Source organism: Phoca vitulina, unplaced genomic scaffold (genome assembly GCF_004348235.1).
Source record: "Phoca vitulina isolate PV1807 unplaced genomic scaffold, GSC_HSeal_1.0 scaffold14, whole genome shotgun sequence".
In the NCBI taxonomy this organism is placed as follows: Eukaryota; Metazoa; Chordata; class Mammalia; order Carnivora; family Phocidae; genus Phoca; species Phoca vitulina.
In genome coordinates, this window is record NW_022589717.1 from 23,689,156 (window position 1) to 23,833,334 (window position 144,179).

The following is a 144,179-nucleotide window of genomic DNA, read 5'->3' on the forward strand; positions in this document are numbered from 1 at the left end:
ACAGTAGGTGGACGTGTGTAACAGGTAGCTCAGAGAGGAGGTCCTGCAGGCATCCAAAGAGAGATAAGGGTGAATAGGGAGATCTTCACACGGGAGGTTGTGAGTCTTACCAGACATGTTAGATTGGGCTGTGAGAGGAAGGGCGGGGACAGTGTTCTGGGGTGGGTGAGCACAATGCAGAAGCAGAGCTGGGCAGGTGTGCTGTGACTGTAGACCGACAGATGGCCTGAGGAGAGGGTAGAGGGGCAAGTCCTTATTGCAGACCCTCCCTGAAGGGTCAGGGAGAAAAAAGGATAAAGAAAGTTCCTTTACTGCACCAGGGTAATGGGGGAAATGGCACCATGAACAAGATACTGGGAAGTTGGGTATAAGAAGATGAGCAAAATGACTCCCTCAGGGTATTATCATTTCTCTAAAAATTATACTCTTAAGATTTTCTGAATGATCTGGAATTGTGACTATGTCCCCAGCTAGACAAAAGTACTCAAACCTGTGGGTGAGGCATTTATTTCTTCTCTACCCTCCCTATCACACACATGACCTTGACTCGCACTTAAGACTATGATCAGTCAACTACTAACTGTAGAGGACATTGTTGCTTCTGCTTGCCCAATATCGCCCAGCCTCCCCAGTTCCCCTGGTAACGGTATTCATCGTTCCCGTAGAGGTCTCATTCCATGCAGTCCAGGAGGGCCTGAGCCGCCCCCCATCCCACTCCACCCCTCCCACCACCCCCCCACCCCTAGCCAGCTACAAAAATAAACACATAGCCCAGACCTAGCCAATTAAACCACCCTGTACTCCCTTCACAGCACAGATTCAGGAATAGCCATGTGACCAGAGCCAAGCCAATCATTAATTGTAACTGTTATTAAGAAATAACAAGAAATACTTCTTTCTGCTATAATTAAGGTCCATAGTACGAGTTAGGGCTTATAAATTAAGGGTTAAAGATCAAAGGATGAGAGGAGGGCTGGAAAAGAGCTAGTAGAGATGAGAGAAGAGTCTCAGCAAAATCATTTGAACCCCTGGATCCAGCCATATCTGATGTTAGCTGAACTTCTGAACTTTCCGACTACATCAACAAATTCTCTCTCTCTTTTTTTACGATTTTATTTATTTATTTGACAGCGAGAAAGAGAGAGAGAGAGCACAAGCAGGGGGAGTGGCAGGCAGAGGGAGATATAGGCTCCCCACTGGGCAGGGAGCCCGATGCAGGACTTGATCCCAGGACCCGGGGATCTGAGCCCAAGGCAGATGCTTAACCAACTGAGTCACCCAGGTCCCCCAACAAATTCTCTTTTGTTTTGAGAAAAAGAAATTAGACTTCAATTACTTGCTATCAAAAAAAGTTTTTACATAGTTAATTTTACTAGCTTGTTATTAAAAAGTGTCCTGCCTATGCCAACAGCCCACATCATCTTAGAGATCATTTTATTGAAATTCCTTCATTGGCCACCCAGGTATGTTACTCCTCCTCTCAACTCTCTGCCTCCCACACCTAATATTTGCATTTACTTTGAAGAACTTCTAAAAGTTCTAGCAGCACACCCTCCCACATGTGGCCACTAACAAAGGAGGATCTCCAGAAAAGCTTCCAAAAAGAGGAGAACAGCAAAAGTCCCAGTGCAGATAACAACTGCAGCACTAACCAATATCTTGATTTCAGCCCAGTGAATACCTGGGCAGAGAATCCAGCCATCTGACCTATCAAAAGTGTGAGATAATCCATGTGGATTAGTGTAAGCCACTTTCTGGTAATTCTTTATGCCACAATAGAAAACTGACAGGGGCCACATGAACAACTTGTTTTTCACCTTGGACAGGATATCTTAACACGATGTAAAGGACTAGGACCTTAGAAAACTGAAATGGAGACATAGGGGCAGTTTCCAATGAAGCTGGATAGTTGAAAACCCATTTTCTGTGGAGCCTTCTCTGCCAGGAGAAGCAGCTCTTCCAACTGTGCTTGAAGAGGTTAGTCTCCCTCTGCCTGAAGAACTTTCCTGGTACACTGTAGAGGAAGTATCTTAAGGAGATGGGAACTTTGAGCTCCCGCCTCGGACACAAAGACAACAGCCTTACAAAAACTATTTAACCAGCTCCCACAATTGCATAAGTCCAAATCTTTGTAACAAATGTGTGGTGTGTATGTGTGTGTCCTAGTGTTTCTGCTTTTCTGGTTGAATCCATAGTGATGAAGAAGTCATTGTCACTAATTCCATGTTCAAGGTATATCATCTTTGCCCCAGGCCCTGGTATTAAGAGTTAGTTGGACAGTCAGGGCCAGGGTCCCCAACAAGAAGATATGGAGTCAGGACAGCTAAAATAAAACAGCACTAACATCCTGTTTTGCAGCTTAGACAGGACCACACTAGCATTCTGTTTTGCAGCCTTTGAAGAAATGACTTCTGCAAAACATCCTAAAATAAGACAATTAACCACAAGGCATTTGCCCCTATCATAAGCAAGGGGCAGTTAAGACCTAAGCCTCCAGATGCCAGCAAAAAAGATCATCCACACGTTGACATTAACCCAATAGGTATACAGATACGTGACCAAAGCCCTAATTGGCACAACTCAGCACACCCTGATTGCTTAAGATAGTTCTGCAAAAGAGCTCATAAAAACCCTGAAACTTAGAAACTCCAGGGGCAACCCTCTCGGGCCCCCCTCCTTCTCTGGGAGCTTGTACTATCGCTCAATAAACTTTGCTTTGCTGTCCACCACTCTTTGTCTGGTCTACCTCTTCGTTCTTTGAAATGGAGTGACCAAGAACCGTGGGCACTAAAGGCAGAAAATTCCCGCAACACTGGTGTCTTCCTAATGTACCTTCCTCAAAGTGTTATTACCTACACCTCTGGAAGAGGCAAAAGTCACACCGATTTTCCTCAGTTTCACTCAAGAGGTTCAGGACATATTAGGCAATTTAATGAAATCACCATGAGTTATTATCAACCCATTGTTTATGTATAAAAAAGAATAATGTAAGAAAATTTATGAATGTTTTGCTCCAAAAACTATATTTTTTTTTCAAAAGTGTTACCTTGATATTTCTCTTTATTCTGTGGGAGTATTTTTGTTTAAGGAATGTGAAAAATCTAAAAAAAATAAATATCCTTTTGGTTTGTATGCAAGTGAAAGAAAAACAAACTGGTTGTAGCAATCAGGCCTCAATCAGAGAAGCAGAGTCACTAGAGTATTATGGGAATAAGAGATTTATTATAGGAAATAGACCACACACAAATGTGGGAGTAGCTGAGGAAGTGAAGGTCAAATGATTTGAGAAAGAGTCACTAACCAGTTCTCAAAAAGCACTGGCATGAGTGGGTAAGTTGGAGGTTGCAGGGAAATCTGAGAGGCAACTATACGCAGCTGCTTCAGTGGGATTGTGAAGGGGGAAGATGTTCCCTCTGTGGAGCTATGACCTCCGTGGGCCTGCAGCCAAGTTTCTGCATAAGGGCATAGGAAAGAACTATGCCTGCTTTGAATGAGCAGGGCCAGCAGTTGGAAACCAGACAGTGTGGAGGAGAGCCAGAATAAGGTGGGACCCAGGGTGCTCTGTCTATCTGACCAGGATGCTCTTCTGAGAATAATGGTCTTTGCTTCTCTTCAACCTTCCAAATCTCTTGGAACTTCCTCTTTGGTCAACTCTAACTCAGAACTGTGCACAGAAGAGGATGCTGGGAAGTGTAATTCCCAGCTTAACAAGAAGTCATAGCATCATCCAGCACACTAGCTTAGAAAAAGAGGAATTTTTTGATCCTAGGATTCCTCAAGGAACTGAGGACAGGAATGAGATTAGGTGTCAGGAATACTCAAAAACAGGAACTCCAACACTGTCACCTCTGTTTCTTGCCTCCCTTGTTGGTCTCCACTTACCTGCTTCTTTATCTGCCTCTCCCCAGACTGACTTGTTCCCCTGCAGGAAACCTGTGCTAACTGCTGACAACTCCTGAGTTTTCTTTCTTTCTTTTTTTTTTTTTCAAAGATTTTATTGGAGAGAGAGAGAGAGCACAAGCAGGGTGGGGAGAGGTAGAGGTAGAGGGTGAGAGACAAGCAGATTTCCCACTGAGCAGGGAGCCCGACCCGGGGCTCGATCCCAGGACTCTGAGATCATGACCTGAGCCAAAGGCAGACACTTAACTGACTGAGCCACCCGGGCACCCCTCCTGAGTTTTATTTCTTACAGCTTCTTCAAATGTGTTAACTGGAGAGACTCTCCCAGCTCTATCTCTTGGTGCCTAGTCCAAGACATGCTGAGAAAGGACTCACTGGCCAGCATACCGGGTCATGCTATCATATCGCTGCTCCTGCTGTACCATGTGGATGGGGAAGGAAGGAGCAGTTGTCAGAGGAAAGTAAAGTATTTTGAACAAAGCAGCTCAGAGGTGTCCACTGCATGGGGAAGTACTTATAATATAACAGGCTCTATGCTAAGAGCTTTGCATGTATTATCTCATTTAATGCCAAGTCAACCCTCTGAGGTTGTTTTCCTTCTTGTTTCCATTTTACAGTTAAGGAAACTGAGGCTCAGAGAGATGATATCTTCCTGAATGTCCCAGAGCGCAGAAGTAGTAAGACTGGTCTGGCTCCAAAGAGTACTCTTTATACTACACCAGTGGCTTCTAGTGTTTCAAGGAGCCCCAGTAACTTCATCTGAATGTCATTATGTGATGGGCTTTCCCAAGATTGCATTTCAACAAAACTTGCCATTCTTTTTAAGTTCTTAAAAACCACTATGCCATATTGTACTACCCCCTTTACCATTTCACAAGTAGCAGAGACATGACATGATGATCTAAAATACACATCTGCAGAAAAGCTCTGACTCCTGCTACAGAGCTCTTTTTTCTATTCCATACAGCCCCTGTACTCTTGATCATCCACTACAGTAAATATGATAAAAGCGACTTTTAATTTCTTACTTGTAGCAAGAGAAAAGCTGCGTTCACTCTCAAGTTCATTTAGTTTAGCATAATCAAAATAAAACCCACACTTGATATAATCACATAAATTGCTACTGATACTACTTCAGACTCAAAAACCTTCTACCACAAAGAAAGGTCAAAGCAAAATGGAACAATAGCTTGGAAGTTCATTGTTTCTTTTCCTTCCAGAATTTCATTATCAACAGCAACTAGTATATATTGAGCATGCTATTATAAAGCACTTACCAGGCAAAGTAGAAAAAAGTGAGTGTGTAAAATACAGTCTTGGCGTTTTCTTTTTAAAGTTTTTATTTAAATTCCAGTTAGTTAACATATAGTGTAATATTAATTTCAGGTGTACAATATAGTGATTCAACACCTCCATACATCACCCTGTGCTGATCACTCCTGAATCCCCATCATCTATTTCCCCCATCCCTCCACCCACCTCCCCTCTGGTAACCATCAGTTTGTTCTCTACGGTTAACTCTATTTCTTGGTTTGCCTCTTTTTTCCTCCTATGACCATTTGTTTCTTAAATTCCACAGATGAGTGAAATAATATGGTATTTGTCTTCCTTTGATTGACTTATTTCACTTAGCATAATACTCTTTAGCTCCACCATGTTGTTGTAAGTGGCAAGATTTCATTCTTTTTTATGGCTCAGTTATATTCTATTGTGTGTATATCACCACATCTTCTTATCCATTCATCCGTCACTGGACACTTGGGCTGTTTCCATAATTTGGCTACTATAGATAATGCTACTATAAACATAAGGGTGTATGTAACCCTTTGAATTAGTATTTTTGTATTCTTTGGGTAAATACCTAGTAGTGTGATTCCTGGGTTGTAGGGTAGCTCTAAATTTTTGAGGAACCTCCATACTGTTTTCCAGAGTGGCTGCACCAGCTTGCATTCCCACCAACAGTGCAAGAGGGTTCCCCTTTCTCCGCCACCTGGCCAGCACCTGTTGTTTCTTTTGTTGTTGATTTTAGCCATTCTGATAGGTGTGAGGTGATATCTCATTGTAGTTTTGATTTGTATTGCCCTGATGGTGAGTGATTTTGAACATCTTTGCATGTGTTTGTTGGCCATCTGTATTTCTTCTTTGGAAAAATATGTATTCATGTCTTCTGCCCATTTTTAATTGGATTATTCATTTTTTGGGTGTTGAGTTTTTTGTTTTTTGTTTTTTTAAGATTTTATTTATTTATTTGACAGAGAGAGAGACAGCGAGAGAGGGAACACAAGCAGGGGGAGTGGGAGAGGGAGAAGCAGGCTTCCCGCAGAGCAGGGAGCCTGATGCAGGGCTCGATCCCAGGACCCTGGGATCATGACCTGAGCTGAAGGCAGACGCTTAACGACTGAGCCATTGGGTGTTGAGTTTTATAAGTTCTTTATATATTGTGGATACTAACCCTTTATCAGATAATGTCATTTGCAAATATCTTCTTCCAGCCTTTGTTGATTGTTTCCTTTGCTGTGCAGAAGCTTTTTATTTTGAAGTCCCAACAGTTTATTTTTGCTTTTGTTTCCCTTGCCTCAGGAGACATATCTAGAAAGAAGTTGCTATAGCCAATGTCAAAGAGGTTACTGCCTGTGTTCTCCTCTAGGATTTTTATGGTTTCAATCCCTATCAAAATACCAATAGCATTTTTCACAGAGCTAGAGCAAACAATCCTAAAATTTGTATGGAACCACCAAAGACCCAAAATAGCCAAAGCAACCTTGAAAAAGAAAAGCAGAGCTGGAGGCATCACAATTCCAGACTTCAAGTTATATTACAAAACTACAGTGATCAAAATAGTATGGTACTGGCATAAAAACAGACACATAGTTCAACAGAACAGAAGAGACAACCCAGAAATAAACCCACAACTATATGGTCAATTAATCTTCAACAAAGCAGGAAAGAATATCAAATGGGAAAAAGACAGTTTCTTCAATAAATGGTGTTGGGAAAATTGGACAGTAACATGCAAGAGAATGAAACTGAACTACTTTCTTACACCATACACAAAAACAAATTCAAAATGGATTAAAAACCTAAAATTCCTAGCCTTTTAAATTTGGTTGAGTGGATAGAATACAAACATGGAATATAACCAACCATTTATGGTAGCCTATTTTAGCCACTAATGAATGATACAGAATAGGGAATAACACTGAGGCCTGGAACAGTCAGAAAAGGTATCGTGGAAAGGGGCACATGTGGCTCAGTCGGTTTAGCAGCCTACCCTTGATCTCATCTCAGGTCTTGATCTCATGGTTGTGAGTTCAAGCCCCACCTTGAGCTCCACACTGGGCATGGAGCCTACAAAAGAAAAGAAAAGAAAGGAAGGAAGAGAGAGAGAGAAAGAAAGAAGAGAGAGAGAGGGGAAGGAAGGAAGGAAGGAAAAGAAAGGAAGGAAGGAAGGAAGGAAGGAAGGAAGGAAGGAAGGAAGGAAGGAAGGGAGAAAAGGTATCATGGGGGATACAGGAGTTGAAAGCCTGGACTTTAATACTTATTCCTATAATTCATTCATTCATTAACTTATTCATTCACTCATTCATTCAATACTTAGTGAGTTGAGCATCATACTTAATGTATGTAAGAGTAATGAGCAATGAGATACAGGCTGGATAAGAGGTATGAGAGAATCATAAGAGGTATTATTCCACTATCAAAATAGTACAACTATACTCCGACTCACCAGGCACTTGTTGAGTGAGTGTGTCTTGCCTGCTGAGAGCTGCACTAGATCCCTTTATATTTTTTTATTTTTTTAAGATTGCTTTATTTTATTTTAGAGGGAGAGGGAGAGAGCAAGCATGAGTGGGAGAGAGAGAGAATCTCAAGCAGACGCTGTGCTGAGCACGAAGCCAATGGGGCTCCAACTCACAAACCTGAGATCATGACCTGAGCCAAAACCAAGAGTCAGATGTTTAACGGACTGTGCCACCCAGGCACCCCTAGATCCCTTTTTAAATGAAGTTAAAGATAGCCTAGCCTGGTCACTGTCTACGAAGACACAGAAAACATTTAAATAATAAGATAAGTCTTTGTAAGAATAAATGCCGAAATAGCCCCTGTTGTGGACAACCAGGACTGTATCACACGGATTAGGCTCAAAGAAAAGGGCACAAGGAAAACAGGATGCATGCAGTACCCTCAAGTTCTTACCATCCAACTGCTTAGCCAGCCATACCATGGTTGTGCTCCAGGAAAAAGACATAGATCCTCTGCCACCTTGCATATTTACGGGAGCGACGAAGGGGACAGGAACTACTCAACTGATTTGGGAAATTCAGCCTAGCCGGTATAAGAAACACCCTTTGCTGGGATGTTAATGTACATATCAGCACTAGTTTTAGGAAGAGGTCTTGAAATTTATATCCCCCCTCTACTCAGCCAACTTATTGCTAGGCGCCTGAGGGAGGGTCACTATCCTTATCCAATAGAGAAATAGTCGTCTTCTCGGAACTGTAGGAAATCAGAGTGACGTGGGATAGGGAGATACATCCACAGACAGGACTTGAATAGGTGGGAAGAAAGGGGGTTGGACATTCTAAACAAGGGGCCTGCATAGGTGAAGGTACAGAGACAGAAATCAGGATACCACATTCCCCATAGTAACTCAAGTGCTTAGTTCAGTGCCAAATAATAATAGGTAAATATTTGCTGACTGAAAGATATTTAGGAAAACTGCATGCCCAGAATCTCAAACTTGGTCCATAAAATAAGTGGCAATGTCTTGGGGCATATTCAAAGCCACAAGAAATAAATGGCAACAATTTTACCAGATTTACTGATACATTAATTTAAATTAAATATATGCAGATATATTTGTTTTAATTTTCTACATTATATATGTGTGTATATATAACTAGATTGCAAAGTTTCAATAAATTCTTCAAATAAAACATGAAATGAGATTAAAAAAATGAAATCTAGCCTTTGCAATGAGCTAGAGAGTATTATTCTAAGTAAGTCAATCAGAGAAAGACAAATACCATATGATGTCACTCATATGTGGAATTTAAGAAACAAAATAAACAAGCAATGGGAGAAAAAAAAGAGAGAGGCAAACCAAGGGACAGACTCTTAACTATAGAGAACAAACTGATAGTTACCAGAGGAGATGTGGGTGGGTGATGGGTGAAATACGTGATGAGGATCAAGGAGGGCACTTGTCATGATGAGCACCAGGTGTTGTATGGAGGTGTGGAATCACTGTATTGTACACCTGAAACTAACATTACACCGCCTGTTAACTGGAATTTAAATAAAAACTTCTAAAAAACATAAAATGAGAGAAATTTCTTCCTTGCAGTACCTTCAGGTGCTATTTCAGACCCCTGGGAAGGACATGTTCACTCTTCTCCACTATTAGGGTACTGTGATGGAAAAGCTTCAAAAGCATGAGTAATGAATGGGTTCCTGTTAAACAAAAGTAAAAGAAAAAAGTGATGAAAATAGCAGCAAAGAGAGGAGTTGTAAGGTTCCTAACCTTTTCTTGAAGAAAGAGTTGTTAGTGGGGCACCTGGGTGGCTCGGTCGGTTAAGCGTCTGCCTTCGGCTCAGGTCATGATCCCAGGGTCCTGGGATTGAGCCCCGCATCGGGCTCTCTGCTCAGCGGGAAGCCTGCTTCTCCCTCTTCCACCCCCTCTGCTTGTGTTCCCTCTCTTGCTGTGTCTCTCTCTGTCAAATAAATAAAATCTTAAAAAAAAAAAAAGAAAGAGTTGTTAGTTAAGACTAAGGAAATCTTTTTCTTTAAATCAGCAGTAAACTGGATTATGTGGCCTCCACAATAAATATTATTATAATATGTATGTATATACTATATATCATACAATATGTATTATTATATAAATTTACATATAATACAACTAATTTAAATATAAATATATTATAATATTAATATTATATTACATATACAATATGTATAATATTTATAATAAATAAATGTTATAAATAGAAATAGAAATATTAGTTCTTATCAATAGGCTTCCACAATAAGAAAGTGTCTAGCTTTATAAACCATCTTTGGGGAAAAATAAACAAAAATAAAACCCTGCTAGATCTAAGAATTTGTAACTGTACACACACACACAAACATACACACACAATGTCCCAAATTTAAAATAATATGATTAAGAAACCACAGTCCCCGTTTAAAGCTGAAATTTTTTATGGCCATAAGTGAAGATGACAATAGTACAGGTAATGTGATATATGATAATAGTTCATTATTAGAAATTTTAAGGATTAAATATAAGTAGAAAGAAAACTGGACCGCCAAGATTCACTTTGGTATATTTTTGCATAAAATTTTACTAGTCTTCAGTTTCAAAATTTGCTCTCACTGCCTTGCTTCACTTCTTTCAGAAAAATATACATTGTGCAATTGGGGGGGTCCCTGAGGTTAACTAGTATGGTCAGTTCTGTGTGGCTGTAAACTTCAGATCCGGATATTGTCCCCCATTTGCTCTTTCCAAAGATGCAGGGCACTTACTTCAGGATACCTGTCCTACTGTATTAGCTTAAAAAATGCTGGTGACAGTGTAGCTGAAAAGTCAAATGGAAAAGAATTTGAAAGGCTCAACATCTTCCTTTCTGCTGATTTTTTTAGACTGATTCTTGAGAAGAATGTTCCTGTGCAGAATGACCAGGCTGTGGCAGCTCTAATCCTGTCACTGCAAGCCCCTTCATAATCAGTGGAGATGGCCACATGGTTCATTCACCACATAGTGATGAGAATCAAACGTGAAAATGGCTGAAATAACTGGGTCAAATCTGCAGCGGGCCACATAAAAATAAGGGCATATTCAAAAATAACGGATCATACTTTCTGTGGGTAAAATAGGAGTGATGATGGGGAAGTATCAGCCAGTTTCAGAAGGACACTAGCAAGTAAAATGATGTAAATCATTCATATTTATATAGGTATGGAATATAAATAAACAATACTGTTTATCATATAAATTTAGGCAGATTTATGTCCCAAACATCTAATTTCCAGCTCATTCCCTCTCATAATAAAAGTTAGCCAGCAATAGAAGCATTGGGGAGTCAGAATATTTTAAGCTTAAGTATTACTTTTAATACTGTTTCATTATGCTGGGGTGGATTTCTTCCATTTGTCATTCCAAATCCATCCTCTGCCCTTCTCTGCTGTGTTCTGTGCCCTGGGAGGCTGGTTTCTATCAACAGGCTTCCTTGTCCTCTGGCTTCCAATTTGGCCAATAGAGGGCATGAAAGAAGATCAGAGAAAGGGAGGAGAGTGAGGGGGAGCATTGCTTCAACTCCCCTTGATGAGGTCATCCCTCCACATAAGGTAATGGCTCTTTCTAGATGGCCTATTCCACATAGTCTATCTTCAGATCCCTGCAAGTACTTTCTCCTCTTTGCCCTGTTACTACACCACCCCTAGTGGTTTCCATACTCCTTGTCCAAACCTCTGTAAACAATCCCTCTAGTAAACTCTCCTCAAAACACCAACCTGTTTGACCATGTGTGACCTTGGTTGAATCATATGACCAGCTAGAACCTTGACTGAATCATATGACTAGTAATCATTGTTTACAATTATTTGGCAATTCATTTAAAATAATTGTCTGATGATAACAAAAGGTGTGGCTATTTCCCTTCACCTTTTGCATGCTTTCCTTGCTAAACCTGAGACAAGATTCATGGAATGCACCTTCCGTATTATCTCAGACCTTCCTCAAGGGTATGTGGCCTTGACTTATTAAAACAGCTCTAAGTCTAACAGCTGTCTTGGGGATGGAAAACAAGTAATTCTGTCAGGTTGACTCAAGTCAGGCCTCTATTCGCCAAATGTGTGATTTTTTGGTGATACGAGTCAAGTAGGTCTGGTTATCTAGTTTACTCTTTATTAGGGGATAATTCATTCCTTACATTTCCACTTGGTGCCTATCAGCTTTTGTTTTGAACTATCTTTTCAAGGATTTATATGGCAAACAGCCTTGGGATGGAGAGATAATATCTCCTTGGGCAAAGAGCACATTTGTTTCCTGACCAGGACAATACGGATGAGTTCTCCCTCCAGGGCAAAAGTTGGGCAGGTTCGCCTGCAGATCGTTCTTAAAAGATTGGGTTTTCTAAATTTGGAGTTCCTCGGCTGTGACGCAAACCTGCTACGTTCACAGCATACACTGGGACCTTTTCACCTAACCCAGGGAACTTGGAAGGCAAGGGAACCAACGCAGACATGAAGCTCACACTGCCTGCTGTGCTAGGAGTAGAAAAGTCCTTTGTCTCTGACCAAGATGTCCCCTATCTTCTATTGGCATTTATGAAACTATGGCAGGCTAATCTGTTAGTTTGCAAACAGCGTAAAAATCTCATGCCCATCACAGTTCTTAACAGTCCAAGGACTCCCACTGTAACCAAACTTACTTGAATTTGCTCCTTGGTGAGTCACAGAGAGAAACTGCAGCAGGTGGAGTTATTGCACAAAGTAAACATTATTTGCAGCAAACGAGGAGATCATGAGGAATAACTTCCAAAGCCATGACTCCTCAAGTAAGGGTAAATGGGTTCCTTTTATTTAGGGTTAGGATGAATATTTAGATAGGGGAGGCTTGTCATCATATATAGAGGTGGACGTAGGGTGGGGCATGTGCCTTAAGGAAAACATGCCTATACATACAATGTATGTTATGTGAAAGTGTCTTGTGCTCCTCCTTGGGCACAGATTTTAGTATTATAATAAGGTAAAGGTAACTGTTGGTCACTCCATGGGTCACTGCATGGTCCATCTATGCAGGTGTGAATCAGGGTTAAGTTAGAACTGGTCTGATGCCAAGTGATGTGGAGCATTTTTTCATGTGTCTCTTGTCAATTTGTATGTCTTCTTTGGAGAAATGTCTGTTCATGTCTTCTGCCCATTTTTTTTTTTAAAGATTTATTTATTTATTTGACAGAGAGAGCGAGAGAGCACAAGCAGGGGGAGCAGTAGAAGGAGAGGGAGAAGCAGGCTTCCCGCTGAGCAAGGAGCCAGGACACTGGGATCACGACCCGAGCCGAAGGCAGACACTTAACCATCTGAGCCACCCAGGCGCCCCTTCTGCCCATTTCTTGATTGGATTTTTTGTTTTTTGGGGTGTTGAGTTTGATAAGTTCTTTACAGATTTTGGATACTAGCCCTCTATCTGATAAGACATTTGCAAATATCTTCTCCCATTCTGTCAGTTGTCTTTTGGTTTTGTCGACTGTTTCCTCTGCTGTGCAAAAGGTTTTTATCTTGATGAAGTGCTAACAGTTCATTTTTGCTTTTGTTTCTCTGGCCTTTGGAGATGCATCTAGCAAGAAGTTGTTGTGGCCAGGGTCAAAGAGGTTGCTGCCTGTGTTCTCCTCTAGGATTTTGATGAATTCCTGTCTCATGTAGATCTTTCATCCATTTTGAGTTTATTTTTGTGTGTGGTATAAGGAAATGGTCCAATTTCATTCTTCTGCATGTGGCTGTCCAATTTTCCCAACACCATTTGTTGAAGAGACTGTCTTTTCTCCATTGGATATTCTTTCCTGCTTTTCGAACATCAGTTGACCTTAGAGTTGAGGGTCCATTTCTGGGCTCTCTATTCTGTTCCATTGATCTATGTGTCTGTTTTTGTGCCAGTACCGTACTGTCTTGATGATGACAGCTTTGTAATAGAGCTTGAAGTCCAGAATTGTGATGCCTCCAGCTTTGGCTTCCTTTTTCAACATTCCTTTGGCTATTTGGAGTCTTTTCTGGTTCCATACAAATTTTAGGATTGTTTGTTCCAGTTCTGTGAAAAACGTTGATGGTATTTTGATAGGGATTGCATTGAAAGTGTAGATTGCTTTGGGTAGCATAGGCATTTTAACAATTATCTGTTCTTCCAATCTATGAGCATAGAATGTTTTTCCATTTCTTTGTGTCTTCCTCAATTTCTTTCATAAATATTCTATAGTTTTCAGACTACAGATCCCTACCTCTTTGGTTAGGTTTATTCCTTAGTATCTTATGGTTTTTGGTGCAATTGTAAATGGGATCGATTCCTTGATTTCTCTTTCTTCTGTCGCATTTTTATTTATTTATTTTTTTTTTTAAGATTTTATTTATTTGACAGAGAGAGGCATAGCAAGAGCAGGAACACAAGCAGGGGGAGCGGGAGAGGGAGAAGCAGGCTTCCCGCGGAGCAGGGAGCCCGATGTGGGACTCGATCCCGGGACGCTGGGATCATGACCTGAGGGGAAGGCAGACGCTTAACGACTGAGCCACCCAGGCGCCCTGCCTCATTTTTAATGTATAGAAATGCAACTGACTTCTGTGCATTGATTTTATTATTTTATTTTTAAAATTTTTTTTAAAGATTTTATTTATTTGAGAGAGTGTGAATGAGAAAGAGCATGAACGGTGGGGAGGGGCAGAGGGAGAGGGAGAAGCAGACTCCCTGCTGAGCGGGGAGCCCAATGGGGGGCTTGATCCCAGGACCCCGGGACCATAACCTGAGCTGAAGGCAGATGCTCAACCAACTGAGCCACCCAGGTGCCCCTGTGCATTGATTTTATATCCCGCCACTTTGCTGAATTCCTGTATCAGTTCTAGCAATTTTTTGGCTAGAGTCTTTTGGGTTTTCCACATAGATTATGTTATCTGTGAAGAATGAAAGTTTGACTTCTTCTTTGCAGATTTGAATGCCTTTTATTTCTTTTTGTTGTCTGATTGCTGAGGCTAGGAATTCTAGTATTATGCTGAACAACAGTGGTGAGAGTGGACATTCCTGTTGTGTTCAGAATGGCTAAAAGTAACACTCAGGAAACAACAGATGTTGGCGAGGATGAGGAGAAAGGGTAACCCTCTTGCACTGTTGGTGGGAATGCAAACTGGTGCAGCCACTATGGAAAACAGTATGGAGGTTCCTCAAAAAGTTAAAAATAGAACTGCCCTAAGACCCAGCAATTGTGCAACTAGGTATTTATCCAAAGGATACAAAAACAGTGATTCGAAGGGGCACATGCACCCCAATATTTATAGCAACAATGTCCACAATTGCCAAAATGTGGAAAGAACCCAGAAGTCCATCAATAGATGAATGGATAAAGAAGATACGGCATATGATGTAGTTTTTGAATGTTGGTGAAGTCTGGAGCCGACGGCCAAGAAAGAATTCTTGAGACGTCTTTGGTGCAAAAAAGGTGATTTTATTAAAGCACTGGGACAGGACCCAGGGGCAGAAAGAGCTGCTGCCCCAGAATTGTGAGGGGCAACTGATGATATACTTTGGGGTTGGGGGAAGTAAAGACAAAAGGAAGTTCCAAAAAGATTTTCATATGCTAAAGGAGACTCACAGGATACCAGAGGCCTTGCTATTGTCAAACTAAGGTTGTTTTTCCCTCTAGCTAGTCATTAAACATTAAGACAGTTGAGAGCTTCCTGGAAGAAGGTTACACTCTGCCTGCCTCAAGTACTTGTCAATGGACTGCAGGTTATAGGGACATTTAATTTAATCTACACTTCCTTCTGCCTTTGTTTTCCATATCAGTACACACACACACACACACACACACACACACACACACACACACACTGGAATATTACTCGGCCATCAAAAAGAATGAAATTTTGCCATTTGCAACACCGTGGATGAACTAGAGGGTATTATGCTAAGTGAAATAAGCCATATGATTTCACTCATATGTGGAATTTAAGAAACAAAACAGATGAACATAGTGAAAGGGAAGGACAAATAAAATAAGAGGAAAGCAGAGAGGGAGGTAAACCATAAGAGACTCTTAACTATAGCAAACTGAGAGTTGCTAGAGGGGAGGTGGGGGGGATGGGGTAACTGGTGATGGGTATTAAGGAGGGCACTTGAAGTAATGAGCACTGGGTGTTGTATGCAACTGATGAATCACTGAATTCTACCTCTGAAACTAATAATACAGAATATGTTAATTAAATTGAATTTAAATAAAATTTTAAAAAAGAGAAAGAGAAACTGGTCTAGATGGCCTGGGCCCACCTGGGCGGAACTTTGTCCAGGCAGTTCTCATTGCTTGAGGGGGAGTTTTGGTTTCTGTCATCATGAGATGCTATGCATCTCGGGTCTTTTGTCTGAAGTAAGAGATAAGCTGGAAAGAAATGCTTGAGGAAAAACATGGGATAAAGGTCAGTGGGTACAAGCCAGGTGAGCAGGAAAGGTCAGGTCTTGGGGTGTAGCTGCTGACACCATCTCAGTGATGAGGGAGCCAAAGGCAAGCTGAGGACAAAGCACAACCTCACCTCCCCCCCACCCCATATGTGTGACATTCCTCCTGGGAACTCCCAACTGTCTTAATGCTTTGCTAGAGGGAAAAGCAACCTTAGCTTGACAAGAGCAAGGCCTCCAGTATCCTGAGGGTCTTCTTTAGCATATAAAAGTCCTTTTGGACACCTCCCTTTCTCCTGACCTCCCCCAGCTCCCAAGTATATAATCAGCCATTCCTCACAACCACAGTGCCGAAGCTCTTTCTGCCCTCAGGGTCCTGTCCCCTTGCCTTTTTTTTTTTTTTAGATTTTATTTATTTATTTGAGAGAGAGCAGAGTAAGAAAGAGAGAGCATGAGTGTGTGTGTGGGGGGGCAGTGCAGAGGGAGAGGGAGAAGCAGGCTCCCCACTGAGCAGGGAGCCTGATGTGGGGCTCGATCCCAGGACCCCAAGATAATGACCTGAGCCAAAGGCAGATGCTTAACCGACAGAGCCACCCAGGCACCCCAAGAACTGCTTTTCAGAAGAAGAAAGTTATAGCATGAACTTCCTCCAAAACCTTGTCTAATCTAGGGCTTGCCAAAGTCTCCAAACAGCATCTCTGCTGCCAGGCACACTTCTAATGCCATTAGATCTGTTATGCCGTAAGGCCCAACAGGCACATCAGCCTGCTTATCAGCCTAGACCTGTTGCAGAGCTCGTTCTTGTTCCAGGACCCACTTAAAACTGGCAGCTGATGGCTTATCTCATGAACGCGGTGCTGTGGCATGCCCAAATGTGGTATAGGTTGTCACCAAAATCCAGAAAGCTTCATCATACACTGTGCCTCTTTCTTTGCAGTGGCTGATGCAAGGCACTGCCACTTGTCTCTCTGTAGAAGGGGTCTCCTAACATGCCCCAAGTCACTGAGCCCCTTGAAACTTCATCACGGTGGCAGGGCCCTGAACTATCACAGTTTATCTCCCACCCTCCGGTACAGATAGTTTCTACCTCCTGCTCACTAGGTTCAATTAACATTGCAAATAATCATTGTAAAAAGAAAAAGGTGATGTTTCATAAAATACAATAAAAGGTATAGCTTTGTCTCTGCTATATAAATGCAAACTGCTCCTGATTGGGTTGGAAAAGAATGCATTTGCCAGGTCACGTGTCAGGTGCCAGGGTGATGACTTGTTCCAGTCAATATACATCTAAAACAATAGCTGCAGCGAACATCACAATCTGATTAGGTCTGCAATAATCTATCATTTTCCAGGGCCCTTCAGGCTGTTGCTCTGGTCACACAGAAACATTTTATGCAGATATAATAGGAATCACTAACCCTGCTTCTCTCGAGGTTTTTATGGCAGTGGTAAATTCTACAATCCCTTCCGAAGTATCTCTTCCCAATTACTACTGGTGTATTGTGTGGGAAGAGTTCCAGAGACTCTAGATGGTTTTTCCTTTCATAATAGCCCTCACTCCGAAGGACAGGAAACCAGAATGGTGCTTTGTTAGTTATCAAGTCTATGTGTGTGCATTCTCACCATATATCCTGTAACTGTAAAAATAAACACAGTGTGGATCTGTAGTTCCACTAGACCCACTGTTAGCTGAATTTGGGTCGAGACTTTATGTAAAAGCCTGAAATCCATAAGCACCAACTTTGGTGGACTTTTGTAGAGTTTGGAGTCTCTGGGGATCAGTGTAAAATTAGAGTCAGTATGTCATAGCTCCCAGGAGTTCTGGGTATTTCCCTTTCCTCGGTGCACGGTCCCGTGGGTAGATAGCTGCAGGTCACTCTGCGGAAAGCTCTTCTCCACCCTGTGGAGGAAATTCACTGTGTACACCTATAGCTCTCCTGCAGGGTTCTTTTTCAGAGGCATGTAGCCCCCACCTCTGTTGAGGGCCTTTGGGTCTGTACACTGGCTTAGTTCTGGGAACCTGGTAAGAAGTCATGAATCCAAACAGTGAGGTCTAGTTAGTTTCTTCTCAGCTGACCTCAAAGTATTCCTCCTATGTAAAGCAGAAGCTGTGTAGGCTGCCCATTTATTCCAGAACACCCCTATTACTCTTCTCTGTGGATTCATTGTACTAACCACACCAAACATGTCTTTGTTAGGATCTACCGCCTAGGTTCTTCCCCCTCTGAAGTTCCATTGTCCCACTGTCATCAGGAAATGCAATTTCTGTGGCATTTCCCACTGTCTCTCTGGATGTCAAGAGAGCCTCAGAGAGATGCCCTCTTGCTCCTTTACCCAGTGCTTGGTGAAGGAAGTGGCCTCTAGGCTCTCCTAGAGGGCATAATTAGGTGGTGGCAGAGCTAGCGACCAATGACAGGATTTAGAGGATCAAATCAGGAGGCTGCCACTGCCCCGTTTCTTCCCTATGAACTCTAGAATGCTGCTAGATGACCAAGCTGTGCTGGACACCTCATTCTGCCCTCTACACATCAGAGAATGCATCACTGGAGGAAGCCTGCTTCTCCCTCTCCCACTCCCCGTGCTTGTGTTCCCTCTCGCGCTATCTCTCTCTGTCAAATAAATAAATAAAATCTTAAAAAAAAAAAAAAAGGAACTAATCACTATTCAGAACTTTAGCTCTAAAGGGTTTGAGAAATGTCCTTCTAGCTAGGTGGCCTTGTGCCTATCCACAAGTCTTTTACTGTGGCAGAAGGGAAGAACAGATAGATTTGGGAGAATTACTCCCAGTCTGCCACACTTCCCTCTCCTTCTCTACTGGTTCCCTCCCATCAGCATTTAAACATGCTCAAATCGCTGTTGTTTTCTGCCATTTCTGGAAGAGAAAACCATCCCTCATTTCCATCTCTATTTCCATCTCCTTATTCTATATAGTTCTATATTATGAAAGAATTATCCTCAAACACTTATTTATTGGTGTATGTAAGAAAGTCTGAATTCAGCATAGCAAAGGAAGCTGTAGATATCAATATGCAATATACGAAACTGACAGCTGTGGACTGACCAAAAATTGAAGACTGTTCCAGTGTCAGGTCATTTATTAACATCACCAGGTGTGGTACGCAGAATAATGGGCCCCAAAGATGTTCATACCCTACTTCCAGAACCTGTGAATATATTACCTTGCATGGCAAAAAGGATTTTGCAGATGAGATTAAGGATCTTGAGGCTATTTTAAATTATCTTGGTGGTACCAATCTAATCACACGGGTCTTTAAAACTATAAGATGGGGGTACCTGGGTGGCTCAGTTGGTTAGGCATCTGCCATAGGCTCAGGTCATGATCCTGGGGTCCTGGGATCAAGCCCCATGTCAGGCTCCCTGCTCAGTGGGCAGCCTGCTTGTCCCTCTCCCTCTGCCCCTGTCGTGCACTCTCACTCTCTTTCTCTTAAATAAATAAATACCTTTAAAAAAATAAATAAAAGAATAAGATGAAGAAAAAAGAGGAGACGCTTGAAAGGAACTCAACTTATTGTTGCTGGCTTTGAAGGTAGAGGAAGAAGACCACAAACCAAGGAGGTGGACATCCTCTAGAAGCTGTATACAGTCCTCAGCTGACAGCCAGCAAGCACAGGAACTTATAGTCCTGTAACTTCAAGGAACTGGATTCTGCCAATGACTTGAATAAGCAAGGAAAAACATTCTCCCTAGAGCCTCCAGAATGGAATGTGACCCGGCCAACTCCTGGGCTTTAGCTCTTTGAGGTCCATGCCTCCAGAACTGTAAGATAATATATATTATTTAAGCCACTACATTTGTGTTTGTTATGGCAGCAATAGAAAATGTATCAAACAAGGTACTTTTGCCATGTAAGTCTTCCTTCCTGGGGACACTGATTATAAAACCAGGGTCCCTGAGATTAGGGGAAGTTGAAAAAGATTAGTTCTGGGACAACCACCTGATTCATATCCTGACTTACAAAGAGTTCTAGGGAGAATATCAAGCAGGAAGGGAAAAAAGAAAAACACTGCTTTTCTGTCTTGTTCTCCCTTCCCAAATGAGAAAACTGGAAAGCACACATCATAGGATTTACAAAAGAGCAGCAAAAAATTCTAGTTCTACCTCTACATAGTAAAGATACGTAAATAAAAGCACTGATTACACTGGCCCAAGCCCAGTGGGATACCATTCAGAGCTATGCATGTACAGAATACTGGTTCTACCCCATCCCTATATCCTACCTGTGTAAAAGCACAGAGGACATGTGCTTTACATGAGTTTACACAAGTGCAATTCACAGCGTGAAATTACCCCATAAAGAGCTCTCCTCATATTTGAAGAAAAAAACCATTCCTCCACAGTAGTCCAAAATCCTCCCATGAATTCTCCTTACCTCATAGAAGTCAAAGCCTTCTTTCTATGGGGGATCACCATAGTATAGCATCTAATGTACAAATGAATGACATATTGATCTTTAAATCCTAAAATAATTTCTCAGTATAAAAAATTTTTCCTTTCCCACATTTTTATAATGCATAAAATCTTCTTCCTAACCAGAAATACCTTCTCTCCCAAATCTTCTGAATTATCTAGTTTTGAATCTAATTACTTAATAAAGTTAGGGTTTTTTCAAATTTCTTTTAACCTGTAACTTGGTATTTCAGAAGTGTCACTTAAATCAGCCTGAAAATAAAACATCCATGGAGATAAAGAAAACAAAACTTCCCTACCAGACAGAGCTACTGGAAAGTTCATCTAGTAATAATTTATAGTAAAGGTAATTTATTATTTACCATGCAAGTTGTTTATGCCATTTACAGCATCTTCTTCACTTCAGTGACAAAGGCCAACATACACTACTAAGGATTACCAGGTGGCTTAAGATACTTTATCACCTTTCTTGTGAGGAAACTAAAGAACCCTACGGTCATTAATCCAGTAATTCTAGTAACGCACTTTTGAAGATGAGGGTGAATGTTCTACTCATTTAAGTATTTATTTCAGTAGTTTAAAAACAGAGACTTTATAAAGAAAAACCAATATAAAAGCTAATGAAGGAAGAAACCTGAATCAAGGATGTAAAAATTAAATCTGTAAGCAGAGAGAGCCATCAGAAAATATTGTTAGGCAAACCCTGGAAATGTGGGAAATAGTAATTGGGGTAAAACAAGGAGCAAGGGCAAGGACAAAATCAAATCCAAGTCAGAAACACAGGTAGACTGAAATTCCCAAATTGTGTGCTCAGGGGCATAGGACTCTGGAGTGAACTCACAAGGCACCATGGGATATTTTAAATTTTTGAGAGAAACACAAAAACATCTGCAAGACATTATAAGAATGTCTATGGTTAGGTTGTTTGGATCTAATAACTTAATAAATGGAACTATGCAGTATTTCTTAGGCTCAAGGACACCACGAAAAAATTAGAGATTCCAATGGTGTTGTCAAACAAGTTTGGGAATCTCTGTCTTAAGGACTTACCGGGGTTCAAAAGACACAGCTTGTCCAGAGTAGAATCAGAAAAGTAGAGCAAAAGTAAAAAGGACAGTGCCTCCAGCCTCTATTTGCCTAGTTATACCTAGTGGGGCCTTTCTTTCACTCCATCCAGGCTCTAAAGAAAGGAACCTTTGTGCCCCATTACTCTGAATTTACTGCAGGATTCCTTCAAAATCAATGAATCTTGCTTATAAATCAGTGAATCTTACTCTTACTTAATAACAAAAACAAAACCATGATTTTTTCAATGTTGGTTTGGGGACCAAATAACTAGAGTTCCCCAAATATCTAGTATGAGAAAGTCCACTAAAATAAATACTTCTCTAGTGAAGAAATGAACTTTATGTTAAAATTCATTCAGCAATAATAGCCCATTAAAGAAGTTTTAAAATTTACTCTAAATTAAGGGTTGGCAAACTTTTTCTGTAAAAGGCCAGATATTATTTTTAAATACTTTATCTTTTTTAACAACTCTAAAAATGTAAGAGCCAATTGAAAGCAGTAGGTGTATTCACATTGCTGTCAACCAATCTCCAAATCTCATTACATCTTGAAAAGCTGAAACTCCACACCCACTGAACTAACAGTTCTCCACTTCCCTTTGTATGCCTTTGTACACAGCAGCACTAGACACCATTAGGGGCTAGAAGGAGGGTCTGTGGTCAGGGTTAAAAGGTCAAAGCACACACTCCAATGTTCACAGCAGCAATATTTACAATAGGCAAAAGATGGAAACCCAAATACCCACTGACAGGTGAATGGATAAAGAACATGTGGTATATACATACAATATCATACTAGTCAGCCTTAAAAAAGAAAGTTCTGATACATGCTACAACATGAATGGACCTTAAAAACATTATGCTAAGTGAAATACGCTAGATGTAAAAGGACAAATACTGTATGACTCCCCTTACACGAAGTACCTATTCATAGAGACAGAAAGTAGGATGGTGATTACCATGAACTGGGGGAAAAGGGAAATGGGGAGTTAGTGTCAAATAGATACAAAGTTTCATTTTGGGACAATGAAAAAATTGCATATGGATTTGGTGGTGGCAGTTTCACAACAATATGAATGTACTTAACGCCACTGAACTGTACACTTAAAAATGGTTAAATGGCAAATTTTATATTGTTATTTTACTACAATAAAAAAAAGATGTAAAAACAGCTCTTAGCTCATGAGCCATACAAAATAGACTGCAGACCACAACTGGGTGGCAGGCCATAGTTTGCTCTGAATCCTAAGACCCACTGAACAAAATGAACAAAATGACATGAAATATTTAAAAATTTTTTCCACGTCATTATAATTTTCTTTTAACATGAACATGTTAAACAGATGTTCACATTTCACATATTTGTTACATCCACCAAAACTTTTAATACAACCAAAAAATACTTGAGGGAAGCCTAAGATGAGGTCAAAATGTATATAAAGACATACAGACATATATGTAGAAATCTGATAATACACAGACGTGTGTACAGCTTTACCTATTACAGATGCAGAGGAGGCAAAAATGAATAAATAAACTATACTGTCTTCAATGAAGCTTAAAATGTAACCCAAACAATGTGGTAGGTAAAGCTGACACTTAATGGGCAAAAATACTCAGTTTTCAAAAGTTCAGATTTTAAAGTTTGATATTACAGCTTGTTCCACTTTTATTTTCTTCCCCATTTATTTGGTACATAGCAGGCTATTTTCCCTCCCATTTGGGAGGAGAAAAAAATGACACATTACAGAATCAAGCATAATGTAAAGACCTACTCACATCCCCTCCCTGCATTTGCAATCTTGAAATCTAACACTCACTTAACTCTTTCATTGGTTAGCACAATCTCAGACTCTGAAGGCAACATATTCCTAAAAAAGAAAACCCTAGACACCTTTTCTAGGCTTAAAGTCAGTTCTAGGCAAAAAATCACTCTAAGCCAGAAGCCTTTTTCAAATAGGTAGAGTGTACATAAATACAGAGACAAAGGACATGGTTCCAGTTATCTATTCTCTGGCACAGACACGTAACAACCAACCCTAAACAAAGAAGTAAAACAATCATTTTCATAATGCTTATGGATTCTTTTTAAGACTTTGTTTTCTCAGAGCAGTTTTGGATTTACAACAAAAGTGAGCCAAAGGCACAGAGAATTCCTATATACCCACTGTCCCCCCACATGCACAGCCTCTCCCATTATCAGGATTGTCTACCAGAAGGGTCCATTTTTTTTTACCAAGGATCAATCTACATCGACACATCAAAATCACCCAAAGTCCACTATTTACCTTAGGGTTCATACCTGGTGACGTACATTCTATGGATTTGGACAAAAGCACAGTGACATACATTCAATATACAGAATATTTTCGTTGCCCTAAAAATCCTCTATATTCTGCCTATTCATCTCTCCCTTGTCCCCATCTGGCAACCACTGATCTTTTTTACTGTCTCCATAGTTTTGTCTTTTCCAGAATGACATATAATTGGAATCATAGTGTGTAGCCTTTTCAGATTGGCTTCTTTCACCTTGTAGTTGTCATTTAAGTTTCCTCCATGTCTTTTCATAGCTTGGCAACTCAGTTCTTTTTAGTGCTAAATAATATTCCATTGTCTGAATGTACCACTGTTTATTAATCCATTTATCTACTGAAGGACATCTTGGTTGCTTCTAAGTTTTGGCAATTATGAGTAAAAGTGCTATGAACATCAAGGTGCAGGTTTCTGTATGGACATAAGGTTTCACCTCCTTTAGGTAAATAGTAACAAGTGCAATTGTTGGATCACATGGGAAGAGTATGTTTCATTTTGTTAGAAACTTACAAACTATCTTCCAAAGTGGCTGTACCGTTTTGCATTCCCACTAACAATGTATGAGAATCCTTTTGCTCCACATCTTCACCAGCATTTGGTGTTGTCAGTGTTCTGGATTTTGGCCATTCTAATAGCCGTGTAGTGGTGAGTCATTTTGTTTTACTTTGCATTTCCCTGATGGTATGATGTAGAGCATCTTTGCATATACTCACTTGACATCTGTATTATCTTCTTTGGTGAGGTCTGTTAAGGTGTTCGGCCCATTTTTTTAATGAGTTTTTATTTTCCTATTGTTGAGTTTTAAAAGTTCTTTATACATTTTGAGTAACAGTCCCTTATCAGATGTATTTTTTACAAATATTTCTCCCAGTCTGTGTCTTGTTTTCCAATTCTTTTAAGGCCATGGATTCTTCAGGTCAGGAATTAGGACAAGACAGAACAGGAATGGCTTGCTTCTGGTCCACAAGTCTATGGCCTCAGCTGGGAAGACTGAAAAGGCTGAAGGGTGGCTCAAATGGCTGAGAGCTGGAATCTGCTTCACCACTCATGTAACTGGTACCTGGGCTAACTGGAGGGTGGGCTCAGCTGTGACTGTCAATGAGAGTACTTCAAGGGGTCTTCCTATTGTTCTGGGCTTTCCACAGCACACCTGACTCAGACAGTCAACTTCTTACATGATGGCTGAGAGTTCCGAAAGCAAGTGTTTCAACAGAGAAGATGGAGTTGCATGGCCTTTTATGACCTAGCCTCTGATGTCACATATGGTGATTATGATCACTTTCACTATATTCTATTGTATAAATCAATCACAAGCCCATCTAGATTTAAGGGAGGGGACACAAGGTATATCTTTTTATGGCAAGGACATCAAAGAAGTGGTACCATATTTTAAAACCACCATGGACATATTTAGAGATGGAAACATATGCCAAAGGGTTAACAGTGCCCACCTCCCAGGATCCCTCAAAGTGAATTTTATTAACTTACTTTTTTGTCAGACTAACCCAAACATATCCTCCATGGATGTCAAAATTCCATCTACATATTTTCATATAATACAGTAACAAAGAGAAACTTCGTTTTATCTATATAAACTGCATTAAGGATGACTAATATCTTACTTTTGGCTCTAGTACCATCTGCCAGTTACAGCCATTTCTTATTTTCTAAAACATCAAGCTCAGATCCATCCTCTGGCTTAGGCTAAGTCATATCCAGAAAGAATACAGAGAATACCTATAGGAAGTATAGCAAGTAGATTAGGATCACGCCAGCATTATAATTGCTGAAACTGGTGGCCATTCTCTATCTCAGTGATTGCTAGACTTTAGGATTTCATGAACCAAGAAAAATATCAGAAATAAAATAAACCAAATGGGAGCAAATAAAATTAGCAACATTTTATTTTCCAAGGAAAAATATTTAGAAAACAACTACTGCTCTATAACTGTCATCACATAAAAGAAATAGAATGGACAATTTCAAAATAAAGCACAATCCTTAAGCATAAGTTTGACTAAATGAAAACTCACTATATATTTTTTTTTCTCATTTCCCCGCTGATCTGCAGAAACTTCACCATAGATGAAATTCACAAACTGGTGTGTGAAACCACTTGTGCATCGGACATTCTGGTCTCTTCCATCTCTTGCTTTATTCTAATAGTTCTAGAACTTTAGCTTGCTCCTAGGAACTCGGTCTAGAAGACATATAAATACATAATTATAATACAACATGAATGCTGTAACCGTGAAAGGTTTCATACACTGGGTGAAAACGATTTGCCCATGAGCAGGAAGGAGGAAGACTATTAAACGTAGCAATGACTATGGCTGAAAGCACAGAGACAATCTGTGTGTGCGTTATATCCAAGAAGATATATTGTGTACTAAAAAGTAAGTAGTGGTCATACTTGGTTGTACAGTAAGGGCTACTTTTCTTTATTCTTCTATTTTCTGAAATTTAACAATGGAATATGCATTAATTTAATGACCAGGAAATAAACAACCATTTTAATTTTGTAGACTACCTTAGGAAGAACAAACAAAAGGCCTATTTCCCTTTAAGAAAGCAGTTTGTATTAAAAGAGGCCAGGCTGGAAAATGGAAATGTTAAGGATTTGATAGATGGGTGCAGAAATCCAGCTCCAGACTTTGGCTAGGACAGATGACACTGGAGCTGGTAACACTCCCTCAGTGCCCCTGTGAGAATTCTAGGCTAGGTGCACTCAATACCGAGGTTTTCTTGTCCACATAGTCATTAGTCAGAAATTCTCAGGTGGCAGGTGCTGTGTGACAGGTCAAATGCTTAGCAGTGCCTTTGGAGTCAAGAGACCAAGGTTAGAATTCCAGCTCTACCACTAACTAGCTCCATGAGCAAAAGCAAATTACTTAATCACTTGAACCTGTTTTCTCATCTGTAACATGCAAAACTGCCTACCTCTCTGGCTTTTTGTACAGATCAACGGATATAATAGAGGTATTCAGTACAATGCCTGCTCCTCAGAAAATGAGAATTACAATATAGGACACTTTTATATATCTAATGGAGAAGTTAGATATTTGTTTGCTTTATTGGTTTTGAAAGGCCTTAAGGTCCTATTTGCCATCTGTTCTACAGGTTTAGCTAAAAGCTGTAAGCACATAAAAAGTCTGTCAGTTGGAATGTCAAAACTTGAAACTTAAGGGTATGAGAGTTTCTAACACAAGTTCTAAATGCGGAAAGGATATTCATTATTTGCAGTTGCTTCTAAAATTAAGCTACCTTTAGAATGTTCTGCAGGATCCAGAAAGAACTAAGTAGCCCTCCCCTAGATTCTAACAACTGACAGAAAACGAGGAGGACGTTTCCCATTCTTCACTGACTTACTCCGGCTGGCTCCCCTATCCACTCCCAGAGAGAACCGGAGATCTTTGTGCAGATAAAAGGCTCAGTTCTAAGGTCTTACCCAGGCTTTTTTAATGCTGGAATACAGTGAGCAGAAGAATGTAGTAGGTGTTCCTCAAGTCTTTTCAAACAATTCTTAACAGCTTCCAGAATGCTGTTCACGGGCCATCGAGAACCAACTACCAATTCCAACAACTCCCATCGACTCTTCTCTTCCCAACCTTCTCACCTCGCTACGCCTCTCTACAGCCCCGCCCCCTGAAAATGACCAATCAGAGAGTGTTAAGTGAGCCGGATGGGGTGGGCCCAGTTTGGCGCTGTCGACGAATCAGCACCCTCAAACAGCGGGGGCGGAAGCGGAAGCCTTGGGGTGGCTTTGGGTTCCGCTGTGGGGGATGTCCCGTGGGAGTGAGTGAGGAAATCTTGGGCCGGCGGGTTTGAGTGCTTGCCTCTTATCTGCCAGCAGAATCGGGCCAAGAGACGCCTGCACGTGCGGGAGGGAGGAAGCTCCACCTCCCAAGAAAAGAGCAAGTGGGTAGGCAGCTGCGGGGCGGAACCGAACTGTGTGCAGGGTGTTTAGAAGTCGGTCCTGGTCGGCGCCGCTGTCCGCGAGGCCATGGTGCAGGCGGAGCTCTGGGCGATACCCAGGTGAGGGCAGCGCCTCCACCCGGGGATTCCACCGCGGAAAAACTGGGTAGATGCGGGGCAGGGAAGAAAGGATGCTGCCCGCACTGCTCCCTGGTAGCACCCTGAGCGGCCGCAGTTGCGGTAACAGCAGCAGAAAGCACAACGCGGGCCGAGGAGGCGACTCGAGCTACTGGTAAAGTCGCCCAACAGCTGTTTCTCCGTAGTATGCGAGTTGACAAAACAGCCAAAGAACAGGGCTCCCCATTACAGTCTCCTTCGAGCTCTTTTTCCTTGCTACTTGGAGCTGATTTATGCGGAAACATGCCTTGCACTTGTACCTGGAGGAACTGGAGACAGTGGATTCGACCTTTAGCGGTGGTCATCTACCTGGTGTCCATAGTGGTTGCGGTTCCTCTATGCGTGTGGGAATTACAGAAGCTGGAGGTAAGAGTGTCCTTCACCATCAGCCTCTACCCTTTAAAGTTGCCCATTTTTACCCCAGATGCCCCAGACTCTATATCCTGAAAATTGTCATGTAAATGAGCCCAGTCTTAGTTGATAAACCTGTCTGGTTTCTTGTTCACGGTTTTTCAAAGCATGCTGCAGGTGGAAGGAGGACCAGGTCGAGAAAATAGTTAGAATATATTAAGATTGCTGCTTAGAAGAGCACTCTTTTGCAAGTATTCATCAATTCCCAGAAAGTAAGGTAATTTTATTCCTGAAATCTGATCTGTTCAGATATTGGACTTAACTAGATCAAATAAACTACCTTGAAAACCATGTATTGAATTTTACTAGCATTTAACTAGCTTCCTGAATTAAAGGATTCTAGTTGGTTTAACTTTGTAGTTTGTTTTTACTTACACATTAGGTTTTAACCCACAAAGATTTTGCAAAAAGTTCCTTGTATATTTTTTGATGTCATATTCTTATTGTGACATCAGTAAAGTACTACAAGCGGGAAGACCCCAAGGTAAATACTCAACTTAGATGGGTACTTTATAAAAATTGTATAATGAATTTTAAATTCTAAGTTAATAAATACCAGAAAGTACTTTTATTTAACAACACCTGTTTTACAAGAGCATTGGCAAGACCTGGCTATTTTAGGCTTTTTATTATGGAAATGATTTTTCCATAATTAAACAAAATGCAGCTTAATATACATTTGTTTTCTGTATGTTCACTAAATTATATTTTGTTGACTTTCCCATATTGGCATATTCTATGTAGTTATTTTTAATGTTAATATAACATTCCACTACATTAAATATTCCCCATTTGTTAGATGTTTAGGTTATTCTCATAATTTACCTACCAGAATTCAAGTATAGACATCTTAATACAAAGTAGGTATCTTTTACTTGGGAGTATTTTTTTGGAGTGTGGTATAGTAACTCCTTTTAAGGCTAATATGTATAATATCAACCTAGTTTAAGATTTCTCTTAGTTGTTAGTTAACTGTAGTTTTTAAGTGCCAGCTTTTAAGGAAAATTTTAATCTGCAATCTCTACTGCAAACACCCTGAACCAAATTCTCTTCATGTCTTGTCTGGACTATTCTCAATTCAACAGCCAAAGTATCTAATTAAAACATAAGTCACATTATGTGCCTCTTCTCTAAATTTTCCAATCACTCATAGTCCCAGATTGAAAGCCAATATCTCTAACTATGCCCATTATGGCCCAACATAATCTGACACCACCCCTGCCTCATTCCCCTCTGACTTTCCCCAATTCTGGGCTTCCACCACAACGACTTTGCTCACACATGTGGGGTAGGCTACCTCCTTAGGGCCTTTGCATTAAATGTTCCCCCTTCGTGGCATGCTCTTACTCCAGATGGTATTATTCCTTTACATCCTGTTTTAAAAATTTCAAGCTTTCCTTCATCACAGTGATAAATCAGGCTTGTGTTCTATATGGTGAGAGCTAAAAACCTGGCACCCACCTGCATGGAACTTAGTGGTGGAGACCAATACAACAACAACAAAAAAAAACCAAATCAATAAAATAAAACTGTACAAAATGGCTATGCTACCAGCTATGGAAAATTAAGTGGAAGTAAAGGACTTTAGAAAGCTCTTTATGGTAGTTAAGAGGTCATTGGTACCCGAGTTACAATGACTTACAGCCCAAATCAGGATAGCAGAAATAGAGATGGAAAACTGAATTTTAAGTATCGTTGGCAGTGAAGAAACAAGACTTGACAGTAGGTTGGGTTGGGGAGGAGAGGCAACGAGAGAAAAAGAAATCAAGAATGACTGTGAGGTTTTTATCTTGAACAACAGGGTAAATGGTGATGCCAGTTAGTGGGATGGAAAATTGATAGGGACAGGTTTGAGAGAAATTGAGTTCTGCTTTAGACATTTAGTTTGAGGTATGTGAGAGACAATCAGATGGGCATGTCAGATACACAGTTGGGTATGCAAGTCTAGAGCTCAGAAAGGTTTGAGCTGCAGATATTAATATGAGAGTTGTCAGAACAGAGATGGTGTTTAAAGCCATAAGGATGGGATGCCTGGGTGGCTCAGTTGGTTAAGTGCCTGCCTTGGGCTCAGGTCATGATCCTGGAGTCCCAGGGTGGAGCCCGATGTCTGGCTCCCTGCTCAGTGGGGAGCCTGCTTCTTCCTCTCTCTCTCTGTCAAATAAATAAATAAAATCTTTGAAAAAAAATAATAAAGCCATAAGGATGGATGAGATTATAAAGGCTGAGGACCTGGCACCAACATTTAGAAATCTGGTAGAGGAATAGGAACTTAACAAAAAAGCATCAGCCGGTGAGGAAACGGAATGCCAAAAGAGTGGTGTCATGGAAGCCAGAACAGGAGGGTGTTTCAGGAAGTAAATAGTGAACGATGTCCAGTGCTACTGAGACGTCTGTTGGTTTTCTTAAGATAGGAGGGTCACTGGTGATCCTAGTAATGGTTTCAGTGGAGTTGTAAGAGCTGAAACTAGAGGGAGTTGTTGGAAGAATGAATGTGAGGCAAAGAAGTGATATCAGGATATGAAGACAAGTATTTTGTTCATTTTTGGTTTTGTTTTGAGTATTTTGACTCTGAAATGGACCAGAAAAATGAATGGCATTGTAGATAGGAGTGTGGATGAGGGAAGCTTTTTTTTTTTTTCCTTATTTTGTTTTGTTTTTAAGGTTACATACAATAACTAGAGCACGTCCCCAAGATTTAGGTATAATCTTATTTAATCTTCTTAAAAACCCTGAAGCATAGGAATTGTCCTCGTTCTGTAGATGTGAAAACTGAAACAGAGATAGTGGCTAACCTAACATTGTGCTAAGTGCCTTATATACAATATATCATTCTGTTCATCATTATTCACTAAATGAGTTTATGTATCTAAAATGCTTAACATGGGGCCTGCCATGTAGTAGGTGTACAGGAAGCCCTAATTATCACTGTTGTTTTTAAAATTTCAGTATTGCTTTGGAGCAGCAATTCTTTTTCTTGTGGAATAACATCTTAGTTGGGATTAGGTTCTCAGTTGAACACCTAAAGCAGAGTCACATACATCTGCTTGAGCATTAAATGTTTAGGGACAGTTTTGCATGAAAAACATTTGTCTTTTAAACACTAGAATCCCTGTGTTTGACACTGTGAGAAGTCAGTGGGAACTGAAATTGTAGAAAACAAGAAGTTCATAGAGCCCATCCCATGCCCATGGTGGGGCATATACTTATTTACTGGAATGGCAAGATGACCATCTGCACTACTTAAACTATTTCTGTCTCTCACTTGGCTGAGCTTGTATAATGAAAGTCCAGTAAGTTAAATGCACACATAATGTCACACTACTCTGCAGTCATTTTACCCTGCCCTATGTGTACTTATGCCCCAAGTAGCTACTCTTTATGTTAAGTGCTCCTCTCTTCCCGGGAGGATTGGACCCAGAGAGCACTCTTACTGCACTTTCCTCTGCTCTGAAAGCATTTGGCTCAGGTTCACTTAACTCACTCCTGGATGTTTGTCCTTAATGGTTTTTTCTTTTCTCTCTACTTTCTTCAAGTTACCGTTGGGGGGGGGGGGGGAGTCTATTCTACTTATCTCCTCCTTGTTTTGTGAACCAAAACAACCCCGCTTCTGGCTGATAAGTCTAAATAATGATACCCTCATATCAGTGTGTCTCAAGTGTGAATAATTTATTTAGAAGTAAATGTAAATTAAAGGTAATAATTATATTAATAATTTCTACAGATACCTAACATTTACTTATTGTGCATCTTAAATATGTGCACACACAAAACAGATTAGATTTCTTATGCATATAGCTTTTTTAGGTAACTCAAAAGTCAAACAACTATAAAATCATGATTCAAATTAATGGCATTAATGTGAACAGATGATGTGTTTCTGAAACTACCACCTGCAATGTAAAAATGGTACTAACTCTGTGATGCAAGTTTTTTTTTTTTTAATTTGGCATCACTCTACTGAAATGACTCAGTTCTCTAGTCACTTGTTTTATGATCATTTGAAAAGAACTTTCTTTTTTATAGCACACTGAGGATGCTTGGCCTTCATTAGTCACAAGCACATCATTTTTCTCTTAAGTCTACCACCAAGTTACCACTAAGGCAATTATAAAAACAAATATGGGCCCATTAAAATTACTTGACAGTACTGTTCTTAATTATCACCTTATAACAGAGAAGATCTAGAATATGCTGCTATTATTAAAATGAATACAGGTCTTCCTTGACTTATAATGGGGTTATGTCCTGATAAGCCCATCATAAGTGGAAAATATTGTTCGTAAAAATGCATTTAATGCACTCAACCAGCCAAACATCATAGCTTAGCCTAGCCACATTAAATATGCTCAGAACATTTACAGTAGCTTACAGTTGGGCAAAATCATCTAACAGCCTATTTTATAATAAAGTATTGAGTATCTCTTGTAATTTATTGGATACTGTACTGTACTGAAAGTGAAAAACAGAATGGCTGTGTGGGTACAGAAGGTCCTCAACTATGATGGTTTGACTTAGGATTTTTTGACTTTATAATGGTGTGAAAGCAGTATACATTCAGTAGAGACCGTACTTCAAATCCTGAATATTGATCTTTTCCTGGGTTAGTGCTGTGTAGTATAATGTTCTTCTCATGATGCTGGGCCTGTGCAGCAAGCTGTAGCTTTCAGGCAGCCACGCAATCATGAGGGTAAACAACCAATACATTTAAAGCCATTCTGTGCCCATATAGCCATTCTGTTTTTCACTTTCAGTATAGTATTCATTGAATTATATGAGATATGAGATCTTGAACACTTTATTATAAAGCAGGCTGTGTGTTAGATGATTTTGCCCAACTGTAGGCTAATACAAGTGTTCTGAGCATGTTTAAGGTAGGCAAGATAATATTTGGCAGGCTAAGTGCATTAAATGCAGTTTCAACTTAGGGTATTTCAACCACGATGGGTTTATGGGTTTATTGGGATGTAACGCCATCGCACGTGGAGGAAGTTGTAAGTGTGTAGATTGTTTACCCTCGCGATCCCATGGCTGACTGGGAGCTACAGCTCCCTGCCCCTGCCCAGCATCAGGAGAAGAATATCATACCACATAGCAGAAAACTCAGGAAAAGATCAAAATTTGAAGTATAGTTTCTACTGTATGCATATCACTTTTGTACCATTGTAAAGTCAAGAAATTGAAAGTTGAACCAGGTAAGTCTGGGACCACCTGTACTCAATTTTAAATGAAATTGAGCCAAACAAAAATCCCTGGAAAATGATTGCTCAGATATTCCTTTTAGAATCTTCACCTTCACATACTCGCTTTTCACTTACTATTTTGATTAATCTCCAGCATTCAGCAAGACTTTTTGTGTAGTTGACCCTTGAACAGCATGGGTTTGAACTACTGCAGGTCCACTTATACACAGATATTTGTCAATAAATACAGTGTTGTACTGTAAATGTATTTTCTCTTATTATTTTTAATAGCATTTTCTTTTCTCTAGCTTGCTTTATGGTAAAAAAAAACAGTATATAATATATGTAACATAGAAAATGTGTGTTAAAGGACTGTTTATGATATTGGTAAGGCTTCTGGTCAAACAGTAGGCTCTTAGTAGTTTTTGGGGAGTCAAAAATTACATACAGATTTTCAACTGTGCAGGAATTGGGGGTGCTAACTCCCAAATTGTTGAAGGGCTAACTGTATTTGCTTTTCAAGTTTTCCATACTGTTTAGTATAGAAGTTCATTGTTAGAAAAATACATTTGTTCTCTATACTTTTGTTTTTTATACTCCTGTTGAAAAAAAGTATCTTGTTCAAAACAGTAAAATTAGAAGTTGTGGACTTCAGCTCTTTTAATTAACTGTTCAAACCCCAAAAGTACCAAAATTAAATGCCACTTTTTTCCTTTAAAAAGTTAGCATTGGGGCGCCTGGGTGGCTCAGTCATTAAGCGTCTGCCTTCGGCTCAGGTCATGATCCCGGGGTCCTGGGATCGAGTCCCACATCAGGCTTCCTGCTCGGCGGGAAGCCTGCTTCTCCCTCTCCCACTCCCCCTGCTTGTGTTCCCTCTCTCGCTGTCTCTCTCTGTCAAATAACTAAATAAAATGTTTAAAAAAAAAAAGTTAGCATTAACTTGTACTCCTGCCTTGAAGAGTGAATTCACAAATTAATATAAAATTCATTCCTTAGGGCCCCACAGATAGAACAGAGTTTCTTTTTTTTTTGCCAGGAAGTGAGTGAATCATTTCAACTCTACCTTAAGATGAGATAGTTCAGGGGTGCATGGGTGGCTCAGTCAGCTGTCTGCCCTCACTCAGCTCAGGTCATGATTCCAGGGTCCTTGGGATCCAGCCCTGCATCTGGCTCCCTGCTCAGCATGTCTGCTCCTCTCTCTTCCCACTGCTCCTCCCCCCTGCCTCGTGCTCTCTGTCTCTCTGTCTCAAATAAATAAATAAAATCTTAAAAAAAAAAGATGAGATTGTTCAAAGTATATTTTTAGAAATTGAGCTTTTAAAGGATAAAATATTGATCAGATACTGACTTAAAAAAAGAAATTAGAGCTTTTTAAAATGTAATATCCTGAGTTGATACTGTTGTATATAAGAGGGGTAGCCCATATTAACACAGTTTGTCTGGACAGTAGTTGTAGCAGTACTTATCATCAAGTGGGAGGGTTAAAAGTGTTAGGCAATACTCAATACACGTTTAACATGTTGGGTAACAATAAAATTCACAGAAAATGTAGGTAGGATTTTAACTCTCCAAACATAAAAACAAAGGTGTAGACCATAAAAGATTTTTGGGGGCGCTTGGGTGGCTCAGTTAAGTGTCTGATTCTTAGTTTCAGCTCAGATCATAATCGCAGGGTCATGAGATCAAGCCCTGTGTTGGGCTCTGCCCTGAGCATGGAGCCTGCCTGTGATTCACTCTCTCTCCCTGCCCTTCTGCCCCTCCCCACCGCGTGCGTGTGCGCTCTCTCTCTCTCTCAAAAAAAAAAATAAAATAAAATTTTTTAAAGATTTTTAGACTTGACTTGTGGAAAATTTAAAAACTTCTGTACATCCCCAAACACAATAATCAAATATAAAAGACAACAAGCTGAGGAGAAATGATAGAATGTTAATATTCTTAAGGTACACAGTGCTGTTACAAAAGGCCTCACAAGGAAAAATGCTCAACCCCATGAGGAAAAATCCTCCCCCTCCCTCTGCAAAACCACAAATAGGCTGTTTTTCGAAAAAGAAAAATAATAGCCACTAGTCATTTGGAAAATGTTGGGCCTCCTTAATAATCAAACATAAATGTAAAAAATAAAAATATTTTATTTAGCTTTTTAGTTTTAATATCAGGATTTATTTTAATACGTTTTTTTTTAAGGTTGGAATACACACCAAGGCTTGGTTTATTGCTGGAATCTTTTTGCTATTGACTATACCTGTATCACTTTGGGTGATATTGCAACATTTAGTACATTATACACAACCGGAACTACAGAAACCAATAATAAGGTAAATATTAATATATTTTAATTCTTCTAGTGTTATGTTCACTTATTTCATAAATATGATGTAAAATGTTTTTAACTTATGCTTTGCTTTCCAACTAGGATTCTTTGGATGGTACCCATATACAGTTTAGATAGTGTAAGTATGTTTCATTTTATCTCATTAGCTAAGAACTTGCTTGATGATACAGCTATATTTACAGAATGCTTAAGGTAATGAAAGTTTATTATTTGGCAATAAGAAGTCAGATTAATAAGAAAAGTGAAAAGATTCACTTGTTTTTAATGTTAATAAGAAAGATGAAGTATGACAATAGAAAAGATGGGTGTTTTAAATTTTAAAAAATCTATAGGTATTTTCTTTGCTTAATCTTTTAAAATTTCCAAGTACTAGTTCTTAGTCCTTTAAAGATTTTAATATTTAAAATTACATTATCATCCTTTTTATTTATTAAATCTTTTATTTGGGGGTAAAAAAAAAACCCTTCCTTGATGGAGTCTAACAGGCATTTGTCACAGATGACTGCCTTAATTTGATGACATATAAAGGAAATGTCTTTAATTGCATTTTCTATGACCATCTCAAGGAAAATTTCAGATTATATTTAAGAACCCAATAACAAAATAATTTAGCTTCTTTCTTCATATTCACTATTTACCCCCCAACACGAATGTTTTTACCAATATCCAGTATGTTTATTGCTTTTAAAAGTTCATTTCACAGATTGTCTGGGAGCTCTCATAAATTTTAGAAAGTTTGATGTAAATATGTGATAAGACATCTCAAGTTTAAAAATTAGCATTGTGATTACCATGAATTGGAATGGCAATTCGTTTTATCTTAGCTGCAACTGTTTTTAACATCTGTGCTTTTTCATAGTGGATAGCTTTGAAATATCCCAGCATTGCAATATATGTGGATACCTGCAGAGAATGTTATGAAGCTTATGTCATTTACAACTTTATGGGATTCCTTACCAATTATCTAACTAACCGGTATCCAAATCTGGTATTAATCCTTGAAGCCAAAGATCAGCAGAAACATTTCCCTCCTTTATGTTGCTGTCCACCATGGACTATGGGAGAGTAAGTATGTTTTGTTTTAATCTTTTTATGTTTTTAAGCATCAGTCAGGTCTCTGCAAAGCAGCGTGTTAAGTACTATGAGCAGGACAGAAAGTTTAAGAAGAGTTCCTACCCTCAAGTAGTTCATAGTCAAGTTTAAAGAGTAAGAAAACACATTTTTATAATCCATACATACAGAGTACTCTCTTGTACTTTATTTATCCTAAATAGAAAACTTAAAACATTGCAGGGAAAAAACATCATAAAGCATTTAATCAACATCCTTTTACTATTGGGACCCAGGATCTACAGAGATTTACTCAGGATTACATAGCTGGTTAATGACAAAATCAGGTGTAAGACCCAGGGAAAGATAGTCTAGGTGGGGAAACAGCATATGATATGAAATAGGAGCAACAAATAGTGTTTATTCTAGTACTAAATAATGGGCTGTTAGCCTTATATATCCATAGAGGACAGTAAAGGAAAATAAAGCCTGAAAATGTCAGTTGAAGCTAAGATTGCATTTTTTATATGAATGAGCCATTGGATATTTTTCAGCAAGGAAACGTTTGAAGATAGCATTTTAGAAGGATTAATTGTGCAATACTATACAGAATGCATTAGAGGCAGGAAGATTCCAGAAATGGGGAAATTAGGAGGTTATTATTACTAGTCCATTTGTGAGATAAGCTGCAAAGGAGGGATGAAATTGGAAGAGAAAGGAAAGAGACTGCAACTGAAGAACTGGTAGGACTTGATCACTGATAATGGGGAATAAGGTGAAAGTTGCAAGTCAAGATGACTGGAATGGTTTGGAGTTATACTAATCAGTGTAGATACAAAACCTGGGGATACCTGTATTACCTACCATGCAATACAGAACCATTTGTACACCATTGGGACTAAATATGTCTCTAGTTTACATACTTGGCAATGACAGGGAACTACCTAGCTATTTTAAATCATAAGCTCTTAATGTGTTCATTAACACACTTGATATGTATTTAGCACTTAGTGTGTGCCAGTATACGGATATATCCTAGTGCATATAACAGATGTAGAACTCATGGAACCTACATTTTGGTTCACACGTTTGGAATTAAATGAAGACACAAATATAGAGTTATTTATATCAGGAAATGCTATGAAGGAAAAGGAACAGGAGACTATGAAAGAGGAATAGTAAGGGAAAACTATTGTAAGTTGGGGATGGGGGAGAGATACTGTGCTCAGCAACAAATACAATATGGATAGGGAGATTTGTAGCTAATGAGCAGATTGAAGCGATCACTGGATAGAAAAATACTAAGAGAAGACATCAAGGGAATGGGGATTCTCTCTAAAATGGCATAATAGAATTCTTGCTAAGGGCAGACCAAGCACTTACATATCAAGACTGGGGGATGAGCAGCTTATCAAATATCAAGGGTAATCAGGTGTCAAGGGTAGGCAGATGACTTAGCAGTATTCTTACTCAGTCTGACTTAGGCCAAGGACAAGGCCTAAGAATGATGCCTGGTTGAAAAGACAACTCAGAGGAGACCTATCTAAAGTTTGGTCAGGAGAGAGAGTCATTGTCAGATGAGAAGCCATTATAGGATGTTGAATAGAGGACTAGTGCCCAAATTTCATTTTCAGAGATTATTGTGTTCTTTGTAGACTGAATTGCAAGTGGAGAAGGATGGAAGAGATTGCAGTGGTCCAGTAAATATAATGATGATGGCTTGACTTTGATTAGGACTCTCCTCCTAGTAATACAGAACCTAAAATGAGGATCTAGCTATATCTTCACAGTGACTCATCACAATTAGCTAGTGGTCCACTAAAACCCCAGACCTTTTTCAAATGATGCTACTGGTCAAAATCCCCCTATTCTATGCTTGTGCAATTGATTTGTTCCTAACTACACAATTAACATTTATTCTTGTTAATTCTCTTTGTGTTGGTTTCATTTTTTCCTAAGACTCTTGAATTCTGCCTGAATAATGTCAGCAATGCATCCATAGTTATAACTCAGGTATTCGTTCCTTTGAAAAAAACATTGTTTACCAAAGTTAATGCAGTTTTAGCAATAATAAAACATCTCTTGTGTATAAATACATTGTAGGTTACCAATCTCCCTCTAGTAGGTAACTGGCGTTACAAATCTGATAATTAATCAGGCTGTTGCTCTTTAGGATAATTCAGTATAGTGCTTTGGTTATAAGATGTAAATACCATGGCAAGTGTGCAGTTGTTAACTGATTAAAAAACTAAGTCTGCTTTTTATCCTCTTGTTGTAACTTAAGCAGTGAGCATAATGAGTTTTCTTTCAATGAACCTTAAATTTTGTGTATGTTCATGAGAGGAGGGGAAACAGTTTACCTGTTGATTTAGTATACTGGTGAAACAAATGTTTTCATGAAATGGTACTAACCCTTATTATATATTCCTTTCCTTTTGTTTTTAAAATTCAGGTCATGGCCTACCAAGTTAAATTTGACAGTTTGGAAAAAAATGCTCTAGGGTATATACCTTGTAGTGGCATGCTAGGTCTTTAGGTTTTGTTCAGCTTTGTTACTGGTAAATTGTTTTCTGAAGTGGCAGTACCATATTCCTCTCCCACCGACAGTATAAAACACTTCTAATTGAACCACATTCTCACCTACATTTGGAATCTTTATATTTGCCTGTCAAGAGAATATAAAGTGGTGTGTTGCTGTGGTCTTAATTTGGATTTCCCTGATTAGTAAGGAGGTTGAGCAACTTTTTATGTTTATTAACCATTTTTGTTTCCTTTCCAAGGAATGCTTGTTTCTGTTTCTCTTTTTTTTAATTTTTTAATTTTTTTAAAGATTTTATTTATTTATTTATTTGACAGAGAGAGACACAGCGAGAGAGGGAACACAAGCAGGGGGAGCGGGAGAGGGAGAAGCAGGCTTCCCGCGCAGCAGGGAGCCTGATGCGGGGCTCGATCCCAGGACCCTGGGATCATGACCCGAGCCAAAGGCAGATGCTTAGTGACTGAGCCACCCAGGTGCCCCGTTTCTCATTTTTTAATGGGTTGTCTGTCTCATGGCTTTAGAGGGGATCTTTATATATTTAGATACTAATTCTTTGTTTAGTGTGTATTGAAAATATCTTTTCCAGTTTTTGGCATGCTTTGCCACCTTTATTAAATCTTTTGGTAAATGGAAGTTTTGAATTTAATATAGTTGAATTTATTTTATAGTCAATACTTTTTGTGTCTTGTTCAAAAAATTATTCCAATTATAGGATTACAAAAACTGTCCTGTGCTTTTCTTCTAAAGATTTCAAAATTTTCTCATTAAGATTTATAAACATTTGATGTTTTGTGTGTATGTTGTGTGAGGTAGGAATGCAGTTTCATTTTATTCCATTAGCTAATTGTCCTAGCACCATTCGCTCCCTTCTACCTCACTGATCTTGCCGTCTCTGTCATATGTCAAATTTCAACACGTATGGATGGGTCTGTTTGTGGCTTTTTGTTTTGGGTTTTTTTTTCTGTTTTGTTGGTTAACTTTTCTGTTCCTGGACCAATTCCAAACATCAACTAATAAGTGTTAAAGTGAGGGGCAAGTGCCCTGACCCTATTATCTTGGCTATTTTTGGGTCTTTGCTCTTACATAAAAACTTTAGAAACAGTTTGTCAGGTTGCTTGAAAAGTCTGTTGGGATTTTTTTTATTGTAATTGAATTCAATCTTTATTGATATCTTTATGATTTTTTGAGTCTTAAACTATGAATATGGCCTAGCCTTCTACTTATTTAGCTGTTCATTTACCTTTCAGTAGAGTACATTTTTCTCAAAGAAGTGTATCTTTGTTGATTTTATAAATGTATTTTATTGCTATTATAAATGGCATCTATTTTAAAAATTATTTTAATTGCTTCCAGTGTGTAGAAAGGCAATTGGTTTTGGCATATTGGTCTTATATCCAAAAATCCTGTAACATTTTCTTAGTCTGTAGATCTTTGTAAGTTCTCTGTGCAGGTAGTCCTCTTCAAGTGAAGGATCTCTTTGCTTTCCAGTCTGTACTATACATTTCTCTTTCTTCTCACTGTGCTGGTGAGTATCTCTAGATATTCTTGCATTATTCCTGATTTTAAAGGGAATTCTTATAAAATGTAATTGAGTTTTATGTTTCTAAAGGTGTTTTGTAGGCATCCTTTATCAAGTTAAATGAGCTCTCTTTTACTCCTAGCTTGTTTGAATTTTTAATCATGAGTGATTAAATTTGATCAAATGCTTTTTCTGTATTTATTGAGATGGTTGGTTTTTGCCTTTAACCTATTAATCTAGTGAATTAGATTAACAGCTTTTCTTTTCTTTTTTTTTTTTTTTTTAAAGATTTTTTATTTATTTGACAGAGACACAGCGAGAGAGGGAACACAAGCAGGGGGAGTGGGAGAGGGAGAAACAGGCTTCCCGTGGAGCAGGGAGCCCGATGCGGGGCTCGATCCCAGGACCCTGGGACCATGACCTGAGCCGAAGGCAGACGCTTAACGACTGAGCCACCCAGGCGCCCCAGATTAACAGCTTTTCTAATGTTAAAACACCCTGCATTTCTAGGGTAAATTCAGTGATTAAGATGTATCGTCTGCTTTTCTACACACAAGATTTGGTTTGCTAATATTTTGTTTAGAATTTTTACATCTATGTTCATGAGTAAGATTATAATTTTCCTTTTTTACATTGTTCCTGTCTGATTTTCATATCCACATTATATTGCCTAAATAGGCATTATCGCCTTTTATTTGTGTATCACAGGAAGAGATTGTAACTATAGCATGAAAGATTAGACCTGGACTTGTGGGAGGACAGGTATAGAACTGTTTCGGCTTCCTGTTGTTTCTGAAATCAAATAAAATTTTTAGGAATTAGGCAGAATAAACAAAGTTTTAAAATATATAGGCAGGGGCACCTGGGTGGCTCAGTCAAGTAAGCGTCCTACTTGATTTCGGCTCAGGTCATGATCTCGGGGTCCTGAGATGGAGCCCCAAGTTGGGCTCCAAGCTCAGCAGGGAGTCTGCTTGGGATTCTCTCTCCCTCCCTGCTCCCCCTCCCACCCCACTCATGCACGCACACACACTCTCTCAAATAAATAAATCTTTATGGACATACATTTATATCTTCTCAATCTCTTCTGGATCTGTTGTTGTGATTCCTTTTCCATTTCTTTTTTTTTTTTTTAAAGATTTTATTTATTTATTTGACAGAGACACAGCGAGAGAGGGAACACAAGCAGGGAGGGTGGGAGAGGGAGAAGCAGGCCTCCCGCTGAGCAGGGAGCCCAACGCGGGGCTCGATCCCAGGACCCTGGGACCATGGCCTGAGCTGAAGGCAGACGCTTAGCGACTGAGCCACCCAGGCGCCCCTCCTTTTCCATTTCTAATGCTATTAGTATCTTTAATTTTTTTCTTTGAACAATCTGGTCAGAAGTTTGCCTATTTTTACTAGTCTTTTCAAGAACTGATTTTTGGGGGCATCTGGGTGGCTCAGTCAGTTAAGTGTCTGCCTTCTGCTCAGATCATGATCTTAGGGTCTTGGGATTGAGACCCGCATCAGACTCCCTGCTCAGCGGGGAGTCTGCTTTTCCCCCTGCCCTTCCCTCCACTTGTGCTCTCTCTCTTGCTCTGCTTGCTCTCTCTCTCAAATATTAAAAAATAATAATAAAAAACATTTTAAAAAGAACTGATTTTTGGCTTTGTTGATTCTCTGTGTAATATATTGGTTTTCTCTATCATTAATTTCTGCCCTATTTTTACTTTCTTTTTCCCATTTCTTTTGGTTTACTATCTTTTCCTAACATGTTAGTCTTAGCTCACTAATTTACATAGCCTTTCTTCTTCCTTTCTTTTAAAGATTTCTTACATTTTTTAAGTAATTTTTTTTTTTTTAAGATTTTATTTGACAGAGACACAGCGAGAGAGAGGGGACACAAGAGGGGGAGTGGGGGATGGAGAAGCAGACTTCCTGCCGAGCAGGGAGCCTGATGCGGGGCTCGATCCCAGGACCCTGAGATCATGACCTGAGTGGAAGGCAGACACTTAACAACTGAGCCACTCAGGCACCCCGAATTTTTTAAGTAATCTTTACACTTAATGTGGGGCTCGAACTTAACCCCGAGATCAAGTCACATGGTCTTCTGACGGAGCTGGCCAGCCACCCCCTTTCTTCTTTAATACTGCATTGAAAACTACATTTTCCCTCCACGTTCTACATTCACTTAATTCCAACTTTTTTTTATTGAAAAATGTAATTGACATACATTAAGTTAATAAATTATACTAATTATACTAATTTCAGTTGTTCAAAAAATTGTTCAATTTTTTTTTAAAGGGCAGAGACATTTATGATTATTCATGGGGAAAAGATGGAGCACGTACATTCAGGAAACATGTACCATATATTCCCATGTTTACTTTGGGGTGGAGACTTGACATCAGAATGAAGCAAAATTGAGTCCCTGATGTCAGGAGGTTATCTTAGGACAAGGAGAAGGGGCTGTGGGCATGCTCTGAGAGCTGGTACAACCTGGATGGGGTCTTAGGCTCCTTCTCTCAGGAAAGGAATCAGGACCTTGCTTGTTCATAGGCTGCAGCCGTATCAGTTGACCTTGAGTCCAGACTTCTGCAGGGACAGCTAGTATTGGTAGCAGGGCCTGGTAAGGCTGAGGGGAAGCAAGGTATCAGGCCAACATTTCCAAGGGGCTTTATTGGCTCCATAAAGTCGATCTGACTTTCTTAAAGCTGTCTCATCATATCTGAGTCTACGCATGTGTCTCTTAAAGATGACATTCCATACTCACTATTTATATGTATTGCAAAATGATCACCACAGTAAACCTAGTTAATATCCCACCACCACATAAATCCCAGATTTTATATTTTATATTTTCATTATCGTCCATGTAATGTTTTTAAATTTCTATTGGGATTTTTTCTTTACTGGAGTTATTCTGGAATATTTTAAATTTCCAAACAGGATTTGGGGTGGGGGGTAGATTTTCATTTTATTTCTTTTCATTGCAGTCAGAGAATATACTCGCCCTGAGACAGTCTTTGGAATTGGTTAAGATTTGTTTCATGTCCTTTACTACATGATCAGTTTCTATAAAGGTTCCCTGTATGTTTGAAGAGATTGTATATTCTATATTAATGAATGACTGTATTATATTTATGTCCATGGGATCAGTCTTATGTGTTACTCAATTTTTCTGTATTTCTGTTGATTTTGGCTACTTAATACTGCCAGTTACTGAAAAAGATACTTAAATTCTGCCACTGATTGTCACTTTCTGTACTTTTGTCAGTTTTTGTTTTATATATTTTGATGCTGTTTCTATTCCAAATAATCTTTTTTGTCTTGGATGCCTGAGTGGCTCAGTCAGTTAAGCATCCAGCTGTTGATTTTGGCTCGGGTCATGATCTCAGGGGGTCATGAGATCAAGCCCTGCATTGGGCTCCATGCTGAGTATGGAGTCAGTCTCTCTCCCTCTTCCTTCTTCCTCCTCCCCTCCCTCTCCCCTCACACACATGCTTTCTAATAAAAAAAAAAAAAACCAAAAACTTCTTTGTCTTAAAGGTATTTTCCTGTTCTTTCTTTTGTTTAGTATTTGCCTGGCGTATCTTTCTCTACCTTTGACTTTCATCCTTTCCATTTCCTTATGTTTTAGATATATTACTTTTTTTAAGTTTAGTATTTTTTGAATTCTAATCTGACAATTCATCACTTAAATTAGGCCATTTACATTTTTGTGATTATTGATATATTCATTTAAAATCTTGACATCTGTTTTCTTTTTGTCTCACTTTCTTCTATCCTTTTATCATTGATTCCATTTTAAAGTAAGCCTTTATTTTAGAATAATTTTAAATTTACAGAGAAGTTGCAAAGACAAGACAGAGATTTCTAATACACCCTTCAGCCAGCTTCTCCTAATGTTTAACATCTTACGTAATCGTGGTACATTTGTCAAAACTAAGAAATAACACTGGTGGGCACGGTGCCCGAGTGGCTCAGTCAGTTAAGCGTCGGACTCTTGATTTCAGCTTAGGTCATGATCTCAGGGTCGTGAGATCAAGCCCAGTGTGGGGTTCTGTGCTCAGTCTGCTTGAGATTCTCTTTCTCTCCCTCTGCTCGTCCCCCCACTCACACGTTCTCTTTTTCTCTCTAAAATAAATAAATCTTGGGGCACCTGGGTGGCTCGGTCGTTAAGCGTCTGCCTTTGGCTCAGGTCATGATCCCAGGGTCCTGGGATTGAGCCCCGCATCAGGCTCCCTGCTCAGTGGGAAGCCTGCTTCTCCCTCTCCCACTCCCCCTGCTTGTATTCCTGCTGTCGCTCTCTCTCTGTGTCAAATAAATAAAATCTTAAAAAAAAATAAAAATAAATAAATAATCTTAAAAAAAAAACGAACGAACATTGGTATAATACTTTTAACTGCAGACTCTTCAGATTTCCCAAGTTTTATCACTAATGTCCTTTTTCTAGGATCCAGTTCAGGAATCTACATTTTAATAAAGATTTTAATAAATAATTTTAAAGTTTTCCAAACAGAGGAATACAAACAAATGTAAACAGAAAAATCTGTTTTAAAACACCCATATTTAACAAATATTAATATATTATAGGTTTGTGACTATAAAATATATATATATATATATTTTTTAAAGATTTATTTATTCACTTAGAGTACATGAGAGGGGGGAGGGTTAGAGGGAGAAGCAGGCTCCTGGCTGAGTAGGGAGCCTGATGCGGGACTCGATCCCGGGACTCCAGGATCATGACCTGAGCTGAAGGCAGTCGCTTAACCAACTGAGCCACCCAGGCGCCCGTAAAATATTTTTTAAGAAACCTTGAAAACCAAAAGCTTTTTCACAGCTCATATAGTGGCAAAACAGGGTATAATCTTTGACTATTTGTAATTTTAACATGACTCTTTTACCTATTATGAAAATACGTATTTTACTGCAATTGTATCAACCTGTTTGACTGCGGGTGCTACTCCAGATTCCATTGGTAGGTAGTTACTTTATTTTGTTATTGTTGCTGTTTTCATTTTCTTACTCCATTTTTTTTATTTCATTTTTTTTCTTATGGGTTTAAAAGTTATACTTTCTAATGTTATCATGACTAGTTAAGAGGCTAAAATTTACTGTGACTACTTAAAATCTAACTTTAATCTTAAAAATTAGACATTTTTTTGGATAGTTTTTTTTTAGTCTTTTGTAGATTTAACTACAAATATTAACAATTTACATGGGGCGCCTGGGTGGCTCAGTCATTAAACGTCTGCCTTTGGCTCAGGTCATGATCCCAGGGTCCTAGGATTGAGCCCCACATCAGGCTCCCTGCTCGGTGGGAAGCCTGCTTCTCCCTCTCCCACTCCCCCTGCTTGTGTTCCCTTTCTCACTGTCTCTCTGTCAAATAAATAAATAAACAAAGTTTACTTGCTCCTTGCATCTCAGCGCTCTGTGGGATCATTTCCTTCTTTCTAAAGTCTGGCCCTTAAAATTAAGTTCCCTTTAGTGTCATTTTATCACTGGCAAATTTTCTCAGATACACTTATCCAAAAGTATCTTTATTTTGCCCTCATTCTTAAAAGACTGTTTTGCTGGGTGTAATTCTGTGTTGACAGGAATTTTCTTCAAGCATTTTGAAGATTTTATTCTAATTCTGGCTTTGATTATTACTGTTAGGCTTCTCCTGTCAATTTGTTATTCCATTATAGATGATCTGTCTCCACCTGCATTTAAGACCCCATCTTTGATGTTTTGCAGATCACTATGAAGTATTTAGGTTATTTTGTTTCTGTTTTAGTCCTGCTTAATTTACAGGGTGCCTCAACCTGTAGATTCATATCTTTAATCATTTCTGCAAAGTTCCTAGCCATAACCTCTTCTGATTTTGCCTTTCCTCTACTGTCTTCTGTAACTCTCACATTTTCCTCTTTGTCTCAGCCTTTGCTACATTCTGGGCAGTTTCTTCAAATACATCTTCAGTTCATTAATTCTCTACAGCTTTCAAAGGTAGCTAATTGACTTTACTTCATTTATAAAGAGTATGGGGCAGGAAGTACAGCATGTATAGCCAAGGCATTCTCTCAAGAGGTCTCCCAACAAGCCCAAGTGCACCCTTTAGGCCCCCACAGAGGGCACACTTAGCTGTAAGAGGGAGTGAAGCACCTCAGCAGGGAGAAGAACCTCTCAGCACACAGAACCCCAGCAGTTTCTTTATTCAGTCTTATTAACATAACACCTCAAGGCTTGTATGCCAGATTCTCAATCTTCTCAGTTTAGATGTAAATTTTTTTTTAAGATTTATTCATTTGAGAAAGATAGTGCACAAGAGGGGAGAGGCATAGAGGGAGAGGGAGAGGGAGGGAGACTCCTCAAGCAGACTCCCAGCTGACTGCAAAGGCTAATAACATGGGGCTCGATCCCAGGACTCTTGAGATCATGACCTGAGGCGAAATCAAGAAGTCAGCCGCTTAACTGACTGAGCCAGCCAGGTGCCCCTAGATGTAACTCTTAAAGGGGATTCATAATACATAACATTGATAATCAGTTCTCCTGATAGTAGTGCTAAATAAAGCATTTGCCCTCAGAGCAACTTGGTCTTTTAAGGCTTGTACAAGGCTGTCAGGTAGAGAGCCTTTTTTGTTTTGGGACTTCCTGTTTTGTTTTTGTTACTCTTCGTGAATTTTCCCCTATGTTGAGTGAGCCCACCAATAGGATAAAAATTGTTTATGCAGGATCTTTGTTTGTCCTTTCATAATATCTAATCAGTGATACTCTCTGGAATAATATTTAAATTCCAAACTTGAAACTGAACCTTAAATGTAAATAATACCTTCTGAATACACTTTCACATATACATGGACACAGTTCATATGTTACTCAGTCTTTCTTCCAGAAACATACAGGGACAAACTTTTGTTCTTTCTGTGCCGCAGTAATCAGGAATTTGAGACTGAACACAGAAAGGGAAACCTTTCAGAAGATGTAGTCGTCAAATAATTTAAAAAACAGCATTTAAACAGTGTTTGCTACCATCCACATTCTTCCCCAGTTGTTCATTTAGAATGACTAAATTAAAAGGATTAAATATAAATATGGCATCATTTGTCAAAGTGATTTTAATTTGGGGGGCTTTGGAGAAAATCTGGTACTATTTAAATGAGTAGTTGAAATGCTAAGGTTTTTTTTTTCCCCCATTTGGCAGAGTATTGCTATTTAGGTGCAAACTGGGTGTTTTGCAGTATACAGTGGTCAGACCATTCACCACCATTGTCGCTTTGTAAGTACAAAGAATTTATATTATCATTTTTTAAAATCCTCATGCTCTGACTTAAGTGAGAACAGCTGATACAAAGAGCATTAATTTACTTGTCTATGATATATATCTAGTCTGTTTCAAAAAACATGGTATACAGAAACCCTACAATATTAAAATAAATAAGGTGACCATTTATAAGCAAAGAATCACCACAGAATTCTTCTTTAAAATAACATTCTCTACAGCTTTCTGGAAAACATTTTTAAAATGTTTTTTTTCAAATATTAATGTTCGCACAGCTTTACAAAAAAATACCTGTTACATGAAGTTAAAGTATGCTACCTTAGGTCCACTATATGGTTTTATTTTCTATATGGATTATTTTCTATATGGTTAACTTAGATTATGAGTACTATATTCCAAGGATGAATCATGTTTTTCTTTTGTAAGAATTCTGTCGAGGCTTAGGAGGTGAGATAAAATGGTATTATCATTAAGCTATCTGGTAAAATAAAAATATAAGAATATCAGATAAAGTGAGTAGATTGCATGTTTTGTCTGCTATTCATAATTAAATTGTGCATGTTCAGAGGAGAAAGGAGAAGGTGAAAGAAGCATTCATTTCTTTTTTCTACCTTTGAGCTAGCAATCCTTTAGTAACATTTACCTTAGAATTAAATCTAATTTATTTATGAAAGCATGCTTTATTTGTCTGCAGTTTAGAAACTGGGGAATCATGTAAGTTAATTCTTAGATCTGGGTGTTCATAAAATTTACCTTCCAAAATAGTTTGGGGAAAAAAATATAGTTGTATATATTGACTAGCATTACATGCTTTTCAAAATTTCAAAATTCAAAAAAACGTAATTTTTTTTAATCTAGTAATTACCCCTTCTAATTCAATGTGTGTGTCTTATTTTAGATTTAAGATGGGGGAATAATCATATGGTAGCATTACTAGAAAAATTTTTTAATTTTAAACCACCTCAGTGACCAAAAATCAAGTGATTATCTGTAGGGTCTTTTATATAAACTGACTTCTAAATTTAAATATTACTGTCAATGCTATGTGTTAAAATATATTTTGATTTAATCATAAATCTCATTTTTACCATTTTTAAGAATCTGTGAGCTGCTTGGTATATATGATGAAGGGAACTTTAGCTTTTCAAATGCTTGGACTTACTTGGTTATAATAAACAACATGTCACAATTGGTAAGTAAATATTAATTTTAATTGTATTGAATTAGCATCTATGACTAAATTTTCTTAGAAGTTTCTTTGGGAATAAAGTTTGTTATTTTTTAATTTTGAAATTCAATTTATAGGAAAGAACTTGAAGAAACTTTAACATGTCTTTATACATATATAAAGACATAGTATCTTTGTAAATTACCTGGTGACTTTTACCTTGACCTGTTGTTCATGTTTGTTCATTTGGTCCTAGTAGTCATTACATAGTTGTGTGGATGTCATAAATAAAAGCACAATGCTATCCTTAAAAAAAACATAACCTAGGCATACTCAATAAGAGAAAATGTCTTGTCTAAAAAAAAAAATGTCTAATTGGTATATGATAGTACCAGGTTTGGGTTTTTTTTAAACGTTTTTTTCTTTTTTAAGATTTTATTTATTTATTTGAGAGAGAGAGAAAACGCACGAGCGCACACAAGCAGGGGGAGCAGCAGCAGGAGAGGGAGAAGCAGGCTCCCCGCTGAGCAAGGAGCCCGATGTGGGACTCAATCCCAGGACCCTGAGATCATGACCTGAGCTGAAGGTCAGACGCTTAACTGACTGAGCCACCCAGGCGCCCCAGTACCAGGTTTGAATAAAAATGGGAGAATAAAATTCTCTCGTATCTTTGGAATAAAGGAAAATTGCAAATGCCAAGTTTAAAGAAAAATGATGTTCTAGAAACTGAAATGCTCTAAAAAATAACTGTCTGGGGCGCCTGGGTGGCTCAGTTAAGCATCTGCCTGCAGCTCAGGTCATGATCCTGGGGTCCTGGGATCAAGCCCCGCGTTGGGTTCTCTGCTCAGTAGGGGGCTTGCTTTTTCCTCTCCCTCTGACCTTCCTCCCCCCCCATAAATAAATAATAAATGTCTGATACTTTCAGCTTAAGAAAATGTACTTTATTTAAAATCTTTAATGTTTTCAACAAAATAATAGGTGCAGTGGCATGCATGTGTGATATTAGATGTTTGTTATAATAATATGCCTTTGCATTCAAAGCTTTCGCATATAGGTTCATATTCTTTGGAACCAGTAATTCCATTTCTGGGAATGTATCCTCAAGAAATGGCTTATTTTTAGTTTGAATATGTTTGTGTTTGCAGCCTATCTTTTTTTTTTTTAAAGATTTTATTTATTTGAGAGAGAAGGAGAGAGGGAGCATGAGAGGGGTAAGGGTCAGAAGGAGAACCAGGCTCCCCGCTGAGCAGGGAGCCCAATGTGGGACCCGATCCCGGGACACCAGGATCAGGACCTGAGCCGAAGGCAGTTGCTTAACCAACTGAGCCACCCAGGCGTCCCTACAGCCTATCATTTGTAATAGCCAAAGTCTGGAAACCATGCAAAGCCCAGTGATAGGGACTGTTTAAATGTACTATGGTTCTTCCACTGACCAAAATATTAAGTAATCATTAAAATAATCCTTATGGGGATGCCTGGGTGATGCAGTCGGTTAAGCATCCGATTCTTGGTTTCAGCCCAGGTTGTGATCTCAGGGTGGTGGGATTGAGCCCTCAGCGGGGAGTCTGCTTGAGATTCTATCTCCCTCTCCCCCTCCCCTGTGTGCTCTCGCGTGCTCTCAAATAAATAAAATCTTTTTTAAAAATACACCTGGGTGGCTCAGTCAGTTAAGCGGCTGCCTTCGGCTCAGGTCATGATCCCAGGGTCCTGGAATCGAGTCCCACATCAGGCTCCTTGCTCGGTGGGGAGCCTGCTTCTCCCTCTGCCTGCCTCTCCCCCTGCTTATGTTCTCTCTCTCTGACAAATAATTAAAATCTTTAAAAAAAAAAAAAAGAATATTCCTAGGGCACCTTGGTGGCTCAGTCGTTAAGCATCTGCCTTTGGCTCAGGTTGTGATCCCAGGGTCCTGGGATCGAGTCCCGCAACGGGACCTCCCTGCTCAGCAGGAAGCCTGCTTCTCCCTCCCCCACTCCCTCTGCTTGTGTTCCCTCTCTCGCTGTGTCTCTTTCTGGCAATAAATAAATAAAAAATCTTTAAAAAAAAAAAAAAAGCCCCTTATGTGTGGAAGGGAAGGGTTGGATAATGGGACTATGGACAACTTTGTATTTTTCTTTATTGCTTTCATATTCTAAAATATTTTACATGAACATTTTATATACTGTAATGGGAAAAACTAAACTTTCAGGGAAATGTTTATTTTTATGTACAATACACTAGGTTGTTACAACTGATTTCTAAAAATAGTTAATAAAGTCTTAAAAACTATTTTGAAAAAGTAAATTGAGCTGGATTAACATACTGCCCTCAAGAAAAATTGTTTACCTGATTGCTTACTTTCATATTTAATGGTCATAATTTTATTCACATAGTACTTATTTACTGTGTTGTCTAATAAGCAGATATATTTAAAAAAAAAAAAGCAGATATATTTTTACTTGGGCTGAATGAGGGCCTTTTCCTCCACTCATGACAGTCATTTGTTCATTGTTTTTTTTATGGGCCCCCATAAGTGAATGCTGAAAACCATTTTCAGGGAAGACATTATGCATCTCTTCTGAGAAATTTCACATCCTATATTTTCATCCACAGTAAACTCTAAAAGCTCATTATTAATCTAAAAAATAACAGAACAGAAAGCCTAGAAAAATTTGCCTAAAACATTACTCTGTACCAGGTCTCTGTTTTCTATAACTGTATTATTTCTGTTACCGTCTTTAGTTCTTCTTATTGAGTAAGTTTAACTGTTGTTAATTTTGTTTCTAGTTTGCCATGTATTGTCTGCTCCTATTTTATAAAGTACTGAAGGAAGAACTGAGTCCAATCCAACCTGTTGGCAAATTTCTTTGTGTAAAACTGGTGGTTTTTGTTTCTTTTTGGTAAGTGTTGCTTTCTCTTAAATGTAATGTTTGCATTTTCTACAGGGCAATAATACTGTTGATTAGGGAGGATTTTCAAAATAATCCTAATATAGAAAATGAATTAAAATGTCTCTACTTACCTTTTAAAAAAGTTCATCTGTTTAGCCCTTCTTGGTTTTTCATAAAGAAATAATCAGATGGTCACCATAACATTTATAAGAAGAAAATAATTTGAGACAACCTAACTGTCTCAACACTAGAGGAATCATTAAAAAATACATGATGGTCCTTTCATATAAGAGAATAGTCTGCAGTTTGGAAGATAAACATAAGAATATTTAATAATGTAACGTAATGCTCATTTGCTTAGTAAAATATATTTTTTAAAGCAGAAGGCAAAACTGTACATGGTCCCAATTTAGTAAAAGGGTGGGTGATAGGGGACCTAGAAACAAATACACCAAATTTAACAGTATACAAATACAAAAAGGGGGAAAAGAATAAATCCTTGAAATCCTACCACTCAGAAAGAATGAGTAACATTGTGGTGCAGATAATGTCACATATAAAATGCCACAGAAAGAGTTTCATACCATAAAAACTTGCAGAACTCAACGATATTAAGTATGTTGTGGATATAGTTCTTTGTCAGTAAAGTGAGGATATATTTTCTTATCGTTTGGGATTGTTTTTTGGTTTTACTAAGTATTCTGTTCTGTGGATCTAACCTTTTAATTACTCTCCTATTGACATTTAGATTGTTCCTCATCCTTTCACCATTACAAGCAATATTGAAGTAAAATTCTTATATTACAGAACTATATAAACCTGTCTCATTATTAGCTGTTTAAATTTAACCTAGGGTCGTAGCCACGGATGTGCTTGCAATGTTCAATGTGACTCCCATTTTGGGAGTCCAGTGCCTTCTGAGTTGGTCTCTAGTTCCAGCACTTCCAACAAGACTGGTTTCAAAATGTTTTTAAAAATAATCTGAATAATTAATACATGTGTAAATAACACTTCAGTGTCCTTTATTTTAAATGCCTATTGTTCAAGGTTGTGGGCATTGTCTGTGTATAGGAAGAACTTAAAATCTAGTTACTAATTACTTGTATACACTTTCAAAACAAAGACATATAAACCAAGTTTTGAAGTTCCATGTGTATAAGAATGCATAATCAAAATTCACACGATGAAACTGTACTAGAAGAATAAATTTGTAAAGCAAATAAATGTATTTAGTATAGATATACGGTGTCTTCAGGAGTATGCTGTGAAGGTAGGGTGGTGGTGGTGGTGGTGGTCCACAAGTTGTGCTGGGGTTTAACTTTTTAAAATGGCATATTTTTAAAACAACTGCTCATTTTATGCTTGATATAGATATGGCGTTTACCTTTTCCTAACATATAGGCAAGCAGTAGTTATTGCTTTGTTGGTAAAAGTTGGCGTTATTTCTGAAAAGCACACATGGGAATGGCAAACTGTAGAAGCTGTGGCCACAGGACTCCAGGTTAGTGCTCTCTGTAAATAAAACTTTACTGTTTACTCATTTTCCATATTATCTCCTAAACCTGACAACATGCAGGCCGTGAGGCTACTATTATCCTCACTTCACAGAGGAGAAAATGGAGGAACCCTAGAGAGACTAGCCATCATCACTAATTTGTGGTAGAGCCAGGAACAGAACCTAGATTTTTGTTTTTCCTAGTCAGTTTCTCTTTGTGCATTTCTCTTCCTAGTCTTTGGGCAGTGGATTGAGACTGCATTGTACTTTGCAAAAACATACTTGACTGAAGTAGTGTAAAGTTTTGTCCTTTTTTTAAGAGGTCAAAAATGAGTTATTTTGGGAAAATGAAAAAATGAATATAATCTTATGGGGGAAAAAAAACAGCTGTTGATACTGAAATACTTTTTGAAAAGAGAGAAAGATAGTGCTTTTCCTTTATCTACAAAACTAGATTTAAGCTGAAAGATGGCTGCTATTTTTGTTTTTGTTATTATAGGACTTTATCATCTGTATTGAGATGTTCCTTGCTGCTATTGCTCATCACTACACTTTCTCATATAAACCATATGTCCAAGAAGCAGAAGAGGGCTCATGCTTTGATTCCTTTCTTGCTATGTGGGATGTTTCAGATATTAGGGATGATATTTCTGAACAAGTAAGGCATGTTGGTAAGTACCAGCCATTTCATTCATCCAAATAGATAATTGTAGTTCTCCTGCTGGGGCAATTTAGAAGCTGTTTAAGACATGAAAAGACACTGTTTAAAGCAGTACCCGTAAAGCTCTTCAAAGTGAGAGATGGGAGGGGGGACTTATTCCTAGCATGGTAAGTTTATAGTGGTAAAAATAACTTTTGACTAACTTGGAAACCTTTCTATTACTTTAAAGGAAGGACAGTCATGGGACATCCTAGGAAAAAGTTTTTTCCTGAGGATCAAGATCAAAATGAACATACAAGCTTGTTATCCTCATCCTCACAAGATGCAATTTCTGTTGCCTCTTCTGTACCACCTTCACCCATGGGTCATTACCAAGGGTTTGGACACACTGTGACTCCCCAGACTACACCTACTACAGCTAATATATCTGATGAAATATGTAATGATACTACAGAAGAGAAAAAAGAACTTATAGATAAATCCGTGGCCTCCTGAACAATGTGCAAAAGCATTGCTCCTGCTACCATGATTTCATTACCTGGTATCCCATTGCTCAGGATTTTGTGCTTGGGACAAGCCATAAATGATGGAAAATTTCAACATAAAGAAGGTGAAAGCCAGGTACAACTACTGGATTTATATAACTGACTTGAGTTTTGTATATCACAAATAATCAGTCTAAATATCCTAGACTTAGACTTGATTTCTTAACATTAGAGTATCACATACTCAAATGGTAGAAGATGACTCTACTAAATGTTCCTAATGTTACATTGCTTTATCAAGAGGATGGACATTAAAAAAAAAAAAAAATCAATGCTTCCTACCACTGCTGCATGAATATAATGCTCTGGATTTAGCAGAAAGTGTAATTTGGAAATATGAATTAGTGGAACTTAATCATGTGCCATATATGCCTACCTAACAATTATTTCTCTATTTCTCAACTGGATGTCTTTCAATAAATAAGAATTTATCATTTATTTTCTGCAATTTTTTGTCTCTCATTCTTTAAACATAAACCCTTAATGTTTTGTCTCTCATTCTTTAAACATACACCCTTAATGTTTTTACAAAAAGTTCTTAATTAGAGGCACAGCAAAAAAGAAATAAGTCCAAAAAGATTAAAGGTTAAAAATTATATACCTACAATGAAAGATACCTGTATCTTCTATTCCTTTAGGAGAAATAGCTAGGACCCGATACTAATCTTTAAAGCAACTACTATCTAAAAATCCTATTTACAACACTAGTAATAGATTATCCATGACTTTGAGATGAAAAGAATAAGCTGGGTAGAAGACTAGGAGAATAAATAAGAAACTTGTGATAGAAATGGAGCCTACTTTTCCTCTGTGCTATTAAGGGGGTCAGCAAACAAAGCTAGGCTGAGTAGTCTTAATTATTCATTAAACCACAGCCAGCAGACATGCAGGTGCTATTTCGGAGACATTTATTACTTAGGATGGAGTTTCTCTAATTGCTAATCACAACCCACTGGGTCATCTTTAACATTATATACTGAAAATCTAGAAAGTGCCAGAGTAGGATGTTACAAATATCAAGAATAAATATTTTCTCAAAATCTTTGCTTCATATATTTATGCACACATTCACACTTATGTACTGGTTCACAGTAATTAGATGCAAAGTCTTTATTCCGTCCACTCTTACAAACATTTCTATTGAAGGTAAAGCAGGGTAGTATAATACTAGAGGCAATGAGAATAGGCAATGTAGAGAGAAGGTGCATCTTATTTTCTTTGTGGCTTACTTAAAAAGAGCACACAGTATATACAAGGCACGATAATCTTCCTTATTAATCTCCCTGTTGCAAGTCTTTAAAAATTGGGCCAATTATTATATATTTCTTACTGTGCATCCAGATCAAAACTTTAAAAAAACTGGTTTAGGTTTAGCGCTTTCTTGAATTTACCAGTTTAATTTTCTTTGCCAAAGTAGACCAGGAAAAATGCTGCCTCTTAGAGATTTTACTTCATCCCTAACTTTTACTCTCTCAACAAATTCAGCTGATAGCTTAAATTCTTAATTCAAGTTTGCATTCTCAAAACACAAAAACCCAAGGAGTTTCAAAAGTACGGTATTTAAAAGAAGCAAGCTTGGAATTTACAGGTAACCATAACCCTCAGTCTTTAGTGGAAGCCCCAACTTTCTGATGTATCCCAATTAAGAAGTTTAGACTTAAAAAAAGCCAAGATGCCTTAAAAATTAAAAGTTTTGCTTTACTTACTGGCACAGGACAATGAAGATGGGACTCAAATCCCTTATCTTTATAGCTTTAGAGTGTAGACTAAAGTTCTATTAAACAAAATTGAAACCATTTTAAGTATAACCAAGCAATAAAAACAAACTTCGCTAACTTGAAAAATTAATGACAGCCTTTTTTGGAAAGGAAGTCTGCAGCAATATCTTTGTAATAATGCTCCTCTTTAAAATCTTTTAAATATACTTTATTAATTTAAAAAAAATATTTGACCATTACAAGGAATTAAACCTTTACACGTATCCCCATTTTATGATTACAATCCCACTACTAATTCAGACCAGAACTGTGTACTTGCTGCTCTACCTGGACAATTTTTCATTAGAAAACTGCTCTTCACTGCTTTACTGTGATGCTGACATTGCTTTTGTGGTGCTGGACATTTAGTACTAATTCCTCTCCCATTTCCACCTGGATGGGATTATCTAAAACAACTGCAGCTTGTTTCCAGTGGGAGGCGTCACTTGAAGTATCCAACCTAATCTCGTCATCAAGGTACATATGATACCAAAAGGGAATGGCAGTCACTTGTCCAGATTTACAAATGTGTACCTATGAAAATTAAGAAATCATGAAAATTTCATCAGAGTAAATAGAGTAGACTTGGATAAGTAAGTCTGTCTTTTTAGTCAATTTTAGCTCCAAATTTTACAAAATTTAATCACCCAATTCAAATTAATACCAATCTATTGTATTCACTAGTATTTACCCAAGCTCATTTTTGGATATTGTTTAGAAAAAAAATAACATTTAAATCGTCAAAAAAAGTGGCTAATACTATTTTGTGTACATGAAGTATTACCTAGCTTAAGATAATTCTGAATATGACAAGAATAATCATTTTGTATTACCTTTACTTCTCTGTTAGAGGTGTTCAAATATGGAGTCATTAAATCTAGTCTTAAGAGTTCCACTGGCTTGCTTAAAGGTATACAGGGCAATGAGGACAGATCCAAAAATACGCGTATAGGTACCTAGACAAAGTACAAATTTTTCACTTTTACTCAATTCTTTTTGTGGCCAAGTACCCTCAGGTACTTACTTCATACTTGCATCAGTATGATACGCTTTTTACATCTAATACCTCATTTAATTCCCTTATCAACCTTAAGGCATAAGCAGTTTCATGATTCCAGTTTTATAAGAAGGATGAACAAACCAAGGTTTAGGCAGGTTAAATAATTTGCTATGGTTTCAATTATCTACAGATTCTTTGCTTGGATGAACGCAAATTAAATTTTTACTTAAGCCAAACAGCTCCAAAAATTTTAAACCCAGGATATGCTTATGTGTGAAAGACGAACTAATAAGCAAATAGTACAATATTAAATTACTGTATTATTTGAGAAAATATGCCAAATTCAACCAAATAATAGTGGATTTTATTTGGAAAATAAAGTTTATTTCTAGAAAGCAATGGTTCTCAACTTTAGCTGCAAGTTAAAATCAGCTAAAGAGCTTTTTAAAAGCCCCAACTGCACAGGCCACACCTTAGATAGATCTGGAGTTGGGATCCAGGTATCAGTAGTTCTGAAAGTTCAGTCGAAGTTGAGAGCCACTGCTATAATGTGTTCCATCAATTTTAATATCAATGGAACGTTCCTACTAGTACCTTTTAGCCTCTTCATTTGAAATAAAAAGGAAACTTGTTCTGAAAGCGCCCTCTTGCCTTTGAGTAAAATATTAGAGAGCAACTGTGCATGGTCAAACAGTGGACACAGATCTACCAACTTCTCCCTGGGCATCCTTGAAGGCATCCAACCTTCTCTGCCATAACGACACAGTAGTTCCATGCCATTTCCAGGACTCATTGCCCTTTATCTTCGTCTGTATCAGTCACCAGAAGAAGCTCTAGATTCCTGTTACCTCTCATCACATGCCTTCTAATCCCTCATAGTCTGTCCTCACTCCTGTTTCTCAACCTAGCCTCCTGGCCACTCCTGGCATCTGTGCTAATTCTTACATTTCCCATCTAGAACTCATCATTTCATGAATTCTCTAGAGTTCAGTTCTTTCTATATACCCCCAAGGTGATTTCACTCAGGCTTTAAATATCATCTACCAAATTTAAGTACCAAATTTTATCTCTAGCCTCAATCTTTCTCTGAATTCTTATCCTACTGTTCAACGATCCCGCAAACACATAAACACAACCTGATCCTCCTGCTATTTTCCCCATTTCAGTAGATGGTAACTATCCTTCCAGGTGCTCTTGTACCCCACACCCAATATACCACAACCTACCTTCAAATGTCTCTACAATTGGAACACCTAAGTCACTACCACCTCTCACCTGGATTACTGCGGTAATGCCTTTGCCTGCTCTCACAAGTGGTTTATTTCTTTCAAAACATAACTTTCAAAACAACAAGATATACTGTGTCATTCCTTTGTTCAACACCCTCCAGGTGTCTTCCACCCCTTCCAGAGTCAAAGTCTTTATAGAACCAAAAGGCTCTACAAGATCTAGCTCCTAATACTTTTCTGACTGCATCTTTCATCTGACCTGCTGTTTCTGAACACTCCAGTCATGCTCCTCCCTCAGGCCATTGCACTTTTTGCTCCTTTGACTTGTTTATGGCTTGCTTCCTTATTTCTTCAGTTCCCTACCTAAATATCACTTATCCATGAGTCCTTGCCTTAGTTATGACCTCTATAAAATAGTGTATCACTTACCCCCATTCCCTCTCTCTTAACCTGCTTTATGTCCATAGCACTTGTAACCATCATCATTCTCATCTTTTTACTTGTTTATTATCTATCTTGTTTGTCAATTTGAATCCTAGCTCCAGGAGTGCAGGAACTTATCTTAGATTCATAGCTATATTCCCAAAACCTAAAGTAAAGTAGCATATATATGGCAGACATTTGTTGAAAGAATAAATTTCTGTTGTTTTCTGCACAGTAGTCCCGTTTATCTGTGATTTCACTTTCCATGGTTTGTCACCAGCAGTCAACCAAGGTCCGGAAGCAGAGGATCCTCCTCCTGACAAACTGTCAAGTCAATAGTAACCTAACGCCTCTATCATTCCCATCACATAATCTCACTAGGTAGGCATTTTATCATCTCATGTCATCACAAGAAGGGTGAATACGGTACAATAAGCTATTTTGAAAGAGAGACCACATCCACATAAGTTTTATTACAGTACATTATAATTATTCTATTTTTAGTTATTATTGTTATCTCTTACTCTACCTAACTTATAAACTAGACTTTATCATAGGTGTATGTTTAGGGAAAAACAGTATAGATAGGTTCAGTACTATCGGTGGTTTTCACTGTGGGTCTTGGAAAGTATCCCCCATAGATAAGGGAGGACTACTGTATAGTTTATTTTACCACCTCTCATTTTGTTTCATTGGTTCACTCAGTTGTCTGTGTAACAGATAATTATCATATTAGAAGAGACAATATCATCTAAGAAAATGGGTAGGTGGACCAGAAAATGTAAAACTACCAGGCAAGTTGCCTCTTGGGATGAGTAGTCACAGGCTGAAGTGAGACCAAAGTCTGCATATTCAACTGTAGGAGTACCGGCATAGAGAGGGCAGAAAGCTGGATTTAACCAAGGTAGGATCTTCCCAGGCCAGTAGAAAAACTGAAGAGAAGGGATATTTGAAAAGTACATGGACCATGGAATACAAACTATTAAGGAAGGAGGATCTAAAACAGAAAATACAGTGAAAAGATGGAGGGATCAAAATACCATAGATTCTGATGGAATCAAACAATTGTTGACACCAACATCAAGAGGGAATAAGCTAGAAAGGAGATGGTGGTATTTTTGAACCACACAAACAACTAAAACTTCTGTCTTTTTTTTAAAGTTGACTTATTTTTTAGTAATCTCTATACCCAACATGTAGATTCTGAGATTAAGAGTCACACACTCCTCCAACTGAAACAGCCAGGTGCCCCTAAACGTCTGCCTTCTGCTAAGTGTATTCTCCTTATTAAACTCTCCAAAAATCTGAGATTAAACAAACTCTAAGATCTCATTTAGCCAGCCCTGGAAAAAAAGCATTTTCTCAACAAACTTACATTTGTTGATCAAGTACTGTTCATAGATCTCACTGCATATTCAAAGGCTTACTATGCATAGCCGTTAGATAAAAGTTTGAGATATCACTTCTTTAAATCTGCACACAAATCCTACTTCCCAAAATTCTGCTTTCGCTTACACATCAGTATTCCACCTACTTCCTACCTGTCTTCAACCCCAAACCTCTTCCCCTAGACACTTCATCCACTCACATAATTTTAACTTACAAATTTGTATTCTCCTGCTAATGCCTTTGCCAGCACTAAATCTTGAGTCCTTGTTTCCCAAATAACAACTAACCCCTTTGCCTTGAGCTCCAGTTTCCTAGGCTCCTGCATTCCTACTCACAGCAGTCTGACTATCTAGACATTAGCTGCTTACAGTAACCTATGGCCTGCTAGCCTGAGGTTTAAATGTAATTAAGGGTTCAAGTTTAGAAGGCAGGTCTTCTTCTGGCTGCTTCTGTTTTAGACAAGAAGCACCCTTTTTCCTAAGACTAAACCTAGGACCCTATTTTTCACTTGTAACAATGGTTCAGAGGAATATCTATAGACTTTTGTCAGTAAGAACAACAGAATTCCTTGGCTATTCTAATCTCTGGATTCATTTTCACTCATAAATTCCTTTGCTCTAGGAAACTGATTACCATCCTAATCCAGCTAAACACAGTGACTCGATAAAACTACAGAAAAAGATAATGTAGATGGTGGGTAACAGCCACCCGGCTGAACTTCTAAACACTTACCTGAAATTGATTAATAAAAGGTGCTATATTTAATCCAAGAGTGCGTTCTGTTCCTTGAACAGCACTCTCTTCTACCAGTGTCTGTGATTCCACAAGCAACCCAAACATCAGCACATACTGAGGAAAGATCTTGCCTCCAGATTGTAGCAAACACCTAGAGAAGGAAAAATCTTTTAAAAAGCATCTTGATTCCCTACGTTTTACAAATACCAGTAACTAAATCATAATGAATCGGCGAGCTACAGATCATACATAATCTAATAGACTTTATGTTATTGGCTGGCGGTTCAGAGTGGTAAACCACTGGAAATAATTTCCCAACAAGTCAAGGTGGCTGCTGATCCATGAAAGAGAAAAATAACCAGTTGGCTGGATGGATATGTCTTTAGATTTAGGAAGAGTCATCAATGGATATTAAAACTAGTGAGTGAAAGTTTTATTAGGAAAAAGATTACAAAGTCTCAAAGTATTGCCCCCCTCCCAATGACATACTCATTACAAAGGGAAACACAGCAATTTACTGTGGAAAAACCTGGTGGATACAACTTAAACCAACTGATCTAAATTAACATCAACAATAATGGGATAAAGCAATACTATGTGCCTCCTAATATGACAAAACTTCTGTAACTTCCTCTCTAAAATGGATAATCCAAATCTAATTAAAAACAAAACAAAACATGAGGAATATTCTACAGAATAAATGGCCTACACTCTTCAAAACTGTTAATGTAAGAAAAACTCAGGAACTGTTCCAGAATTAAGGAGACTAAAGAGAAAGGACAACTAGGGCGCCTGGGTGGCTCAGTTGGTTAGGCGACTGCCTTCGGCTCAGGTCATGATCCTGGAGTCCCTGGATCGAGTCCCGCATCGGGCTCCCTGCTTGGCAGGGAGTCTGCTTCACCCTCTGACCCTCCCCCCTCTCATCTGGTTTCTCTCTCTCTCAAATAAATAAATAAAATCTTTAAAAAAAAAAAAAAAAAAAGAAAGGACAACTAAATGCCATGTGTGATCCTCAACTGGATTCTGAACCAGAAACAAAAGCTATAATGGCTATTATTGCAACAAACGGTGAAATCTAAGTAAGACTATACACTAGATAAAGGTATTGTGGCCATCCTTCCTGATTTTGACAACTGTATGATGGTTATGTAAATGAATATCCTTGTTCTTAGAAATATACACCAAAATATTTAGGGGTTAAAAGAACATGATATCTGGAACTTACTCTAAATAGTTCAGAGAGAATAATAAAGCAAATGTGGCAAAATATAACAATTTGTGCATCTGGGTATAAGGTATATGTTAAAAGTTCTTTTTTGTTGTTGTTGTTAAAAGTTCTTTGTACTATTTTTTAACTTCTCTGTAAGCTTGAAATTATTTCAAAATAGTTAAACACTGAAAGAAAAAAATCTAATTAAAAATCCAAATGTTCTAGTAAAGATTGTGAGGAAGAGTGTGAATAAAGGGTTAACAAAATCCATTCTCCTCCTACAACTGATCTTGGGTTCACCTTTTGTTTCCCTGGAAATCCCATAAAGGTGGAATGTCAGCTGTCTTAGTGTGATCAGCAACACTGCTTAGGATAAAGATTTTTTTAAATTGCGTCTTAATATAAGGTAGAGCACATTTAGACTGAGAGAACTATGAACAAACTATAAGCACCTGATGGGAAGCTGTATCATCTTTGGGCTTCCCTGAGGGTGGTGTATCTTGTAACCAGGTGTTCCTATTGCTACACCCATGGAAGGTATTAGTTCCTATGTGAAATTTAGGGCTCTTAAGCCAAGACAGCTCCTATGTTCACCTATACAGTCTTATTTCCTCACACCTCAGCTGTGAGAAGCATGAGGGGGTGAGTGGGTCACTTACTACCATCAAATGAAGCAGACTTGGAGGATACTTTAAAGGACTTTAAACCAAGTCATTATTTTCATTTGCCACATTTACAATCACACATTAAATCCCTCATTTTTACTGAATATTCTAAGCTGGTTTCCACCTGAACTTCTAGGACAAGCTATTTATAGACAAGTGGACTTCATATTATCATACATATCTTAATAGTAAATTTTTCCTCTTAAATACATAGAGTTAGTAAGGATCTATTTATAATAACACAAGGCTGAGGTTTGGTTTTGCCAAGACATTTGTGTGATCTAAAAAAAAGTACTTCCTACAAGTTACTAAAATTTTATGCTATGTAGTTTCCCTGAATAGGTCATTAAAATCTTGACAAATTATAAAACACCCATTCCTCAAAACCACTTTGGCACTTCTCTTAAATTAGTTTCAAATCATTAATTCTTCTGGCTTTTACTAAACTGATTCTCTCAACCATTTAAAAATACTGTATCTAAAACCAGAATGACAAACTATAACAAGACATGACAACTAAATGCAATGCAGGACCCTTGATCAGAACCGAGATTGGGAGAAAAAAGAAATATAGGATATTACCGGGACAGCAGGGGAAATTTTAATATAGACTATATATTAGATAATAGTATTTTATCAATGCTAAGTCTCCTGAGTGTGATTTTACTGTGATATGTAGCGGGGGGAAGCCTTTGTTCTAAGGAGACACACACTAAATGTTAAAGAAAGAGTGAAGGTTATAAAGACAAAACAACAGTCTTGTATTCACTGTTACTATTCTTGCAGTTTTTCTTAAGTTTGAAATTTTGAAATATTTCAAAATAAAAAGTTGATGGAAAAGTTTACAATAAGACTGTTCTTTTTTTTTTAAGATTTTTTTTATTTATTTGAGAGAGAGAGAGCGCACAAGCAGGGGAGAGGGGCAGACAGAGAGAGAGAAGCAGGCTCCCCACTGAGCAGGGAGCCCGACACAGGGCTCAATCCCAGGACCCTGGGATCACGATCTGAGCTGAAGGTAGACGCCCAACTGACTGAGCCACCCAGGTGCCCCTAAAAAACTATTCTTCTAACAGCTCTCCCTAAAGATTAACTAGCTAATCAGAAGCCATGTCATAATCAGGTCATCTGAAGAACATAAAATCAGCAAGGAGAGTTAGAGATGATTCCTAAATATAATGGCATTAGACTGATTGAGACAAGTCATGATCCTAAACCAGGATAGTTTCTCTTCAGTAAATATAAGTACATGATTATTTATGTTGTAATAAGTCTTATACATTACAGATCAGCCTTAAAAAGGGCTCCATCCTGACCCCAATGCTTTGCTTATTTTCATTACTGCTTTCCTATCAACTTCTAGTATTTTAGGTAAATTCTAGTAGAAATTAATCTCTACAATTAGTAAAATTACACAGCTCTTAACAAAATTCCCATCTATGTCTTTAGCAAACCAGATAAAAATTTATCTTCCAAAAAACTGGAGAAACCTGTTTCCCTCAAATGGGTAAGGTTTAATTCTGAAAATTCATGTTACTAAATTTTTCTGAAGTTATCTGCTAATTGTGATCCGCTTAAATGGAACCAGATCTAATTTTTCTTTCAAGAGCACAAGATCTCAAATGACAAACTAGCCACAGAGCTTTATGCTGCTTGACTAATTCCCTCCATCCCCAGATAACCACAAGAGGGTACTGTACTATGAAATCTGCAAGCTGAAAAAGCATATAGGTTAAAAGTCAACCTTCTACCATAAAAATCTATGGGAAAGAGGAAGGGAGGGCAATACATCAAATCATTTCAGAAAATCAGACTAAACAAAATATCAATATTTTATCTGCTGAAACTTAAAAAGTGAGAAAAGGCTGAATCAAGTACTATGACCATGCCAGAGATAAACATTACACAAAGGCAGTATACGAAAATTATTTTAAAAGGCCATGGTCCTACTATTTTAATCTAAAATCTTGTACAAATCCTTAACTCAATATTACTGTCACTAACAGGAATGCTTCTTAGTTATGTTTAGATAAAACAGTAATGCCTTGCAACTCTGCTTAGCTTTACTGACATTGTTTTGTTGTCACTCGTGCCACTGGAGCTGCCAGACTCCCCAATGGAATCCTCTGGACAGCCAAATAATACTTCTGAACCATCTGTGCCTTTAGGAGCGAAAAAATACGTCCCAACTCAAAAGTCTAACCATAAATGGCAAAAATTCTGAGAGAAAAAATTCTTGTTTCCTTGTGACCCAACACAAGATGTTTTTAAATAGGTTTAAATTAAAAAAAAAAAAAGTACCAAGCGTTTAAACTTTCTCTTGTATTTTTAGTATGACTAAACATTTTAAAACAACTACAAAAGTAATCAGAAACTAAATACTTAAGTCTGTGAAATGACTCGTTTTCCCTTGCTTTTTTGGGGGGGGGGTTGCTGGGAGGAGTTCCAGTGAGAGAGATGTCCTTATCCCAGATATAATCTATTGTCCCAATCACTAATTTCACCCTTTCACCAGTCATGAGACCTCCCCTCTGTTAGAGGCTAAAGAGGAGGCCTGTGTGAGAGCATCTGCATACCTCTCTCCCCAGAATCAAGATAAGCCTATCCATCCAGGTAAGGAGGTTGTACCACAGCTTGGGCTAAAGGAAAGAACCACTGGTTCCCCACTATTACTCAGGAGGTGTTTGGAGGGGAAGAAAGAATACTGGGTTAAAACAATGATTATGGGCGCTACTAGCATTTAGTGCCCAGAGATGCCAAACATCCTGCAATCCATAGGACAACTGTAAAAAACAAACAAACAAAAACAAAAAACAAAACAAAACTGTCCCAAACTGCCAACAGACTCCTCCCCCTACCAAGAAACACGGGGAAGAGGAGTTGGTAGCTTTACATAAGTTGTTTCCCACTATAATAACTAATCCTTCACACAGAACACATTGTCTGCTAAATTGTTTTTATAACCAAAAATGCTTTTTAAAAATCCTTTAAAGGTTCCATGTAAATAAAATGTGACTGACTGAAAGCTCTTCCACTAAGATCAGGAACAAAACAAGGACACCCACTTTCACTACCTTCATTCAACATAGTCACTGGAAGTTCTAAATGAAGCAATCAGGCAAGAAAAATAAAGGGCATCAAAACTAGAAATGAAGAAGTAAAATTATCTCTGTTCACAGACATCATCATCATATATTTAGAAGCCCTAAAGATTCCACATAAAAATGTTACAACTAATAAATTCAGCAAAGTTTCAGGATATAAAATCAACACACACAAATTAGTTGTATTTTTATAATTAACATGAACAACCCAAAAAGGAAATTAAGAAAACAATCCCACTTACAATAGCATCAAAAATAAAAAAATACTTAGGAATAAAGTTAACCAAACAGGTTAAAGATCTGTAAACTGAAAACTACAAACATTGCTGGAAAGACACAAATAGGGGCAACTGCATGGCTCAGGGTCCTGGGATCTGCTTGTCCCTCTCCCTCTGCACCCCCATCCCCCCTCCCCACTCTTCCACATGCATGCACACTCTCTCTCTCACAGAGATAAATAAAATCTTTTTTAAAAAAGATACAAATAAACCAAAAGACATCCCATATTCATGGACTGGAAGAAAATAGTTAAAATGTAAATACTACCCAAAGTGAGCTATACAGATTTAATGCAATCCCTATGAAATCCCAAGAGCATTTTTTTTAAAAAGATTTTATTTATTTATTTGACAGAGAGACAAGCAGGGGGAGTGGGAGGGAGAAGCAGGCTTCCCACTGAGCAGAGAGCCCGATGAGGGGCTCGATCCCAGGACCCAGGGATTACGACCTGAGCCGAAGGCAGACGCTTAACGACTGAGCCACCCAGGCGCCCCCAACAGCATTTTTTTTACCAAAATAGAAAAATCCCTATCCTAAAATTCATATGGAATTTCAAGGGATCCAGAATAGCCAAAACAATCTTGAAAAAAAAAAAAAAAAAGTTGGAAGTTTTACACTTCCCAATTTCAAAACGTATTATAAAGTACAGGGAAAATAACCATATAAGCAAAATGGTGAATAGGAAGCCTCCGACTCACCTCTCCCCAGAGACACTTACTTAATAAAAACACACAGACTAAACTATTTCTGGGAGATATGCAGAAACCAGTTAAGAGGTTCCTGTACCCCAGGCCAGTGCACAGCCAGAAAGAACTGCATGGAAAATGGTAGGAAAATGTATCGCATTTACTTGCCATTGTCTCTTCCCCAGGCACCCACAGCACAGTACAATCAAGAGAGAACTCCCAATTCCCAGTTTCTTGTTGGGGAGAAAAAGAGAAGCATGGAACGTATGTCATAACATTCTGACTTTTGGGGGGGGGTGGGCTGCCCAAGGGACTGGTTTCTCTCTTGCATGAACCTAAGCAGTGACAAAAAAACGGGAGTCAGGCTGGGGACCTCTGATAGATAAAGGAGATCACTTGGCTTGGTTAAGGAGTGGAGAGTGTGCAATACCACAGACAGACATCAGGGTGAGCTCTAGTACCATGACTTGCCATAGCACCAAGGAAGCTGCAGTACTTCAGTCAGAATTACCATATGACTCAATTGCACCCCTAGATACGTATCAAAAGAACTGAAAGCAGAATCTCAGAGAGATGTATACACACTCATTTTCACTGCAGCATTATTCACAGTAGCTAAAAGGTAGAATAACTCAAATGTCCGACAGATGAATGGCTAATGAAACTGGCATATTTATACAGTGGAATATTATGCAGTTTAAAAAAGAAGGAAATCCTGTTACATGTTACAACATGGATGAACCTCAAGGACATTATGGTAAGTGAAACGATTCTACATATGAAGTATCTAAAGTACTCAAAATAATAGAAACAGAAATTGGAAAGGTGGTTGCCAAGGACTCGGGGGCAAGGGACATTAGTGTTTTGTGGTTATAGAGTTTTAGTTTTGCAAGATGAAAAAGTTCTAGTGATCTGCTGTACAACAATGTGAATACACCTTAGTACTACTAAACTGTATGTTTAAAACGGTTAAAATGAAGAATGCCTGGGTGGCTGTCAGTTAAGCATCTGCCTTTGGCTCAGGTCATGATCCTGGGGCCCTAGGATTGAGCCCCCTGTGTCTGGTTCCCTGCTCAGCGGGGAGTCTGCTTCTCCCTCTCCCTCTGCAACCCCCTCCCCTTGCTCTCTCTGTTGAAGAAATAAAATCTTTAAAAAAGTGGTTAAGATGATATATATAATTTAATGTTGTTTTTTTACCACAACAACAAAGAAACAATTAGTCGCTTAAAAACACATTTATTATAAAGCTACAGTAATCAAAATAGGATGGTAATGGCATAAAGACTAGACATGTACATCAACGATAATAGAACTAAAGACCTCAGAAATAAACCTTGACATATATGGTAAAATGGTTTTTCCCAAGGGTGTCAAGACCATTCAATGTGGAATGGATGTCTTTTCTACTAACAGTTGTTGGGAAAACTGGGTATCTATTGTCAAAAGACTGAAGCTGGGCTCTAACTGAATGCCATATACAAAAATTAAATCAAAATGGTTCAAAGACCTAAATTTAAGACCTAAAACTATAAACATTCTTAAAAGAGAACATATGAGAATGGCTTTAGGCCATAGCATCTGACAATGATTTCTTGGAAATGACACCAAAAACAGGCAATAAAAGTAAAACAAACAAAAAACAAAGTGGACTGTATAAAAAATTTAAATTTCTGCATATCAAAAGATATTATCAATAAAGTAAAAAGGCAACCAACCCACAGAATGGGAGAAAATATCTGTCAGTGATGTGATAAGGGATTAATATCCAGCTACATAGAGAATTCCTAAAAACTCAATAAAAAAAAAATCTGACCCAAAAACTGGCAAAGAACTTGAAGAGACATTTTTCCAAAGAAGAAATACAAATGGCCAATAGGCACTCAGATCTGAACAGCACAACTAAAGGACCTTGAAGCTTAGTCAAATTTGCTTTCAATATTAAATATTAGGGTCAAGTTTGCCTCCAGCAATCAACACTGAAGGGAAAATACCTTGGGGAGAGAACTGTATTATAAAATAAAGATTTTAAGACCTAAGATGACTGGGGCTTGTTTATAAGAAGCACTTTGCTCTCCCAATATACCATCAAATGTGTACTACATGTTTCTTAAAGGTATTTTTTTTTTTAAGATTTTATTTATTTATTTGAGAGAGAGACAGAGTGACAGAGATAGTGAGAGAGAGCATGAGCAGGGAGAAGAGGAAGAAGCAGGCTCCCCGATGAGCAGGGAGCCTGACGTAGGGCTCAATCCCAGGACCCCGAGATCATGATCTGAGCCAAAGGCAGATGCTTAACTGACTGAGCCACCCAGATGCCCATTAAAGGCATTTCTTATATCATAAAGATGAGATTTGATTTTTCCTTATTTACAGAATATCTTTATCATTCTTATAAATCTTTACTTAATTCTCTATATTATATAGAGGCAGTCCAATCCCAAAGCAGGCTCTCTTCTTCACACCTACAGAGAAGGCGTTCTTTTAGATGAAAAAAATGAGTAATGACATGCACACAAAGAGAAAGGGATAAAGTCACATACCCTGAAAAGGAACACACATAATCATGACTCATTTGTACAGCTATGCCATTAAAGAACTAAAAGAATTGACATGAATTTAAGCTCAAAAACCAAAAGTTGTATTTTGTGTTTTACCTGGATATTGCTGCTTTTTCCATTATTTCCTGCTGAATGAGCCCAGATGGCTCAATGACATCCAATATAATTATACTCCACAGCTTGTCTGATTTTGGCCTTTGCAACACAGCAGATTCATCTTCCACATGTCTCAACCAAAACTCGAGTGTTTCTTTAGGAAAGTGATTGGCTTCAGATATGAGGTCCAGAGTGATACGATGCTGGTCTTTCTCCACAGAACTGTAAGGTTTAACCTGCCCAAGTGTGCCAGCAATTAAGGGCAGAACAGAGAAGCCTTCAGACACATCTAACACATAGAAAGGTTCAGGGATGCTCTCTTCAGAATTACTCTCTTCATTTCCGCAGCTCATCTCATTCTGACACTGAGTGTCCATGGCCTGACACAGTTTCTCTGGAGTCAACGAAGACAACACTTTTCTCATTGCCATTTTAAAGCCTTCATGATAGAGGTTGTTATTAAGCAAAGCAATTTCTGTGGATTCCAATATACATGTCTGCTCCACAGCATCTGGTTTACTGGTCTGAAGGTTAGCCAGGGCACTACAGAGTTCAGCCTCACTTCCTAAAGACATCAAGTCTTTATCCTGGGTAAAATTTTTTCCAGCACCCACTTCATGTTCCGAACCAAAAACACTGATATTCTGGATTCTTAAGTAACAATCTTGACAAGATACTTCCATCATCACATGGTCCCCAGGTTTTATCCAGTAGTCTCCATAAAATAGTAAGAAAGAAAAAAAAATTGTAATTGATGAATATATTTATAAGTCTGAGGATCATACAAACACTTCCACCCTCCTCCCATTTTGAAATCACTACAGGAAAGATTGTATCTATTGATTTAATAGAAATAAAATTAATTTATTCATTTCCTACAAAACACCAGGAAAAAATCCCTCCAGCTTTCTTGGCCAAAAACTTAAGTTTGAAGACAATTAACTCATGGCATAACAGAGAGATTCAAGACCTCCATTACTGAACCCCAACTATTAGTACCATAGTGCTTTTAGTGCAATCAGTAGGTATCATCATCCCCATATTAGGGGGTGGGGGAAGGGCTGCAGGGGACTCTTAATCTTCTTCAGTAATGAAGCCAACAATAACAAAGATAAATCAAAGTCAGGGGTCAATACCAAACCCTCATCCTAGCTTAAAGGGACATTCTTTTCTCTAAGAGAAATTTCCGAAAGACCAAGGCAGCATTTAATAGAATCTTATCAGTAATATTTCTAACTCTAAGTATTTAGACACTTGCATGTTTAGGAATTTGACAATATATGGAAGGACTAAGTCCTACAATAAAGACCTATAAAGCTCTTATCCATGAACTTTCAAACTCAGTAAAACTTTAAAATGTAAATGTAGGGGCGCCTGGGTGGCTCAGTTGTTAAGCGTCTGCCTTTGGCTCAGGTCGTGATCCCAGGGTCCTGGGATCGAGCCCCACATCGGGCTCCCCGCTCAGCGGGAAGCCTGCTTCTCCCTCTCCCACTCCCCCTGCTTGTGTTCCCTCTCTCACTGTGTCTCTCTCTGTCAAATAAATAAATAAAATCTTTAAAAAAAATAAAATAAAATGTAAATGTAAAATCACAATTCCTTCTTATCAGCTTTAAAACCAGTTGAAAATACAGGTTATTCTTGTGATTACACATTTAAAATGTCCTTTCCCTAAAAAGGATTAAAAAAAAAAAAAAGGTCCATGTGTCTAAGTAACTATAAGAAAGTTTGAATAAACAAAAATAACACATGAAAAGATGTTCAACATCACTCATCATCAGGGAAATGCAAATCAAAACCACAATGAGCTATCACCTCACACCTGTCAGAATGGCTAAAATAAAAAACACAAGAAACAAGTGTTGGCGACAATGTGAAGAAAAGGGAACCCCTGTGCACTGCTGGGAAAACTGTGGAAAATAGTATGGAAGTTCCTGAATAAATTAAAAACACAATAACCGTATGACCCAGTAATTCCACTACTGGGTATTTACCCAAAGAATATGAAAACACTAATTCAAAGGGATACACGTACCCCTACATTCACAGCAGCATTATTTACAATAGCCAAGGTATAGAAGCAGCCCAAGTGTCCACTGATAGATGAATGGATAAAGAAGATGTGGTATAGAAGGGGGGGGGGAATGAGTTAAACAGGTGATGAGGATTAAGGAGTGCACTTGTTGTGATGAGCACCAGGTGATATATGGAAGTGTTGAATCACTATATTGTACACCTGAAACTAATATTACACTGTATGTTAACTGGAACTTAAATAAAAAAAATTTTAAAAAAGATGTGGTATATAGATATAAGAGAGTATTAGCCATAAAAAAGAATGAAATCTTGCCACTTGCAACAATATGGATGGATCTAGGGAATATAATGCTAAGTGAAATAAGTCAATTAGAGACAAATACCATATTACATTCATATATGGAATTTAAGAAGCAAAATAAATGAACAAAGAAAGAGACAAATAAAAAAACAGATTCTTAACTATAGAGAACTGGTGGTTACCAAAGGGGAGGGGGCGGACAGATGGGTGAAATAGGGGAAGGGAATTAAGAGTATATTTGTGATGAACACTGAGTAATATAGAAAATTAACGAATTACTACACTGATTATCTGAAACTAATATTAACACCATATGGTAACTATACTGGAATTAAATTTTTTTAAATAAGATAAATAAACTCAAATAATAAATGCCACTTACTGAGTGCCAGCTGCCATGTTGCTGATAGGCATTTTACATCCATTCTGGTTTTGCTTTTTTTTTTTAAGATTTTATTTATTTATTTGTCAGAAAGAGAGAGAGAGAGATCACAAGCAGGGTGAGCAGCAGGCAGAGGGAGAAGCAGACTCCCCGCTGAGCATGGAGCCCGACGCGGCACTCGATCCCAGAACTCCGGGATCATGACCTGAGCCGAAGGCAGACGCTTAACTGACTGAGCCACCCAGGCGTCCCTTATCCATTATTTCTTAAAATCCCTACAACAATCCTGCAAGGTAGATAGCATCATCCTATTTTTGTGTATCACATAATAAAAGCTCTGAGACATAGTCAGCAAGGCCAGCCAGGGAGTCAATAAGTAGCAGTGCCAGGACCTGAATCCAAGTCTACCTGACTGACTCCAAAAACACCATACTAGCCACACCACTATACTCATTCCAAGACTTAACGATCTTGCCAAATTAGAACCTTGACTAGGAAACTACACAGAAACAGAAACTTATTACCTCTCCCCCCATTTAAAAAAGGTAGAATTTTTCTATGAAATATAACTTATGTGAATATACTGAAATCCATCAAATTGCTGGTAAAAAATTTCTATACAAAAAATATCTTTAACATAGAACTTCCCTAGGGAAGTCCATGAATTTATAAACCCTTTAAAACTTCAAAATTTTGTTTTATATGTGTGTGTGCACCTTTATGACCTGGGACTCCACAGATTCTGTAAGCAGCAAGAACTCCTACACTAGTACTTTTCCACTGTTCTATAAATAATGGACTAGCATTTCTCTTATCTACAGATAACTAGAGTAATCAGAGCTGAAGAAATGATATTTTTTAAATATTTATTTATTTATTTGAGAGAGCTTGCATGTGAGAAAGGGGAGGGGCAGAGGGAGAGAACCCCAAGCAGACTCCCACTGAGCGCAGACCCCCTACAGAGGGCTCAGTCTCAGGACCCAACACCATGACCCCAGCTGAAATCAAGAGTCAGACACTCAGCCAACTGGGCCACCCAGGTGCCCCAATGATAGACTTTTTTTTTTAAAGATTGTATTTATTTATTTGACAGAGAGAAACACAGCGAGAGGGAACACAAGCAGGGGGAGGGGGAGAGGGAGAAGCAGGCTTCCCACGGAGCAGCGAGCCCGATGTGGGGCTCGATCCCAGGACCCTAGGATCATGACCTGAGCCGAAGGCAGACGCTTAACGACTGAGCCACCCAGGCGCCCCCCAGTGATAGATATTTTTGAGTAGTATGCAGCAATTATGTTTTACTTTTCTTAACTACATATATTAATTATTTAAAACTACTTTTTTTAAAAGTAAGTTCTGGGGCGCCTGGGTGGCTCAGCCCATTAAGCGTCTGCCTTCCGCTCGGGTCATGATCCCAATGTCCTGGGATCGAGCCCCGCATGGGCTCCCTGCTTAGCTGGGAGCCTGCTTCTCCCTCTGCCCCTGCCCCTGCTCATGCTCAAGCGCACTCTCTCTCTCTCTCAAATAAAATCTTTTTCAAAACATAAAAAGTTCTGAAAAATTTAACCCATCTCCCTTGACTGGAAACTTCAAAGTAAATTTCTTTTACACGACTTCAAATGCTTAGAGGATTAAAGCAATACGATTACAAAACAAACGAACAACAATTAGATAAGATATACCTGCAAGGTCATGTACAGGGTAGATAGCCTGTTCCCAACATGTTTCCTCACTAGGACTTGTGGATAAACTGTGTTCATCATCAAGCTGGAGTACAAACCAAACCACAACAGCATCTAGTATGCCTTCTTTAATAACAGGAATACCAATTTTACCAGGTTTTTTAGTTGCAAGACTTTTTAATTCCTGACAAAAATGTAAAAGGAATGAAAACATTTTATATACTTAATATACACATGCCCCAATATTACATCACTTTCCATTTCTCTAATTCTCAGATCTGCCCAGCATCCTTAGGAAAATCAGTATCTTGACACACTTATAGCCATTTAAGGCATACTGGATGAGAAGCTCCCATCTATCATAGTGGAATACTGTGCAACTATTAAAAACAATGAGGCAGATACATAATACTGATGTAGAAAGAAGCCCATGACATATTATTGAATGAAGGCAGCGAGTGGCAAACAAACAGATTTTGTTTTTTAAAAAGTGTGTGTGTGTGTATAGAAGAACAGAAAAGCAAGTCTGAAAAGATGTACTTCAAATTGGTGATCTGGGGGAAGTAGGACCTAGATTTTAGAAAGGAAGACATACACTTTTTCTTTTCTGTTCTTCATTACTTGAAAGTGTTAAACAAGCAAATATTACTTCCAAATTAAAGCCTTACTAAGGTGGGGTTTTTTTTTTAAACTGTGGCAAAGAAAAATTAACATAAGAAAAGTTCAAAATAAGAAAAGGACAGCTTTGGGGTATTTGACATCTATAACTGTGTTGTTCCCCTCTGTACCATTATATCAGAAATGAAAGGCTCTTGAAGCTCAGCCTCAGTAGGTAATGTCAAAGTGTTAATGTAGCTCCAAACCACCTCAAGAAGAACCTAGTAGCAATTAATAGGGGATTAAATTTTATTAAATTTATTAAATTATAAAGATCGTAGGCTAAAATAAAATGACCCTTACAACGTCTTCTGTCCCCAGGCATGTCTCATCTAACCTTAAAGATCTTCAGAGAAGGACTCTATGTAACCTTCCTCAATTTCTTTGGGTACTTTCTTTATGCAGCACATCTGCCCACCACTCACCAATACACACACAGATAGATACATAGGGTGACCAACTTCTCCTGGTTTGCCCAAGACTGTCCTAGTCTAAAACTGCAAGTCTCATGTCCTGGGAGCCTCTCATTTCTGGGAAAACTGATTTGGGTGATCACCCTAATACAGATACAATCTGGAGATCTGGATTACTGTTCGTTTTCAAGGAATACTGTTAACTTAAAATGGCAGCATGACACTGAGAAAGTCAGAAAGCTCTAGGTTATAACTCTTGCATTCACACCTGCATAATTTGGGGAAAATTAATGTAAGCAATAGTTCCCTCATCTATATAGCACAAGGATAATTATAACTATAATTATAATTGCAACACTGTTGTAAAAGAAATCTAAGAACACATGTGAAAGCACCTGGCACATTATACATTCCCAACAAACCTTAGGGATTTTTTTTCCTATGTATTTAAAGTAAGTACATCATTTCAAGAGAAAATACTGGTTACCATTTAATCATTTTCCTTATATATAGTAAGTAGAATCCCATGCAAATTCATAAAATAAGACTGTCCTATGTATTACTTTAACAATGCTTGAAATTTAATGCTCAGAAATTGTAACTGAATTTTTTTTTTTTTACCTGAAGATTGTTGAAATCTACTGTCATAATTTGAAAGCAGTCTGTCAAAGCCAAATATCCTCCAGGAACTCGACTCATCTTTTCAGTTGTATATGGTTCAACTGTCTCTTCAGCATCTACAGAAGAACAAGCTGGACTCTGAAATTTCACATTTGTTGGTAAACAGATCCCAGCAACATTCTTAGTACCCACCCTGGGAGGAGGGAAAATAAGAAAGGGAAGGGAGAAAGATGATTTCTTTGTGTTTTTTTTGTTTTGTTTTGTTTTTTAGAATCAAGTAACACCATCTAATATTGAGTCCAGAAAAAATAAACATAAAAATGAAATAAAACTTCACTGACAGAGGTTTAAACACAATTACATACACAGTCACTAACTATAAAAGAAAACAAATGACAAATAGGTCTATATTAAAATTAAAAACTCTTTTCATCAAAAGATACTCAGCTTTCAGAAAGTACAAAGGTACACTGAGTAGAAGCAATTTATAATACATCTATTCAAAAAAGGGCTCTTATCCAAAATATATTTTTAAATTTCTACAAATAAAAAAAGGGCAAAAGACACTTCCTTCCCTGTGTAATTAACATTTTTCCTTTTGTAATAAATAATTTGTGAGAAGATACTTTTAAACTTATAAATATCTTGACCTTCATTAAACTTCCCCCCTTTCATTTGATCCATTCATAATTTTTGCTCCTATCTTTACATGGGGATTGCAAACAATAATTCTGCAACATTTGTTATTAGTCAACATTCTACTGCTGGAAAGAACTGTCCTTTTGTCTCCATTTATGAATTTATTAATCTATTTATTATAAGTAGGAACTCATGGATTCTTATTTTACTCAATGGGTTCTAATTGATAAATGCCCTTATGTATGTATGTATGTATTTGGTGCTTAATTTGTCTCAGATTTGGCCAGTGGGAGACCCTTCCAAGCATGCTTCTATGTCCTTTTAATGGCCTATAATTTTTTTTCAGTACTTCCTTAATTTCTGATGCAAAATGTTTCAGAGTCATCTTGAATCTGTCCTACCCTAGTCCTGGAAGCAGCCATTTCTCCAAGGAGCTATATACAGTTCCTTTTGGCAAGGAATGGAATTTAGAAACCAAGACCTAAGTGCCAGGTATGCTCATTGCTCCTAGGATCATACCTTGTGTTTTTCACTTAATAGTATATTATGAACTTCTTTCCATGTCAGTACATGTACCTTAAACAATTCTTTTTGACACTTACACAGTACTGCACTGGGTGAATGTTTTATCAAAAATTAGTGAAATATTTTCTTACTAATAAGCCTTCAGATAGGTTTTCCCAATTACAGCATTACAGTAAACATCCCTGTACACGTATCGCTGCACACACGAGAAGTAGAAATACTAGGACAAGGACTATGCAGATCTTTAGTTTTGTTAGATAATGCTAAATTGAGCTACTAAAATGTTGTACTAACAGTATGTAAGTTTTCCCCACACCTGTAAGAAAATAGGATGTTATCATTTTTAATGCTTACTAATATAAATACTCAAAAAAAGTTATATTGACTTAACTTCCATTTCTCTGATTAATAGACAAATTTAAGTATATTAATGCTTTGTTGCAAAAGTTGTAAATTTTTATCTCAGTCTGTCAACTGTCTTTTAACTTTATTTATACTATCTTTCACCAGATATATTAAAATCTTTTTAATGTGGTCAAATTTGTCAATCTTTTATAGCTTCTAGACTTTATCCTGTGTTTTCCTTTGGAAAGCCTTCATCTCTCAATGGATTTTCTACACTTAGATATTTAATTCATCTTGAATTAAAATAAGAATCTAATGTTTTTCCCCAAATGAAAAATATCATCTCTATCTCCATTCATCCATTCTCTGCTGATCTGAACACCACATCTGTATCATTACTAAATCCCTATAAATTCCAAGGTCTGTATCTGTACTTATTGTGTTCCACTGATCTATTTCTCTATTTCTGCATAAGTGTTCTTTATTTTTAGAGGCAAATGTCTCATTTTTCTTGGCTATTCTTAAAACATTTGCTTGTTCAGATAAGCATAAGATTCAACTTACTAGGTTCCAAACTAATTTGGTTCCAAACATTGTTTCTACCAGGGCCACCTGGGTGGCTCAGTTGGTTAAGCGTCTGCCTTCAGCTCAGGTCCTGATCCTGGGGTCCTGGGATCAAGCCCCGAGTCAGGCTCCCTGCTCCGTGGGGAGTCTGCTTCTCCTTCTCCCACTGCCCCTGCTCTCTCTCTCTCAAATAAATGAATAAAATCTTTAAAAAAAAAATTGTTTCTACCAGGGGTGCCTGGGTGACTCGGTTGAACATCCAACTCTTGGTTTCAACTCAGGTCATGATCTCAGGGCTGTGGGATCCAGCCCCACTTTGGGCTCTGCCCTCAGTGTGGAGTCTGCTTGGGATTCTTTTTCCCTCTCCCTCTGCCCCTCCCTCTGCTCATGCTCGCTCTCACGCTCTCTCTCTTTCTCTCTCAGATGAATAAATAAAATCTTAAAAAAAAATTTCTACTAGATAAAATAGTAGCACTAATCTCTATATTTTCAACACCTTTCTTCATGGTCCTCAACCCACACTGCTGAGCTTCGTGAAAAATAAATACCAGGCCTCACTCACCCAAACCTACTCAAACAAAATGTATGGCATTTTTATTTTTACAAATCCTGCTCTGGTGCTTCTGTTGTATAGTCAGGCCCTTATCTGTTATATAAATGAATCAATGATGAGGGGATCCTTTTTCAAAATGGTAGATACCAGTCAATTTCTATTTTGCTCAGACAAACAAATTTAGTGACTCACCTATAAAATATAAAGAGAAACTACTAATGGCAAAGAATCTAGAATCATGTTATACCAAGAAATCTCAGCAAGATACAACCTAGCTTTTCTGGTGGGCAATTCAGCAATGTGTCTCCATAAACTGAAAAATGTGCATACCTTTCAACTCAATTCTTTTTTTTAAAAGACTTTAACTCAATTCTTTATTAAGAAATTTATCCCAAGAAAATAATAAAAACAAGTCCACACAGACCTAAGTACGAAGATATTTATCCTTGTTCTTAAATGCCAAACAGTAGAAGCAACCTAAAAACTCTAAACTCTGAGAACTATAAGAAATTGGTTTTAAAAAATCATGAAGCATATCTATTAACATGAAGAGGCTCACAAAGAAAAAGCAAATATATTTACTGATACTTTTGAAACAAAATTAAGTTTATACACACACACACATTTACTTACACAGAGCTGACACTCAACCAACACACTAATTCAGCCAATCTATTAATTAAGGCCACTGTCTGTTTGGTTGGTGCCCTATGCCCTACCAATAACTAAATATTTTTACTTATCACCCTGTAACATGCATAGAAAAGTAAGGAAGAGTATACAACAAAGATGAACAGTAGCTATCTAACGGTGAGGAGTTTAGGATAATTTTTATTTTCTTTTACTCATCACTATGTCTTAAAATATTTATATGTTACCTTTACTGCCATTAAGTTATTGAAGGGGGCCTCTTTAATCTATCACAAATAAAAAAAAAATACTAAGTTGTATCAAAATCAATTTTCCACTAAAAAACTGAAAGCTGGTTTTAATTCTAGAGTTCCACTTTATTTTTTTTTTAAGATTTTATTTATTTATTTGACAGAGAGAGAGAGAGCACGCGCACAAGCAGAGGGAGAAGCAGGCTCCCTGCTGAGCAGGGAGCCCAATGCGGGGCTCAATCCCAGGACCCCGGGATCATGACCTGAGCCAAAGGCTGACGCTTAACCCACTGAGACACCCAGTACCCCTAGAGTTCCACTTTAAAAGTAAGAAAAAGGCAAAAAGGGAATTAAGACTGGAATAAACATCACTGAATTTAAAGGTCACAAAACTACAAATTCTCATCCAAATAAATATTCACTAAATAAACTTTCAAGTACAGTTTAGTCTTTAAAATTAATGTTTTCTAGTATTTGCTATTTAAATTATCACTTACCTATGATGTCTTCTTATCTCTGCACATTCTACTGCCATCCCAAATATCACAGCACTTGCTGGTATAACTTTCCCATACTTTTCACAATTACCATTTTCACCTCTGGTCTAAAATATAACAATAAAAATTATATTCAGTTACATGTATGTAAAAATATGTGTGCATGATTATGAGAAAGAAAATTAGTAAGAAAAAAACTTTAAAAGCAACAGGTAAGGATAAACAAGTTAAGGTATTTTTTTCTTTAAAAAGTTGTTTTGGGGGGGCATCTGGGTGGCTCAGTGGGTTAAGCATCTGACTCTTGGTTTTAGCTCAGGTCATGACCTCAGGGTCATGAGATCTAGCCCTGTGTCGGACTCCACGAGATTCTCTCCTTCTCCCTCTGCCCCCTCCCGACTCACAAATGCTCTCCCTGTCTCTCAAATAAATAAATGGATAAATAAATAAAATATTTACAAAGTTTCTTTTGGGGCGCCTGGGTGGCTCAGTCAGTTAAGTGTCCGACTCTTGGTTTCAGCTCAGGTCATGATCTCAGGGTCATGAGATAGAGCCCCACATTGGGGCTGAGCTCAGAGTCTGCTTGAAATTCTCTCTCTCCTTCTCCCCCTGTAACTCCCCCCATTTGCTCCCCCTCCTCTCTAAAATAAATAAAATCTTGTAAAAAAAATTAAAAAATTAAAAAGTTTCTTTTGGGGGGTGACTGGCTGGCTCAATTAGTAAAGCATACAACTCTTGATCTCAGGATTGTGAGTTCAAGCCCCACATCAGGGTTAGAGATTGCTTAAAAATGAAATCTTAAAAAAAAATGCAATTGAAAAGCTTCTTTTGTTAACTAGACTTATTGTGGTGATCATTTCACAATATATACAAATTTTGAATCACTACATTCTACACCCGAAACTAATACAATGTTATGTGTCAATTGTACCTCAATAAAAAAAGCTTGAATATTACTCAGACATAAAAGAGAAAGAAATTTTGCCATTATCAACAACACGGATGGATCTAGAGTATAATGCTAAGTGAAATAAGTCCAAGAAAGGGGCGCCTGGGTGGCTCAGTTGTTAGGCGTCTGCCTTCGGCTCAGGTCATGATCCCAGGGTCCTGGGATCGAGCCCCACATCAGGCTTCCTGCTCAGGCTGGAAGCCTGCTTCTCCCTCTCCCACTCCCCCTGCTTGTGTTCCTGCTCTATCTCTCGCTCTGTCAAATAAATAAAATCTTAAAAAAAAAAAAAAATAAGTCCAAGAAAGATAAATACCATATGATTTCACTCATATATGGAATTTAAGAAACAAATGAACAGCAACAAAAAAGAGATAAACAAAAAAACACTTAAATACAGAGACAAACTGGTGATTGCCAGAGGGGAGGTGGGTGGGGGGATGGGTGAAATAGGCAATGGGGATTAAGAGTACACTTATCATAATGAACACTGATTAATGTACAGAATTGCTGAATCAGTATGCTGTACACCTAAAACTAATATAACACTGTATGTTCATTATACTTAAATAAAAACATAGTAAATTAAAAAAATGGAGAACAATGAATGTGATGCCAAGTTAATACTAATTTTATTATTTTTTTAAAGTTTATTTCACTTTCATTGCTATGTGTGTGTGTGTGTGGATACATATTTTTTTCAACAGTACAAATAGGAAGAGGAAGGCAACCATAAATCTGTATACAACAAAAAACTGTTGGGTATGAGTCTAACTGAGAAGCCAAAATCACTATTACCTGCTTGAAAAACAAACTACTCTTCTTTTCAGCCTTTAATTAGGTACTTTTAATTCAAATCATTTCCTGTAAATAGTAAATTCTTATGACATGTTAAAAGACTCATTCACATGACATATTATAAAAACCAAATCTACAATTCATGGGCCACATTAGAGGATTTCATTGGAAAACACAATTTGGCAATTTAAACAGTTATTCCTATCCAATCAGCTGGTACCTTAAAACCATACCAAGCCAGTTATCACTACACTCCCCTTGATAGTTTGCCAAAAATCTAAGCAGTGAAGGCTACTGAGACTGAAAGTACTTCCCCCTTCCTCAACCCTACTCAAGAATTCCACACTATCTGTCCCACAATGTAACCTCAAATACTATGAATTCCTTCCTGGAGTTTTCTTTGCCTATATACCCCATATACAAATACATTACATTACATGATTAAACGGCTTTTTGCACAGATTTCTTTCCAACTACACAGTATGTACCTTGAGAGGAGGATGTATTTCATACTGCTTTGCAAGTACAGGAGGGGCTCAATAAATACCTGCTGAAATAATGAATTCTTAATCAAATTTAACTGTTATCATGCTGCTTACCTTTGGCTGCAAAAGTAAATGCTCCCATGCATGAATTAAACTCTCCACAATTCCTTCTCCAAATAAACCTGCATCGACAGTTTCTGTTACAACTAGGGACACTCTATAGAACGATTTTTTAAAGATACATGTAAGTAAAATATCATGCTATTTAAGTAAAGATGTCAAAGCTGAGAGAACAAAGGAAAAGTATATTATAGAAACAGTCCACATATAACATTTTCTCATACATTTCACTTTTTTAATATCTACCCTCAAATCTTAAGGAACTTGACTCTACTGTTCCACAGGCTCCTCTGCTCTCCACTGGCATCCTCCGGCCAGTGTGTGTCTGGGAGACACACAACCTTCACATGACCCTGGGGCCTCATCAGGCTATTCTTTCACTGCCTAAATCCTTAAGAGTGCTTCATACCCATTACCTTTACCAGTCCCCTCCTTAACGCTGAGTAAATGGATTTCTATCCCCAGTGCTCTATAAAAATATTCTCTATCATAAATAACTCCTCTACTTGTCAAGATGAATAATCGTTCTCAGTTCTCATTTTCCTTAATCTACAAATAACATGTAATGTACCTGAGAAGACCTCCCTCTCAAAATCCTTTCTCTCCCTTCATTATCCATGTTTACGTCTTACACATTCATTGTAGCTTTCTTGTTGCTTCTCTTGCTTTACCTACTACCTTTGAGTTTTCACAAAAGCTTAAGTCCACAGAGGTGTGATCTTCTGACAATTCTTTCTAGAAAATTTCACCCAAAGACATATCAAAATAATTTCTCCCTTCTCTGAACTTCTTTAGCACTTATTGCCAGTATCATTTATTTAGGTAATTAGAAGATAAAGAAAAGTTTCATGAATATTCCTTTTCTTCCTCTCTAGATTATAGGTGCCTTGAGGACAGAAAAAACTTTGGTATCCCCCATAATGCCTAAACCCAATACTATATAAATACACAAAATTTTCAATATTTATGGTTGCATACATTTAGAATGTGGAAGTATCTCAATCATCTAGTCCAACATCTTGAAATCTCTAGATTTGCTCAAGGTCAAAATAAATTAAAAACATAGTATTGGAATCCCTATCTCCTAATTCAAAACCCATAGGTCCTTCTATAACACTATCTGTGAGAGAAATGAAGGTTAAATCAAGGTAACTGATTCATGACATGGACTGAATTGTGTACCACCGAAATTCATAAGTTAAAGCCCTAACCCCCAAAGTGACTACATTTGGAGCTAGGGTCTTTAGGAGGTAATTAAAGTTAAATAAGGTCATAACGGTGGGGCCCTAATGTGACAGGGCTGGTAGCCTTATAAAAGTGGAAAAGACACAGGCAATCTCTCTTTCTCCTCGCATGCACAGAGGAAAGGGCAGGAATGTAGCTGTCTGTAAGCTAGGAAGAGAGCTCTCACCAGAAACCAAATCTGCCAGCACCCTTGGTCATGAACTTCTAGCCTCCAGAACTGCGAGAAAATAAATGTCTGTTGTTTAAGCCACCTAGTCTGTGGTATTTTGTAATGGCAGCCTGAGCGGACTACGATAATTCAGGACACTGTTTTATTTCTATAAAATGTGTCTCTCTGCCTCAAAAATCTAGTAAGACTTCTTTCATGAAAATCAATGCAGAGCCCATTGAAAAGCATAAGTATTATGTAAACAAATATTATTATACATATGGAAGAACACTTTTAAAAAATCACAGTCCAAATGACAACAGAGTATAAAAGTCCTCTTTCAATATAAATTGAATTTAAGTAAGATGAGAAGACAGACCACCCAGGAGAGGTAGTAAAGAAAGTGCTACATTAAGAAAACTGTCTCTAAAATGATAGTGTTGGGCCAGATGATTTGTAAATCCATTCTAGCTCTAAAATTCCATCACCCTTGTGATATAGATTAAAGCAAGATGATATACTAAAAAGCCAAGACTTATAATATTCAAAGCATTTGAAGAACCCAGGCCAAAATACTTCGACAGCTTTCATTTTAGCCAAGGATAACACAAAATATGACAAGTCCATCAAGCCTGATCTCCTCATGTATTATTTTTAACTACAATTTTTAAATAGTAACCACACAGGAGGTAGTATCCATTTTCACAACCAGAATACTGAAATTAACAAAAGTAAAGTAACTTGCTAAAGGTCAAGTTTACTTAGTAAATCTCTTACCACTAGTTTCTTTCAAGATCTCTAAATATTTATCAAGAATATGACCTTATTATGAAAATCCATCTTATGCTAAATGAGCCTATATTACTATCTTTACAATATCAGGGTTTAGCATTTTTATTTGGGCTAAAAGCTCTAAACAGGAATATCTTAATTTTAAAAAAATTATAAAAACTAAAATTATATTATATAAATATTATATAGTACCTTTCAGGAATGTGTTTTGGAATTTCTATGTCAAGTGACTTCATATGTAAGAGTTTGATTCCTGCTTCCATCTTGTTTGCTGCCACTACATCACAGGCAAGTTCATACATGGTCTTGGATAACTCGCAAGCATATACCGAGTGTGCTCCAGCTTTTTTAGCAAACATGCTGCAAGGGGAAAAAAGTGCTCCATCAAGAAAAAATAATTCACTGTAGTATTTCAAATTTTAGTGGAATTATGATGCTTAGACATGGGGTTTTCCTTTTATTCTTTAACTAACACAACCATTATTCATTCCACATCAAAAAAATGAACCAATATTCGTATCAAGAAACAAATCATACAATAAATCATGACATTCGTGTTTTTAAGAAGACACAATGGGCATGGAAAATGTTGATAGGCTTTAACTTAGACAACTAGATTCAACCAGAATGTTAATGCAAAAAGTACTCTTAAAAGGCATTATTCAAAATTTCAATATTAATCCCAAATTCTTTAGTAGTTATGTCTAGCTCTTGCTAAATTAAAGTTACAGTGAAAAATACAATAAAGGCAGTTGCATGAATAATCACAAGATTATGAGAAATAAGCTCTATTTTTAAATTCCACTGTTAAATTTTCCATATTTGGTAAAAAGCTTTAATTTACCTTAGTATATATGTGCATATAATTAAAACACAATTACAACAAACCTTAGAATTCCAGTTCCTGCTCCAATGTCCAAAACACTCTTGGACCCCAAACAAACTGCATTTTGGATTGCTGCGTTATAAATCGTATTCCTTTTGGTGTCATTAAGCATGATAAAGTGCCAGCGTTCCACTAACCAGTTTGCAACACGATAAAAATTCTCCTTTGCATCATTGAAATCAGGATTTAGCTTCACTGCTTTATGAAAATACCCAGCTGCTTCATCTCTAAAGCCCATTCTACAGTAAAAAATGACAGACAAAATATTCAATTATTATGACATCAATTACTGTGTCTTTGTTCATGCCACTCATCAAGCCTGAGAATCTCTCTCTCCAGCACCCCAAATCCTGCTCAACCCAAGCACCATCACCTTTGAGAAGCCTTTTGTGAGGATTACAATCCTTGATGATTTTTTTTTCCTTTTTGAACCCTTATTGTATTTATGTATTCTAGGAGGCTGACTATAAATTACTATTGTACTAAAGAATAGTAGGAGCTCTGAGTCATCCTGCATTTAACCAACTCACTAGAAAGCCAGTGCTTTCTAAAAATCATTCCCTGTGTAAAACATACTAATGCCTATAGCTAGTAGGCTTCTCTGTGGTGTGCCTCTATACCTTTTCTCTCAGTAACTGAGTGAATTATCAGTTGTGTTTGCTGCCAGACCAGTTTATACCTGTTGTACTTGTTATTATAATTACATATTTTAATTAAATATTATAGAAACTAAATAAATAAAACCGCAAAGAGAGAGCCGTTGTTTCTGAGGACATTAAGCTAAACGCTTTGGCAAAAATCAAAGGTGAGTCACCCAAAAATTACTACTGAATGAGATGTGAGCAAATCAACAATAAAAGGGGGGAAAACAACCAACTATCTAGAACTTCTTGAACTTTCTGTGGTGAAGAACTCATCTCCCCTTTTTTAAAATATCTAAATATTTGTAGACCAATACAATTCTACTGCATGTGATTAGCATGCAACTCACACATCAGATTTCAGCAGCACCCAAACTGGTCCACATTCTCTTCCACAAGTGAGTTCCCCGATCACATGCTTGGATTTAAAATATCAAACTGCTATATACATTTCTAAATGCTTACTCTCAATTTCTACACTTATCTGTTACTAACTGATAATTTGTGGACCTGCCCCAGTGTGTGGTCCACAAATTGAAGAGACGTGAGCTAGTAAAATCCTTTAACACTCATACTTCTTCACAAGAACCTTTAAGAATTTTTTTTTTAAGATTTTATTTATTTATTTGACAGAGAGAGACACAGCGAGAGAGGGAACACAAGCAGGGGGAGTGGGAGAGGGAGAAGCAGGCTTCCCGCTGAGCAGGGAGCCCAATGCGGGGTTGGATCTCAGGACCCTGGGATCATGACCTGAGCCAAAGGCAGACGCTTAACGACTGAGCCACCCAGGTGCCCCGAACCTTTAAGCATTTGAAACCAGATCAGACTATTCATTCTAGGTATGGTTTACATAAAAAAAAAAAAGACATTCTGGAACTCCAAACAGGGAACTACACTCTAACAAAAGGTAATGGCCCTATGTCAAATGATAGGCACTCGTGTTTTAGGTTAAAAAAAAAAAATGTTTAAGGTTAGTATCTGTTATTTTTAAGTATCTTGAAGACAGGGTTATCTTATTCTTATTCTGCAACTGACATTGCACACAATACAATACAAAACACATCTTAGGGGCGCCTCGGTGGCTCAGTCGTTAAGCGTCTGCCTTCAGCTCAGGTCCTGGGATCCAGCCCCACATCGGGCTCCCTGCTCAGCGGGAAGCTGCTTCTCCCTTTCCTACTCCCCCTGCTTGCATTCCCTCTCTTGCTGTGTCTCTGTCAAATAAATAAATAAAATCTTAAAAAAAAAATTTTTTTTTAAAAACACATTTTACATAATCATCAGTTGGTGAGACAAACCTAGCAATGGATATTTTAAAATGTTTAAATATCAACAATCTGCTGAATCAATGCCAAACCTGCCCCTAATAATTTTCTGGGGTTTGTGCTTCCCTTAAGTTTGATTCTTAATATATCATTCAGTTTTCTTAAACCGTAATGATAATCTGAAAGATGTATGTTCCGCTCAGTTAAAGTTTATCTCATATTGATAGACTCAACAAGTGTGTCAGTATCAACAAACTATAAAATCACCTTTCTTCTTCTAACTAGAAAAAAAATTACCTTCCCAATTAGCAACGTAAATATGTTTTGTATCTGCTTTTGATGAGAAAAGTAGAGAGGACAAAAGCTAAGAACCACTGTTGTGGAGAACAAAGACAAACTGTATAGCAAAAGCCACATTCACACTATCACAAGTTCTGAATTTTCAATGTCTAAATTAGAAATTTTGCATAATTACACCTCCTGAAGCAAACAAGCATTTTTTTGTCTCAGTATCTGGTAACTGCTCAGACTAATATAACAATAGGTCACCAAGTTACAACCTGTCAAAAGTGTGTAGAGCTCCAATTTTCTGTTGAATTGAGTTTATACTTAAACATAAGTTTTAGAATGTTATGATCATTATGTCATATTATCTGGAAATATAATTGAATCCTATAGACTAACTCCCCTTATATGGACTGAAGAACTAAAGAAAATTTTGAAATTAAAATGTAGATTTTTAACTAATGTGACAAATTATTTAAAAAGCTTTTTAAATTAAATTTCATTTAAAGGGCAAGTAATTGCTAATTAGTAGAGATGGAATCCGTGTACCAGGATCAGGTTAGCTGTTAGTGTGAGCAAACAAGCCTCAGTTGACAATCTGCCTCATTTTCCTGGTTATTATCATACTCCACAATTAGAAACTATCAAATATTTGTCTCTTAAAGGAGTACTTACTTCATTCCCCCAAGCCATGTTGATTAAGACTATTAAACTGTATACAGCTACATCACTGAGCCTAATTCATTTTGATAAAGGTACTTCTTATACAGAACTTTTCATTGAATAAAACTTAACATGACTAGATGAACAAAGCAATAATACTAGAGGACAACAGCTGGAACATGTAAAATGATCTCACTATATAGAATAGGACATTATCATGGTGTTTCTTAAACAAGAAGTCTCCTTCTATTTTGTACAAAGAAGTGAAACCAAATTTATTAAAACAAATCTACAACAAAAATTTGGGGTTTTCATGTTTTCCTAATTATACAGTTTCTATGGAGAATGGACAGAATTTCCAATGGCAAGTTTCCAGCCAGATCCAGAGACTGGATTCACAAGTTCCCTGGCAAGGTACCACAGTGACTTACTTCACTGCCATCCTGCAATCCACACCTATGTCCTGTCCAACAAGGTCTCAATTTTAGCCCAGTGAGGGGAACTCTTCCTTAGATACTCTATCTCAGCCCTTGAGGCAGTGGCTATTTTGTGGTATACAATATAATACTAAAATTAATCTGTTATTACATACTGTATTTGCTATTCTTATATTCTTCTGATCCCCGGTCACAGTTAATAATTCTTTATATTAAACTTTCCTTTTCAAACTACTGTGTGATTTATCCCTGATCAAGACTGATACAGAATAATTCTTAATAATACTGAAAATCACTACAAACCTGAAGAGATGCTCCCCCATACTATTGCAAATCACTTCATCATCAGGAAACAGTTCCAAAGCTTGCTCATAACAACCAAGTAAGTCTTGTGTTCGACTGAGAGCATCAAGCTCTTCAGCCCATCTGAACAGTGTATACTGAAAAGTTTCCTACGTGAAAGAGAAAACAGTAATTTAGTCAATAACATAAAGAACATACAACAATGTTTGATGATTCCACAGAGAATAGAACTTAACAATTATTAACTGATTATCTTAAATTTTATTTAGCTTTAGTAGACAGTTTGCTTAATAAACAAATGCATAAATGAATTTTACCACCTGTGTGGCAATAACATGCAGAAGTAAACTCTCTCCATTCTTAGCTACCACATCACATTCTCTACCTATCCTCTCTTTTGTGGGCTCCTATGCTTTAGGAGTTGTTTTTGGCCGCCTTCTCCTTTCTCATCCATCTCCGGTGCATTAACTATCACCCATGCATTGATGGATGATGCTACATCTACATCTCCAATCAATACCCTCTCCTCTTCTGAACTTGACTCACAGACACAACTTGCTATCAGTCATCTCAACAAGGAACTGTACCTTCATCCATCTCAAATTCAGCTCAATTCAAGTATTTCCTGAACAATCAGTGTGCAAAGAACTGGAGCTAAAACACAGCAATGAACAACATAAATCCTGTTCCTATCCTCACAGAAGACTTGTTGGGAGAAATTTAACACACAATTTTGAAAAAATTCAAAATGCTCTAAAGTGAACCTACTACATTCCTCTCACACAGGATATAAGGTTAAGGTACCACCCAACCTCAAACCACTAAGTCATTTTATAACGCTACTTTAACTCCAATGCAATTAGTTTTAAACCCAGCCAATTCTATCTCAACATCTTTAAATCTGTCACGGTCTCTTCATCCCCACTGTTACAATGTAGTCTGGCCCTCCTAATACTTACTGTATTACTGTCGTCCAGCATTCCCTAGCTCCAATCTCACCTCCCTCCAGCCATTCTCCACACCACAACACCGCAGAAAGAAGGAAGGCTTTAGTCATTCCAGTTTTATGGTGAACACATTTTATATCATCTTCACAGATTTATACAGAAGAGTATAAAAATTGTACTTCAGACTGTAACTGAATTTTGATGGCGTTTACTAGAGAGAAAAGGATATGGGAGAAGATTCTACAGTATCAGGGGGAAAAAAGCATAGATGACATGAACTGGGTCAGGGAATCTATAGGTAACTATCTTGGTGTGGCTGAAGTGTGGGCATGGGGAATAGAGTGAGTAGTAGGAAATAAGACTAAAAAGATCTTTTGCTAAGGCCCACACAAAGAAATACGGACTCTGGTCTGCAGGAAACAGAAGTAGTTTCTGAACCCTACTGAACACAAGGTATTCAAATACAAGCTTTAGATATACTTTTGATGTACACTAAACATGTATAAAAAAGGTACTGTCACTGTTTTACAAAGGAGGAACTAAGGAACTATGAAATAAAGAAACCACACTTGGGCTGATCCATTATTCTGCTGCCTACCTATAAGAGCAAACTGTATCTTAACATAGCACCTTCTCCTCCTTGGGGCCAGCTGCTCCTGAAATTTACACTAAATTTATGTTAACCACAAATATCTATCTGTTACTGACATCTAGCAGGTAGAGGAGATCAACAATGCTGCTAAACATTCTACAATGCACAGGACAGCTCTCCAAAACAAAGAATCATCCCATCCAAAAAGTCAGTAACGCTAACGTTGAGAAACGCTGGGTGAAATAAAGCAAGTAGCTTGAGGCTGAACACTGAATGCAAAATTAAGTGAAATCATTTTATTAAATTTAGATTCTGAAATAACTTGAAAAAATTTATAGCATTTAAACAGAATAACCATCAGAATCCAGTAGTTGAAGCTTAAAGAATGCACCATCAAATGATTAGGCTACTTCCAAACTTTATTCAACTGCAGATATGCACAACGTTCCTTCTGCCTACAGTTGGGACAAGGGCAGAGGTCCTGAGGCAGGGACAAGCTAGAATTAGATATGAGAGGAGGGAGAGGATCACCGGCGGCCTCGTTTGCAATACAGCGTTTATAGTAAAATGGAAGTTTTGAAAAAGAGAAGTGACGTCGTTTGACTTGTTACGAAATGCTCGCGCAGGCTGTGTTGAGACAGGCTACAAGGGAAAGCCAGTTATGAGCCTACTGCAACAGCCAACAGATGATTGAGGCTTTAACCAGGGCAGTAAAGGAGAAGGTGGTGAGAAGTGGTAAGATTCTGGATAGATCTCAAAGATGGAGCCGACAGGATTTTCTGATGGGCTGACTGGGTGTGAACAAAAGAGAAGTCAAGGATGAGCAGTAAATATTAATAGCAACCAACTTGCCACCCATCTCAGCCACCCACCTCCCCCAATTTGTTTATTTTACGTGAAGAACAGAGGATCTGCTAGCAAGTGAAAGAAGGGACCGCCTCCTCACCTTCACGTCGTCTTTCAGCTCCGGTGCCAGGCTGAGTACGAGGAGGTAGTGGGCATAGGCCGTGCCGAAGTCCTGGGCGCCCAGGCAGTGCTCTGCGCTCTGCAAGGACCGCGACACGAGCTCGTCCCGCCCGGCTGCCCCGGCGCCACTCCGGGCACCCCGACGGGGCCTGGGCCGCGAGTTCGGCATGACAGAGCCACCGCCCTGAAACCTGCCCTTGTATAACCAAAGAAAAGACGTTTTCTAAACGGAACGACAACACTGTCCCGATGGCCACACTTCCAAGTGACTTAAAGAAAGCACGAGAGCCGGTACAGGAAAGTTACCCCTCTGCGGCGTGTGTGCGCGTCCACCTCCGCCAGACAGAAGCCCCGCCTCCTCCCCGCCAGTCGGGCTCCACAGACACCGACTCCGAACCCCGCAACTACCGGCACCGGCCGGCGGCGCACGCCAAGCGAACGTCAGTGCGCCCGACGTGGGCACGTCGCGGTCCGCCCCCTCCCGTAGGAAGGCAGGCGCAGGGCGGACAATGCGCGTGCGGAGGCGTACGGTCTCTGATGGTCTCTTTTACTGTCGCTTTCTTCTCCCAGTCTCCTCCCTCTCTCCCCGCTCCCCCGTGCTGAAACCGAACTTTTCTTTCTCTTTCCTGGTGGTCAGGACCATGTGACTTCGACTGCTAGACCGCACAATGCAGACCCAGTCGGCTCGAAGCTGCACCCGACCTTGAGGGACCTGGATGGCTATGAGGAGAGAAGGGCGGGCGTTTGTGGTGATGCTTAAGACCTCTGGATCCTGATTCATCAGATCTCAAAATGGCGAGACTGGAAAGAACCCCGAGATAACAAACGTACCTTAGGTGTGGTAGAGCAAATGCTTTCACAGGCATTATTTTAAATCACCCTCACAAAACCCCGTGAGGTGGGCCTTTTTAAATCACAATCTTAAAGATGGAAAAGAGGACACCCTGAGAAGTTACTTGCCCAATATCACACAACCGGTTAGTGGCAAAGGCGTGGCTCAAACCCAAGTTCCCTTACTTATTTTAAAACGACTTAGGGTTTATTTCACTGTCCCATGTATCACCGCTATATAGTGATTATATTAATATATAGAAAACGTTTTTCTACCTTCAAGTGTGGCCCCTAAGAGATGGATTCAAAACTTTTAAGGGGGGGGGAGGTAGGAATTACGCTTGAAAGCAGTCATTTTTGTCCCCATTTTCAAACATGTCAGTGGTGAGTAATTTACTTAACAAAAAACAGCAAATAGAGCACTTGCATATGAAACTAACAAACGTTGGGGGCTCCTCCAAGTCTCTGCCTTCTCTATTGATCTGATTATCTGAACCACCCTTCCTTTGAGCACCTACCAAAGTAAATCCTAATCAATTCTTCGGAGTCCAGGTCACTAGATTGTAACCTGCTCTCCTAGTCCGAAAGTTCCTCAAAGGCAGTAACTATTGTTAACCAATTTTGTAACCTTTGCCCCTAGCAGAGTCTAGCTCAAAGTAAGGACTCAAAAAAGATTTTTTTTAATTTTAATGGAAAGTGCATTCCCCACTACCGGGTTTTGTAGATTTTCCCAATCATTGAGGTCCTTATTTCTCTCCCCATCTGAATTTGCTACTTTTTGTACTACACAATTTAAGATATAACTATATATTTCCCTATCAAGACTAAAATGCTAGTCCCTGTAGGATGTAGTAGAACACGAAAAGGCCTCTGAACTTTAATTAAAAAAAAAAAAGTGCGTTCTAGTCCAACTAGTCTAATCCTTTTCAGTCCTTTTTTAAAGAGTGCTATATTCCATTACAAAGAATCCAAAAGCATGTTGCAAAACAAATGTAAAATGTGGATATCATATTTAGTTTAAGAAAATCAAAGTTTTCTTTAAAAAAAAAAATATTGAAGGTATTGCTCCTTTGTTCACAATTGCCTTCTTCCCACTTCCACCTCACAATCAAAACTATAATCTTTAATTACCTTTGAGAGTCTATTTGATTCCTTCACTTACGGGTTCGAGTTCACCATCTTTTAGGGTTCCAAGAAAAACCTGACTAATTAGAAAACCACTGCTGACTCAGAGGCAGGTTTAATTGAGGTTGTCTTTTACCACGTTCTGGGCGGCTTGTCAACAAACCACACATGCCGAACTAGGAAGCAAAACCAACTGAAAGGCTCTCAGTCAACTTTCCAATGTGCAAAAGTTGAAGGTTAACAGTGGAAAAAAAAAGGCTCACAGGAAGTTCATTAACAAGTGATAAATAGCTTGCTGGGTACAAGTATCTTGTGTTTGTACTTTCTGTGGAGATTCATACCTTTTTGGGTCATTTAGTTTGTTTTCTTTTGTGGTTTGGAGCCTTGTTTTGAACTCTGTGCATTTTAGGATCATCTGGGGAGCTCTTAAACAGTATCAATGTCTAGTCCTTGGACCTGGAGATACTGATTCAATTGGCTTGGGGCGGCAGAGGGAGGGTCTGGATATGAGTACTTTTTTTTAAGATTTTATTTATTTACTTGAGAGAGAGAGAGAGAGAGCACCACAAGCAGGGGGAGTGTCAGGCAGAGGGAGAGGGAGAAGTAGGCTCCCCGCAGAGCAGGAAACCCGATGTGGGGCTCGATCCTAGGACCCCGGGATCATGACCTGAGCCAAAGGCAGATGCTCAACCAACTGAGCCACCCAGGCACCCCTGGACATGACTACTTTTAAAAAGCTCTCTGAGTTGAGTCTAAAGTGCATGATAGGGGTGGGGAGTATGGTACAGGCTTCTATTATATCTGATATATTTGAAGTATTTAAGGTATTGTAGTATAAAGTGTAAGGGAATGTAGGGAGTAGAAATATAATTTGTTTATGGCTTAACAAGAATTGTGAAGATTCTCTAAATTCTTTTGAAGTGATTGCTATGTGATGAAGAATAGCATGTTCATCATATTGAATTACTTGTTGGAGAAAAAAAATTTATAACTGGATCAACAAAACACTACCACCAGGACCAACTGCTTGGGCACTGAAATTTGCATTGATACATTCCCCATGCTTAATTCTCCCAGTGTCTTCAATCTTTTTTATTTTACTACAGTTAGGATTATTTAGTTATTGTTTTTTTTTTTTTTTTTTTTTATTGAAAAATGGTTTAATAAATAAAGATAATTATTATTAAATAAATGTTAAGACTTTAAATACTAACCCCCCCAAATTAAAAAATACAAATTCAGTAAGACTTTTGCCCTAATATAACAATTTTCCAAAACCAACAAATAAAAAAACTTTCCAGTGTTTTTTTTATGAAGCTTATTAATAAAATACAGTATTGGTGCGCACATTTTAACAACATGCTCTTTTTTGCAGGCAAAGGCGATATGGCTATGTCTAACATCGTGGGATCCAATGTGTTCGATATGCTGTGCCTAGGTGTCCCATGGTTTATTAAAACTGCATTTATAAATGCATCAGCTCCTATAGAAGTGAACAGCAGAGGACTAACTTACATAACCATCGCTCTCAACATTTCGATTATTTTTCTTTTTTCAGCAGTTCACTTCAATGGCTGGAAACTAGACAGAAAGCTGGGAGTAGTCTGCCTGTTATTATACTTGGGGATTGCCACATTATCAGTTCTATATGAACTTGGAATCATTGGAAATAATAAAATAAGGGGCTGTGGAGGTTAATATTAATAGTGTTATGTGGAAAATGTGAATGATGGGAGAGGGAAGAGAAGGAAAACTCCATTTCTTCATTTAAGTGAAATAAAAAATACCCTGAACTTTAGAATCTAAAACTTACTTACAATAATGCTTTATCACCAAAGAAAAGTAATTTAAAACCAGCCAAAATCACATCCTAATTTGTCTGAGCCCTTTCTTTTCAAGGACAATTACATATATAAAACGTAAGTTTTGAAAAAATCATCTATGTTTTACCTTACAGTAAGCTGATAAAAGCTGAGGAAACTTGAACAAACAAATCCCACTACGTAGTACTGAAAGTAACAACAAGAAAATGGCTTATTTCATTAAAAACAGTATAACCATTCATTTAAACTGAATGACCGACTTGCTGTCTTTAAAAACCCAAACTTGAGATTAACAAAAATCACAGTATATTTAACACTATACTGTTAAAAGCTGGTGGGAGTTTTAAAAGTTCATTTTTACAGCTTTTGTAAGCATACAGTATTACTAAAAAAATGACTTTTTACTAGGAGATTCAGCAAAACAGATGTAAGAATGTTCCAACCGTGGTTTAAAATTATGCATTACGATCCAAGCGAACATCGATTTCTCTGCCACTGATTTTTATGCCATTCATTATTCTGCAGGCTTTTTCAGCTGATTCTGGGGAGTCAAATCTGACCGTTCCACAGCCTTTTGACTTTCCGTTCTCCATTTTTATTTCGGCAAACATTACATGACATTTCTGACAAATATCTGGTTGCCTTTGGAGCCTATTCTGTCTCTTATTCCGCTTCCCATTGGCCCAGATAGAAATCCTCGATCCATATCGATGCTCCTTTCCAGTATAGCTCCTATACCTGGTCCCATTCTATCAAAGCTGGAGCTCATCCGGTCCAATCCCATCCCCATTCCTCCAGTCACATTGTTCATGCCACCCATGCCACCACTTATTCCAGATCCTACTGGACCCATGTTAGAAGCTCCTATTCTTCCTGCAATCATTGCACTGCCAAGTCTACCAAAGGAATCTCCAAAGCCTCGATTTATTCCAATATCACCACGTCCAAAATCTCTCTCCATGCTACTAGTCATCGCACCACGGTACAGCTCTCCCATTCGGCCAACTCCTCCAAATCCTCCCATGCTATTCATTGCTTCCAGACCACCAAACCCAATTCCTCCTCCAATTCTATTCATTCCTCCAAAACCTGGACCATCCATTCCCATACCACTTGGACCTAAATTTCCCATTACACCACCTATGTTCAACTGGCTGGCACTAATAGGCTGTCCGCCTGGACCAAGTCCCATTCCAATGCCTCCAAGACCGCGTGGTAACTGTGGTGTTTTACTATCATGTGAACGGTAGTCTTCATGAGGGACAGACTTGTCATCCATTTTCACATGCATAGGTCTATCAAACAAAAACTGCCCATTGAACATAGAAATTGCTTGAACTGCTTCAATTGCTTGTTCAAAAGTGACTGTGCCCATTCCTCTGCTCTTGCCATCTTTGTCTTCTTTAATATCTGCCCGCTTTACAGTTCCAGCTATGCTGAACACCTCCTTTAGCTTCTTCCAACCAACTTTGAAGTCAAGATTAGCAACAAAAATTGTGGAACCAAGTCTACCAGCCTGCAAATTACTGATAACCTCAGGAGGAATGTTTGGATTATTGAGAATGGAAGGTGGTAAATTCATCAACCCCGATCCCATATCGGGTACATGTCCTCCTGGAAATGATCCTCCTGTTCGTTGCAATGCCCTACGAGCATTTTCTCCATCAGGATCCTCTTTAATATTCAGGGGTCTTCCACTAAGATCATATTTGTTCATAGTTTCTAGTGCTTTCTTTACAAATTCTTCATCTTTGAATTCAACCACACCACAACCCCTTGATTTTCCTTCCGCATCCTTAAAGAGCTCCACGTATGTAACCTCACCAACTTTTTCTCTCATTAGATCTTTAATAGCTTGCCATTTCATGTCATATGGGATGTTGCTAATGAAAACTCTGTTTCGATTTGGACCCTTCTTTTCCCCAGTGCCTGAATTCTTGTCTTTTGAATAAGGATGAAATCTATTGGCCTTCTTATTTCCTGAAGATTTTTCTTTTAATTCAGATTTATCTTCTTTGACTGATTCATCATTCTCCATTTTAACGCCATTGGAGCTGCTGCTGTGCTGCGGCGGCTGCTTCTCCGGCTCCGGCGGGTGCGGTTCTCGCCGCGGCTCGCCCGGCTGCTCCACGGGCTGCTGATGCGGAGTGTCGTCGCCAGCGGCCCCGAGCACCTCGGGCTTGTCGGCGTCTGCCATCCCGCTACCGCTGCCTCCGCCTCCGCCGCCTGCGCTAAGGGGCTCTGAGCGCTACAATGGCGGCGGCCGGGTAGTTATTGTTTTATAATAGCCCCTTTCTATTGTCCTGTGTACATTTCGAAATCTAGAATTCAAAGTTAAATATAAAACTCTAATAATAGCTAGATCAGTGCTAAATTCAGGATCTGTGTGCACAAGGACCTGTAATAATGTGACAAGAGTTTCAGAGTTTCAGAGACAAGATAAGAGAAGACAAACTTATTGAGTGCCACTGTGCACCAAGCACCATGCTTGGTTCTGGAGAACCTGCCTGAAGCCCCTGCTAGAGATGCCTACCAAGGTGTTGGTGCTGGGACAGACTCCAAGTAGTCTGAACAGAGCATGTCCTCACAGAGCATTCAGGAAAATGCTAAAATCCATTAGGGAGCAAAGAACCTAAACCCCAGCGTCACCTCATTTCTCTGTACTTTTCTCCTTATTCCCCATCAATCGTGACTAGTCAGGTCTCTGCAGGAAAAAGATTCAAAGGGCTTAATTCTAGAGAGCTTAACCAAAGGACATTTTATTGAGGTGGAAGAAGTTAAGGGACTAAACGCAGCTTGTGAGGTACCCACAGAACAGCAATAGCTGGAAGCTATTACCACCCCCTGTCCCGAGGAAGCAAAATGAGAGGACTGTGTTACTGGAACCCAGAAAGGGCTGTAGCTCTGGAAGAGGGGCCACTGGAATGGAGGTGTACTGCAAGTAGAGGAGAATTCCCTGACCTTTTTCTCCTGCTGTCCTTGCCTCCCACTGCCTTCCAGCCCTCAATAAGATGCCAGCCAGTAAGGGAACTTGGGTGATAGAACCTGTAGAGTCACACCCTCCAAAGCACAGAATAGAGCAAAGAAAGGTAGAAAATGGTTCAGTAGGACAAAAGGAAAGCAACCATCAGTATTTACCAAGTTTTACCTCGTTTTACTCACTAATTTTTTTTAATCTGCCTTCTCTTCTCAATGCTTATTACCATTGTCTGTGTTCATGTTCTTTTAATCTTTCACCTTGTGTGTTTTAATGACCTTTTCATCATCCAGCCTTCAGTTACACACTCCTTATATTCATCTTTTATGCTGTAGCTAGAATGATCTAAAATGCCAATTTTCTATTCAGTGGCTCCCCAAAACCTGTAGCTGTATTTTACAAACTTTTTTTCTTAGTTGTTTGTGTCAAAAATTTCCTAAATCCTAATCAAAAATATAGTCGTCTTTCCTTAGGAAAGGGTCATGTTGAATGTGTAAGTTTACACACAGAAGTGGTTTGGTTTAGAATGTATTATTTGAGTAAATGAACTGAAGATCATCTGGTGTCCTTAGAGACAAAAAGCCATAAGAATGTTTACTTATATTGTCCACCCTGGGCAAAATAAAATAGTTGAGCCACTTAAGATTGACCCTTAGATGTAAATGAACTGATAAGGACACTGCCCCAATTTCTTTTGTAGCAACCTTGGAGGAACTGGACCATCAAGGTACAGGCTTTCCTTTCAAAAGGTAGAGGTGAGACAAATTGACTTTAAAAAATCTAAGCCCTGGGGCGTCTGGGTGGCTCAGTCGTTAAGCGTCTGCCTTCAGCTCAGTTCGTGATCCCAGGGTCCTGGGATCGAGCCGAGGCTTGAGCCTGGGATCGAGCCCCGCATCGAGCCCCGCATCGAACCCCGCATCGAGCCCCGCATCGAGCTCCGCATGGAGCCCCGCATCGGGCTCCCTACTCGGCGGGAAGCCAGCCTCTCCCACTCCTGCTCCCCCTGCTTGTGTTCCCTCTCTTGCTGTGTCTCTCTGCCAAATAAATAAATAAAATATCTAAAAAAAAAAAAAAAAAAACTAAGCCCTGGTCATAGGCTAGGCTTTTTGGGATCGGCCTTTTACATCCTCTGCCTTAAAGGACTTGCCTTAAGACCCACTTAAAAACATACTATAGCTCAGTGATTGTGAGATCAAATACTGGAGCCAGACAGTCTGAATTTAAATTCTAGCCTGCCACTTCTATCTAGGTATCTTGAATGTTTTAAATTCTTTAAATTCTGTACCTGAATTTCCTCATCCACAAAATGAGGATCACACAGTACTCGTATCTTAGCTTTGTTGTAAGAATTAAATGAGTTAACGCTCTTAAAGTGCCTGAAACATATGAAGCCCTCAATTAAATATTAATTGTTGCTGTTACTACTCCAGCTTTCCCTGGAGGACAACTCTAACTGTTCTCAGAAGAGCCAGTCTTCCACCCAAGAGGAGCCAGTGACTCTCTTTGGCCAGTCATGTAAGTCTTAACACAGTGCTTGGATCTAGAGTACTTTAATGGGGCTAAGAAGACAAGTCATTCCTCCTCCGCCTACTGCCTCCCAAATAAACTGACATCTGTCTCAGAGCCAAACAATAAGTGCTTAATTTGGTTTTCTCCCACAGTTGAGGTAAGGAAAGGGAGCAAAAACAGTGTTTTTCATGGTAAAATAGACCTTAAAGGATAAATCCTAAGCTGTGATAACAAGCCCTCGGAAGGTTCTTTGAGCTTGATGGAAAACAAGTGTTCACAGTAGATTCCTATGACCTATTTTTTGTGCAGAGTACTGATTGGATGTGAACCGTGAAAAAGCCATAAAACCATGCAGAAATAATAATAATGTCTCATCCTGTGCTTTGTCTTCAGAGCAGAGTTCTTAAACTGTTCAGTCCTCATGCTTTCCAAGCCAAAGGTATCTTCTCTAAGCACTTTATTTGTATGGTTTTGATAAGCACCCAACCCCTTTAGTTAAGGGAAATATTTGCAAGCGATGGTGTGAAAGTTGGCTGAGCTGCTCTGATTGAAGTAAGTATCAGAACCAAAGCCATAAAGCACAGTTGGCCTTCTGTCCCCTTTCCCCCACCATTCACCAAATGAGGAGGGGCTTTGTTTATCCCAGTTTGAAACTGCAATCTTACAAGATTAAGTCCAGATTCCTTAATTAAGTCCAGCTACATGATTTGGTTTCCACTTAACCTTTCTAGCCTCAATTTTTAACATTTCCTACTCCACTACCACTATTCACACCTTTGCTAAGGCAGTTCTTTCTCCATATAATGTTTTCCATCTTAGTTTGCTCTGTTACTCCGTATCACCCTTACTCAGTTCAAGATTCTTCCTTCCAGAAATTGCTAGTTTAGGAGGAGCATGCATGCTCTCTTTGATTTCTCATAGTCCCCTGTCTATAGCTCTATCTTAACATTTACCCAATTATGTAAGTGAAATGATATGTTTGTCTTCCTGACTAAAAAGTGAGTTCTAGGCCTTAGGAAGTACTTTATTTATTCCTTATCTCCAGCATTCAGAATAGTGACTGGAACTTAAAAAGTAATGAAATGTGTGGTGAACTAAACTAAAGGCAGTAGCAGGAAGATCAGAGAAAGGAAGACTTGGAAGATGTGTAGAGAACAGAATCTACAGGACTTGAAACAATTACATTATAGAAATACCAAGGACATGAGGAAAGGGGAGAAAGTTAAGGTGACGCCAAAACTATTAGCATGAGCAACTAGGGACATGGTGGTGCTGCTAAACAGGATAGACAATTCAGGCAACAGCAACAACAACAACAACAAAGATTTGAAGAGAAAGACGATGAGTTAAATGGCCATGTTTGAGATATCAATGGGATATCAAGTGAAGATGTCCAGTAAGAAGGTAAGAAAGTGTGTCTAGAGCTCACAAGCAAGATTTGGTCTAGAAATATATTTGGAGGTTTTAATTATATGGTAGGTTGAAGTTGTATAAGTGGTTATTATGTTCCAGAGAAAGTGTGCAGAGGGTAGAAATGCTCAAGCCAAATTGTAGAATGAAGAGAGAACAGCAAAGCCTCTGGGAGAATCCTCTGAAATTAGTAGTGGAGGAAAGTAAAATCCTGGGTAAGATGGATCATTTTGTAAAAATGCGCTATTCTAAGGAATGGTTTATAAATGAGTTGCCAGTAGGACCAGGATCTCTCCCAAATCCAATCAGGGTAAGAGCATATAGAATAGATAAATATAAGGAATATAAATGTTATATTTTTCTCAATATACAGGTATAAAGTCATCTTCAGATTTCTTTTGGTTAGTGAAAACAAGTATTAATGTAGGGGCTTTGGTAAAAGTAAAGTGATGGATTGCAAACTTTTGGAAAGTGGGGGATACTCTTCAGTTTATGCCACTTCAGCTTACAGAGATTTCATAGGAACATTCTACCTTCAGATAGTAGTAAGAAGCTGTATTATAACTCATCTTTATGAGGATTTTTTTTGTGACTTATTAAAAGTGAGAGTTGGAAAGTTGGAATTTATTGGCATTTCTCCAGGGAAGTCTATAGTGAATGCATTCAGTAACTTAATGTTTAAATAATTTAATATTTCACCGGCCAGCATCTTCCTCTCTTTTTCTGGGAACTGCTTATACTTGTCAACTTTCACTGGGTTATGCTACATAACTGAGAGTTCACTGGCTTACAAAACAAAATACTTTCTTGCTTATATTACGTACAGACTATAAGTTGCCTACAATGGTGCTTCAGGCTTTGGGAAGTTGTCTACAGTGCACCATGTCTTATCTCATCCTGGATTCCAGGTTGAAGAGGCAGGTCCTAATGTGAGACCTGCCATTCTCATGGTGGGGATGGGGGAAACCTGTTAGAAAAATCATGATGCTTTTTAAAAAAACTTTATTTATTTATTTATTTAAGTAATCTCTACAACCAAGGTGGGGCTCAGACTCACAACCCCAAGGTCAAGAGTCGAATGCCTTTCCAACTAAGCCAGCCAGGCATGATGCCTCTTAAAGCTTCTACCAAGGGTGTTGTATGTCATGGCCTTTCACTCCATGGGCTAAAGCATGCTATATGACTAAGCTCAGCCTTAATGGGCAGGGTGTATATGTATAGTCTTCACAAGGAAAGGGACACTTCAAGTCACATGTACATGGAAAGGGAAGAACAAATAAGTCAATAATACAATTTGCCACACTATTCCTCTGTCAGCTTAACCTCCATGGCTTTTGTGGGAAAATTCCCATGTTCTTATATGTTCCCAGTTTTTTGGCCATAATTGATTTCTTCAGGGTTGAGCACATAACAGAGCCCTTCTATTTTCTAATAGGAATTGAGAGAGAGGAGAAAAAAAAAAAAGACTCTACAGTAGCCAAATTATATATGTGCTGCTGAAGCGAGCACTCCAGTAACCAAATTGTAAAATGTAGTGCATGGGAGTTATCAGTGACCACATTCCTTAACATATGGAGAAAACCAGGCTGCAGTGGTAGGGAACAGAGCTGACACACAGAGAAAAGTCAAACAAGGACAGAAAGGAAATTATGGCGTTTCTGCTCTTCCAATGGTTTGGTTGTTCAGCCATTCCTTGGATTCTGTGAATCGTGAAGCTTTTCTTTTTGTCTAAGCCGAAATTGTATTGCTTTTTGTCTTTTGTAATGATATCAAGGTAATGGACGTGTAATTTCATTTAATCCTAACACAAATACTTTTAGGCAGGCACTGTAATTGACATTTCACAAATGAGGATTAGAATTAGGGATGGAAGTTCTCTCTGATACCTGGCTAGAAGAAATATTTTACAAGAACACCCAACTACATTATTCTGCACTATGCTCACCAGCAGTTCTTGTATTGGTCTCTTCCAAGGGCACTAACAAACTGGGAAACAGTGACCCAAAAAAATGGGCTGATGTTGGTTATCTTGCCAGAAATAGCTTGCATTATGAAATAACTAGTTGGTATTATGATTTATAAACTAGTTTTTTAGTGAGCTGGGTTAGTGTGAATCATTTCTGAGAATTTGAGTTAACAATTTAGAATTTAAGAATCTGAAAAGTTGAGGATTATATTAGAGGTAAAACTTATCCAGGTCTGGCCTTGCCTAGAGCAGGTGCACAACCTAATTTTGGGCATCTACTTAGCTGCGCAACCATCATAAACTTGGATTTTTCAAGATGTCAAAAGATAGAATTTCTGTAAAGAACTGACTTCTGGACACAAAATTCAGAACTTCCTGATCATTTCTGTTTCAACACAGATCTAAAAGATGTACCTACAGTGTTTTTAGTCCTAGACTATCTATTATCAGTGTTAAGAACGACCTGAGGTGATATCAGTGAAAATAGCAGAGTAACATACTCCAAATTTCACCCCCCCATAAAAGCAAATAAAAAATGGGAAAATGAAAAAAATGAAAAATTATCAGAATCAACTTTTTTGTGACTTTGAAAATTAGCCAAAGGCCTATAGCAAACTGTCACATACTTATTCGGGGAAAAAGGGCTGATTTTTAATACGAACAGTAAAAATGTATGGTGTTTTAACTTATGCCACCCCCATCCCCTGCACCTCAGATCAGTGGTACCTGTGAAAATAACAGCCTGCATTCCTGGTACCAGAGGGAGCAAATCATACTTCATAAGCAAAGAATTGTAATTAATGGCAGTTGACCCTTGAATAGTATGGGTTTGAACTGCATAGGTCCACTTACATACAGATTTTTTTCAATAAATACAGTACTATAAATGTATTTTCATTATGATTGTCTTAATATTTTCTTTTCTCTTGCTTACTTTGATGTAAGAATATAGTATATAATATATACAAAGTATGGGTTGATTATTTATGTTCCTGGTGAGGCTTCTGGTCAACAGTAGGCTATTAGTAGTTAAGTTTTTGGGGAACCAAAATTTATAACTGGATTTTCGACTGCACAGGGGGATAATGAGGGAGTTCACCACCCTAGCCCCCATGTCGTTCAAGAGTCAGCTATATTTGTTCTAACCATGTCTGGTGGCTCCCTGGAATATTGGCTCAAAGGCTTGTCTTTATTTTACCTAACTCCAAACTAGCCTAGTGCTAAAGCTCCTTCCCACAGGCACTTGTTGAAAACATTTATAGTATAATGTCTTGGGTTGCTGTGCCTGCTATGATAGATAATAGCTGGGGTAAACAATAGACTAATCAGAAAGGCTGGGCTATGAGTGTCTTGGAAGGACTTACAAAGCTCCTAAGAATCTAGAAGGCCAAATGCATGCTCAGGGTGGTGTGCATGCTCAGGAAAGACCCAAGCAAGCCCTACATTCTCACCCCCTGCTGACTTTGAGGCTCTTAGAAAGAAGGAAGTGAAGGAATAAGGCAGAGTTGTAAAGTGCCTGGTGAATACTGAAAGCATGCCACAACATACATAGGCTCTCTGCAAAGACTGGGACATTTTTTGGTTCCAGGTATTTAAGGAAATCTCTGATCAATCATTAGCTGATCTACCGTAACAGATACTTCAGGGGCTACATACAACAAAGAACAGACTGCAGAATTAGTTCAAGGAAAGTCGCTAAACGGGTGCCTGGCTAGCTCAGTCGGTAAAGCATGCAACTTGTGATCTCAGGGTTGTGGGTTTGAGCTTCATGTTGGGAGTAGAGATTACGTCACTAAACAAACAGTAACAACCACAATAAGCGGTAACATCAACAAATCCTAGGGAATGGAGAGTTAATATAATCATTATCACCCAAAGTCTATATTTACATTAAGGTTCACTCCATTATTGTATATTCTATGACTTTTGACAAATGTATAATGACATGTAGCTTCCATTATAATATCATACAGAATAGCTTCACTGCCCTAAAAATGTTCTGTGCTCTGCCTATTCACCCCTTCTTCCCCCTCTAACCCATGGTACCACTCACTCCTCTTTTTACTGTCTCTTTTGCCTTTTCCAGAATGTACTATAGTTGAAATCATGTAGTAGGTAGCCATTTCAGATTAACTTCTTCTACTTACTAATATGTATCAAATGTTCCTCTATATCTTTTCACATGGATTGATTACTCATTTCTTTTTAGCACTGAATAATATTCCATTTTCTTGATGTACCACCGTTTATTTTTCTATTCACCTACTAAAGGAAATCTTGGTTGCTTCCAAATTTTGGCAGTTATGAATAAAGCTGATATAAACATTTGAATGCAAATTTTTGTGTGAACATAGGTTTTTTTTTTTTTTTAAGATTTATGTATTTTAGAGAAAGAGAGAAAGTGGGGTGGGGAGGGGCAGAGGGAGAGGGAGAGAGAGAATCCCAAGCAGACTCCGCACTGAGCAGGGAGCCCAATGCAGGGCTTGATCCCATGACCCTGAAATCATGATCTGAGCTAAAATCAAGAGGCAAATGCTTAAGCGACTGAGCCAGCCAGGCACTCCAACATAGGTTTTCAACTCCTTTGGATAAATACCAAAGAGCATGATTGCTAGATTGTATGTTAAGACTATGTTTTGGGGACACCCGGGTGGCTCAGTTGGTTAAGTGGCCGACGCTTGGTTTCAGTTCAGGTCATTTTTTTTTTTTAAGATTTTATTTATTTGACAGAGAGAGATAGCGAGAGCAGGAACACAAGCAGGGGGAGTAGGAGAGGGAGAAGCAGGCCTCCTGCTGAGCAGGGAGCCTGATGCGGGGCTCAATCCCAGGACCCTGGGATCATGACCTGAGCCAAAGGCAGATGCCTAACAACTGAGCCACCCAGGTGCCCCTCAGTTCAGGTCATGATCTCAAAGTCCTGGGATGGAGCCTGGCATTGGGCTCTGCAATCAGTGGGGACTCTGCTTGAGATTTTCTCCCTCTCCCTCTGCCCCTCCCCCTGCTCATGCATGCTCTCTCTTTCTCTTTCTCTCTCAAATAAATAAGTAAATCTTAAAAAAAAAAAAAAAGACTATGGGGCACCTGGGTCGCTCAGTCAGTTAAGCATCTGCCTTGGGCTCAGGTCTGATCCCAGGGTCCTGGGATCAAGCCCCATATCAGGCTCCCTGCTCACCGGAGAACCTGCTTCTCCCTCTCCCTCTGCTGCTCCCCCTGCTTGTGTGTGCTTTCTCTCTCTCTCTGTCAAATAAATAATAAAATCTTTAAAAAAAAAAAAAAGACTATGTTTAGTTTTTAAGAAGCCTCTAGTCTTCCAAAGTGACTATACCATTTCACATTCTCTACAGCAATGAATGAAAGTTCCCATTGCTCTACATCTTCACCAACATTTGGTACTGTAAGCATTTTGGATTTCAGCTGTTTTAATAGATGTGTAGTGATATTTCATTGTTTTAATTTGAAATTTCCTGTTGACATATGATGAGGAGAATCTTTCCATATACTTATTTGACATCTGGTGTATCTTTTTTGGTGAAGTATCTGTTCATATCTTTTGCCCATTTTTTTTAAAATCAGGTCATTGATTTTCTTATTGTTGAGTTGTATTACTTGTATATTTTGGATAACAGTCCTTTCTCAGATACGCCTTTTGCAAATATTTTCTCCCACTGTGTGACTTCTCATTCTCTTGATAGTGTCCTTCACATAGAAGTTTTTAAATTTGACAAAATCCAAATTAACAATTCTTTTTTTCATGGATTGTGTCTTTGACGTTCTACCTAAAAAGTCATCACAAGGTCATGTAGATTTAATCCTATGTTATCTTCTTTTTTTTTTAATTTTATTTTATTATGTTATGTTAGTCACCATACACTACATCATTAGTTTTTGATGTAGTGTTCCCTGATTCATTGTTTGCGTATAACACCCAGTGCTCCATTCACTATGTGCCCTCCTTAATACTCATCCCCGGGCCAACCCATCCCCCCATCCCCCTCCTATGTTATCTTCTAAGGTTTTTATAGTTTTGCATTTTATACCTAAGTCTGTGATCTATTTTTAGTTAATTTTTGTGAAGGGTATAAAGTCTGTGTCTAGATTTTTTTTACATGTGAACGTCCAGTTGTTCCAGCCCCATTTGCTGAAAAGTCTATTCTGCTCCACTGTATTGTCTTTGCTCTTTTATCAAAGATCAGTTGACTGTATTTATTTGGGTCTAATTTGGAGTTCTCTAAACTGTTCCAATGATCTATTTGTTATTTTGCCAATACCACCCTGTGTTGATAACTGCAGTTTTATAGCAAGTCTTGATGTCAGATAGTGTCAGTCTTTTAACTTTGTTTTTCTCCTTCTATACTGTATTGGCTATTCTGAGTCTCTTAGCTCTCCATATAAACTTTACAGTCACTTTGTTGATACCCTCAAAATGTCTCACTAGGATTTTTATTGGGATTGCATTGAACCTATGCATCAAGTTGTGAAGAACTGACATCTTGATAATATTGAGTCTTCCTATCCATAAATATGTAATATCTGCCCATTTATTTAGTTCTTAAATTTCTTTCACCAGAGATTTATACTTTTCTTCAAATAGATCTTGTACATATTTTGTTGGATTTATACCTAATTATTTCATTTTGGGGGGTGCTGATGTAAATGGTAATGTTTTTAATTTTAAACTCTACTTGTTCATTGTTGGTATATAGGAAGGTGATTTACTTTTGTATATCAACGTTGTATCCTGTAGCTTTGCTATAATTGCCTTTTCATTCCAGAAGCTATTTTCATCAATTCTTTCTGATTTTCTACATAAGTAATCATGTCATCTGCGAACAAAGACAGTTTTATTTCTTCCTTCTTAATCTGTACACCTTTTATTTCCTTTTCTTGTCTTATTGCATTAGGTAGGCCTTTCATTACAAGGTTGAAAAGGAGTAGTGAGAGAGGGGACATCTTTGCCTTGTCCTGATCTTAGCAGGGAAGCTTCCAGTTTTTCACCATTAAATATGACATTAGCTTAGGTGTTTTGTAGATTTCTTAATCAAGTTGAAGGTGTTCCTCTTTATTCCTAGTTTGCTGAGAATTTTTGTCATGAATGAATGTTGGATTTTGTCAAATGCTGTATCTGTGATATGATCATGATTTTTCTTCTTAGCTTGTTGACATGATAGATTACATTAATTTTAAAAGGTTGAATCAGGGGCGCCTGGGTGGCTCAGCTGTTAAGCGTCTGCCTTCGGCTCAGGTCATGATCCCAGGGTCCTGGGATCGAGCCCCGCATCGGGCTCCCTGCTCAGGGGGGAGCCTGCTTCTCCCTCTCCCACTCCCCCTGCTTGTGTTTCCTCTCTCACTGTCTCTCTGTCAAATAAATAAATAAAATCTTAAAAAAAAAAAAAAAAGAAGTAGGCATGTTCTTATAAAAAAAAAAAAAAGGTTGAATCAGCCTTGCATACCTGGAGTAAATTTCACTTAGTTGTGGCATATAATTTTTTATATATTGTTGAATTTGATTTGCTAATATTTTATTGAAGATTTTTATATCTATGTTCATGAGAGAATTTAGCCTGTAATTTTATTTTCTTGTGATATCTTTGTCTCCTTTTGGTATTAGAGTAGTGCTGACCTCATAGAATGAGTTAAGTATTCTCTCTGCTTCTGTCCTTTGAAAGAGATTGTAGAGAATTGCTAAAATTTTTTCCTTAAGTGATAGAATTCACTACTGAGTCCATCTGGGCAGGTAATCGTTTTTCAAAGATGATACCAAAAGCAAAAGAACCAAAAAAATAGATAAATTGGACTTCATCAAAGTTGAAAACTATTGTGTGTCAAAGGACACTATCAAGAATGGGAGAAAATATTTGTAAGTCATATATTGGATAAGAATCTAATATTCAGAATATATAAGGGACTCTTATAACTCAACTAAGAAAGACAAATAACCCAATTTAAAAATAGGCAAAAGATCTAAATAGACATTTATCCAAAGAAGAGAAACAAATGACCAACAAGCATAAGAAAAGATGATCCACATCATTAGTCATCAGGGAAATGCAAATCAAAACCATAATGAGATACCACTTTGTACACACTAGGATGGCTATAACCAAAAAAACATTGACAAACTCAAAATTAAAAATGAAACTACCCTATGATCCAGAAAATGCACTACTGGGTATTTACCCAAAGAACACAAAAACAGTCATTCAGAGGAATATATACACCCTTATGTTTATTGTAGTATTATTTACAATAACTAAACTATGGAAGCAGTCCAAATATCCATTGACAGATAAATGGATAAAGAAGATGTGGTGTATATATACAATGGAATATTATTCAGCCATAAAAAAGAACAAAATCTTGCCATTTGCAACAACATGGATGGATCTAGAGAGTATAATCCTAAGCAAAGTAAGTCAGTCAGAGAAAGACATTTACCATATGATTTCACTCATGTGGAGTTTAGGAAACAAAACAAAGAAACAAAGAAAAAAAGAGACCAGCCAAAAAACAGACTCTTACTATAGAGAACAAGCAGATGATTATTGGGGGGGAGGGGCAATGAGTGAAGGGGATTGACTACACTTACCTTGATGAACACTATATGGAACTGTTTAATCACTATTTTGTACACCTGAAACTAATATAACACTGTATGTGGAATTAAAATTTAAAAAAAAAAGCAGTAACAAGTGTTGGTGAGGATATGGAGAAATTAGATCTATCATACAGTGCTGGAAGGAATGCAAAATTGTGTGGCCTCTTTGAAAAAACATATTAAAGTTCTTCAAAATGTTAAACAGAGAATTACTGTATGACCTAACAATTCCACTCTTAGGTATATATCTGAGACAATTGAAACATGTTCACAGTAGAACTTGTACATCAATTTTTACAATGGCATTACTTACAACAGCCAAAAAATGGAAACAAACCATATGTAATTCAACAGATGAATGAAGCAATAAAATGTAGGATAGCCATATAATGGAATATTATTCAGCCAGGAAAAGGAATGAGGTACTAATATATACTACTACATGGATGAATTTTGAAAACATACACTAAGTGAAAGAAGACAGTAACAAAATTCCTCATATTGTATGATTCCATTTACATGAAATGTCCAGAATAGGCAATAGAGACAAAAAGTAGATTAGTAGTTTCCTAGGGCTGGTGCGGGGTGGGTGGCCAAATAGTGGAGTAACTGCTAATGGGAATAGGGTTTCATTTTGGGGTGATGAAAATGTTCTGAAATTAGATTGTGATGATGGTCACACAACATAGTGAAAAAACTAAAAACCATTGAAGTGTATACTTTAAAATGGTGAATTTTGGGATGCGTAGGTGGCTCAGTCAGTTAAGCATCTCACTCTTGGTTTTGGCTCAGGTCATGATCTCATGGGTTGTGGAATCAAGCCCCGCATCAGGCTCCATACTCAGTGAGAAGTCTGCTTGAATATTGTCTTCCTCTGCCCCTCCCAACACTCTCTCTCCCTCTCTCTCTAATAAATCTTGGGGCACCTGAGTGATGCAATCAGTTAAGCATTGAACTCTTGGTTTGGGCTCAGCTTGTGATCTCAGGGTGGCGAGATCACCACCTGTGTTAGGCTCTGTGCTCAGCACAGAGTTTGCTTGAGATTCTCTCCCTCTCCCTTTGCCCCTCCTGCTTGTACTCTCTCTCTCTCTCTCAAAGAAATCTTAAAAAAAATAAGTAAATCTTTAAAAAATAAAATAAAATGGTGAATTTTATGTTATGTGAAGTATATCTCAATTTTTTAAGTGTTATAAGGGAGAAAAATAACCTGGCAGGGGTTACAATTTCTAGAGAAGAAACTAACATGAAAAATTAGAGAAAATGTAAGCCTCTATTCAATTCAATTCTTGTGTTTTTTTTTAACATTTATTTATTTATTTATTTATTTATTTATTTATTTATTTTAAGATTTTCTTTATTCATTTCAGACACAGACAGAAAGAGAGAGCATGAGCAGGGGGAGAGGCAGACAGAGAGGGAGAAGCAGTCTCCCCACTGAGCCAGGAGCCCGATGTGGGGCTTGATCCCAGGACCCTGGGATCATGACCTGAGCTGAAGGCAGACGCCCAACCATCTGAGCCACCCAGGCGCCCCAAAATATTTAAAAAATAAAAGTCTTCAGTATTATTGAAGCAATGAATTATTTTTTCCTAGATGAATATATAATGCTGTCAAAGGACTTTCATTAACCTGGGAACATTCTCCAATGTACTTAACAAAAAAGGAGGAATAAGTATGGACTTTGGGAAAATTTGTTAATCTCTCTGTGTTTCACTTTCCTATTTTGTAAAATGAGGATAATAAAAGGGCTGATATAGTAAGAGCTCCATAGCTATTGATTTGGGGTGGGGAGGTTACATAACAGAAGTTTATTTTCTCAGTTCTGGAGGCTAGCAGTCCAAAATCAAGGTTCCAGCTGTCACTTAATTTTTGGTGAGGGCTCTCTTCCTGGCTTGTAGGGGGCTACCTTGTCACAATGTTTTCAAATGGCCTTTCCTCAGTGTGTGCACATAGAGAGTTCTCTGTTATCTCATTCTCTCTTTTTTCCCAAATTTTTTTACTGTGTTAAAATACACATAACATAAAATTTACCATCTTAACCATCTTTAAGTTTAGGGTTCAGTAGTATTAAATACTTTAATAATGTTGCACAACCATCACCTCCACCTATCCCCATAATTCTTTTCATCTTGTAAAACTGAAACTCTACACACTGTATATACAAATGGCCAATAAGCAGAGTGACTCCCCCTAGCTGCTGGCAGCTTTCTTCTACTCTGCTTTTACTCTGCTCTTCTACTTCTGGTGTGTGCATGTGTGAGTGACTGTCTTATTTCACTTCATGTAATATCCTCCATGTTCATCCATATGTCGGAATTTCCTTCCTATTTAAGACTGAATATTTCATTGTATATATGTACCACATTTTGTTTATCCATTGCTCTGTCAATAAACACATGAGTTGCTCCCACATTTTAGCTGTTTTGAATTATGCTGCTATGAACATGGGTGTGCAAATATCTGCTTGAGAAACTGCTTGCAACTATTTTGGGTATATACCTAGAAGTGGAATTACTGGATCATATAATAATTCTAGTTTTAATTTTTGGAGGAACCACCATGCTGTTTTGCACAGTAGTTGTGCTACTTTACATTTCTACCAACAGTGCACATGGGTCCCAATTTCCCTAAATCCTCACCAACATGTTATTTTCTGTTTTTTTTTTTTTTTAATAGTAACTGTCTTACTAGGTGGGAGGTGATATCTCATGGTAGTTTTGATTTGCATTTCCCTAAGGATTAGTGATATTGAGCATCTTTTGATATGCTTATTGGCCATTTGTATATCTTCTTTGAAGAAATATCTGTTCAAGTTCTTTGCCAATTTTTGAGCCAAGTTGTTTGGATTTTTGTTATTGAGTTTTAGGAGTTCTCTATATATTCTGGATATTAATTCCTTATCAAATAATAATTTGCAAATATTTCCTCCCATTCTGTGAGTTGCCTTTTTTGTTGATAGTGTCTTTTGATGTGCAGAAGTTTTTCATTTTGATGTAGTCCAATTTCTTTTTTTTTTTCATTTTTGTTGCCTTTGCTTTTGGTGTCATATCCAAGAAATCATGTGAAATCCTGTCATAAAGCTTTTCTCCTGTTTATCATTTTAACAAATTCTCTTTACCACCTTCTTTAATGAGCTGTGATATCAAGCATTCATTCAATATTTGCGTAAGTCACAAAATATTTCACTAATTATTCGTAGTTATTCTTAGTAGTGACTTTATCAGAGATGTTATGTCAATGATCATACAAAGACATATTGAGCTTAAGAGTTTTTCCTAGAGCACTGGTTCTCAAACTTTTTGGCCTCAGGATCCCTTTACATTCCCCCAAATTATTGAGGGCACCAAGGGGCTTTTGTTTATATGAGTTATAGCTATCCTATTTACCTTATTGGGAATTAAAGCAGATGTTTTTAAAATATTTATTTATTTGAAACAACAGTGATACATTCATTACATATTATCATACATAACATTTTTATAAAAAATATTATATTTCCAAAACACAAAAAATGTAGTGAGAAGAGTGGCATTGTTTTACATTTTCAAGTCTCTTTAATATCTAACTTAATAAAAGATAGCTGGATCCTCATATCTGCTTCCCATTCTATCAATGCCACATGTTGTTTTAGCTGAAGTTTATAAAGAAAATCCAGCCTGACATAGATATGTTGTTGTAAAAGTGAAGAGCATTTTAATAACATTTTTGGGTAATCAAAGATATTTTTCTTTGCTACAATAGTCAACAGTAATAGTTTCTTTTTTTTAAAGATTTTATTTATTTGAGAGAGAGAGCACACGCATGCACAGGAGGGGGGGAGGAGCAGAGGGAGAGGAAGAAACAGACTCTCTGCTGAGTGTGGAGCCCTATGTGAGGCTCAATCCCACAACCCTGAGATCATGACCTGAGCTGAAATCAAGAGTCAAATGCTTAACCGACTGAGCCACCCAGTGCCCAATAAGTAATAGTTTCTTAAAGGCTAGTTACAATATGGTATATATTTAGTGGTTTATCTTACCCTTTAATGGATCTTTAACCCAGGCATGATTTTGTAACATCATGCTTTAGTCATTTGGAAAGTAGTTCACTGAGTTATGTAGATCCTCCTAATGTTGGCACATTTCTGTCATACATTATTAAAAAAAAGTCACATTGTTAATATACCACCAATCTCATCAGAAAATCTCTATGTTTTGGGAAGCTTGTCAGTCTAATAGTGGTGGATACAAATTTCCCAAAATTCTAATCTTTGCCTGAAAGTTGAATTTTTTCATTGGTAACAAATATCGTAAATTATTTTCATAGAAGTTGCAAGCTTACTTGGCTCATTTTCAGAAAAATGTCTGCCATATTTTCAATTCTAAATAACCATAGTTTGTCTTTAAGTTGTTCTTTCAAATAAAGATGGGGTTTCATTTTAAAAAGTGGCTAGTTCAGGGGCACCTGTGTGGCTCAGTCAGTTAAGCATTTGCCTTTGCCTCAGGTCATGATCCCAGGGTCCTGGGATTGAGCCCCAGACTCTCTGCTCAGTGGAGAACCTGCTTCTCCCTCTCCCTCTGCCTGCCATTCCCACTGCTTGTGCTCCCACTCTCTTTCTCTCTCTCAAATAAATAAAAAAAATCTTTAAAAAGTGGCTAGTTCAGCACTGCCTTTTCTTAAGACAACCATTATACCTCTGAATGCAGCAGAAGTACTTTATGTATATTTTCTGTTTGTCACCCAGACTATTAAAAGGATGTGTATTCAAGGGATGAAATTTAATATAAAAGTTAGTAATTTTTACTGCTTCATTAAAGACTTCTTAAATAAAACTGGCTTTTTTTCCCCCCTGCAAATGTGTGATGGTGGAGGCTATAGTAACTAGGTAATTTGGTACTATTGCCTTGATTCATGCTAAGGCACTTGCAATTTAACCCACCATTGTTTTCATATGATCAGTGCAAATGTGAACACACTGGGGAAGTCAAATAATGCAATTGTATTATTAAGAGAATGTTTTTGACCTCTTGGACCTTCTGAGGTATTTTTGGGGGATCTGAAGACCACACTTTGAGAACTGATGATCTAGAATGTGAGCAGTATAAAAGTAGTGAGTTTCTTTTGTTCACTTTATATTTTCAACACTGTTCTACCTAGAACAGTGCCTGGCACACAATAGGGGCTTAACAAATATTTCCTAAATGTATTAATAAAACAAGATTAATTTTTTATACAAAACAGAATGATAATTTAGGATGTATTTCTTTTTACTACCTGTAGCTCAATAATTAACCAACATGTGCCACAAAATGGCATGAAAATCTAGTTTCGTTATTATAATTTCCTTTCATAAAGATCCCATTGACTACTAAATTCTGAGCAAAAAGACTAAAGGATGTATTTGAAGGAAGAAATGTGAAATGCACCAGAATCAGAATAAATGCCATTTTTTTTTCACAGAAGCACAGAGCTTAAATACCTTCAGAGATCATCTAGCCCAATTCCTTCATTTTTGCAAATGATGAAATTTAGCTGCCTGGGTGGCTCAATGACTAGCCCAAAGTCTTAGAGTGAGTGACAGGACTAAAATACAGGATCTTTCACATTTTTCTTGCATATAGAAATGATAGGAACAATAATAGGAGGCAAGAAAGATGTTGTGTATTCCTGCTTTGAAAAGGGGCCAAGCAGGTCCAAGTCAAATCCTTAAACTACTTCATGGCTACTTTAGGACAGAAGAGAAACCTGGAGTTAAAGGATAGAACACTTAAGTAATATTTCTTGGTTGAGTACCCTGCTCCTCCCCCAAACAGCTCAGGCTGGAGACATGCAAAGACTGCATGGAGAGTCAGGCAAGCCCAGTGGAACTGTCAGGAGGAAAAAATTCAGGCTCTGAGAAGTAAGCAAGGGGGGCCTGATCCCTAAAAGGAGGGCCTTGGAGCTGTACTGGATAGTAACATGGATTGGGCCAGGGACTGAAAAAGCCCCAACAGAGAAGAATGTCTTTGGTATTTGCCAGCAGGGAGCTATTGGCATTTTATATGAACTGTCCTGCATTTTGCAGACTGTTCACCATCCCTGCCCTCCACCCACCAAATGCCAGTGAATTCCAAGTCACTATGACAACTGAAAATGTCCTGAGCATTTTCAAGTGCCCACTAGAGGGCTTGTATCACCCCCAATTACCCTGATTACCATGTACCACATATTTACTAAGAAACACACTTCCTGATGGATTTGGTGGGACACACTTTGTAGATGTTTCTCTTTTTCACAGGCTTTTTGGTTCTCCTCCCCCACCACTAGTCCTCCCCCTTCACCCACTGAATCAATAGCATTCATGGCTCCAGGATGAGGGTAAACATAGCTAAGAACAACCAAGACAACTAAGTTTCTGAATGGGGGTTTTTGTTGTTGGTAGTGGTGGTGGTGTTTAGTTTTTGAGTGAGTGACTTTTATTTTTCTCTGACATTATACAGTCAATTTCTACAAAACTTTCTCCAGAGAAAATCTGAATGGAATTTTAAAACCAAAGCTAAAACAGTAGGTTTTTTATTATAACTGAAGGTTTCTCAAGAGGAAGCATGGGATTTCTTTTTTTTTTTTTTTTTTTTTTTAGTTTTAAATCAGTTAGAGGTTGGAGAACTCAGGGCAGATTGTTTACACCATAAGCCAAAGAGCTACCAGGTGTGAAGTTGTCTACCAGAAGAAAATAAACGTTCAACCTGCTGGAAGGAGAAGAGAATCTGAGGGCATGTTACTGTAATTTAAATGCTGGTAGGTGCCTAAGAAAGGATTGTACCCCTCATTCATTCTTCTGAGTCAGCTGAGAGGACAGGAAATGTCCTGGAGGAAGACAGGAAGGACTTTAAAGCAAAGAGGATCTTCAACTTGCTTCCAGCGGGCCTCTTTGAGAGGGCCCCTGCTCACCACACAGCTGATGCAGAGTGACTGAGACGTGCCTATCCACGCTCCAGGATACTGAGCTCCCCAAAGCAGCACATAAGTGGCTTGAGTAGAGGGGCCTTGTGGTCAGGATGAGGTTAGCAGAGATGGATGCAGACGTGGGGCAAGAGGGAAAGGAGCTGACAACCAAAAGCTAGAGGTAACTGCCTATACCAGCAGATCCTGGACCAGGTGACTCTGAGGTTAGTACAACATCCAAATCCCCGGAAAAGGAGAGAGAAGGGCAAACTCCTGGACTGACTGAGTTTAAATCTGTAAATTGCAAAGTTTCCATAGAAGGTCAAGTTTAAGTCTCCTAAATGAAAAGAGGCTTAGGAACTAAGTGCAATAATTAAGACCTAAAGAATGCAGGAAATTTATCCTCAATACAGTAATGAATATTTATACCCTCTTTGCTTAAGCCCTTTAAATTTGCAGAAGGTACCTAGATGCCAAATATCAGCTGTTTAGTTTGTTCGGGTTTTATTATTTGTGTGGCTTTGATGACTATTGGCAAACAAGTGCTCCTTTTACTTCTCTGTGATTGGAAATATCACTGAAGTGGCCCCTAACTATATAGAGGAGGCTGAAGATCGGTTGATTTTGCTGGTTATCAGTGGATGAGGTACTTCAGCTAGAATCTGTCCCTTTTTTAATCAGTGGACTATTTACCCTCTTTTGTACAAACTGTAGTTTTAAAATTAACTGTCACTCAAATTAGACCTCAAAACAAAGACTAACAAGAGACCAAAAGGCATTACATAATGGTAAAGGGATCAATTCAACAAGAGTACAAGATATAACACTTGTAAATATCTATGTACCCAGCATTGGAGCACCTAAATACATAATACAAATATTAACAGACATAAAGGGAGAAACTGACATTAATACAATAATAGTAGGGGACTTTAACAGCCCATTACATCAATGGATAGATCATCCAGGCAGAAAATCAAATAAGGAAATGGTATCTTTGAACAACACCTTAGACCAGATGGACTTAGCAGTAATACACAGAACATTCCATTAAAAAAAAAAAAAAACAACAGAATACACATTTTTTTCAAATGCACATGGAACGTTCTCCAGGATAGATGACATGTTGGGCCACAAAACAAGTCTTAATCAACTTAAAAAGACTGAAATCATATCAAGCATCTTTTCCAACCACAATGACATGGAACTAGAAATCAATTACAGGAAAAAAACTGGAAACAACCCTGATGGGGTACATGGTCACTGGGGTGGCCATGGAATGGGCTGTGGGACACACTGTGGGTAGTGCCCTGACCAGAGCCTTCAGTGGGGTGAGCTCAGAGCCTATCCAGCCTGCCACTCAGGAGGTCTCCACCCACTCTGCTCCCCTGCCCCTGCAGATGGGGCCCTGCACCTATGAGATCAAGCAGTTCTTGACCTGCTCCACCAGTCAGAGTGACCTGTCCCTGTTTGAAGGCTTCAATGAGGCCGTGAGACAGTGCAAGTACAACCACAGTCTGAGCTCCCTACCCTGAAAAGATGGGGGCAGACTGGTGCAAATTCTCAGGCCAGCCCTGCATCCACCTTCCCCCCCTTCACTGACAGCTGGACCATGGTGTCAGATGGCACGCATGTAGCTGGGATTGGGGGTGAGGATGGGGGTTTTCACCCCAGAGATGACCAGAGTCACAAATGTATAATTAATTGAGTTTAATTATTTTTTTTAAATCCTAAAATTTATATGGAACCACAAAAGACCCCAAATTGCCAAAGCAATTTTGAAAAAGAAAAGCAAAGCTGGAGGCATCACAATTCCAGACTTCAAGTTATATTACAAAGCTGTAGTAATCAAAACAGTATGGTACTGACACAAAAAAGACACATAGACCAATGGAACAGAATAGAAAACCCCGAAATAAACCCATAATTATATGGTCAATTAATCTTTGACAAAGCAGGAAAGAATATCCAGTCGGAAAAGATAGTCTCTTCAACAAATGGTGTTGAGAAAATTGGTAAATTACATGCAAAAGAATGAAACTGGACCACTTTCTTACACCATACACAAAAATAAATTCAAAATGTGTTAAAGAGCGGGGCACCTATGTCTGACTCTTGGTTTCAGGTCAGGTCTTGATCTCAGGGTTGTGAGTTCAAGCCCCATGCCCTGTGTTGGGCTCCACACTGGGCATGGATCCTACTAAAAAAAGAAAAGTGTTAAAGACCTAAATATGTGACCTGAAACCATAAAAATCCTAGAAGAGGGCACAGGCAGCCAAGTCTCTGACATTGGTTGTCGCAACATTTTTCTGGATATATCTCCTGAGGAAAGGGAAATAAAAGCAAGAATAAACTATTGAGACTACATCAAAATAAAAAGCTTCTGTACAATGAAAGAAACAATCAACAAAACTAAAGACAACTTACAGAATGGGAGAAGATATTTACATATGACATATCTGATAAAGGGTTAATATCCAAAATATACAAAGAACTTATAAAACTCAACACCCAAAAAACAAATAATCCAATTTAAAAATGGGCAGAAGAAAGGAACAGAGGTTTCTCCAAAGAAGACAACCAGATGGCCAACAGACACGTGCAAAGATGCTCAACATCACTGATCATCAGAGAAATGCAAATCAAAAATATAATGAAATATCACCTCACACCTGTCAGAATGGCTAAAAAGAAAACCACAAGAAACAACAAGTGTTGACAAGGATGTGGAGAAAAAGGAACCCTCTTGCACTGTTGGTGGGAATGCAAACTGGTACAGCCACTGTGGAAAACAGTGTGGAGGTTCCTCAAAAAGTGAAAAAAATAGAACAACCCTATGATCCACTAATCATGCTACTTGGTATTTACCCAAAGAATACAAAAACACTCATTAAAAGGGATACATGCACCCCTATGTTTATAGCAGCATTATTTACAATAGCCAATTTATGGAAGTAGCCCAAGTGTTCATCAGTGGATGAGTGGATAAAGAAGATATGGACTATATGTACAATGGAATATTATTTAGCCACAAAAAATGAAATCTTGCCATTTGCAACAACATGGATGGACCTAGAGGATATAATACTAAGTGAAATAAGTCAGTCAGAGAAAGACAAATACCATATGATTTGATTCATATGTGGAATTTAAGAAACAAAACAAATAGGCAAAGGGGGGAAAAGAGAGGGAGAGAGAGAAGCCAAGAAACATACTCTACACTGTTGAGAACAAACTGATGGTTACCAGAGGGGAGGTGGGTGGGGGATGGCTGAAATAGGTGATGGGGGTTAAGGACTCCACTTGTGATGAGCACTGGGTAATGTATGGAATTGCTCAATCACTATATTTTACACCGGAAATTAAATAACACTGTATATTGAAGAAAGAAATTGAAGATGACATAAACAAATGGAAAGACATGCCATGCTCGTGGATTATAATAAGTATATTGTTAAAATGTCCATATTCCACAAGCCATCTACAGATTCAGTGCAGTCCTTAATCAAATACCAACAGCATTTTTTACAGAACTAGAACAAAGAATCCTAAAATTTGTATGGAACCACAAAAGACCAAAGCTTTGAATCTTGCTCTGCATAGCCAAAGCAATCTTGAGAAAGAAACAAAGCTGGAGGTATCACAATCCCAGATTTCGAGATACACTGTAATCAACTATAATACTATAATATAATAATAATAACTATATATAACTATATATAGAACTCTAATAATCAAAATGGTGCGGTACTGGCACACAAGCAGACCCATAGATCAACAGAACAGAATAGAAATCCTAGAAATAAACCCATGCTTATATGGTCAATTAATCTATGTCAAAGGAGGCAAGAATACAATATGGAGGAAAAGACAGTCTCTTCAATGAACAGTGCTGAGAAAACTGGACAGCTACATGCAAAAGAATGAAACCGGACCACTTTTTTTTTTTTTGAAGATTTTATTTATTTGACAGAGAGAGAGACAGCGAGAGCAGGAACACAAGCAGGGGGAGTGGAAGAGGGAGAAGCAGGCTTCCTGCCGAGCAGGGAGCCCGATGCGGGGCTCGATCCCAGGGTCCTGGGATCATGACCTGAGCTGAAGGCAGACGCTTAACGACTGAGCCACCCAGGCGCCCCTGGACCACTTTCTTATACACAAAATAAACTCAGAATGGATTAAATACCTAAATGTGTGATCTGAAGCCATACAACTCCTAGAAGAAAACATAGATAGTAATTTCTTTGACATTAGCCTTAGCAACATTCTTCTAGATATGTCTCCTTAGGCAAGGGAAACAAAAGCAAAAACAAAAACAACAACAACAACAAAAAGCTATCAGGACTACACCAAAATAAAAAGCTTTTGCAGAGTAAGGAAACCATCAACAAAATGAAAAGGCAACCTACTGAATGACAGAAGATATTCACAAATGATATCGCCAATAAGGGGTTAATATCCAAAATATATAAAGAGCTTCTATAGCTCTTCACCAAAACAAAACAAAACAAAACAAAAAAACCCCAAAATCAATCTAATTAAAAAATGTGTGGAGTGGGGCAGCTGGGTGGCTCAGTCAATTAAGTGTCTGCCTTCGGCTCAGGTCATGATCTCAGGGTCTTAGGATCGAGCCTCGTGTTGGGCTCCCTGCTCAGCAGGGAGTCTGCTTCTCCCTCTCCTTCTGCCCCTTCCCCCTGCTCATGTGCTCTCTCTCTCTGTCTCAAATAAATAAATAGAATCTTAAAAAAAATGGGCTGAGGACCTGAATAGATTTTTTCCAAAGAAGACATATAGATGGCTACTAGGTACATGAAAAGATGCTCAACATCAGTAATCATTAGGTAAATACAGGAAAAATCCCCAGTGAGATATCACCTTACACCTGTCACAATGGCTAGTATCAAAAAGAGAAGAAATAACAGTGTTGATGAGGATGTGGAGAAAAGGGAACTCTCGTGCACTGTTGGTGGGAATGTAAATTGGTGAAACCACTGTAGAAAACAGTATGGAGGTTGCTCAAATATTAAAAACAGAAATACCATATGATCCAGTAATTCTACTACTGGATACTTACCCGAAGAAACAAACACTAATTTGAGAAGACATATACATCCCTATGTTTAATGCAGCATTATTTACAATAGCCAAGATACAGAAGCAACCCAAGTGTCCATCAGTAGTTGAATGGGTAAAGAAGAGGCGGTATATACACACAACAGAATATTACTCAGTCATAAAAAAGACTGAAATCTTGGGGTGCTTGAGTGGTGCAGTTGGTTGAGCATCTGACTCTTGGTTTCAGCTCAGGTCATGATCTCAGGGTCATGAGATCAAATCCTATGTTGGGCTCTGTGCTCAGTGTAGAGTCTGCTTGAGTTTCTCTGCCCCTCCCCCTCATGAGTGCACATGCTCTCTCTCTCTCAAAAATAAATAAGTAAATCTAAAAAAAAGTGTGAAATCTTGCCATTCACAACAACATGGATGGATCTAGAGGGTATGATGCTAAGTAAAATAAGTCAGATAAAGACAAATACCATGTGATTTCATTATATGTGGAATCTAAAAAACAAAACAAATGAACAAGCAAAGCAGAAACAGACCCATAAATACAGAGACAAACTGAGTGTTGCCAAATGGGAGAAGAGTAGGAGGATAGGCAAAATGGGTGAGGGGGATTTGGAGGTATAGGTTTCCAGTTATGGAATGACTAAGTCATGGGGATGAAAAGTACAGGATAGGGGATATAGTCTCAGTGATACTGTAATATCCTTGTATGGTACCAGATGGTAGCTGCACTCACGGTGAGCGTAGCATATAGGGGTGTGGAATCAATATATTGTACACCTGCAACTTATGTAACATTGTGTGTCAACTATACTTCAGTTAAAAAAAAAAAAGAATTTAAAAATAAGAAAAATAATATTAACTGTCACTAAGAAAACAACAAGAGTTCACACCTTGTAGAGGTTTTTAAATTTAGATGTCATTAACATTCACATTTTAAATTTGGTAGACATTCTCAGTGTACAGACTCAGCCTGCCTGTGGAGATGACCAAAATGGGCTTTCTTATCTTATTGTACACACTCATTCCAAGTCAACCTAGAGTTGATTTCCTTGTTTTGATACTGGTAAGAAGCTCATGTTTTACCTTAGTAAATTTTGCCTTTCTCTCTCTCTCTCTCTCCAGAAAACAAGAGAATTTCAGCTTGCTCTCAAAGAATATCAAAATAGTCTGAGGAAAAAAAAAAAAAAGAAAGTCTTAAGCTCTCATAAGCACGTAACAGATCTTCCCGTCTTTCCTGCGGCCTATCATTTGGTAACTTGTGTTTTATGTTCCAAAAGAGCAAAGTGGCAGTATTCTAATACACTTCTAGTTTTGCAACAAAGTCCTGTAAAATTTCATGTTCTCATTATTAAATATGTGGTTTTTTTAAGGGCAGCCTTATGTCTAAGTGATAAAAAAAAGAAATGTGCTGAAGTTAGTCTATTTTATTACAAACCTGAGACCTTTTCTGGTTGAATTTGATTACTCGATTCATGAAAAAAGTCTGCAGGCTTGGTTTTCAGGTCATTTGGATAGCCTTGTGCTTCATTCTGTTGCTTTGGAGCTTTGCATTCTGCTTTTTATTTGTTGATTTGTTTTACTTTTCAGTGAAAATATGTTGGTAGTTCTAATGGTATTTATGCTTTAGTTAAGAAAAGAATCAAGAGAAGACTTCTTAGCCTTCTTAATCATATTAATGTTCTCTCTGGTAAAGATAGTGACTGAGGCCGGAATAGGAGAGACAGTTGTGAATTTAGAATTTCTTTTCTTCCTTTGATCACTTCATTCTGTAAGTAACAAGAAACACATGAAACAAAATTCTGAGAACTAACTTTAAACTCAACCTTTAAAAACCAATAGAAACTATGAGTTAAAAACTGGTTATTAGTCACTGAGCATGCCGAAGCAACTTATTTCTTGCTCTTGTAACTATTTTTTCGAACAGGTTAAAAACTGATAAGAGGCTCTTGGGAAACTGTTATCAGTCATTGCAAAAAATAGGTTAACCCATTCCTAATCTGGCAAAGACTTAAAAGGCCTAAATTCCTAAAAGCATTGGGGGATTTTTTTTTTTCTTCTATTTGCTAAGTATGCTGTATAAGAATCATTTCTGTTACAACAAATTCAGAGTTAAGATATCTTTTTATTCATGTGATATGTTCTATGAGTGCATTTGCAGCCTATAAAAGAGATGGTTGCCTAAGCTGACACCGCAGAACATTGCAGGAAGTGTTGATTAGAATTTGCACATTTGTTCTGAGTTTGTAAATGCCAAGCAGATTTGCTAATGGAGAAGCAGTGGCTTTTTCACAACTGTTCAGCTCAAGGTCATGGCTACTTATGTGTGTATCCTTATGTGGTGACTGCTGTTAGTATTTTAGTATATATCCTTCCTGCCTTTTCCTCTCTTCATATAGTCTTTCACTTTGCAAAGTTAATCTCACAGTATACTTGCTATTTCCTATTTTTTTCCACTAATGGCATGTTATTAATTTTTTTGAAAAAATATTTTCAATCATATAAGATAATCCATCATCTAGCTATAACATAATTTATTAAACTACTTTCTTATTGTTAGACACTTAGGCTATTTCTTTTTTTTTTTTTTAGATTTTATTTATTTGACAGAGAGAGACACAGCGAGAGAGGGAACACAAGCAGGGGGAGTGGGAGAGGGAGAAGCAGGCTTCCCGTGGAGCAGAGAGCCCGATGCGGGGCTCGATCCCAGGACTCTGGGATCATGACCTGAGCTAAAGGCAGACGCTTAACGACTGAGCCACCCAGGCGCCCCGACACTTAGGCTATTTCTGATTCTTACCTATTGTAAATATTGTTGTAACTAGAATCCTTGAACTTAAACATTTGGCACATGCTAATTGTTGTTTCCTATAGATAAATTCCCAAAAGTAATGCTATTGGATCAAAAGGCAAATATTTTAAATGATCACTACCCTAAGATAGCCACTGCTAACAGTTTGATGTATATTTTTACAGTCTTCTTTTTTTTTTAAAGATTTTATTTATTTATTTGACAGAGAGAGACACAGTGAGAGAGGGAACTCAAGCAGGGGGAGTGGGAGAGCAGGTAATAACATTAAGCAGGCTTTCCGCTGAGCAGAGAGCCCGATGCGGGGCTCGATCCCAGGACCCTGGGATCATGACCTGAGCCGAAGGCAGACGCTTAACGACTCAGCCACCCAGGCACCCCTACAGTCTTCTAAAAAAATAAATATTTATGTGCTGTAATGTATGTATACATACAAGAAACCTAGTTAGGAGTCCATAGCAGTAATCCAGGAGATGGATCAGAGTAGCTTGAGCAGAAGGCAGGAGTGGAGGTAGTGAATGGTGGTCAGATTCTGGATAGATTTTTTTCAGGAAGACAGATTGGATATGGAGTAGGAGAGAAAGAAAGGAGTGAAGATTTACTTCAAGTTTTGGAGACCTGAGCATTTGGAAGGATGGCATTGACCTCAAGTAGCAGGGGAAAAACTGCTGTAGGTGGAGCAGGTTGCAGGAGAGGGAGGAACAGAGTTCGGCTAGGAGAGAGTGAGAGTGAGATATTTATTAGGTACCCAAGTAGAGATGTCCAGTAAGCTATTAAATATATGAGTCTGCAGTTCGGGAGTGAACAGGTATTGGAAGTATAAATGTGGGAATCCTTGGCATATACATAATATTTGAAGCCAGGAGACTGGGTGAGATCACCAAGAGAGTGAGTACAGACAAAGAGAAGAGGAGTCAAGACTGAGGAGGTGGGTGTTCTTACCTGAAGAGCACTTCCTAGGCACCGGGCACTCTTCTATGTGCTTTGCATAGATTGTAGGTTGACTCATTTAGTCTCCAAAGCAACTCAATGAAGGGGTATGATAACCCCATTTTACAGAGGAGGAATCTGAGGCACAGAAAGATTCATTTAGTAATCAATAACTATTTCATGATATGAACTGATGGAGTAAGTCTTAACTCCCTTTTTGAATAATGTAGACTTGTTTTGAAATATATCACATAAACTTTTTCTGCATAGGCTTGATCCATCATGTCTCAAAAATCTTAGTAGTTAGGCATTCCAGTTATACTTTAATGAATAGCATGACTAATCTGTTCAAAGGTGCTTTTCTTTTCAGCTGACAACACATTCTAGAAAAGAATATTGAGGGGGTGCCTGGGTGGCTCAGTCAGTTGAGTGTCCTGCTCTTGGTTTTGGCTCAGGTCATGATCTCAGATTATGATCTCAGGGTCGTGAGATCGAGCTCCACGCCTGGCTCTGCACTCAGCGGAAAGTCTGCTTGAAGATTCTCTCCTTTTGCCACTGCTCACACTTGCACGTGAGTGCACATGATTTCTCTCCCTCTCTCTCTCTCTCAAATAAATAAATAAATCTTTAAAAAAAAAGAATATTGAGGAGAGACTGAAAAAAGAAAAAAGCTTATTTTCAAAAAGGAGATAAGGAGAGCCATTTTTAGGGTTCAATGTTTCTTAAAGATCTTGTGTTTATTTGCTTTCATGAGTCTCTTCTTCAAGAACCATGTATTCTTTAATCATATTTAAGGATAGGAGAGGCAAGTTAATAAAGGGAAATTGTCATCACTCCTACCATCTCACTCTATACCATATTCAGAATATCCCAATGGGATGATTTCTAAGGCTATACCTCACCTTTAGCAGAAATGTGCATAAGACAGGGAAAGACAAATTCATTACGATGGGTTAATCATTACAGAAGGCTTCCAGAAAAAATATTTCAAATTGTCCCCTTGGTACCCTGGAGCTTTTTACATCTTGGGACAAGGTTGCAGATGAATGAACTTGCAGTATGCTTTTCTACCTTCTCTTCCTTGAGAGAAGGGTCACTGTGAAAGGGGAGGTGGGTAGGAGAACTTGCAAAATGCTTTTTCAGATAGTTCAGTTTTAGGGAAAAGGACAAATAGAAGTCAAGGATCTGGAAATAAAATGTTCCCTGCCAACAGTGTTTCTTAAAAAGTATTCACATACTTTTGAGGGTTCTTATAACTCAGGTTGAAGATTATTGTCTTAAATATTCCCAATAGGGAAGAATAAAAGAGATATCTTAAAACACCAAGGTGACTTCAGAGGTATTCCTTTACTGAGCCCAAAATATGAAATGATGGAAAGATGTGTACATTTATCTAAATACTAGAGAGCAGCATGACCCTTGAATAACAATACCGGGAAAAGCAGAATCCAGAATTAATTCAGAGATGTGAAAAATATTTAAAAAAAAGGAGGAGGCAGTTGGTAGGGAGGGCCCTTTTAAGGTCATGTTCATAGCAAGAACAAAAACATAAAGACACTGGGAAAAGATGATGTAATGTTTAAAAGATAACAGAGAAAGCAGAACTAAACAAAGTCTCTTTTTCTCCATTCTTCTCTCAATAACTACTTTCAAATGAAAAGGGTAAGAGTAATGGTAGGAGGCAACATAAATGCAAGTTAAGAAACAATTTAGTTAATGGAGTTATTTTAATGAGTTTGTTTTTATGCCCAGATAAATTGTATCCTGAGATATTTAGAGAACTTGTAGTTGTAATCATGTAACCACAGTTAACAATCTTAGAAAATAATTTTAGAAACAGAAAGCATAGATTCATTAAGAACCAATGCTCTCAAACTAATGTTACATCTAAGAACTTATTACTCAACTTAAGACCTAGTCTTTGTATCTTTTTCATTTAACATTATATTGGGGCATTTCTTTAATATTTCTCATTAAATATACTTCTCTACTATAATTTTAGATAGCTATGTAGTTCTCAATTGTATGACTATACCTTAATTGCTTAACCAATCCACCATGGTCAAGTTTAGACTATTTCACATTTTTGGCTTTTAAAAACCATGCTATGGTTAAGATCATTTAACAAAAAACTTTATAAATTACTATTTTTTAAATTTTAGGTCAAATTCCCAGAAGGGGGATAGATGAATCAATGGCATCATATTTCTTCTTTTTTTAAATGGCATTATATTTCAAAGGCCTTTTAATAAGCACCACCAAAATGTCCTCCAGAAAGAAGTACCTATTTATATTTTCAAAAACAATACATGAATGACTGTTTTTCCAACCCTTATAATTACTGGAAGATTTTGGTAGAAAAACTTTATATTGGTGATTTTTTTTTTGTGGTAAAATATACACAACATATAATTTACCATCTTGACTACTTTTAAGTATACAGTTCAGTAGCATTAAGTATATTCATAATGCACAACCATCATTACTACTTCCAGAAATTTTTCATCATCCCAGACAGAAACTCTGTACCCATTAAACAAAAATTTAAAAATAAATATTAAAGGGATGCCTGGATGGCTCAGCCAGTTAAGCATCTGCCTTTGGCTCAGGTCATGATCCCTGGGTCTTGGGATCGAGTCCCACTTTGGGCTCCTTGCGCAGCAGGAAGCCTGCTTCTTCCTCTGCCTGCCACTCACCCTGCTTGCTCAGTCTCTCTCTCTCTTTCTCTGACAAATAAATAAAATCTTTAAAAAAATATTTAAAAATATTGCCATTGTTTTGCTGTATATTTTTCAATCCCGTCAGCAATACTCTTCCCCCTTCCTACTATCTTAGAATTCTTCTCTATTAGAAATAGGACAGGCTGTACCATGGTCACAACTCCAAAATCTTGTGGCTTACACAACAAGAGTTTACTTCTCACTCAACTTACATATTCTATGCCAGTCAGCGCATATATTTGTTTCTCAGCCTTTCAGAGGTTCAGGCTAATTGAGACCCAGTCGTATAATCGCTTCATAGCTTGCGTGGTTACTGAGGCAGGGCAAGAAAGTGCTTGAGGCAAAATCAAATGCTTCAGCCTGGAAATGGCACGTGCCACTTCTAAGAACTTGGTTACAGCTAATAACATGGTGGAGGGTGACAAGTACATTCCTCCTGTGTTACCTAAGAGAGAGGGGAGCACTAGAAGTTCTGCTTCTTCCTTTGTATCCTTACTGATACAAAGTTGGCTTTGTTTAACTATTTGCATTTTTTTCCTATTCGTGAAGGCCACACATGAATGTTTCACTCTATGTAATGCCACAAGAAATCTTGGAATAAGTGAAAACAATTAATTTAGAAGAGTAGCAATTTGATCTAAGTGAAAAGTCACATGTCGCAAGAGAGTAATATGTAAACACTCTGTTGTGGTTAACATGTTAAATTGCCGTCTTTGGGCCCAGTTTTCTTAATAAATTCTAACTTTTGAAGTAGATGCTGAATGTTTTAGTGGCATTGGACCCTCTGGTTTTCATGTGTCACTGTTCATGCCCCATGGAGGATGATAAATATTGACAAACACTTGACATGTTCATTAGCAACTTTTTTGAGAAATGGGAAATCAGTACTTAATTTGTCATTAGACATGCACTCTCTCTTAGCTCATTCCTGCCAAAAGTTTTTTTGTGTGTGTGTGAGTGTGTGTGTATAAAAAAAAGTTACCAAACAGTAAAGTATTTAGTTATGTAACTACAGCCATGGAGCTCAGACTTCTCTCTATATGCTCTGTGGTAGCTCTTGTAAGCCCTCATTTTCTTTTGTATATTATACTTAACCTGAAAGTTTTTATGAATCATGTTGACCTGATGACCTGGCAACTTCATTCATCTTGTAGGTTACTGCATGGGCCGTTCCAAAATTGGCTGATATATCAAAGGGCCAGCAAGAGTAGCAGTGTAAACTGCTGGAAGGAGTAACTATAACTGTAACTGTAACTGTCCCTACTGGATCATATCCCAGGGAGCTTCATTAGACTGGTAAGTGCCCTTCTTGAAAGTGTGTTGGTTACATTGCTTCTGGAAAGGTCAAAAAAAGAGAGAGAGGTTATCCTTGGTCACCTTTCAGATTTCCTACTTGTCAAAGTAAGAACTCTGTTCACTGCACTTGTGTGTCATGCACTACTAAATGAGACCATGACAGGAGATCAAATATGGGGTGAAGGTCCAGGAACCCATCTTGGCTTAATTTTAAAAATCTCTTCAATATTGGGGTGCGTGAGTGTCTTAGTCAGTTAAGCGTGTTACTCTTGATTTTGGCACAGGTCTTGATCTCAGGGTTGTGAGTTCAAGCCCTGCATTGGGCTCTGTGCTGGGTGTGGAGCCTACATAAAAAATTAAACAAACAAACAACAATCTCTTCAATGCAATTATTTATAGTAAAACTTTATTTCAAAATGACATATCCAGGGGAAAATTGTGAAAGGACAACAGCTTGGCATGCCAGCCTTAGAACAGGAAGCTGGATAGACTGCCAGGCAGCAGGTCTCTTTTGACACTCTTGGCTGAAACAGATGAACTTTGTTTCTTCTGTCAGTGCTTTACTATGCTTCAGAATCAAAGTCCTGGGAAAAAGAGTCTGGCTGGCTGAGCTTAGGGCATGTGCCCCGCCCTTGGCAATGGCAGGTCTGAGAGGAAGGATTAGCAGAAGGAATCTCCAGGGATCTCTTTGGATTCCCTAGTGTGAGGCAGGCACATGAATTTTACCAAAACTCCATGCTATGTGGGAAAATAATTACCCAGGTGAAAATCAGGATGCTCTTGGGAAGTGGGAATGAAGGCTCAGCATCCCAAAATGCCAGTATCCACCAGTAAGAGCAAAAAAGGCATCAAAGCTCATGTACTCATGAATCTGTTGAGTTGATATGTGCTGATTTATTTTACTATTTTCCAATTGTTAGATTGCTTCCTTTTGTTTTCTTTCCTGGAACAAATAGCCCTAAGCACATACATTTTAAAAAAAAAATTTTCTTAGGACAAATAATCAGGCCTGGAATTATTGGGTCAAAAGATAACACACGAGTATTTAAACTTTTTTTCATTTTCTATTTTACTGAAGTGCTGATGGACTCTGAAAGTATGCCTCTAGTCATTGTAGACTGGCTTTCCAGTGACTGGATAATTGCCCGGTTGAAGGTCACCCTGTGAAACCTCTCTCTGGGTCATATCAGGGGCATTTGTGGTCCTGGGAAAAGCATACTCTTTAGAGCTCTCCTCTTTCCTTCTACTAATGTTTTTTTTTTTTAAATATCCATTGCTATCTGGGTGAAATGAAATGCAAGGTCTCTGTTTTGGTTGATTGATTCACATGTTATAGAAAAGAGGGCAGCATTTGCCAGAGGGATCTGTGGGCAGTGGGGAGTGCCTGCTGATATATATGTATCAGCATATATAATAGCATATACCCAGCTCCCTCTTCTCCATGCCAAGTATCTCCAAACCTGGGGGGCAGGAAAAGCAGTGATTTCACTGACAGGGCACTCCACCCAAGGAAGGTACTTGTTGAGTGCCTTGACCCACATTTTCTTGAGCCAGGTTCTTCTAACTCCAAATGTGAGAAGAGTCCTAGATTTCTTCAGAAGCAGCAGTGTGCTTTGTTTTATAATTATCCCTGTGTCGCTTATTCCCCATGGCTAGAGTACACCAGATTGTAGATGCCTTGAGATTAGCAATTGTCTCACCTTGGTATTTCTCGCAGCACTTGCACAGTGCCTTGCTCATTCCAGGTACTTAATATTTGCTATCTTTTTTTTAAAAAAGATTTTATTTATTTATGAGAGGGAGAGAGTGAGAAAGAGAGCGCACGAGCACCAGTCGGGGAGGGCAGAGGCAGAGGGAGAAGCAGACTCCCTACTGAGCAGGGAGCCCAACACAGGGTTGGATCCCAGGACCCTGAGATCATGACTTAAACAGAAGTCAGGCGTTTTAACTGACTGAGCCACCCAGATGCCCCAATATTTGTTGACTATCTTAAGTGGAATAGTTCTAGTACTTTCTTGGGGTCTAAATTCTTCCAAGTTATGTCTCAAGGTGCTGGAAAAGGTGAGCATCCCCTAAAAGCAAGCAGGAAACCCCAGGGGGTTCTGAAACCCATTCTCAGTGATCTGGAGGAAAAGAGCTAAGCCTGGTGCAGATGCAGATGGATAGGCACTCACTCCCTTTCCAGGGGCTGTATCTCAGCCCACGGTGCTCCCGCCACATAACCTTTTTCAGTTTCTTGTACTAGCTCTCTGACCAAGGTTTTGCTGGGCATGTTTCTCCCCTCTCTAGGTCATATCCACTTCACCCATACCCATTAACTCCTCATTCTTCAGATCTCAGCTCGACTGTTAATTCCTCACTAACATCTCAGAAAAGGCCAAATTCCTGTTATATATAGCATCATGTACAGCTCTTTCCTAGCACTTATCAGTGATTTCATTTAATATTTATATTTGTAATTATTTTACATGTTCTTTCTCTCTGACTGGAGACTATTAATCCATGAGGGCATGACTTGTTCCCTTCACAGAAGTGCTTGTTTTGTTTGCTGTTGTCTTCCTCGTTCTAGGGTCTTCCCTGGCATATGGTGGGTACTCTGTTACCCTTAGAGGCACACACATGTACCCACTGCATTCCTGGCAGATACAGAGTATATTGGTATTCTCCGCAGAAACAGAACCAACCACTGGGATATATAAAATTAGACATTTTTATTGTGGTTATAAATATATATATTATTTTTATTGTGGTCAATTACACATAATGTAAAATCTACCATTTTTAGCCATTTTAAGTGTATAAGTTAGTGGAATTAAGTATATTCACATTGTTGTACAACTTTCATCATTATATTTTATAGATTCCTAGTTTACCAACTTATTGTATAGCATTATCATATCTTGGTGAATTAACCCACCTTCAGCTCAAAGGATGTATATATACAATACCAAGAAGTCCCACAGTCTTGCATTTGCAAGCTGAAGAACCAGGACAGCCAGTGGTGTAAGTCCCAGTCCATGTCTGAAGGCAGGAGAACCAGGAGCACCAATGTTTGGGGGTAGGAGAAGATGGACATCCCAACTCAAAAAGAGAGAGGGAATTTGCCCTTCCCCTGCCTTTTTGTTTTATTTCTGCCCTCAATGGATTGCATGATGCCTACCTGCATTGGTCTCCCCCAGCTCAAAGGGTTGCCCCTGGGTGGCCTAAGCTATTTGGCATTACTCCTACCCCTGCCTCAGTGATCACTTCAGGGAGAAGCCTCCAGGTTTAATTGAGATAGGGCATGGCAGTCTCCTAAACTGGTTTGATGCCCTGATTGAAGTAGTTGTGATTGGGGAGCATCTTTCTAGTGCAGGAAGTGGCACTGCTTATACGTAAATCTGGAAACGATGAAGCCATTCGATTCTTAGAAAGGAAGCTTCCAAGAAGCTAAAGTCAATAGTCAGCTGGTGCAGAGCTGAGCAGATAAATCAACAGAAAAGCCTGTCTTACCTCTCCAAGGAGGATTTTAGTGATATGGTCCAATAATTTCTTGTTTATATTATTTTGGCATTTCCCCCCTTAATACTTGTGAGATAAAGCAGCCTGATACAATTTGGAAGACATTCAAAGATTTATCTTGCATTTCTTCTTTTTATATCATTTATGTTTTGCCATAGCTATAATTTATGTGCCTCACTCATAAAGGTATCATAATCTCTGCAGCAGAGATTGCTAGGTTCCTGCTCAAAATCTATTGTCCTTTTCTCTTTGTAAAAAAATTCAAGTTTGATTTAGGTGGCAGTGTACTTGGGTAAAAGACCACATTTTCCATTTTCCCTTGCCGTGATGTGTGGCCATGTGACTAAGTTCTGGCTAATGAAATAAATAGCAAAAATGTCTAAGACCTGCAGGAAGGCGGAACAAAGTGCTGACTCAGCTTGGGGGGGGGCGGGATGCACTTTTAACCTTTCCCTTCCTCCTTCGCAGAGGGAGCTCTAGGAGCCACCTTGTATTTTGAGGTGAAACTGAGGATGGAACCCAATGCTTCTCTGGGGACTGTGGAATCATGTTAGACTACTTCTGGACTTCTTTTACATGAGAGAGAAATAAACTCCTTATGGTATAAACTACTGTTATTTTAGATTTTTCTGTTACAATATGTCTGAGCCTAATTCTAACTGACTCAGCCTGAAACATATCCAAAGATTAAGTAGAAGCCCTGTTTGACTTCATATGTGGCAACTTTGTTACTCATCAGGGAAAGACAACATTTTTGTAGCAGAACCTACATAAAGGGAAGGTTTCATCTGTATTAACCTCTGTTTTATCTACACTGGAACCTGACCAATTTGCATTGTTTCAAATCCTTAACTAATCCAAGCATTTAGCAAAGTATAAGAATGCTTACCTGACATACATACTTGAATGTCTCCAGGCATCTAAAAACTTAATGAGTCTGAAACGGAAACTGATCTTGCCCATCCCAGTCATCATTAATTACCACCACCACATGGACTTCTTATCCCCTGTTTTCCTTTTAGTGAATGTTCAGTGAAGTTCATATCCACCCACCTTACTTACCATGACAAGAGCCTGGCAGCCATCTTTGACACCCTCCTCATTTCTAATATCCAGGCCATTGTCAACTCCCAGAATCTCCCTCTACAATATATTTGGATCTATTTCTGTCTCCATTGTTACTTAGAGGGTAAAGCTATAACATTTCTTGCCCACACCACTCCAAAAGTCATCCCTCTGGACTCCCATTCTCCACACAGCAGCTAGAGAGAAAACACAAACCAGATCACATCACCATCATGCTGAAACCTCTTCAAAGGCTCCCAATAGCACTACAATACAATCCAAAATCCTAAATATGGCCTATGAAGTTCTGTGAAATTTGCCCCCTGCCTCCCCTCCACCACCCTGTATTGTCTTGAGCCAGTTTCTCTCACTGACTATGCTTCACCCACCTGACCTCTTTTTGTCTCTTGAATGTATCAGATTCTTTCCCATTCCAGAGGCTTGCTCAGGCTGGTTCCCTGCCTGGACTACTTTGCTCTCAAAACCCTCTATTTAATGGTTAATTCCTACTGATTCTTCTGGTCACTGATTAAATGACACTTCTCATTAAATCTTCCTGACCCGACTCTCGATTTTTTTCAGGTCCTCAATTATAATGTCTCACACACTCTTTACTCTAACTGTATGGCACTTTCATTTTAAATTAGATATATATTTATGTGTGTGCGTTTTTTTGGGGGGGGGTAGTTACTGTGTCATTTTCCCTCCAGAGAACAAAAGCACCATGAGGACAGACACTGTCTGTTTTGTATACTGCTGTATCACCAGCACCTAGTATGGTACATAATACATATAGAAACTTAACAAATATTTGTGGGAAGAATGAATGAATGAATGAACGAACAAAAATGAGACCTAGGAACCCCGTAGTATCTGCTTTTGTGATGACTTTCCTTGAATTCTGTCTTATGTGATTTTAGGATAATAGATTCCCCTGCCCCTCCTTCCCCCATATTGATGGAATGTAATCTTCATCTCCTCTTCCTCCTCCTCCCTCTTTTCAGCCTACCCTCCCAACTTCCTCCTCCTTCTCCTGATCATCAGTATTATAACTTTAGCAGGTGCTTTACAAAAACAATTTTATTAAATCTCCTCAACCAACTTGCAGTTGCAAAATCATCATCTCCGTGCCATGGATGGCAAGCCTGAGATTTAGAGAAAATTTACCTTTGCCAAGCTGGTATGACTACTAAGTAGTGAAGGTGACTAGGAGCTCCTAAATTTCTATCTATCCATTGTACCATAATGTTTCTCTTCACTTGGCCATACTTCTCATTCATTCCACAGTTACTGATCATCTCTACTAGGCACCAGACAAGATGTAATTGAATAAAACTAAACTACTTAGGCCTTTCACTCTTGGTGATCACAGTAGACTTATTTAGTATTGAATTAAGATTCATATTCACCTGCTCTTTAACACTGTTTTGGGCTGTGCGTGTGCAAAGACAGAACTAACAATGTTTTTGTGATGTTATAAAATTGTTTTAAACAACTCATTTTGTTCCAAATATCTAAATATCTAAGGAAGAACTGGCCACAGTGAATGAACCAGAGTTTTTGTGGCTGGGAGTAGAAAGCCGTAAGGAAAGAGGCACTTCTGGAGCAGCCCCTTGCCCCCTTTCTTAACTTTGTAATTAAGGTACTTCACATACTAAAAAAATTCACCCATTTAAAGTGTACAATTTAATGATTTTCAGTATAGTTAGAGCTGTGCAGTCATTACCAAAATCTAAGTTTAAATTATTTTCATCATCCCCAAAGGAAACCCTTACTCTACACCCACGTCACCATCCAGCCTCTGACAACAGCTAATCTACTTTCTGTCTCTACTGATTTCCCTTTTCTGGACATTTCACATGAATTGGATAATATATGTAGTCTTTTGTGACTGGCTTCTTTCACTTAGCATGTTTTCAAGGTTCATTGTGTTGTAGCATGCATCAGCACTTATTTTTTTTCTATTAATATTCAATTAGTAGATTAATATTCTGCTGTATGGATACACATATTTTCTTTATCCCTCCATTCATCAGTTGTTGGACATTAGGGTTGATTCCATTTTTTTGGCTCTTATGAACAACGCTACTGTGAGCGAGTATTTGTGCAGACATAGGATTTCATTTCTCTTGGGTATATACCCAGGGAGTGGAGTTGCTGGCTCTCATGTTAATTTTATGTTTAACACATTGAGGAGTGTCAGCAGCCCCTCTTTATGAGGATAAGTTTAGGGTTTTGTCCAGAGGACTGAGTCAGTTTTTCTGTTTTGCCAGGTCCTCAGTGTTTGTTTACATCCCTTCTATTCTTGTGTCTTTTCCCCTTTATTTGCCTCTTCTCTTCTCTGTAGAATCCAGCCCCCTGCTGATTTTAGTAGGAACTGAAGCTTTCAATGCCTAAAAGTTATTTGTAAAACATTTTGAACTCTCTGGAGGATGGACATTAAAGCAATAATGTTTATCTGTTTTTCCGTGGGTCTGCCGCACGTGGTCCTATTTTGTAACAAAAGAGCTCATTGAGTAGGAGGCTTATTTAACTTGTTCCTGAGGGTTACACTCCAACAACATGCTGTCCAAACAGATTCTTAATTACCCAGAGCTGAGTCTGAACGTTTTAAAGAATCAGTTTGAAGTTTCTTGGAGGATATTAACATCTTTAATAAACCTATATAGGTAAACATATGTTGAGAGCTTGTAAAAAATGTATGTAGAGTTCCTGGTGTGTGCCTGGCACATAATTGCTTAATAAATTGTTAGTTGCCATTATAAAAAGTTACTGTAATGAACGACTGATTTAAGTATAAATCTCAATTACTTAAAATGTCTTAGTTTTTTTGGAAACACATTTGAGTTCTGTTTCAGAATACACAGGATACTTTTCCATGTGTGCTGACATAAATTCTCACTTGTTCGTCACCCCCACCTCGTGAAACCTGGCATTTGTTTTCCAGTAGTTATTTTTAGAACAATAAAGATCATTTCCACCTACCCAAGCAAAGTTAATCTGAATACGACGGAGACAACTCTTCAGTGGTTTATCCACCCTCTCCCTCCCTCCAAATCGTTCAGTGTGGATACGCAGAAGAGTGTAATAGGACCTGTCGGCCCCCAAGCTCTCCCTGCTCGGGTAAAACTTTCAATTAAAGCGGAGATTTAACACGCATTTTACTTGAGATGAGGAGCGGGAATAAGGAAAAGCGTGCCCCGCGTGCGAGAACTTTCACAGCTCAGGGTCGCTCCCAGGATAAATGAGATCAACGAGTCAATCGTTTCCCCTCGCCAAGTCAGACATCTGAGCGCTGTCTCCCGGCTGAGGGGATTAGAGACTGCTATTAAGACGCCCCTTCCCGGTCCTGGTCGAGGTCCCGGCCTCGCGGAGCCGACTCTGAGTCACCCCAAGAAGGGGAGCCGAAGAAAGGGGAGGGGCACGCACCCCTGGGGTGGAGGAGAGCCGCGGGACGAAATTCTAGACCGAGTAAGGCTCGGAAGGAAGAGGAGGGGCAACGGCGCGTGGAGGAAGAAAAGGGAGAGGCTACTGGGGAAAGGAAGAGAAGGAAAGGGAGGGAGGAAGAAGGAAGGCGGAGGATCAAGAAGGGGGCGAGCGGGGGCGGGGGCGCGGGGCGGGCCGGGGAGGCACCCGGGGCGGGGCGGCTCGCGCCTCGGGGAGGGTCGGCGACGCGGGGGCCGGGCCGGGCGGGGCGGGGCGGGGCCGCGGGCGCCCGGGGCTCGGCGGGGGCTGCCGGGATTGGGGCGCCGCGGCTCTCTCGCTCGCCTCGGTGGCCGGGCTCAGCTCCGAGGGACACGTCCGTGCTGCGCTCGCCCTGGGCTGCGAGCCTCTCCGGGACTTCCTGCCCGCGCACCCCGCACCTGGCCACGGCCCCGAAGCCCGGCTCCGGCTGTAGAGCGCGGCGGGCGGGCGGTGGACCGCGGCGGTCATGGGGCTGCAGCCGCTGGAGTTCAGCGACTGCTACCTGGACAGCCCGTGGTTCCGGGAGAGGATCCGCGCCCACGAAGCGGAGCTGGAGAGGACCAACAAGTTCATAAAAGAGCTCATCAAGGACGGGAAGAACCTCATCGCAGCGACCAAAAGTAAGCGGGGACCTGGGCGCGGGGCAGGCTGCAGCGCGGCGAGGCCGGGAGGAGCCTCTGCGGGAGAGAGACAGGCAGTCGCGTGCCCCGGGTCAGCCGCCCGCGGAACAGGAGATTGGGGACCGGGAGGCCCCGGGCTCACTCCTGCCCGGCTCCCCAGGCAGCGGGTGGCGAGTGCCCTTTCCCGCCCCTAGCCCTCTACCAGCGGCCAGAGCCCGCGGCTGTGCGTGGGAGCGCGCCGCCCGCAGCCGGGTACCCTTCGGTGCCTGCGTTCCCTGCCCGGCCCGCCCCGGGGTCAGGTGGGATTGCACCCTCAAGCTCAGTTTCGCTAGTTTTGCCTTGTGACCTCTCCAGAGGACTTCCCTGGAGATTCTTTGAAAACCTGCTGCGTGCTGACTTATTCAAAAGTCTCTTCCACTGCAGCCTTACCGTGTCATTTTCCGATATTTTCGGATAGTCTCGTCCCAGGTCCTTCACTGTGCTAAACCAGAAAGTCCACCCGGCGTCGTGCTGCTTTCCGCACATTCTTTCCCTTCTGCGCTGGGGGGGGGGGGTGGTGTAGCAGAGTGAAGGGGGGGGGGGGAGGCAGGCGGAGGGGAGTTGGTTCAAAGAGTGGGACTTGTCAGGGTGAGCAGACAGCCTACCCTTTGGCCTGAGCCAGCGTTGCCTGCCACCAGGGAATTTCACCCACGTCGGGCTTGATGCCTTCTTCCCTGGTTCTTTTCTGCTTTTTGAAAAACTAGGAAGTGGCCACCGGAGAAATAGATCTCTATAGATACATCTGTATCTGAGAAGAGTTTTTCTAGGAGGGAGAAGGGCTAAGATTCTGGCTGATGGTTGGTGATGCTGCTGGATGGGGGGGGGGGGGGGGTTAGCTCCAGGGGGGGGCTGGGCGGCTGGACCACACCTGTAGCCCATAGCCCTTCCGAGGAGGCCTCTGAGTGTCCTCTCTTCTTAAGAAGACCGCAGACAAGCGGCAGGGCAGTATCCAAGCCTCACAAGTCTGTGTTGTTAGGGTCTTTATCGCTTCTCTAGTTTCTCAGTTCGGTAATTCCCAGCTTTGGGAGTTAGTCCCTTGTACACTTGTTTGTAGACCTCACCTCTGGGAAAAATACCCCATATCACTCTCCCCCACTACCACCATTTTGCATTAAGGAAGATTAAAACATACTGCACAAACTCTCAAGAACCCAGCACAGTGCCTGGAACAGTAAATATTCACTTAATGAGTTGAAATAAGTTTTAATGGGAAGAATTTAGTGAGCCATCCCTGTAATTTTGGAAGCAAGTCACTCCTCTGGATGATGTCCAAAGTTCCTTTTGGTTCTGTGACCTTGTTGGTGTTGCAAAAGGAGGATTGGGAATCACTTTGCGGTAGTGACTAGTGGGCTTATTTGGTTGATGGCTGTCCAGTGCCTTGGCATTAGGTATATGTGTTGGGTGGGAAGTAGGGAGGGGTTATAAATATGTAGGCAGGAGTGAGGAGAAGGGCAGTGTGTGTGTGTGTGTGTGTGTGTGTGCGCGCGCGCGCGTGCGCGAGAACATGAGGGAGAGGACTCCTTCCTTCTGTAGCTTGGTGTTAACCAGTGTCACTGGCCTGGGGAGTGTACCTTCTCTCTTACTGGCTGTAGCAGCTCCCTCTGAAGCTAGGATGATGAGGAAGGAGGCTTTGGTATGGGGAGAGGCAGATGGCAAAGCCAGTTTGGCCACTGGTAGAAAGCTATTTATGTGACTGCATGTTAGCTCTTCTGCCAACAGGACACATGCTTGGTGTTCCAGCGGCAGCTGGTGCATCTGGGAGGCCAGCTGTCGCCTTCCTCCCCAGAATGTAGACTTTCTTGATTTGTCAACTGGTGTCTTACTCCTTTTGGTTCTTGTCCTTTACCATAAGAAACACAATTTATAATCATGAGTAAGAGAGCAACCCGAAAGTATCTTTTTTCTCATCATGTTTGATTAACTTAAAGTCTTTCCCAGAAGACAGCAAAAATACAGCTTTAGCTCACATGCTTTAGGCAAGTTAGAAAGACCCTGCGTTTGCCCAGCTTGCTCCTCAAAGTTTAGTTCTAGTTCCTATCAAAGACTATGAGCACCTGACTTAAGTCAGGACACCTGCGTTTAATTCACCTTTCCTGTTAGGGCCTGGCCACACAACAGCTGAACAGGCCACTTAATTATTTTGTGTTCAGTTTCTCCTGTCCTACTTCTTAGAGGCACTGGTAAGGTCCTGCAGTGTTTGGAAATTGCAGTGTAGGTCAGTCGTTCGCCTAACCAGTTGAGCCTTTCTATATAACATCTGCAAGTCAAGAAGTCAAGGAAGGACGTGAGGTGGGGGGAGGAGCTGCAGAAAGAATAGCAATCAACTAGGTCAGACTGATTATATTTTCAGACGTCTTATACTCCGTTATGCATAAATGGCATTTGGTGCATTTTCAGAATTATGAGTTTGAGATTTCTGTTTTTAGTTGCCCTGTAAGATGCCTCCTGCATGCACTAAATACTTGTTAGATTTATGTAGTTTTGATGTCTTGATGCTTTGAATATCCATAAATATTTAAAGAAATTGGAGGTGGCTCTGTGGGACTTGAAGGCTTACTGCTGAGTTCAGTGATGCAGCAATCAGCAAATATTTAGCATCTATGATTCATTAAATACTGAGATTGAGATACAAAGAGGTAATAAGGCAGAGGCCCCTGTCCTTGAGTTTATCGTCCTGTAGTTGAATTCAGTCCAATCTAGGGAATGTGTTTGAACTCCTATAGCATTGTGCTAAATTCTTGAAGAAACAAAGGATATACACACACACACATTTAAAAGGTTAAGGGGCACCTGGGTGGCTCAGTTGGTTAAGTGACTGACTCTTGGTTTCGGCTCAAGTTATGGTCTCAGGGTACTGGGATTGAGCTCCGAGTTGGGCTCTGCTCTCAGCGCAGTCTGCTGGAGAGTCTCTCCCTCTCCTCCCCAACCCCCCATGTGCGTACTCTCTCTCTCAAATAAACAAATCTTTTTTTTTTTTTTAAAGACTTTATGTATTTATTTGACAGAGCAAGAGAGGGAGAGAGAGAGCACAAGTAGGGGGAGCCGCAGAAGGAGAGGGAGAAGCAGACTTCCTGCTGAGCAGGGAGCCCGACTTGGGCTTGATCCTGGGACCCTGAGACCATGACCTGAGCCCCCCAGTCACCCCATACATAAATGTTTAAAAAATAAATAAAAGTTTAAAACTGGAGTGAGGAACAAGTATTCTAACTTTGCCAGAAACAAGAGTTTGTTGTAGGTTAGAATGAAGACATGTGACTGGCAGTTTGGGAACTTGTTTTAAGTAAGGAGTAGAAGCTTGTAGAACTTGTCAGATTGAAAACAGCTGAGAAGAAACCTGAACACCACAGTATTTGAGGACCCTGAGGAGACCAGTTAGGAATGGGATAAAGGGAGAGGTTGGTTTCAGATTATGGAGGGTCATAAAAGCGAGGTTAGGAATGTGGACTTTATCCTGTGGAGAATCACTGAGGTTTGTCAGCAGAAGGCTGACATAATGGGAAAGAGTTGATTTCGAGACAGGATTTGACATCTGTGTGTAGGGTGGATTTGGACATAGCAGTGGGGGTAGGCGGGAGCTCCAGAGAGAAGTCTGGGATCATTGACTTATGTGGCACATTTGGAGATCATTCACTCAATTCAGTGGACTCTTTGTTTAAATTGATTTTTTAGTCCTTTTTCTTTTTCACACCTTTCCTTTCCTAGAATAACCAGTGTCCTCTTTTAATAGTCTTTCCTTTTGTAAACCTTTCATGCACTGTCTGTATAGTTTCAGATGCTTATGATTCATAGAAATGTTTAGCATATCTGCCAGGAACAGAAATAGGCCATATATGCTTTTCCACAAATTTTACATTAGGCCATCTTGAGGGAATTTGTTCTGTTTAGAGGAAAAAAAAATTTTTTAAAGCGAATAGTCCTTAGAATTATTAAGCACTTAATACAGTTATGTAAAATGCTCTTTATTAAGCTTAGATTGTCTAGCTTTCTTGGTGTGTGTGTTAAGCTGGAGAGCCCCTCATAAGTGAGCCTGCTCTAAGCACAGACATGGAGAAGGGTGTGAGTGGCAGACAGGACTAGAATTGGAGTCTTCCAAGTCTTGGTTTTAGTACTTTTTTTTTAAGGCCTTGGTATTTTAATATTCGCTTTGCTTTTTCCTTTAATATTTTCTTGATTTTTGCTTTGCTTTCTTCAGGACAACGTAAAAGTTCCTTTTTGCTTTCTTTATGTTAATGTTTTAGAGAAATGGTTCAAATGATAATCCCTTTTAGGGGAAATTTCCTAAGTTGCTATTGCATTGAAGCCTACAGAAGTTTGGAAGACTTAAAAGAATTTCACGTTGTAAACTTGAGCCTCAGTTTCCTTATTTGTAAAATGGGACTACAGCAGAAAGCCCAGTCTGAGGATTGAATAAAATCCAGTGATTTTATGTGAAAGTGTTTTGCAAACACACATGTGAAGTGGTTGTGTAGACTCTCTTGTTTGCCCAGCCAGCATTATTTTTCTCTATCGGAATTTTGTTCAGGTGTCTATACCTTTTCCCAGGAGATGCAGGGAAAGGTGATTAGGGCTAATTCTGATTAGTTTAACTAAGTTTTTCAAGACCAGCTGATCTTTAGAATCATCTGGGCAGTTATAAAAACATGTGGTCAGGTTTAAGAGTCCCAGAACTCTAACTCAGTTATGGTGAACTTATTTTCTGGGCTGGTAACTGGTTTAAGAATGAGGATATATCTCAGTTCTGGCCAGTGAGACATGAGAGGAAGGCAGCTGGAGACTTTGGAAAAGATTTCCTTTTGTGTGAGGAGACTCTTAAAAAGGGTTCTTGGGGTGCCTGGGTTGCAGTGTTGGTTGAGCGTCCGACTCTTGGTTTTGGCTCAGGTCATGATCTCAGGGTTGTGGGATCGAGCCCTGTGTCAGGCTCCGTGTTTAGCTTGTAGTCTGCTTAGATTCTCTCTCCCTCTCCCTCTTCCTCTGCCCCCCCGACTCGTGCTCACTCTCTCTCTCTCAAGTAAATAAATAAATCTTTAAAAAAAAAAAAAAGGTTCTTTACTCTTCTATGCTATCTGGTTGTGTTGCGTGGAGCTGCTACCACCGTCTTGGGACCGTTGAGTGGAGCCAAGGTAAGGACTATGGAGCAGAGGTAACTGTATCTGGGTTTTTGATGTCATTGTGGGAGCCACAGATTGTTCTATGTCGAAAGCCCAGCTCTGGATATATTGTTAAATGACCTAAGCCAGTTTGAATTGTTTTCTGCTACTTCACACCCCAATTTTGATGGAGTAGTATAATTGTAAATTTCATGCTGATGCTGCTATTCAGTGGAATTTAGGGAGGTATAGAAACAAAATGTTACTTAAAAAGTTGATAAATTACAAATATAATTTTTCCCTGAATGGAAAAGAACACTCATATGTGTTTTTTGTCCCAAAGAAATCACCATGGATCACCAACAATTCAAGGCATCGCCTGGGATAAATCTTCAGCTCTCACTTGGGGTTTTAGTACGGTGGGCCAGTCTCTGGTATGAATGTAGACTTGCTGTAGAAAAACTACCATCAGACTGGAGCTAGGATGTGGACCCAGACAGGCTTTAGAGCTTCAAATGCTTTACTCACTACAGGTGGTCCTTGACTCCATATAGAATAGTTTTTTTTCTTTTTTAAGATTTTATTATTTCTTTATTTGACCGGGGTGGGGGGAGAGGGAGAATCAGGCTCTCCACTGAGCAGAGAGCCTGATGCAGGGCTTGATCCCAGGACCCTGAGATCATGACCTGAGCTGAAGGCAGACGCTTAACTGACTGAGCCACCCAGGCACCGCTATAGAATAGTTCTTGTT

At 38.8% G+C, this 144,179-nt stretch overlaps 4 protein-coding genes across 7 annotated transcripts in view; 2 read left to right on the forward strand and 2 right to left on the reverse strand.

The window, feature by feature from the left end:
• Positions 1 to 27,603: 27,603 nt before the first annotated feature.
• Positions 27,604 to 55,402, forward strand: TMEM184C (transmembrane protein 184C). Its single transcript, XM_032412958.1, has 10 exons — positions 27,604 to 28,320; positions 35,730 to 35,860; positions 35,959 to 35,995; positions 36,737 to 36,942; positions 48,151 to 48,225; positions 49,327 to 49,420; positions 52,160 to 52,272; positions 53,665 to 53,764; positions 54,258 to 54,429; positions 54,649 to 55,402. The coding sequence occupies exons 1-10, from the start codon at positions 28,102 to 28,104 to the stop codon at positions 54,912 to 54,914; spliced, it is 1,413 nt and encodes a 470-aa protein (XP_032268849.1). The 5' UTR covers positions 27,604 to 28,101; the 3' UTR covers positions 54,915 to 55,402.
• Positions 55,403 to 55,503: 101 nt separating this feature from the next.
• Positions 55,504 to 92,379, reverse strand: PRMT9 (protein arginine methyltransferase 9). Of its 4 annotated transcripts, none has more exons than XM_032412954.1 (12): positions 91,677 to 92,379; positions 89,192 to 89,340; positions 85,603 to 85,839; positions 84,907 to 85,074; positions 82,524 to 82,626; positions 80,184 to 80,290; positions 76,180 to 76,372; positions 74,489 to 74,672; positions 70,093 to 70,807; positions 61,495 to 61,648; positions 57,555 to 57,677; positions 55,504 to 57,255 (listed from the first exon to the last, which is right to left on the reverse strand). In XM_032412954.1, the coding sequence occupies exons 1-12, from the start codon at positions 91,863 to 91,865 to the stop codon at positions 57,040 to 57,042; spliced, it is 2,538 nt and encodes an 845-aa protein (XP_032268845.1). In that variant the 5' UTR covers positions 91,866 to 92,379; the 3' UTR covers positions 55,504 to 57,039. The 4 variants fall into 4 exon arrangements, with proteins under 4 accessions (XP_032268845.1, XP_032268846.1, XP_032268847.1 ...); XM_032412955.1 differs by lacking the exon at positions 91,677 to 92,379 and adding an exon at positions 90,151 to 90,349; XM_032412956.1 differs by lacking the exons at positions 82,524 to 82,626; positions 91,677 to 92,379 and having other exon boundaries at positions 89,192 to 89,336.
• A 2,563-nt stretch (positions 92,380 to 94,942) lies between these two features.
• On the reverse strand, positions 94,943 to 97,672 carry LOC116637370 (myelin expression factor 2-like). Its single transcript, XM_032412721.1, is given in 2 exon segments — positions 94,943 to 96,094; positions 96,097 to 97,672. Coding segments are annotated over 2 exon segments (1,740 nt in total). The 3' UTR covers positions 94,943 to 95,930.
• Positions 97,673 to 137,939: 40,267 nt separating this feature from the next.
• ARHGAP10 (Rho GTPase activating protein 10) overlaps positions 137,940 to 144,179 on the forward strand; it is a 314,093-nt gene continuing 307,853 nt past the window's right edge. Inside the window, exon 1 of the mRNA XM_032412959.1 lies at positions 137,940 to 138,302. Within this exon, the coding sequence (XP_032268850.1) occupies positions 138,149 to 138,302 (154 nt within the window). The 5' untranslated portion in view covers positions 137,940 to 138,148. The remainder of the gene's footprint in view (positions 138,303 to 144,179) is intronic.

Bases quoted from the DNA above. Each gene is read 5' to 3' on its own strand.
- PRMT9 (XM_032412954.1), bottom strand. From the start codon at position 91,865: ATGCCGAACTCGCGGCCCAGGCCCCGTCGGGGTGCCCGGAGTGGCGCC. The intron at 74,673-76,179 runs GTAAAAAAAAAA...CATTTTTGTCAG, and splicing joins TAGATTTCAACAATCTTCAG to GAATTAAAAAGTCTTGCAAC. The intron at 61,649-70,092 runs GTAAAACACAAA...TTCCTTCTCTAG, and splicing joins GAAAAAGCAGCAATATCCAG to GTGTTTGCTACAATCTGGAG.
- TMEM184C (XM_032412958.1), top strand. From the start codon at position 28,102: ATGCGAGTTGACAAAACAGCCAAAGAACAGGGCTCCCCATTACAGTCT. The intron at 28,321-35,729 runs GTAAGAGTGTCC...TTTTTTTTTAAG, and splicing joins GGGAATTACAGAAGCTGGAG to GTTGGAATACACACCAAGGC. The intron at 49,421-52,159 runs GTAAGTAAATAT...TTTTGTTTCTAG, and splicing joins TAAACAACATGTCACAATTG to TTTGCCATGTATTGTCTGCT.